Source organism: Rhea pennata, chromosome 1 (genome assembly GCF_028389875.1).
Source record: "Rhea pennata isolate bPtePen1 chromosome 1, bPtePen1.pri, whole genome shotgun sequence".
Taxonomy (NCBI): Eukaryota; Metazoa; Chordata; class Aves; order Rheiformes; family Rheidae; genus Rhea; species Rhea pennata.
The window spans coordinates 40,135,197-40,264,140 of NC_084663.1; the positions used below are offsets into that span (position 1 = coordinate 40,135,197).

A 128,944-nucleotide genomic window follows, 5' to 3' on the forward strand; every position below is an offset into this window, starting at 1 on the left:
AAAAACAATACTTAAATACTACAGATTATCAGTGACTTTTCTAAAGAGTAGTTTGTCATTTAAATGTCTTTCTATAATCTAATTATTTTTCAAATAACTGTCATAACTCCAGTTACTCTCTGTCTGAAAGTATTATTAAAAGACACCATATTTCCCCTGTGTTATAAGTATGTTTTTTACAGAAATTCCTCTGAACAGTTGCAATTCACCTGGACAAAATTCTAAATTTGTTCTTACTTTGGCCAAGTACTGAAGTCTCTACTTCAGATGGAAAGAACAGCCTTGCACACTAGATGCAATCAAACTACCACAAAAGCCTCTATTATTTGGACAGATTGCAGTAAATCTGCTGGCACCTATTGAACCACAGTGATATTAAGAGTTGAAATAACCTAGACAATCTCAACAGACTAGCCCAAACTTATATTCCTCAAAATAATTCAATGATAAAATGAATTTAATGTTGCATTTGATGGTGCCTCTTGGACATATATTCTCAAGAAATACAAACTGAGCACTCTTACTGCATGGAAAAAAGTTCTCTGAAGAAATGCAGAGGGAAGAACTTTGCTGACATACTGCAAGACAACTGTAAAACTGGAGTAAATTCTACACATTAAACCTCTTAAGTATACCACAAATAAACATTTTTATCACCACAGTAATTCTGAACTTAGGATAAAGTTTTCAAAACAGTTTATTTAGTCTAACTTTGCATATTGCTTTTAAATTGTTCTCAATTTGTAATTCAATTGTCCAAATTTGGGACAGCAATGAATATCTGTGCCTCAAATTTAACAGTTATGTCTTGAAAATGCAAATAAAGAGAAATATCCCATTCCGAAGATTTCTGAGTAAAATGAGCATAACTAAACAGTAGTATTTGATTCAAATTCACATGAAGATAATACTGTCCGAGCCTAAAAAGTGGACTAAAATGCTAATGTCTACATATATATGTATCCTTAGGCATAGTCTGGCAACTTATCCTAAAAGACTGATAGAGGACTGATAGAAAGGCAGATTTTTCTCTCTGTTACAAATGAGTTGAGCTGCAAGTTGTTGACACAGCATAAAATTGGAAGCAAAGCAAGAGAACAGCTGAATTCTTCACAAGTAATCCACAAGCAAAACAGCATCCCTTACAAAGTCTTCATCTCTCCATCAATCATTTCAATCATGTTCGGTTCCCAAGTTCAAAGAAAGAGTTCCTAGAATCACTACCTAAGAGACCTGACACTTCTTTCCATAACATTTTCTAAAATTCTGCATTAATCATTATTACACTTTAAATGCGTCTGTTCTACAAATGAACATGTGGTCCCTGCAAAGTAAAACCAATAATGATTATGAGAGTGAAAAGCTAAAAAAAAAATTGCTTTTGACTTAGTGCTTTTGAAATCCATTCCAAGTGGTCAAACTTAATTATTTTTCAATATAAAGCATTGCTTTCTCCTTTTTGTCATTTTCTTCCTCTCAGAATATTCCAATCTTCATCTGTTTTTACCATAGTTCACATAATTATTTTAGAGAAAAATTTAACTTCACCAAATGCTGCTTTCTATACTGTTGCTGCTTCTCCTGACACATTCCAAGTGGTGTTAGACCAAAATGATTTACTTTCAATCTTCTGTTTCACCTATCTCAGGGCTCATATATGCAAAATAAGCCAACTGCAGACCAAAAATGTACATTAACATAATACTAAGTCTGGGGTTTTCATATTAGCTTTTGTTTGCCACAGTTTCCTCTTTCCTGCACATAACTTTCCAGGGTTCTGCTCTGGTGTAACAGCAACTCTAATCATAATCAATGCAAAGATACTTTTGCTTTGCAAACTTAACTATCCACATATACATAAAATATATATAAAATAACTAATATAGCAGGAGTCTAACTTAGGTGCTTTGAACCACAGCTGGAGGAGTCTTTTAATCAGCTTCAGAGAGATGCCTGGGTGATTAAATTTGGGTGGTATGAACACACTCTCCTCATCTCCTACTGTCTTCGTTAATTACTGAAGAAAAGTAGCCAAATCATCAGAGGAAAGGCCTGTGTTATTAACAGAAATAGATCCATTGGCTTCGATGAAGACATAGTGATTTTGTATTCCTGAGAATCTCTCTTTTTTAGCTACTATACCAAAATGAACCTTACTCTGGATTTACAAGAGTTTAACTGTTGAACCAGGCCTATAAATTATACATTTGAACTTTTCAAACATGCTTTTAAAAAAGCAAGTCCAGCAGCAACCGTGTGTTCAGAAATATTTCAGTTCTAATGACAGCAACTTCTTAATATATTCAAACCAGCTAGCATAGACAACTGCATTAGCCATATAAAAGGTTCTAAGGTTCCCTGTGTGATCCACAGACAGAAACAGGCTTTTCCCAGCTTAGAGTCAAGGGCCAACAAGTGTCTTCTGCAGGTACCTCTTTCTTTTCAATAACAGATGAAGCTAAATGATGTATTGTTCCCTGCTTCTGTCCAAAAAAAAAAAAAAAAAAAAAAAAAATACATGACATGGGTCTATGCTAACACTCCTTTTAAGGTGGGGTTTATAAATATAAAACTCTCAAATAAGTTGCCTGCCTTGAAGACAAACACACCTCAAAATAGCCGGGCTTTCCCGAAAGTCAGCTAACCAGCCTTGCCAAGGAGTAGAAGGAAAGCAACCTGATACATGTTATAAACACGTTAATGTTATATAAGGCCCTGTTTCTGACATTCAATCCAGAAATGTATCTTTATATCTTTCAAAAGCATTTAATGTAAATACAGAGGAATTCACAGGCTATTAACACTATCAGGGCAGCATTTGTAGAAGGAAGGGCATAGGAACTTGGAAGTTGGGTGTTTCATAGATTCAGCTGGCTGAGTCTACTGCAGATACCAAGGCTTCTTGCAACTCTGCCTCCTGCAAACTCTTTGTGAGCCACGTTCCCTTCTCTTCTCTTTAAAGACCTCCCTGTGATTCCTCTACTCTGAATCTCCTTCTCCACAGAAGTGTGTCCTCACTCTCTTTTTTCAAATACCAAGATTCCTCCAGCCACTCACTCTCATCTTCCTGTAAATATCTGCATTGCAATCACTCCTCCTTTGCTCCATACTGTTATCAGTGAGGCTCCTTCTGTCTTCAGCTCCTCAGTGGTTGTAGGCATCACCTTCCTTTTTGCCCACATTCCCACCTTCTGGTCCTTCCAGGTGTTCGTGCATCTTCTGTGCTTCCAACTCTGTGACAGTCCCTTTTCTTCACCTACAGCAGGGTAGGTGAATGATCGCCAGCCATGCAGAAGAAACAAGATTTCTTGTATATTATATAAATGTTCTCCAGAGCATTACACCAGAGCATTAGTAGGCTCTGATGGAAGCTTTGTGCATGTGTTGAGGGTCACAGACCTCCATTTTTTTCCTTCCTTCCCTTTGTGCCATTTTGCATCAGTATGGAACTGCATCAACTTAAAGAGTCAATAGAGTAATGGTTTACGTACCCTGAAGAGAGGAAAAAAGCAGATGAGCCACAGAAACATGGACACTTTAACATGTACTCTGATTAAGTATTGAAAAGTTTTGATGATTATTTTTTGCACTGAATGATATCCAAGGAGTTTATTAAAACCTCTTAAAAATAAAATACCATTGGATATTTCCTGTTTGATTGTTCCAAAGTTCTAGCCATGAATAGCAAAAGCATTTCTATCTGAATAGTAGTAACCCCAGGATGTAAGAGATATCTAAAATTCTTTGGTCCTACTCACTAGCAAAACATTCTTTACTTTCCTCTGTCCAAAGAAATCTGTTTTTCTCGTGCTTACACCTCAGAAATCAAATACAATTCTAGGGTAGTATTTACAGGAAAAAAGGATATTATATCACATCTAAAATCTTCCAACAAATCGTTACAATTAGGTGCCTCTTTCATAGATACAGCTTTCCATTTATAGGGCAATTGATCTTAAAATGACTAAAGCAAAATCCTATTATAATCATCACAAAAGAAAAAAAGAAAAAAATGTATTATTGTGACCTCCTTCAAACAACTACGAAACAAAGTAATCACTCATCATACAGTACCATGCAAATACACTTCAAAAAACACAGAAACCCCAGGGTGTTTGCTACACAGACACAGTGAGAGGAGGAAGGACAAAAAGAACAGGACAGAATGCTGCTAAGTGAAGAAATGACTTCATATCTGCACATGGTATGTATCAAATATTGTCTTTTACCCAGATAAGAGCGTCAATCACGACAGCATGTAGAGGACCCAGAAATACATTATACATCTACACACACACACAAATATTCAAAGGTTTTATGTTTTAAAAGTATTAAGGAGAAAAACAAGACAGTAACCTTTGTGAACCAGAGTTAGCTTCCTCATAAATGTGGAAGTCTTGGCTTTCCATTGCACTGAATTTTTGCTGCATTAAGCGAATAATGCTTTGGGATCTTCCACACAGTCCCACTGACAAGCACCCCAGAATGTAGCACTTTCTAGACTCATGAGTATGCTGGAATGCAATTTTTTAAATGTTTGGCTCAGGCACCTGCCATTATATGGAACAACTGGCTATTGATCCCTTTGGTGGGGTGAGAAGGAAGAGTCCAGAAACTGTACAGTTCAAGAAACAGTCAAAGTGATTCATTCGGGGCAACATATCCTTCGAAAATTCACCCTTTTTTCAGTCTTTTCTGGACAAGATTTGAGCCTACCTGGCATTTGGGTTCAAATCTACTATGTGTTTTTCTGTACATGTAGAAACAGGACAAATCACCTCATTCAGACACCTGTTGAAATGATTTACTGACAATTGGACAGCACAGCTAAGAATACAATGTAAACACCTGGCTAGAAGCTGGATACAGATGATTTGGCCTGCCTTGCGGCCATACTCCCCCGTCTCACAGTTCTTTGGAAGCAGTATTGTTGCTTTAGATAGGATTGTTTAGCGCTGCAAGTGAGACAAACTTTGAAGGTACAGTTATATATATCTTAAGGAAAAAAAAAAAGATGAGCCAAAAGGCAAAAGCTTGTCTGTTTTCAAATACTAGTTTTTCTGACAAAAGGTATTATTCCCTCCTACAACTTAAACTCTCAGTGTTCTTCATATACTTTTACACATAGCTTACATAGCTTCCTCATTTATGCCTTTGGCTTCATGTGATATACAGACATGCAGGGATAAGGTAACAGAATAGTAAATGTTAGAGTTAGAAAAGCATCATTTGAAATACTGTTTAAAGCATGTAGTTCCAATGTTAGTGAAATATCCACTTAATACTTTTGCAGTCTGCCTGTAATTCCCTAAATGATGTCACATCCACCTCAATTCAATAGGTTTTCTTAATATAACTTATTTCCACATCTTCAGTCTAACACGTTTTTTATTTCCCAAGCAGAAAATTACTTAATGATCAGCTTTCACCTTCCCTCCAAACAAACATTCTGTAAATCTACATCCTAGGTATTTCCATTTTTATCTTGTTTCCCTCCCCAGTGTGTAGCTATTAAAATAAGCCTGAGTAAATCTGACTTTTCCACTAATGTTTCATCCTTCACTATCAGGTATTTTCAGAGTGAAAATAATGTTAATGTCAGAATATAATAACTATCTTCAAAATTATAATGATGGGTGAACTGGTCATTGTATGAATAGTAACAACAACAACGTTTTTCTATTTTTTATTTTCCTCCTGTCAACAACTTAATTGCTGAAGAACTTTTCAGGTAAACCCAAGTAAATTTCACCTGCCAAATGTCTCATCTTGCTCCCAGCATCACACGATCAGGGAACATTAGGGAAGACTGCAGCTAGGTGGCAGTGTGCCAAATAAATAAATCAATTTAAAAAGACAATTTCTTAAAAAGTGGCTCTTAAATAGCATGAAAACCTAAATAAAAACATTTTAATGTCACATAACCCACAAAGTTACTGTGAATGGTATGCTGTGGCCATGTGGTAAATTGTGACAGGGTAATTAAGACTCCTGCATTTCTTTCTGATTCTAGGAGTGATTCATCCCTAATCACTCAACATTTCTAGTACCAGCATTTATTAACATAAAACAGAAATAGTGATATTTGCTTTGGTCTTAAGAACACTGTAGGCTTAATGAAGTGTTATAAATACATGTATTAGTTTAAGATCCTCACTGAAACATGCTAGATACATGATGTAAAAGGATGTATACATAAACAGACAGATAAATAAGGCATCATATACACATGGTATACTTATGCTGTATATACAAAAATCCTACCTAGTGATAAACCTTAAAAGGCATACACAATCCCCCGGTGCTAGCCAGAATAAAAGGACTAAACAGATGTCCAGCAAAGAAAAAAGCATCCTTCTGTACTTGCAACTGGGCATTTGCAGTACTGCTCTGCAGCACCCCAACCTAAGGACTAGTGGAGCTCCACACTTACCTAAAGCATCCTTCCAGCCTAGTGGCTTGGACATATCCAATGAAGAATTTGTTTCCCCAGTGGGCAGAAAAAGAACTACCACCCTGCACAGGAGCTTCATTTTCTCTCCAGCCTAACCACAAGGTTGCACTGCCTTCTAGGTACTTACTCATCATCTGTAGACAGGAAAGGGAGAAACAAGATACATTCAGCTGTAAACTACTTTGTCTTTCCCTGCTGTGCTTTTTACTTTGGCACAGTATTGGACATGCTTTAATGCAGTAATAGCTGCTTATTTTGGTACTGTAGGATCTGTTACCATTTCTGCTTTAAACTCCATTTTGGCCGGGGCAACTGGCTGCTCATTTCAGGATGCAACATAAATTTCCATTCTCAAGTGTTTTAGCCATACCTTTTTCTAACCAATTAATCCAGTTAAGCTTATAAAAAAGGAATAGTGGTAAATATTTTGGATGCTCAATTTTCTTTTTACAGTTCTGTATCTTAAAATCAGCTTTCACATTAAGTCTAAAATCTGACATGCTGTAATTTCCAATCTGCTTAAAAGATACAGGTTTAACATATGACTAATATGTGTTCTTGTTATAACAGTTGGTATGTTTTTCGAGTGCTTGTACTTAACATATAATTCTTTTTGTTTATTAGTATGCAGTGCTTTATGAACTTGTCTTTTATTCTGATAAATCTTAGACCAGAGATTCATGACATTACACATCACCTTCCAAGGAAGGTGCCTGAACATCACATTTAACATGTTCCTAGATAGAAAGAAACACAAGAGAGCTATGCTGAAACCACAAAGGGTTTTGCTTCCTTTCTTGATGAAAGCCAAAGTCTGTTGGAGTCTGTAGCACGCATGCCACTCCCAGTGACATCGACATTATGTTGAGATGTCAGAGCCTGCAGAAAACCTTACATCCCTGATTGCCTTTTGGAACATCAACAGCACCTCCCAGAGACATTACCAGACTAACAGATGCTTTTCCTTTTCTCTTTACAGGGAACCAGAGAACTATGAGAAACATGAAAAGAAAATAACTGTAAAGCCTAATTTAAATCTGCAAAGGTAGGAATTATCAAATATCCATTCCTATCACATCCTTCTTTTAATCTAGTTGTCTTTTCAAAAAAAATGCATTAAGTAAAATTAAATAAAGGCGCATTTAATATTTCAAAGAAAGTCGCTAGCTGAACAAACACATTCATGCAAAATAAACAAGTTCAGAGGAGGATCTTTAGTTAAACCCTTACAACTAAGTAATCTATGACTGCCTAACTTAAGATATCTTGCACAATGCTGATTAAATCTTCAACAGAAAATGAACAGGGCAAACAGCATACACTATGCCCTCTAGAACAAACAGAAAGTTTGTGTAATGGCTTCAGGTTGTATAAATACATTTCACTACAGTTACAGAAAAATATTTAGAAAAATATAGAAACGTATTTATTAACTAAAATTATTCTAGTGTCTTTTGGCAAAGCATGTTAACGACTCCAATGTCGTATCTAAAAGAAACTATTTTGTGCTAAAACAAAGTAAAATATTCACAATTTATCAAACCATTAGCATGTACCTATTCAGCACTGCATGCAACTTCTTAAAAAGCAAATAATTCAGTGAAAAAGTATTGCTGTTAAACAGTGGTATTAGGAGTAAGCCAGAGGGTTTTGACAGAATGGGCCTCCTGGACACGTAGCACAGTACATAAAAAAAAACCCCTGCATCCTGTAGAATTTTCTCACCAACCATTTTTTCATGACAATCTATGCTTTTAATTTTATGTATTGTATTTATTAGCTCAGAATAAGCTGCTGCTTGTGGAAAGCAACCCCATGGGCCTGGATTTACAAAATATTCTAGCCTGTCTAACCAGCAAGGCAGCTGATTCCCTTCTTTATCAATGAAGCACTTGGGCTCCACTGCGACATCCTTTTTTGGCTGAGACTGCATCAAATGATGGACCTGAAGTGAGAATAGGGATTATAAAGAGAGTAGTATATAAAAGGGTGTATTTTACCAACCTTTCATTAGGCTGTCATTTCAGACTTAATTGTAAATTCAGAGACAACTGTAAATTCAGACAGCAGCAATCTTTAACTCTCTGGTGCACACCCAGTAGCCTGGTCATCAGTTTAAACAGGAATTGGGCTGAGGCTTGGTTATTAAACTGGTAGCTAGAGTCAGGTCTAGGGCTTGTGCTCAGGGCAAAATTTGTTTGCACTGGGAACTGAGGGGAGAAAAAAAAGTTTTTTAAAATTGCCATCCTCACCTTTCCCTCACCAATGGTTTTAGTGTCCTTAGTTACAGAAGAGCCTCACGAAGGCCTCTTCCCACATTCACCACAACCTAAAGAGGAAACTTTTGTCGAGAAGCTGGGTGAGGCACGGCAGCTAAAGAACTGGTGGGAAGGAACCGGCATCACCGTCCGGCTCCTACCTCCGTTTCAGCGCCGAAGCGCACCCAAGCGGCAATCCCACCCGGCCAGGCGCCGCGGAGACACCTCCGACCGCCTCGGACACCCGCCTCCCGCCTCCCTCCCCGCCAACGGCCACCGGGGACCGCGCGCCCCCTCCCCCCACACCGCCCACCTCCCCGCGCCAACCGACGCTCCAAATTCAAACGGGCGGCGCGGAGGGGGGGGAGGGCGGCGAGGGGACGCTGCCTGCTGCCCGTCCCGCCGCCGTCCCGAGGCGTCCCCGGCCCCGAGGGGCCGCCGGCCCGGCAGGCGGGAGGCAGGGAAGGAGGGAGGCAGGGAGGGCGCGGAGGCGGGAAGTCTCCCCGCCCGCCGGGCCCGCGGCCGCCCCCGCCCGCCCGCTCGCTCGCTCGCTCGCTCGGCGGCGCGGGCAGGGCCCGCCGCGCTGCGGCGGGCAAGGCTGGGGCGGCGTCAGCGGGCGCGCGGTGCCGGCTCCAGGGCTTTAAAGCAGCGTGTAAGCTGAGATGCTACCACAGACAGCGGCGCGGCGGCGGCGGCCGCAGCAGCTCCCCGAGCCGAGCCGGGCGCCCGCCTTTCGCCCCCGCCGCGCCGCGGGGCGTGCGAGCGGCCGCCCCGCGGCTCCAGGCACCCCCAGGGCCCCATGGAGACGTCCCGCGCTGCCGGCGCCTTCCTCCTCCTCCTCGTCCTCCTCCTCCTCTGCCCGCGGCGGGGGGCGCGGGGCGGCGCGCAGCGCCCGCGGGGCTGCCCGGCGCCGTGCCGCTGCGAGCCGGAGGGCGTGCTGCTCCGCGTCGACTGCTCCGACCTGGGGCTCACGGCGGTGCCCGCCAACCTCAGCGCCTTCACCGCCTACCTGTAAGTGGGGGCGCCCGGGGAGGGGGCAGCGCGGCGGGACGGGGACGGGCCCGGCCCCCGGCGGTGACAGCGGCCGGGCGGGGCCGGCGCCATGCGGCAGCGCCGCTTAGAAAACACCCGGCTTCAAATAAGTTCCTGATCGCTTTTTAATCAGCGGGCGGGTTGTAAAGCGTTTACGGGTGTCTGGCCGCGCCGGCGCCCGGTGCGGTGCCGGGAGGATGTCTGTGTGATGTGCCGTTTAGAGGGTAATTAAAAGCGGTTGCAACAGCAGAGCCTTGATTAGATCTGCAGGGACGTTATCTTCACCTTTACTTCCCGGGACAGGGCTTTGAACTGCGGCTGCTGATGATTTAATCTTTAACAGATCTCCCCGCGGGTGGAGGAAAGGCGATAAATAAGGCGAGCCCGCAGGAGGAGGCCGTGCGGGGCCGGCGCGCAGGTGGCGGTGCCCCGCGCCGCGGCCCGAGCCTCCCGCCTTTTCTTTTCTTCACCGATTTAACGCGCTTCTTGGTAGTTACATGCCCCATAACTTGTTAATTTAATCCTTGCCCTGCATATCCAGCCTATGTTGTATCAGTTTCTGAACGTGTCTGTCCGTCCATGCGTTTGGACATGCCGTTGGCATGCTTGCTGCTATGGTTACTGTAAAGATGCTTTCAAGGGATTGCGTGTTTGTGGTACCAGAGTGGTAATTCTGAACTCAATTCTCCCTTAATACCGTACTTCAAAGAAGGACATAAGGAAATTTATGTCTAAGAAAGCGGACGAAGCTAAACTAGAAACGGCCTTCCTAAGAGAAGAACGTGGCAATACAGACAAGGTAGAAATGTAGTGCGACCAATAAAATGCAAGTATGCATTAGGAGAGAGCTTAGGTCAGTAAAAATTGCATTGGTTTAGAAAGACAATACGCAACTGAAAAACTTTTTAAAATACTATAAAAAATTATTTTAAAGTAGAGCAGAGTTTTGGCCATGCACAATACAGACACAGACTTCAAGACATACGTGAAATTTGCCACTGGTTTCAGAAGCCGCAGGTGAGGATTTGGGGTGTGAGGAAGACGCTTGTGGTGCTTCAGAGAGTCATAACCAGAAAAATAGGTAATGAAGTTATAAACGTAGACTTAAAATGTATTTAACCTATGTCAAGAAGTCAGTGCCCCAAATACATGATATCTTGGAGGAATGCTAAACTGGAAAACATTTTGGGGGTCAGAAGTTTAACTGTTCTATGAAGAAAGAGAACATAAATGTGTATGATGATGCCAAAATACCGCTGCTGTGGACTTCTGCTGCTTAAAAGCTACGTATCTCCATCTGCCTGCTCTACAGTAGGGTGGTGGTCTGGTCCACGTTTTTGTTTTTAAACCCTCTTCTTCTTTAGCGTGGGAATGTCTTTTTCTTGTGAAGAATTCAGTGCTGTTCAACAGCATACACCCTGAAGTGTAAAAATTCTCCTGCAGGATAGGACTTTTAAAGGTCCAATGCTGTATACGTGCAGTATTCCAGTCAAGTGTGTAAAAGACTGATGCGTACACATAGGCAACTACATTTACCCTTTTCCAAATGTACCAGGCTGTTGTGTTTGGATTGATTAATTATTGCCTACTTATGCAGAGCTGTAGCTCTCCATGCCCTCCTTCCATAAAGAACTGTCAAGTCTCATTTTCTTTAGATGGTTAAGTAAGCTTTAAAACATGCCTGCTTGTTAGAGGTGTTTTCCTCCTTGAGCAAGATAGTGGCCAATCAGATGCTTTCTGATACAGATATTTTTCCATATATATTTTTTTTTCAGCAGAACAAAAATGTCTTTTTCCACAACGACAATTCTTACTTCGGAACAAGCAGGAAGTTAAGACTGTGTGCTCGTGTTAGCTCCCTTTCCATCAAAAAAAAAAAAAATCTCTAGTACAATCTCTTCTTGTATAGTGTACACTTCTGGCCAGTAAGTTTGTGACACTGCCTTTTTTCTAAGTGTCTGTCATTCTTATCATATCTGGACAGTTTTACATAGAGTAAAGAAAGGTAAGTGATTTCTTGGTGTGCACTAGAAATCATATGAGAAAATTAAGTGAAAAGTCAGTTCAAGTTTGTTTTGTTTTGGAACAGATGCAGGTAGTAGACCATGATACGTTATGGTGAACTGAATTCTGTGTGTTTTGTATGATGGTGCTCCTGCAGTAGAGCTAAATGAAATCTACAGATGGACTTGTTACACATTTCTGTATTCCCATTTAAATTCCCAGACAGCAATTCTTCCTTCCCCATCAAAAATCTTTTTTATTTATATTTAAATATATGCCATGATGAACTATTAGACTTTCTAAGAGAAATAGAAAAGAGAATCCAGGAGTTTCCTTCTATTCCTTTTTTTCTTCATTTACTTTTAAACTGAATAACATACTCTGTGTATGTAGTTCCTATTGACATTAATGTGAATTCCTTGTGTTGATGAAGGGCAGCATTAGCTCTCTGTTTCAAATTAAGACCATGTCACTCTCCTATCAGTGCACAGTAAAAGGAAGAAGTTGGAATCTACACGTCTTTTGCACATGGGACCCTTGTTAATTCTCAAACCACACCTGTGAATTAGTAAAGTGTTATTACCATTTACTATGATGTGGAAAATTGAGGCAAGGAATGGCTTGTTCAAAGTTAGAGGTAAGTTTATGACAAAGCTAGTAATTAAAGCCTGGATGCCTATCCTAACTCCATTCTTTAACCACAGGCTCACCCTACTTCTCCTAAATAATTACTCATTAAAAATAGTGTAAAAACAGTCAGCTCCTATTTAAGGATATTTAGTATGACAGATATTTTAAAAAATCTGCTTTTCATATCTTGTGTAATAACAAAATGAAAGATAGCTCTTAAACATTTTGAGAGCCTTTGTTGCATGCCTGGATAGTACAGAAAAGTAAATTTAATTACAAATGCCAGTGCTATCTAACAGCTCAAATGTTGCATTCTTTGTGAACAAAAACCTTCAGTGATTTTGGTGGTGAGGTTAGTGTGGAATTCTAAGTGGAATATTTTCATAATGTTACCACCTTAAATTGTCATATGGGTATAAATATTACAGCATACGGTGTTACCTTTTCCTTTATAATTTATTAATGAGTTATTTTGAATTAAGTGCTATTTGCATTAAAAAGTGTGATTTGGAATGGTTCATAAATGTGCATGGTATTTGTAACATTTGGAAAAACCCTGAGTCATATGACTTTTAATTCTTTCTAAAAATAACTTGTTAAGAAGAAATTATTTTCCAAAAGTGTGATAACAGTGATTATATGATAGTAAAATCTGTGCATATGAAACAACCACATATTACAAGGTTTAAAACATTTTCTTCTTCCAGTAAATCTTGGAATTTTGGCCTTCTGCTTCATTTGTTTCCATAATAATGTATTTGATGATGATTATTCCTGCAAAGCATACTCATAGCTTTTAATGTTCTTAAGCATTAGAAAATTTTTAAGGGCAGTTAAAAAAAATCCGGATTGTGTCACTTTTTCTTTTATGTTTACTTTTTGAAGGTAAAAAGTACATTTTCAGAAGTTAACAGCATTTCTGAAATAAAAGTTGATTGTTTCTGTGTCAGAGGAGTACCCCAAAACATTAAGATCAACTCTTTGGGGAAAATATATGCTATTTCAGTCATTCATTCCAGTCTCACAAGGCAAACTCAGTCATGCCTACTTCTTCATCTAAGATATGTTGAGAGGAATTGCAGGTTTTTTGAAGAGATCAAATAGCAAGGTATCCTCTTGTGAAGCAGCAAGCTTTATAAGCTTGCAATGTCCAGATCCATTGATAGGGTGTAGGTGTTAAGTAGCTAGTAAAGTACTTGCCTTATCTTAGAAAGTACTTCTTTACATAGCTACAAACTTTATAAATCATTTTTCTTCTTTCTACTTGAAATAAATTAAATGATTGCCATTTGGTTTCAGTGAATAATCTGAATATTGTCCCAGTTAAGGATGAAGGTGAATCTAATTTAGAACTTAGTGATAAAAGCCCCCTTTGAAAAGAAAACGGGGTAAATTCCTCTCTGTCTTGGCCATAGGAGGTATATAGAAGTAATTGTGCATAGATAAATTGGAGGTGCAAAAAACTGAAGAAGTCAAAGCCCATTTAAAATACAAATGTTTGAAAGTTTTCAAAGGACTTACCTTAAATTCAAAACATAATGTAGCAATTCAAAATTTGTTCTCACAAAATGATAACTATATTTTTTTTAATTGATTAAAACTGCATTTAAGAAGGGAATGTCACCCTCTCCTCCTGACAATACTATGCTGAAGAATAACTCCTTGCACTGCTGTCTAAACTGTGCTGCTCAGGAGGAAAAAACACCCTACTCATACACACTGCTTCTCTCCTTTATGGCATTTGCTCTGTGGAAACACTGCATAAAATGACAGGGAAAAGGAAGCTGTCTCTAAGCTAGCAGAATATCAGGAGCTGGCAGGGTGAAGGCACCTTCAATCTGGTTTGGTATCTGAAGTGCATAGGACAATTGGCCGGGCAGAGGGAGCCCGACTCCAGCTGAGAACGCGTGCACTGGGCTGACCTTCCCAGTCAGCATGCCAGCAGAGATTAGACTTTTCTCAAGTACTCCCTTGTTAACCCAATCTTTTCTTAAATGTCATTTGTCTTTCAAGTGCTTAAAATTGCTACCAACTTTGCAGTCTGGATTGCTTTCTCCTCTTCTATGTTTGTTAGCCAAAGATAATATTTCATTCGCATGCACTACTTAATTTTTATTGATCTTTTTTTCTTTCTTTTTTGGTTGTTTTCCCTAACTTATTTCCTTGAAGTGTCCAGCAGATCTGATTCTTTTCTCTGTGAAAATCATGGTGAGTAAGGTGTGGTTCCTTTGGCTTCAAGTAGACTGACAGAGGGCAGAACATGTTGTGGTGTTTTTGACATACAAAAACAGCTTTAGGCTTCAGCTAAAGGAAAATACCATAACCTCTTTAAAAAGAATGAGATGTGATCAAAGCATGCCTACTCCTCAGGGATTTAGCAATTCATGTGGCAAATCTGTGTTCCATGCTTGGTCCTCCTTGCTGAGAAGGCCTGAGTAACTTCAGTGGAATTTTACTGATCAGGTGTGAGAAGTTTCATGTCTGGAAAGATAAATGCAGTAAGGGAGGAGTAAGTCCTGAACTGATGTTACTGTCACCTGGTGAAGGAATGCTACCGTCTTCCCTCTTTTGATATGGGGAATTAAAAACACAAAACTAAGACAAGCAATGCACAGCTTATACTATATGACTTATGGTATCCCCACCTTTATTCCCAAGAAGCATGCTTTTTTTTTCTAAAAGTGTACAGGCAACAGCTTGGATTTTTTTTGAATTAGTAGTTTAGGAATGAGCACAGAAGTGGCAGCACCCTCGCAGAAATACCATCTTGGAGTATCTTTTGCCACTTAAATCAAAAAGACTTCATCAGCTGTTGCTCAGAGAAGTGATTACTCAAGCTGATGGAGCACAGGCCAACTAGTGGTATAGTAGGCACAAGCAATACCTGGAACTTCATGCAGGAGTGAAATGGGATAGCCATGCAGATCACGAGAAGTTAGTACAATATGTCTCCAGCTTCTCAAAGCATTTGCTAAGACAGTGCATTCTGTATCAGCTTCCAGTTTTACTCCTTTGCTATATTTTATTATTTTTTAGCTGTGAGCATTTGGGTTTTGGAGTAGCAGCCACAACACTATGTTCAATCCCAGAAAGAAAAAGTTGCAATTTCATGTTTAGACACTGCCACAAAAAATGATTATTCTGAAGGCTAGTGTTATCGTAATAATCAGCCACTCCTAAATTAAGATTTTATTGGTAACAAATGGGCTCTTAGTTTGGGTCCAGTTGTATAATTTGGCTCTAGTCCTGCAAATACTTATTCAGATACTTAACTTTAGTGTCAGGAATGGTTCCACTGAAATCACATGTGCAAATGTTTGTAGGATTAAGGCCTTGTGTAATTTAAAAATGATTACCCCAAATATGAATTCATTTGTGTGGAATGATTTCACCAAGGTGTTCTGCCACACTATCTCGTTACACAGCTTAGTGAAGTATTATGCATATCATAAATCATTTAAAAGCCCGCATTTCAAAATATTTTGAAATCTGATATAAAACATACATTTATTTTGAAAAACATTGTTTTATCACAGTATTAAGTTACTTAATTGCAATTAGGTAATTTTAAAGTCTTGTTATTAAAAATTGACAAAATATTTTGCATAGTAATACTTCAAAAAAGGTAAGTGCCTTCTTTTTGTACAGGAGATATGGTATTGTGTGCATGGAGATATAAATATATATATATTTTTTAATTTGCCCAAAGCCTATCAGCACAGTATAGTACAAACAAAAGAAGGTCCCACTACAAAACTTTTCTTTCCTTTGCAGACACTTGAATAGATGCTTCCATTTTTATTGAGAGTAGCTCTGATTGGTAACATTACCAATCTTAAGCGTGTGTAAAAGTATTTACTAGACTGAGACTTAATTTGTATTGCAGTTGTTTAAAAGTTTAACCTTTTCAGTCTTCATGATGTTTTTAGTCATTGTATCATATTGCTTTTCCAATAAGAAATACGCAATAATTTGACATTACTGTTTATGAAGGTGGAGGGAGGAAAAGATGACATTTGGTATTACTACTTCTCCATTTTCTTCCTTTTCCTTTTTTTGTTAGTTTCTTTACATAATACTTTGTTCTGCTCTGCTTGAGGAAAAACATTACTGCACTGGTGTTGCATAGAAATAGAATTTCCCTAATCCTTGTTTCTGCAGCAGTAGGCATCTTACAATGCTAGTAGTACCGTGTCTTCTGGATCCTGTGATAATATAAATCTGGTCTAAGTGAATGAGAGAACAGATGTGAGATGATGTCAGCATTAAGGGAAGTATAGCTGCCCTGATTTGGCATTCACTGAGTTTGTAAATGAGTCTCTATGTACCTCAAGGGGAGAAGTGGGTCATAGCTGGCAAAGGAAGCAAGTAAGATAAGACAAAGCTTGCTCTCAGCCATCACAGAAAATTACCTGTTCTGAACTACCTTGATGAGTAACTTGCATTTGAGTTTTTTTTTTTTTTTTTATCACTGATCAGTTTGGCTTAGAGGGCTGCCTCAGAAATTAAATCCTTCTGCTGTTGGTCTCACACGTGATGAGGTTTAGTTTGTATATGTGGTAGAGGATAGAACAGGTTGTCCATTGTTCAGAAGTGAAATTGAGGGAAATGAGATTCGTCCGCATGCAGCCACAGAACCCAAAGCTCTTTAAATGCCCTGATTCACAGATGTTGCCATGTTAGACCCATGAAGGAAAGAAAGGAACAAATGTAAACTGCTTCTGGGTAGATAGTTGTAGCCAGGATCTGAGCAGCAAGACCTTTGGGTTCTATTCCAGGCTACTGTAATGAAATAATTTACAACTTTAAGCAAGTCACTCAACTTTTCTGTACTCTTACTCTATACACTTACATGATGATTGAGATGGCTATCTACACCTGAGTTTGACTAATTCAGTAGTGCCTGATAAATGCTGGAGATCAGTAGATTAAAAATACTTAATGAAGTGCTAATTATGACTATGACATGGTGAAATACAGTGAAATCCTAAAGGATTTTCTTCTCTTCTTAAGGATGTCTGTTTTTCAGTTTTGCTCACAGCTATCTTCACAGGCTGAACTCTGATAATGTAAGGATCTTATTGAAACAAGTAGAATCCACACAGGCACCTGAAATAATATTTGACCTGCTGACAAGAAAATACAGGTTCCATATGCTTGGTGCGATATGGAAGTATTGTCTGCACACACGCTGAAGTTGCACAAAGAGAGGATTTGGAAAGGGGCCAAGAGAAGTGCGCGTTCAGCCCTGTGACCTGACAAGGGTCTCAGAGAATAAATTCCAATCCTGTAGTGTCCCCAGTAAAGCTTCAGTATATTGACTTTCACCTGCAACCGGTACACAAAATTACAGGGAGATCAAGAGAGGAGCAAAAAGTGCATTGTGAAGAGAGAAATGTTGTTTAACTTGGGAATCCATCTGTACTGGTCCTACAGAGCAGAGAAATGTGGATCTCATCAGGCAGCTCAACCAGTTTTTAAACCCTCAGGAGAAGTGCCTCTAATGCAAATCACAGTTTACATTCACAGGTATGTAGTTTACCCTTACTATATTGGATACAGTTATCTTGGCATGACTATTATCAGTCACATTTGTGATTGATTGGCTGCAGTAGAGAGAGTGTAACCTCTAAGTATGATTATGGTGAGGTGGAGAACATGGGTTTGTACTACTGCCACTAGATGTTTCTAAAAAATAAGTTCAAGGCACCGTGAAAAAGTAATTTAGAGCAAAATAAGGGGTTCATGTGGTGTTATTTAGGTATAGCACTGAATAAAGGACAATGTGAAGCTCATGATCCTGAGAACAGCGTAAGGAAGAGCTCTGAGTACCTCAGTGTATGGAGGCTACATGTCTTTACCTGTTGTAAAGAGTAGTGTGAACTGTTGAGTGCCAGGACATTACCTGTTTCTGTCCAAGCAGAAGATGTGAAAAGAATGGAAGGGACAAGTATCTTGAAACATACTACCTGCCTGAAGGCCAGAGATGATGCAGAACATTGCTAAACAAGTTCTTAAAGTCATGAAATGACTGTTTTTATTATAAAATGCTTACTGAAATCAGAAAGTAAGAATAGAAAATGCCAGTGTGTAGGAACAGGTATATGTGGAAGAATTTTGAAGAGAAATTATTTTGGGAGTTATTTGGATGGGATTTTTTAGAGGGAATGGAGTAAAAAGACTCAGTGCCAGATTCATATCTGCATGTAACTGTGTATGTATAATTTAATGAGCTTATGCCAAGAGAGACTTTAGGGGTTTGTTTGTGCTCTGCTTACTAACTACTAAGAGAACTAATGTGGTTCTGTGGTATTGGTACTGCTCAAATAAATTTAGTTTGAAAAATTTGAAAATTACAGAAAAGCATTAAGTAATATCTTGAAAATGAAGCATTTACTTCAGTTTTTCATGAATGTGCCCACTCTAACAGCTTCTTATGTGTTACTGCTGTTCCAGGTGTTTGTCCCAAAACAAATAAAAGTCAAAATTGTTTTTAGAAAAAAAGGCTTTAAACATAGAGACAAGTTATCGTTATTGTGTTGTTTATGCCAGGATGTAGACTGTGCCAGGAGACTTTTGTTATATAGTGGAGCTGTTGTCAACTATACAGACTTCCCAGCAGCTTGGGGAAAGTGGGATTTTGTTTTTCAAAATGTGGGGGGGTTCTTGATAGTATTCAGTGAAAACTGCAACAGATTTTTGTAGCAGATGCTTACATAGCACTGTGATACATTCATTACATTTCTTAGAGAGAGCCATCCTGCCAAATAGAGTTATGAAAATCACATTTCTCCACATATTAATGCCTCAGATGTTCTGCCTTCAGTGTCTGTCTCCAGTCAATCTATAAAGAATCCTGTAAACCTGAAGCCACATGTGGTCCGTTTTCTACGTTTATCATCAATCATGGATATAGCATCTTATAGCCGTGTAGCTCTGTGTTCCTGCCTGCCTGACTGTAGGGGACTGCTGTAACAGCATCAGATTTCATAAGGAATTTGCAATATCCAGAATGACTGGATGATATTATTTACAGAGTTGTATCTCTATGTGAGAATTATATAGGGAAACACTGCACACACTCAACATGCTACTAGCTTTTTTTTTCTGATAAGGGTTTATGAAAACTGATTATAAGCTAGTTCCAATTCTAAGACTGAAACTCCTTTTGCTTATATGGATTGAGCTCTTGGTATGTCACAATTTGTTTTATTGCAGAGGTTTCTGTTGGGTCATGGTGAGTCTAATCTAAGGGAAAATGTTCACTCTCTGCAAATGTCACCATCTGGGGAGTACACAAACAAATTTGCTTTTAATATTTGGTGAGTGAATAATTGCCTAAGTACATGATGATAGTAATTGTAAATGATATTCATTAGTGGTTTTGATTATGTCAGCATAGAGAGCTTGTGCATTAAAAGTGTTCACAGCTCTTACAAAGCAGCATTAAAGTGGCTCTTTAAAAAACATGTGCTGATCAAGATTAGACCAAATGACAATAAGCACTCTATGTGTCACAGTATGAATTTGGTAAATGGCTGACTGTCTTAGCCACAGGATAACAGAAAGACAAAAAGATAACAATACTCTTTCCCAGCAATGCATTTTTCTCTGTTCTTTCAGTCACTAATATCACTACAAACGTTAAAGATACACAAAATACATTTCTAGCTGTAGTTTGGTGAAACAAAATCACATGTGGAATAAACCTTCTATCACTTCTCTTGCTGTAATGTGATGATTATCAGCAGGGATTCTAGCAACTATAATATTTGGTAAACATACATTTATTAGCAAGTTCAGATGTTAATCTGAATGTTCCTCTGTGCCAGCAAGTCCATCACAATGAAATGCTTTGGACCAGTACTGTCCAATATGACTCTTTAGAATAAGGCTGTCTGAAAAAAGCAGGTAGTATATTTGTACACTGTTTAATTCTCTGAGCATCTCCTGGCTTATTAACACAAACAAAAGTCTTCAAAGAGTATAACAGGCAAGCTTGTAAATTAGTTCAGTTGGGGCAGTTAGAGCAGGTGTATTGCTGCTGCAGTGACCTTGCATGTGCTTTGGGAACACATGTTTCAAGTCTGTGTAAGCTGATCTGAAAGAAACACTTCTGGGCTACACCAGGTAGGGAGGATGACACAGAAGAAATCTTCTTCTCTATTTACCGTGACACCATTATTGATAAAAATGAAATGTAAGATGGAATTTCTCAGTACAAGAAAGAGGCTTTGAAGTTGCATACTACGGTACATTCTGCACCGTTGTTTCAGAGCATATTATTCTTGAATAAATATTTTAACAAAGTTATGTATTAAGTGTACACTTTCCACTTCTAGTTAAAAAAGACACAAAGTTTTTGAATAGCTTGTCATATGTCAAGGAAGAATAGTAAAGTAATTTAACTGAGCATAGATATTGATCTCAGCCCATAAAGATGTATGTGTGGAGAATTAAACCCCCAAAACATTCAGGCATCTAATTCAGTCTTTTCTTCTAGGTCATCATCTATCAGAATAGACAAATACAGCTCATGTGAAATTAGGATTTTTATTTCCTATTAATAATCTTCTGTTTTGTTTCATTTTTTTAATAATCTTTCTGACCAGGTTGCTGACGTGAGACCATAAACTAATTTAAAAATTATGGTAGAGCATCCCAAGCACAAGGGAGATGCACAAAGTTTCATTAATATAATATTTTAGACACTAAATTTTGATGGATAAAAATTCTGACTAGACAAATTAAAGTACAAGTTAGGCTGTAGAGTAACATCTTGAAACATGGGACAGGGAGTGGACCTGCATTTTTTTCTAAAAGGCAATGAAATAATACTTAGGTATTATATACCATTTTAAAAAATCGTTTTGAGATATCACCATATAAGTATATCGGTGAAGTTGAGTGATATTCTAAAATGAATAAAAGATTGCTTTTATCAATTCTGTACCTCATGGTGCTCTTTCAGGATTTAACAAAGTGCAGTTTGAAAGTTATTAAGAACAATTTCCTAAGGGATATTGGAGTAGACTTTATGCTGCTTCTAAATTCTGGGCCTGGAAGAGGCAGGTAGTGATACATTGCCATTTTAAAATATTTTTCATTGTCAGGTACTTAGGACAGCAACATAGCTCACAAGCAAATTAGGAAAAAACTCTAAGGCTGCTTAAGAAAAGCAGTCCTGGGAACTGTTCTACTATTCAGAATTGTCAGGCAGAGAATATAAGCATCTTCTATCAGCTTCTGAGGATATTGTCTTTATGCTGTAGTCTCTGGTCACGAGAGAGATGGTTACTTAAAGACAAGTGAGCCACGTTTGCATTGATCCTCAGCTGTGAGAAGTCACTGAAGCACTGTTCTCTTGTTCTGTTAAAAATCATTGAGATCTGGCAGAACTGTTAATTTCTTCTTATGCTGTAGTTGAAGTCATTGGCTTTTCTTGGATCTTAATAGACATACCTTATTCTTAAATTTTAACATGTAGGAGATCTGTGTAACTGTAAGCTTTGCTAATTCTAAATAAAGATCTCTGGTAAAATGATTATTATGCTTACTATTATCTATGTTCAAGGGAAGAAAACAAATGCATACTAGTGCAAATGCTAGTATCTGGATGCTAATAATTTCAGCTGATTCAGTGCAGATGCTTCTCACAAACTCATTAACTCTTGTGCTTAGTACAAAGTGTAAAATATATGAAGATATATAAATTAATGTAATTTTTCTCAGTATTTGAATCTTTCATTGTGTCAAGGTAGAAAGGCTTTTGAAGTTCTATTACAGATTACATCTTTTCCTCAGACAGAAAGGTACCTTATATTCATGAGAGTTAGGCATTACCTACTTTTGTATACAGGTGCAGATCTAACCGCTTTGTATTCGAAGGAAAAATAGATCATTATGTGAGTGGTGTGACACCAGGCAATCCAAATGTGGGGATTTTTACCTCCATATTATCTGCCCAATGCCTGGTCCCTCCGTAGTAACCCTGTTGTTGGCCATCTGCATCTTTCAGTGTCCATACAGCTTTTATGACCTCTGTCATTGCCATCTTTAAGCTATTAAAATAGGAAAGATATGCCTCACATCAGAAACTAAAAGCTTTTTCAGGCTTCAGTACTTACTCTTACAGATATAGGAAGAGATTTTTCATAAGATTTTTCTAGCTATCTAATCAGAATTACAGGTTTCTTTGTCTTTTTTAAGACATTAAATGGCAAGATGAAGAACAGATACCAGATTTTTTCCTTTGTAAGTCACAGTTGGCGAAACACACATCTATTTGTGTGTACTCGTATGTGAGCTGTGAAAGAGGTTCTCACAAACATTTGGACCTTAGAATGTTTATTTTTACATCAGTTCTTGTATGCTGTATCATTTAAATGTGCCTCATACTCACCTTGGCAATCTGCAAACCTATGCATCTACAGTGATTAAAAGCAAGACTATGACCACAAGTGTATAGTAGAGAATAGCCATGTGACAGCCTGCCTAAACTTTAATCTTCAAATCACTAACCAGTTTTCTATCATGTTCCTAGGTCCATCGTCTTTTAGAAATACATATTGTCATATAAATCTGCAGTGAAAATTGAGTGGTCTTGTTATCACAGTGAACTGTGTGAGTTCTAGTAAGATAGAGCCAAGTTATTAAAGATTGTATGAATTATAATTAAAAAATGGGGAAAGTTGGAACTGAATCATTAGGCAGACTGTGTTCTGAAGGGCAGCATAGGAGACTGCAAAATGAATCAGTCCAAGATGACTAAATCAATACCTCATTCTAATAGTGGCCACTCCTACATACTTCAGAGAATATTTAACTGTTAGGTTGTAAGTGGAGACAAATCTTTGTAGCCCATGATATTTAATATACTTTGAATATTCTTATTCCTGAGAGCATTTTGACAGGATTCAGAAAAGGTATATACATGTCAAAATACTGTTTTCAGCCTCATGACAACAATTTCCACAGACACAAATACAGTATTTATTAATTATTTTATTTTTTATGATTAAATTTTGATAGCTTTATTTTCACAGGAAAGTTTTTCCTCATTATCATGAAGAGGATGAATATGTATAGTTTAGTGACTTTCTTTTTCATTAGTTGTACATAATTTGGCACAACCACCCTATTCATCTTCTCTCTAAACTAGTCAGTCTTGATCTGGCTTTTATTTTTCCTCTTATGGTAAGGTTTTTTCATTCCTTTAATTAAAGGGTTCTTCAAAAAAATTATTTCATGAGTTAAACCAAAAACACCTGCTGCAAATCAAATTCAATGAAAATTGAACTTGATTTTTTTTTTCAATTCTTTACCTACCACAATGAAGAAAAAATACAGTAACCCAAAATCAGTGGAGTTGCAGGGGTATGATTTAGAGCCAATTCTGGCCTTTGTTACAGTTAGTGTGTCTGAAAGGACAACTGAATGCAGATAGAGGGGACATGTTGGGTTTGATCCATGGATTATGTTGGAATGTAGGGCATGAAATGTTACAACATGGATGATCTAGTGAAAAAAAGATCAGAAGAGAGCAGCGCAGATTTGATTTATATGCTTTATTTTCTGATAGGTCTTAACTACCCACATTCTCTTCTGGTCCTATCAGTACAGAATGTCCTCATAGAAAAGCAGAAGAAACCAAAATGGTCTTTTCTTCAAGCCACAAAAGATATCAGATTTAGGACTTGCGAGGTCTACAAGGAAGAACAATTTAGAAGCAAAGGTGCTCCACCAAAAGTGTACTTCCAAGGTGCCAGCATGCGTGCTGATTGCCTGCACTCCTGGCTCAAGCGCAATTGCTGATTTCAGTTAGCAGGGCAGGACACTGGCAAGGGAACTTGCTTCCTACTGCTGAATTCCTTGAGTCAGAGCAGCTTGTCTTTGCTATCTGAGCTTCTAAATCCACAAAATTGGAAAAAAATGATGCTCAAAACTTTCTAGAACACCGCAGTTGGAAACTCGGAAGAAATGTGGTTCTGTATTAAGAATCGCTCAGCAACAGAGACACTTTAAGATGTTCCTGTTGAGTTTTCCTCTCTTGAGCTAGTCATGTTCACCCTGCTTCTCTGGGCTTCTCCTTCAGCTGTGCTGTGTTTGTTGGGCTGTGCTCCCAAGCAGATCTGTGAAATAATCCGATTTAAAAAGAAACACATTTCTGGTCTTAAAAACATACATATCTCATTTTATTATTGATCTGTTTAGAATGTAGCCGCAGAAATGGCTGAGGCAACACTGAAAGGACAGGGACAACTGATAGGAGTATAGTGAGCAGCTGAAGGGGATGGAAGTTTCAAGCACTCTTCTACCCCTGCAGTTTGCACTGTAGAAATGAGCATACAGAGAACCTTCCATAAAGGTGGGATTTCCTCATCTTTTAGTTGTGTTCATGTGCTCATTAGCAAAAGTCTTTTGCTTTGATTAGTAGGGTGTAGTTAAATAAACACAGCATTGTGAAAATTTCATTGTAGCTGCTTGTAATAGGTACAATATAAATTCTCCAGGCTACTCCAGCTGAGTCTAGAATTCAGCAAAACTTACAAAACAAAGTGTAAAATATTCAGAGAACTGGGGTTTATTTTCAGCAGTTCAAATCTTAGTAGTAAACTAAGAAAATTTTTCACCCAAACCTATTAAAACAATCCCACAGAGCTGTTGTTCTTGATATGGTGAATTGAATAAAATTAAAGTTTGTATACCAAATAATACCTGAATTTTGACTGTGTTAAAAAAAAAAAATGTACAAAACTGGAAAAAAAATCCCCCCTCCTCCCAAATCGATGTACTGCAGGTAAAACATTTTGTCTGCCTAATAGCAAACTTCGCTCAAGATGTATCTTTTGCCTGCAGACCACACAAGAACATGTTTAAGAGAGTGAAAGAAGACTCATCAAATATGGGCTTACAGTTGAAAATGTCACATTACTCTGAAAAGCTATGAAATATGTAATCTGGAGCAGAAAGTCAACAAATCATTAGCTGCAAGATTCTGGTGATTATTATCCTATGAAGAGTGATGCAGCTTGTGTGTATATGCTTGACATCTTTTTACAAGCAGTTTCATTTCTGCAGCAGTGTTGTGATACAGTAACAAAAATAAGCCTTAGAAAAAGTGATTGCAGCAGCAATTTCAAATATATTTGCTGTTTTTATTTTATTCCCTATGCAGAAAAGGAATTATCTCTACCATCACCCAGCTACCATTGCTTGTTTTGAGAATCAAGGCAAATTCTGCCTTTTGTATGTACCCCAACTAATGCTTAAATAAAAGGAAATGTCTGCAGCATCTGTGATTGAGGTTTTCTGTTACAGTTAAAGAAGCAAAACTGAGATAAAAATAGAGCAGTCTCCTTTAGTATGTTATCATCTCATACATCATTTTATTAAAAAATGAGTAAGACAGATATGTTTGTGTTTTAAAAAACTTAAACCTGTCTCTAATTTTATGTTTCACTTTTCTAAAATTCAGGAATGTAAAGAAACTACACACTTGGGGCATTAAAGAAAACATATCTTTATTATGAATCACCTCACTGTGTTTGTGTTTGCTACAGCAGCCAGTGACTGTATTTTACATGAGATGTACTATATGACAATGTTGATCAGAACTTACTTTAGTTATGAAGATCTGTATTTTAGCATTCTCAAGACAGTTCTGTGTTTAATTATCAGATAACAACTCAACCCATTATGTTTCATAATCAGATTCTCTATATAACATGACATAGAACCATTTTCAAAGTGTTACAGGTTAAGTAGAGCTGTATTTTAAAAACTTGCTGCTTCATAGGGATTAAGGCAAGGAAATCGATATATATATTTCTGTAATAAGTGTTTCTTAAAACTGACTTTATTTGTTTTACAGTTTAGAAAACTCTGCAGGGAGTCTTAAGAGCCTATTCAATTCATTATCATTAAATCAACAAGCAGAGCTTCTTTCTGCCTTTCTCTGGCAGGATTAATGGATTTTGGCTTGATTTGTGCATCTAACAGTGAAAGCTCTTGCTGGGTAAGCTAGCAAGCTTGACTAATTCTCAGTGGTGCTACTTCATAAACCTATTTTAAGGTTTTAACTTTGACTGAAGAGTAAAGGTAATGACTTCATGCTGTTACCTTTGAATATATGATACTCTAATACGATTATGGTTAATGAGGATAAATAAAATATTGATTATATTGTGTAGTTTATGTATGTGATTGAGTTTCTAATGGATGTGGTTTATGGGATGTTTACAATGTCCTGTAAACTGCTATTTTGATGGATTTAAAATGAGATTCCACAAAATAGATTGATGTGCTAATATTAAATCTGTTTAAATATTTGAAAGATTAAATGATACAGAAAATTAATAAACAGTATAATAAGAGTGTATAGTTTGTATTTCAAAACACCTTATATTCAAATCAAAAAAAGTGAACAATAATTACTTCATTTAAAGCTGGCTTGCTCAGGAGAGCTGTTTTCACCTGTAAAGCATTCCAGTTAGTACTGAGTTTTTCACCTTTTCAGAGAACCCTAGAGTCAGTTTTCAGGAAAGCTTCAAGAAAGGAGAAAAGAGAGGAAAAAATATTTTCAGCCTGCCTGACAGGACTACATAAAAAGCTCATGATCAAAGGGTCTTAAATACACGTTACTGGTGTGACAAACAACATTTTTGTCCCTTTATTAGATTTATTTTTCTTCTGAAAACTGCAGTGGCCAGTGTATAGTTTGTGAAAGAAAGCTGGCAGGGCTGTATTCTTTGATTCCTAATTAACACCTTCAGTCTCAAAAGAGAACTAACAGAAATACCATAAAATGTTGCAGCTGCATTGTTATTCCGCTTGGTTGGTTTGTTAAAAGTCGGCTGGGCATTGGCAGCTGCAATAAAGGAAAAGCTCAATGGATGTTTTGTATTGTGCCCACTGAAGTGAAAGAAGGCAACCATTTTATTTTCAGATGGGCAGCTGCATAGTGATGTTTAAATGGAGCTAAATGTGAGATTTACTGTTAATTTATAGTAATTGGTTATAAATAAAGTAGCAGTATAGCTTGGCTTTCATCTGTTAAAGCCATAAAACATAAATTGTACAGAAATGAGTTATGAAGGGTAAAAAATTAATAGTAAATACTGTAGCAGTAGAAAATGTTGCTTGAAGAAATTACTCAAAAGGAGCTGTATTCAGTTTTTATAATGCAGTAGCTACCTTGGTAGCAACTAGCTGAGCTACTCTTCAGATTGTGCTTTGAGAAATAAAGGTGCACATTGCTTTGTCTCACTATAGTGAAAACGAAAATTTTAATGCTGAGATCCAAACCAAATGCAATTCTGCCTGAAGAGCAGAGAGTTGTATCTTAGGTAGTAGAATAAAGGAGGCATTTAACTCTGGTCAGATAAATCACACTCACATTCAAAAAATGCAATTAGGGAAATATGTAAATCTAGATGTTTCATCAAATGCTAGCTAAGGGGTTACCAGTTCTTTCCTTGCACAATGACTGAACTAAAGAACTTTAGTGTCTGTGTAAGAACCATTGTCCCAGCCTCAGAGCCTGTTGGAAACAGAGTCTAGACTGGCCGTGGGAAATACCTACATATTTGACACCGGCCTGTTTCTGAGAGAAAAGGGGGTGGAATAGAAAGTATTCAGATTTTACTGTTGCATTCTAATCAGCTATGATCTGCCTAATTTGCTTTGATCAAGAAGATAAACTAATTTTCCTATAGGCTGGATAAAAGTAATTAGCAATCCAATGCTTTCATGTTTTTGAAAAGGGTAAAGAAAAGAAGGGCAAAAATTTGTAATGGTGGGAGCAAAGTACATCTTTTCGGCTCATCTGAAAGCATTGTTAGTTGAAAATAGGATGGTGCCATAGGAGAGAGGCTCTTACTAAGGTGGTTTTATGGACTGGGATGTCATTGTACATCATGATCTATAATTCTATGCAGCTAGAAGTTTCTGAAGAGTAATTTAACATGAGCTCTAGTGTATTTAGGTTCTGTTCTCTTATATGGAAAAGGCAAATCCCATGTAAAATGTACATCTACTGTTCACTGAGGATGCTATGTTTGGTTTCCTAAGACATTTTGGTGTCTTTCTCCACAATTGCATTAGAATAATTCATTGGTTAATTGAAGTCTGGATCTATTACTACCGTAAACCAAAAAGACCAGGGCTTCTAAGTCTACATGGCCAAAACGTTGTTAAATATCCTTATCTCCTGGTTCAATTATGTAACAGTTGTGTGGTTCTATGGGCCTGAACTGAGAATATTAATCTAACATTTGCACTATGGTGTATCTCTTTTTTGGGGAGCTATTCTCTTTGGCTTCAACCAGTCTTCCCTTTAAGACAAGATGCTTTTGAAGAGAGCTCTAAGAGATTTAGGTACGCTATAAAATGATTAATATGTAGATGTGATGAAATGCCAGGGCACGATGCTGCAGTCTTTACTCAGACAAACAGTTCTCATTCAGATAATCTTACTGAAGTTCATGGGTTGCAAGATCCCTCATTTTTAATCCTTGCCTTTAAAATGAAGATTTTCTGTATTATTAACTATCCTCTTACTTGTTGGCTTTCAAAGAAGGTGTTTCTGTAATTTCTGATTTTTAATTACCATTAACCAGTGATCTAGTGTGCTGTCACTAGTAACGTGCTCATTATCATAAGCAAACAGATCTTTACATTGTCCATTACACATGACTTAGAAGAAATTACTGTACTGCTTTATTCAGGTTTTACATATCACTTTCTCAAATTTGGATTACAAGGCTATAGAAGGTATTTCAGGTGAGGGCACTGTGGGTCTAACACACTTGTACATACTTTTGTACTATCCAGTAATGCAGAAAATAATGATGTAATCTTAAGCTATACTAAATGAAGATTAAAAACGACATTTTCCCCTAGGTTTTCCCACCTTTTGTATGAATTTAAAAGTTTAGATTATTAACTGAATAATCTAATCCAGCTACCTTGTTATAACTTGAAAGTTATATTTGAAAAGTCAGATAATCATAAGGACTCTAGTTATCATTTGTGTTATTGTTGTATTACAGCCCGTACCCATAATCAGGATTGTGGATTCACTATGTCAGGAACAGTTAAAATACAAAGGTAGGCTCTGTAAAAGCTTTCCTAGGAAAAAAACCTAGCTATTTACGATGAATGCAAAAACCATTTTATGGGGCATATGTTTTATCTCAAAGACACTTATTAAAAAATAATATCCTTTAAAGACTGCATTTGGAAAATTAATTTCCCCTGCCTGCAAGATGCATTGAATAGAATTTGGAAGGAAAAAAAAAAGAGAGTAAGTTCCAATATGATATCACTCTTAAAAATGAAGTAAATAACATTTTTTTCAGTTGTTTCAGTCTCCTAACATATGTTTGGGTTGTGAACACCTGCAGTATATATATTCTAACCCATGTGATGTCAGCTGCAAAAAAGTGATGTTAGTTTGAATATGAGAACATAGTCATGAAAATAAAAGCTGATGGAAGAGCTATAAGGAAAAGTGGCCATTCACTGAAGTACCACTGAGAGTTGTGGTTGGCCTGGGAGTATTTATGGTTTGTGCTAAACAAGGCAGCAACACCTGAAAGGTAGAGTATTGATCTGAGATTTAGGAGACCTGTACACTCTTCCCAGTTTCACAATTACTTACTGCCACAACTAAATCAATTCATCTCTCATATCTCAGGCTCTTCAACTCCTAAATTATAGTTAACTCTTTCTTTAGAGAGTTCCTTGAAAAGTAGTGAATAACCAAACATTACTATACAAAAATACAGGAAGCAAAAACCAGAAAGCACATAATTGCTTTAGTCCAGAGAAGATATTCCTGCCTGGAAAATTCTCAGAAGCACCCCCACACACATACACATCATTCCTGTGCATGGGTGGACAGAAGTTGCTCCTCTGGTACTCGTAGGAGAAGAGACAGCAATTCTACCACAGACTTTTAAATGACGCTGTATTTTTCTATAGGATGTGAGCTAGAGTGCAGATTCCTACAGCTGTTTATTCACAAAATTGAGGAAGGACAGGTGATTGCTTTTGTCTCCCTTTCAGAACTGCATAGAAACTAGTTTTCTAAATCCTTAGGGTCTTTCAAAAACAAAACCATGATATCAGAGGATATGTGACATATCAGAGGATATGAGGAGGAAATCACTGGTTGTAATTATGAAAGTTGTCCTTCTTTGATAGCATTCTGTTCATTACATGGTAAAGGATTTTTAGAATAATGTTCTCGTTGCACCCTGGAAATCAATGACTCTCATGATGGAACCTTTAAATGAGTGCTTCACAGTTCGGTGATGTCAGTCAAGTTTCTAGTCCCAAAAGATTTGACATACATTTGAAGTCACATCTACGTAGCATTTTTTAGGAAGATGTGTGTGAGTTCTGCTCATGTTCTGAGCCATCTGGAAACCATCAGCTAAGCACAGAGCCTGAACAACTAATCTTATCAAAAGGGATGTTTCTTATCTAGAGACACCTATGAATCTGCACAGGGGAGTAACCTGCTCCATCTTATTAGACCTAGAAGAATCCAACTACAAGATAGAAATTCACATGAAACAAGGCTCCCAAAGCTCTCTTTTTCATGCAACATATCCTGAGTTTCAGAGAAAAGGGTTTTTAAAAGCTTGTAAATAATGTTACAGCTTAGCTTGCATTCGCTTTTGGTAGGGTTTTAATAATTTTTATTAAACCATCCATAATAAGTATTTTGTATTTCTAGGAAGACCTTTATATTTTTATAAAATGAAGCCCAACAACCTAGTCATTAGTCTTAGCATATACTAACAAAACTAAAAATAACTTCTCACTTGCCTGTGTAAAGGAAAGTGAATTCTTTCACTGAAGGAGAAGCTTGAGTAAACAACCCAGCATTACAGTATGCTTCAGATGTCATAAAACTGAAGTTGTACTGAAGCAGAGAGGGAATTCCTTATCTAAATGCTTACACCAGCACCCACGTGACTATTGTGCAAATGTTTTATCTTGTAATTCAATTGCTCCTGAAGTCGGCTGAGCTGGTACTCAGCTCCAGATTCAGGTGCTTATCCAAAATGCAGATGTCTAATGGGAGCAAAGTGTCTTGTTCTCCCAATAGTCAGTGGAGAGATAGTCACTGGAGAGCAATTGATCAAGGAAAGTAATTTATCTAAAGGTAAGATAAATCTTTCTAGATTTAACCAACTATATTAGCTGTATCACATAGGGGTAGTTGGCCTAGGAGCGTTAGGAGTTGAATCGCAGTCTCTGGAGCTCAGGACAATTCCTTAAGCATTGATACTTAATTCACTTGAGATGCCTTAGGGCATTCTACCTGGACTTCAGCTGTCTCTTTAAAAGGCAAAAGGTCTGTCATAGGTCATATATTTGCCAGACCCAGGTGGATGTCTTGGGTACTCTAGCATGTTTCGGATGACACTTAAAATACCTATGTTTAGCCAGTTGAATTGAGCCACTGTTCTTTATTGCAGCAGTAATCTAGCGCTTCATTTAGATGCTCACACATCCCTGTCTTGTGCCATTTAAGATACTCCAGGTTTTCTGATATGTTCCCATGGGATGAATATCTCCCTACTTTGTGGAGTGGCAGTTTGAAGCCAGGCAGGATACCCTAGGGCATCCCAGGTAAAAAATTTGACTTAGTTTACTTTCAGTCAGCCAAGAGACCCATAGGATAGACTCCCAAGGGGGGCAGATTTGGACTGGAAGAACCTTGCTGCCTAGACTTGTAAGATGATTCTTCAGATAGTTTTGCTCTGATTCATGCTAAGCGTGTATGATCTGTTATGCCATATTCAAGCCACGGAGAGTTTTTACATTTAAAAGCGTGAAATCCCTTCAACTGATGGCAAAAACTGGGTGGAATATTTAGATGGACAATAAGGCAGACAAAAGAAGCAGATACAAGGTGTCGGCCTCAGCCATCAATAATCTGTTGACTTAAGTGAAGGTATGAAAGTGTGGTAGATTTGAGCTCATGTAGTTTTACATATCTAAATCCTTAACTAGGCTTTTCAGCAGCACAGCAGGCTTTTTCCTTTCGACTGTACTACAGGGAAGGGCAATCTTTGTGTAGTAAAGAACGATGTCTAATGAACTTCACTGATCTCCAGTTTGGATTTTCTTGCCATTCACTGTGTATTGTCCACTATGGTGAAAAGGTCTATTTGTACAGAAAATGAGATCAATCCAGATAGGGGTTATTTGACAGAGATCTGCAATTCTTTTTTAATATGCAAAAAATAGCCAAACTGTTCCTTCAGTGGCAACTCTCTAAAATATACCTTTGTTTCTCTTCAGTGCCTGATTTCATTCTATTTCTCTTGTCTGTGATGCATAAACATTTTAACTAGATTATTTTGATGATAATAAATACTTAATACCTTTCAAAATAGCTCAGAACCTTGGCTTTGCTACTACTTATGTCATAGGATGGCAGCCTGCAGATGATGTTGTGTTTTAGTTTGTCTGTAATGAAGAATACATGGAGGAGGGAGAGAAGATTGTGGTTCCTTGAATAAAACTACTGTACATCCTTCAGATTTTCTCTGGACAGTATTTGGTGTGGACTCAGTATGTCAGAAATACCAAGTTCAAATACCAAAAAATGAGAAGGGAGAGAACACAAATATTAACAGGATGTAAGATCAGCCCAAATAAAAGTGTTTGTGTGTGTGTGTGTGTGTGTGTGTGTGTATGCGCGCGTGCTTGTGCACATGTATATCTAAGGGGCAAAGGCTGGGAGGATTTAAAGTTTGTCTGTTTAGTTTGTTCAGAGAAAACTAAATTAATACAGTATTGCCCTGGCAAATGAACATAAGGCAGTACTTAACATATTTTAAATTATTAAGCCTTGTAAATGTACAAAGTTTTTATAAAACACCATAAAGTAAAAATGGTGAATGACAATTACTATGAAGTTCTTGTCTTTTAACAGAAAATGAACAAGAAGTCTACTGGCATCAGATTAAGCAAAAATTTGGACTGTTTCATTAGGTGAAGCAATCAGGTTGTACTTTAATCAGTTTCATTGCTATATTAAAAGAAACATACCTCTCACTCTTAAAATAGTAATGTAATTGTAAAGTTGTCAATCTGGGGTTCCTATTTGAACTGATTACACTTGATAAAAATAACAAGCCATGACAAATTGAAGGGCTAGGTTTCAGTAATTCACTAAAGAATGTCTCTACCAAGCCTTTGTGGCAAAATGTCTTGTTTGCAGGACAAATGCAGAGTTGAAATAACAACCCATGAATACCACTGGTGAAATGGCTATGTACACAAGGTGAATGCTAAAGTTTTCCCTTCTGAATGGACCTTTTAATCTAGGCATTATCTAGGCTCTGAAAAAGTCTTCAGTGGCCTTATGTACAGATTAATGGGAAAAGCTGAGACTCAGAGTTGGGCTATTTGCAGAAACAGTTTTAAAGATTTACTGATGGTTGACAAATGCCATTTAAGCTTTCAAAGCCATCAATATGCTATTGAAAGGGATTTAGAGGGAAATCCTCCCACTATAGAGGACTAGGACTTTGAAGGATCTCAGTGGAAGCCCTTGGTCTCCGCACCCCTTCAAATCTTTCACTGGCTTGCTCCAGCGTATAGAGCCCTGAAACGCGTGGCTATGGGAAAGGGGGGGGAGAAGACTCCTTTCAAAGACGTTTGTATATAACTGAATCTGCCAATCTGCTTTTGTTCACCCATGAGAATTGAATAGAACTGTTTCCAGAAAAAGTCTCTTGTGCTCATGGTCAACTTTTCAATAGGCTTTCTGCTAATAGATTTTTAATATGGGAGCTGGAAATGGTGAAATGCACATTTGAAAATTTTATTGAACTTGAAAGGTTGTCCAGAAAATACTCTGTGCCCTATAGCATTTGTTAGCAATGCTGCCATTTCCTTCTTTAACATTGGCTTTTAAAGAAAAGTAGCTTCATACATAATACATGTGACAAGACAAATCACCTGAGCTTTGAGTTTAATTATTTAAAATAATTCTCTGTTTTTTTTTTCCACAGACATTTTAAGAATTGTGTCTATGCCTTTTCTTTTTTCTTTGGTTATTTAAAGTCTTATTTTGAAACCACATGCCTCTATTAAAAAAAGTTAGAAAAGTTAGGTTAGGTTAAGAAAGAGATTTTAGACTTAACATCCCATCATGCTTTTGTTAAAGGGGCTTTAATTTAGGATCAGGATGACAAAAAGCGATCTTTGTGTCCTGTGCTCTGCCAGATCTGTAGGAATTAAGAAGAAAATTCTTAATAGCTTAATAGGACTTAACAAATGAAAAACTAGCAGAACTCTCCAGACAGCTCAGGGAAAGGATCCCTCAGAAATCTGGGATTGGTCATGTCAGCAAGAATATATTGTCTTTTTTATTCAGGAAATGTCTTTGGAGTTTGTATTTTTCAATCAAAACTAATCCCCACTTAAAAAGCACTCATGTGGTGCTTTTAATACCAGCAATGTTAATGCATGTTGAGCTATGCAGCGCCATCCTCTTCAATCTGCTGCAAATATGTGAAAAAGTCAAGATCCAAATTCTGACTCGAATGCCAAGACCATAACTGAGAGGGGACCCCTTTACCCACCTCATCCTCATGCTGCTCCACACATGGGACAGGAAAATGTAGCCAGCCTGTGTGCTGAGGTAGTTTCTTACATACTATGCAGGTAGTGTGAAATGGAGCAGGACTCAACTTCCCACTAACTCCAAACTCACCATGAAGGGCAGACAAGGCTGACTGGATTCTGTAGAGTGTAGAAAATAGGGTAACACCTCTGTGAAAGAAATGTTTCTGCTTAGTGACTGCCTTGACTTTACATCTGTCCAGTGTTTCATTTCTGCCTGCACCATTTGCGAGCTAGCATCAGTTTTGTCACCATTTCGAGGAGCAGAGCATCAGCAGTGTGTGACAGGTACTGTCAGTGAAGTCTTGTGCAAAATGGGACCAGTGGTCCTCAGCAATGGCTGTCATGGAGGCGGTGAGCATCGCTGAATTCATTTTTGTTACTTGTCTATCATCAGACAAATTAGGCCCTGAAGAGATCTCCTGGAGTGTCACAGAGTCTAAACTTTAGTTCCAAATTGTCGATTCATCTTTGTTCAGAACGAAGCACTGCAATGCAGATTATTCTGAGTAATCCTTCCCTTTTCCTGATAGAGCTGACTAGAAAGCGGAACCTAATATGAAACAGAAATTGAACAAAGGCTATGGAAAAGAGAGGGATAAGAAAAGGGAGAAACAGACAGAACTGGCATACCGCTTTGGTAGCAGAACGCCGGGAGTTAAGTATCCAAATAATTGGAGCAAGCATGACAAGCAAATATAAAAGAAAATAAAAGCTCTAACAGTGAGCAGTGTGGAAGTAAAAAAAAACTGAATTAAATTCCTAACATTTTTGAATCTTCTCACTTTAAAAAAAAAGACATAATGATGATTTTGTCATTTAAAAAAATTACACCTTCCTCTCTTTTGTGATCCGAACCAATGGCATTTCTTCTTTTAACTTGTCAGATTTTAGAAATAATAAAATGAAAGGGCTGGAAAAGTATATAGAAATATTCCCAGTGAACCCAACTGTGTCACATGCACTACTCCGAATGGAGTGGTTTGCTGTTGCATGAATTCTACAACTGTGAAATACTATCTGTTAGGTAGATAGAGTAGAGCCTGGCTGAAGATGCTCAGGGGGGTGGGATGACATCCTACTTCCATAGGAGTCACTGAAAATTTTGCTACTAACGTCAGTGGAGCCAGGTGTTTACCCCCAGGCACTATTCCTACTGCTGACATTGACTTGCTGTGTTATAAGTTGTAAGACATGTAAATAAATGGAAGGTTGGTTCTTTCCAGCATTTTTATGCCATTTGGAATAGCTAAGGAAAAGAAGACAAATACTAGAAAGTTCATGTGCAAAAAAAGCAGATCAGACAGGTGCAGTATAGGGAGCACACTTATTTCACATGTGCATGCAGGTGCAATAGATTTGGAAGCAAAAGTTTACATTTGTTAAACATTTGTTTTAGTTACTGATGTTTTGTAATATTCCTGTATATTATCTCCAGGAAAACCTAATACTGATATTTGAAACCTGAAGCTAAGACACAGCAGTAGATTTGATTGAACAGTACTGGTTGATTACCTGTCCTGAAGAGATTTTCTATTGATAGTTGTAGCAGTCACAAGCAGTGGTGAGTCACTGGCCCATAATGAGGTTGCCAGAGTGGATTATGTAAACATTGTGAATAAAAGGAAGGAAACAGGGATCATTTGTTCTGGATCAGTCTACTACCTCCACTCAAAATCAGTATTAGTGTATTTTCTGAACAGCCCTGTTGATCTCGGTGGAAATTGTCTTGTACAGCTCTGATTCCAGTAATTCAAGTTTTTGGAAAGGGAAACAATTTATCTGAAGAGAAGGCATATTTATACTAGAAGGAGTGTATCCACGTTCCCTGAAGACTGTGATGGTATAACCACATGGAAAATGTATGCCAACCCTATCCAACTCAGGCAAGAGCTGGAGATTTGTTGTTGATGTGGCAAACTAGCCCAGGCTGAATTCTGGTCCTAGAGCTGGATTGTTTACAGCTACCTTGAATATTTCAGTATTATGCCTGAGTAATAAACAAAATGAGTGCAGACCAGGTATATATTGTGTTAATATAAGATTAAGGATCTGGGTTTTATGTATATTTCAACTGTTTTATACCCTTCAATGTGAAGGTATCACATGATAAAAGTGATTTTTGAAAACTTTAGCAAAAAAATTTTACCTGAGAGAGATGTGTAGAGCTACAGTATATTTATCTTCATGAGGCTCAAAATATAAATAGCTCCCGATGCTTCCTATTGCAGCAGTTTTGTGTTGAATCTGTCAGTGAAGAATCTGCCAGAAGCTGGCAGATCTGGAGGCCCTATACAATTTCAGCAAACAAGCCCCCTCAGGCATAAAATGAAAATGTGCATATAAAAACAATTCCCCAATTATGTATGTCTGAAGATGACTTAGAATATTTGTATCCTAATTCAAGGATTACTCTGTACTACTAGTAGCCAGTGCAGCCAATGAAACAAAATAGTTTCTTTTCAGTTCTGTTGAGTTTCAAAATAGTTCTGCTTTACCTCCTTTATTCATTACTCCTCTACAGTTTTCCTTGTGGTGGCACAAAGAGCAATGCAGTGAACCAACTCTGGGAACTGATGTGTATTTTTTTTTTAACTTACTGGGTTTGTTTAAACCCAGATCAGTTGCCCACCCTGGTTCAACAGCATCCTAAAAAAGGTTGCTAGACCACAAAGGAATGGGCGGTGTTGTGATGGCAGGAGATCAAGACTAATTCTTTTGGCTGCAGAGTTGGCTGAAACTGAGTATTCTGGCTCAGTTTGGTTGTCCATGCAACAGAGAAGTCTGTAAAGAATTATTTCAGTAAGCAACAACACCAAGATGGTCAAATGAATAAATCTGAGTGTAACTCTAGTGTTTATAATGTAGCATCATTTTCTCTGTTGAAACTCTCACATTACTCTTCAGTGAAACAAAACACAACGGAACTATAATAAAAGCAGAAATGACATGCTAAAACCAATCATACAGCACCAATGCATAGGAAAATGGGAATCTATGAAATAGGAATAGTTAAGAAGCTAACCAAAATTTTACTGCAAACTCCTCTGAGATAAAAAGGTTAGTTAGGATCAAAGAGGTGACCTCTTGCCCCTGCCGAATGGAGGTTTTGCTATTTCCTTTAAGAGGCCAGAGTTTCACCTAGTCTAGGGTATGCCTATACATTACAGTGAACTATAGTAGGAATGCCAAGTTTATGTATAAAACAGCTGCAACATTACATCACACCCAGTAACACTGAGCAGAGATCCTAAATTGTGAAATTGGAATAGTCATAGAGCAGCATCCTGCAATACCTGGGATAATTAGCTATGCTGAGGGCACCTGACACGATAATGTAGCTTCCAGCTTTGGACCTAGTTCATTCATCTGTACCTTGGGGATCTCTCTGCTGTGCAATGGAGCATTTATATTTCCTGCTCTAAATGCAGGTGTATTGCACAGAGCTTCCAGATTTTCTGATTTACATCATCACTGTTAGAATGCCTTTGTAGTAGGTGCTGTCAAAACTTTACTCTTTGGTGCTTCAAATTTGTGCTGTGAAAGATGATTGAGGCAAATCAAGGCAAGCAGTTGGGTATTGAGCCCAATTAGCTATGTGGCCCACAACACTCAGTTGAGGAAATGTCCTTCACAGCTTTAGATCTGTATTTTGAATCCTTTTCTATACTCAGATACGATTTGATTTCTTTTCTGCTATGGTCAAGCTGTCATATCCTGTAAAGCAAACTATTCTGTGCTTTGTAGACCCTCTTTTTTCATATGAATAATCACAAGTTAGGATCAGCTTAATTGAATTCAGGGGGGTCAAATTATAAACCTGGAGTGAAAAGGAAATTGGACCTCCCAATTCTAAACATAGAAGTGCACAGATTCATTTGGAAAAAAACATGTATTTTCCTAAATTTTTGCCATTTTTGTGTTAAAGAGATATTAAAAATAAGCAAAACCTAGAGTTGCAGAACATATTCTGAAACTAGGAGAGATTAAGGTTTTTTTCCCAGACTTGGTCACTTCTGATATATATTTTTTCTGAAGTTAACTGTGCTGACCTTTATCAAAAATAAGATAAACGAATACTTGACAAACAGGTAGTGATAGAAAAAAGAACAAACATTCTAGTCTTCTTCATAAATTGCAATAAAATTTTGTATTTTTCCTGTTGTATATTGTCTTCAGTATACAAGCAAGATAAACAGTGTATGTACTACTTGTGCAATCTATTTGTATTACTGCAGCAGAAACAGTAATCACTGATAAAGTAAAATAATACTAATATGGTCTGTAGGCATGGGAAGAGGAGATATTCCATTCAGTGCTCTTTTAATTGCTTCTGCTGGCTTCTATGTAATAAAATATTGCTCTCCTTGTTTAAGCTTTAAAATATGTGAGTTAAGTACAGTAAATGATTGACATGCTGGAATGTTATTGTAACTTAACCTGGTAATTATTACTTATCGAAGTGAGTATTTAATGCCTAGTGAACAGTCATGAATAAGCTTTGAAAGCAGATGGATAATTCCATGGAGGGAGCATCATGCATTTGATACATAAGAAAAACAGAGAGCCAAAATCTTTGTGCCTAAAATAAAATGTCAAGTCCTTGTCAGATTAATTCAGCACTGTGTGTGTTTGATCTGATCTTTGATCTTTGCTTTCTTTTTGACCCTAATTGTTTGCTCTGCCCTGCTCCCTCTGCTGGAGTCTTGGATAAATTGAATGGCAAAATTGTTTCCTGAAAAGATTAATCATGCATGTAGTGTTTGCTTTACAAATGTTCTGCAGTCTAGATTTAAGTAAGTCTTTGATAGCTGTTTGTATGACAGTATTGCCTACTATGTTCAGGAATAATGTGTGTATTTAAAATGACTGTTACAGAGTTTCTTCAGTAATAAACCAAAGTTTGCTGTCTGTGACATTGGAGAAACCCATTGATAAGTGCTATGAAGTGCAGAATTTCAGCTAAGCATTTTGTTAGTTTGTGCTGAATTCCGCCATGGCCTATCAAGCCAGGTTGCCTGGATCTTATATGCAATATTCACTGATGGGTTGTGTGTTGATACACAACAACAGACAAGAGGGGTAGGCCGAGCCATCCTGACCTTGGTGGATCACCTCTGAGGCTTCCCTAAATTCAAGGCATCAAATCTTCTCCACAGGTATTTATGTACAGTTGCAGAGATTAGATTTTCTGTAGCCAAATAGCACTGCAGGAAATCTAGTGCCACTGATGTGCAGAGGGAAGGAAAGGAAAATGGGAGGGAGGCTGTGGAAGTACCAGGTGCTTCATGGCAAAATTTTAGCTCATAGTGAGGTGCACAGGTACATACACTCTCTCTGTAGGATTTGTTTTCACGTAACTACAAAGCCTCGTTGACTTTTGTAGGGTGTGTTTTAATACGAAGGTGATGGGTCTCTGTGGAAACAATGATCTTCAAAGTCAATAAAGAAAAATTTTCTGTCAGAAATGAGCAACAAGCCCCCCATTTTAGCTTTGTATCATTCCCATATCAAAATAAAAAAGCATAGAATGGGATCAATTGCTTATAATTTACCATTAGAAATACTATTACAAAAGATACTAAATTTTAAAATATTTAACTTAAGCATTTCATATTATGAATGTGCAGAAATATCCAGGCTATTGTCATTTGTTATTTAGTATGAATACCTTCAGAGAGAGAATGCCTCTTACATGTAATGTTGATTATAGCTTGTTCTCCTTACTATTTCTTCCTGCAAATCTACGTTTTTTTTTTTTTTTCCAGAAGTTTTTTTCCAAATAAAAGACTGCTTTAAAGGTTAATCATTAAGTGAAAATTCACATCTTAATGTTTTTTAAGGTCTTAATGTTTTTCTGTGGACTCCTTCAAAGAACCACAAATGCAGTTTGAAATTAGTTGTGTGAACAAACGTTACAATTTAATTATAAGGAAATGCTTACAGTGCTTGTTTATTTATACTCATTCTCTGCCCTGTGCTTCTCTGCATGGATTTATTTTAATATATGGAAATACATTACTAACAATTTGCATATTGATTTGGGAAAATCATATCATCTAGGACCATTAGAATGAAAATGTAGTTTTGTGTAGCTCTTCTGTGAAGCTATTGACAGCTTATAGATCACAATTTAGAGGACTGCATTGTAAATGCCATGGACAGTCAGTATGGTCTAATGAACAGCGAACTGTACAAATTACCTTCAGTGTTTGGTTCCTCCTTGGCCTATAATCTGCTGCTTGACTGTGAGCATATCTCTTCACCATTAGGTGTCTTAGTTTCCCTTCTGTAAAAGAATGGTAATTATTCTTCCATGTATTCTTCTAGTGTATTAAGACCCTTCAATGAAAATGTGCTATAGGAATTTAGTTGTAAGAATTAGGATCTACTACTATAGTACTGGCAAGTAAGAGCTAGCTACTTTAAGTAGCCATAGAAGATGAAGTTATATTTAATATCCACAGTGAAACATTTACATTAATGGACAGCATGCACTTAATAGCTAACATATTCCTCCCTCATACAGTGGAGTTGGTAAATAATTCTTCTAATTGCAAAACCAAGAGTTCTGTGTTAAAAGATGGGCTTAGAAAGGGAATAGCTATACTGATTCTAGCCCCTTTTCATTATAATATTAGCATAGTATTGCTACATAGTGTCAAATTTTGCTATAAATAAATTAAGGAAATGATCTTAGTTAAGGAACTGGTGAGAACTCAGCATATTGAATCTGTTGTCCGTACTTCTATGCAATTGCTTTATCTTTCAAAGACTTATATAAAAATAATCATTTATACATCATACTGAGCTAAGGAAGGCCAAGAAGAAACATAATTAACAATTGTAATGGTGAAGTCTTGATCATTTTCTAAAAATCAATCAGGTCACAACTGTAAAAAATGATAGGCTACGAAATTAATTGCCTCTGATATTAGCCCTGTGATGGGTAGAAAAGTTTGTAACATTCAGTATAGTTGAAGTATAGCTTAAGATTAAATGAATGGGTTAGTGGACGCCAATGGATTTTTGTTCTCCTTTAAAAGTCTGAGTACATCATGGAAAACTGATCTTCCAAGGTGAATAGTCCCTGAAACATCTCTTACAATAACAGCTAATAACAGGTTAGTAGCTTGGCCTCTAGACTCCTCTATTATATGTTAAAAAGTAGTTCGCTTAACTTGTTTTACTGGCTTTTGTGAATGCATTGTGAACTACTCACTTTTAAGAAGGTAACTGGATATTTTTTCAGCATATGTATGCATGGACAACAAAATTGGGGCAACAGGGCGGAAACTGTTGGGTTATTTACCTTGCTGGACTCTGGCAGATGCTCAGGATTTGTCCATGTAGTCACCAACAAGAAGGAGAAAGATATGTCTAGATATGGTGCAGTTTGCAATATTTACTGTTCTTCAAAAAATAATTGCTATAAAAGTGCTTTATGATTTCTTCACATGTAGGATTTCTTTCTCAAGTCATTAGAGGCACAGCCTTGTGATTGACTGGCATAGAGAATAATGAAGATATCGTTAAATGAGCAGCATTGCCAATGCAGTCATTCAAACAAATCTTTTTATCTTTTGAAAAGATAAAAGTTTAATTTGCTGGTATGTTGCTTTTATAGTGAGCAATTGGAAACGGGCTGCAGGAATGCTGATGGGACAATAGATGATACATTCCTCTCTTCAAAGTAACCCATCACCTTTCCAATACATTTTATTTTCATACATGTAGGTCTGATACTATGTCTGTTTACATTAGGAATAATTTACAAACTCGTAATGTATTCTTCTGGTGCAGCTCCTGCAGTGGGGTTTCCTTGTGTTTTGATAGTGGGATATAGGAGTAGGTGTGTTATATCAACTATTAAAAGCTTTTAATCATTTAATAATTGAAAGTTTAATTGGAATTTTTATCAAAAAAACATGTAGTTATTACTGTAGTTTGTAAGACTCTACCAAGTTTGACAAGAAATGTTTGCAGCTGTTTTGTTTCTGCTGAGTATACAAGCACAGGCACACAAAGAAAACTGGGGGATGGACCTGGTATAAATCAGAATAGTTCCACTGAGGGTAGTTAAGGATCTAGTACCTTGATTTTAATATTTGTTTCAACATCACATTACTCCGGATGTGAAACCCATCCTTAAACCTTTCCTCTTTTCTAGTAAGAGCAAATTACTGATTGTGACAGGCTAGCACTGAAAGAGGAAATCAGAAAACCTGTTTGAAGCACTTTTGGGAAGGAAACTATTGCAGGTGCAGGACATGAGGTGTATCCACCACAATTATTACTGCTTTTAATGGTAATAGTATGTAAGCCTACAGTTCACCAGCTAGCTCTTTCTGGCTGTTAGCTGTGCTTGATCTAGCTAATAGCCATAAATCTCATCCTGGGGGCTATGTCTTGGCAATATGCTCCAAAGGCTGGCATGTTTGCTGAAACCTGCTTTTATATGTCTCTGGAGCACCATGAAGAATTTCTGCTCAGCAGCCCAAACATTGTGCTGTGTTGTTCACATGAGATCCAGTGACTGATTGTATGGCATTACCTCTTTTTTTCTCACATCTCTGACACAGGAGTAGCTCTCTTTCATGGGACTTCTCTCAAAAATAAGTGCTCACCAAGATGAGCAAGAGTTGAAAAATCATATTGCTGTAGTACCGGCATGTACAGGGATTAGTCTAAATGAAACACACAAACTAATCTCAACTTCATAGCGTTTATTCTCAGTTCATAGTTCCTTCGGTGAACAAATTTGGATGAAATGCATCCATGGTGATTCTGACCCAAAACAATATTCTGAATCTAAATCTGTAAGTGCAGAATAATTACTTCTTTTGCTAGTTTCAGCAATATAAAGTGTCTAGGGGAAAATAATACTGTGTATTAAGCCAATTGCAAGCTAAGGTTTTTGATTTTTTTATTTCAAAGCTTCTCATTTTTTTCAGGTTTATCAGCCAGCCTAATGAAAAGGTACTACCTTTCACTACAGTAGTCTCAGTTATATTCTTAATCAAATATACCTGCAAGAATAACTCACTGCCAGCATAAACTTCAGTGGCCTGTGCATTAGATACTAGTGTGTTAAAAACTCATCTGGACAGATGTTACTGAGCAAATCTGGAGATAATTTGTGTTTATGAGGAAACTATAAAATAATAAAAAATATACATAGGTAACAGTAATCTTGTTGCACACAAATATCATTGCACTTCATGTTAGAAGAAAAGAGTAATCTGAAAAAATGAACCTATCTAACAGAATGGGTTTATCTAGCTGGTACCTTCAAACAGAACTAGCAACTACTGCAGTGTAGTTTGGGAAAGAAGAGAGGTTATCTTCTAGCATGTGGTGTGGAGCACATACTTAACCATATGAATGGAGTCCCAAGGGGAGGATAGGAGACTAGAGTTCACTACTGGTAAATCTACCTCAGAGGTTTATAGATGTTAAACCTGTATTGTTGATTTCCTTATTGTGCATCAAAGCACATAATGAAAGCTAGCTGCCTTCTCTTCTTCCGATCCTCTTCAGTTGTTAGAGAGAGGCTGCTCTATGGATTGCCTATGAAAGGTGTTACCAGATGTGGCTCAGAAGTTGGGAGACAAAGGATTTTTGATACAAGCAGACAAGAACTGTCTACTATTAATAAAAATGAATATGCCGTAATGTTAGGCTTCAGGTTTTCCTGGTTATCCAGAGTACTGATTAATGCTGTTTTTGTAGAATGCCTATTTATACCTTCAGATATTTGCTTATTCAAAGATGAATTACTCCAGTGCTACACGACAGCTGGCTTTTTAAGTCTGAGATGTCATTTAATATGCTTACAAAAAACATTAAGATATATTTAGAAATTCCTATAATTAAATGATATTGTTAAAATATCATTTGTATCTTAATATTCAGTAGAATATGATTGACTACATGAATAAATTTTTCATTTGCCAAATAATTCCATGTTTTTGTTCTTTTGCCAAAATAAATCCTTTGAGCCTTTATCAAAGTGAAAGGGTAATAACCTTCTAACTGTATGAAAGAATTAGGTGATAAAGTATTACAGTAAAGAATGAATTTAATAAGTACACAGTTCTCAAATTATGCTTTGATTTTGAAGTGAATGCAGACAAAGTTTACACAGAAGTGATTTGATAATTGTTGTAGAGTATTAACACATTTCAGTATCTGCATGAAGTATGTTTTTAAGTTACACATTTTAAAATTTAAGCAGAAGATCAAACATCAAAATTAACAATGCTTACTAAAAATGTATATTCTGTAATGTGAAACAGATTATTAGTAATAGGAACTTGATGGAGTAAAAACAGGACATCTATCCACCAAAGTATAGATAACTTATTTGTCTTGGGAGCTCTTAAGAGTTGGAAGAAATAAAATTATCCAAATACCACCCAAAGTAGCAAGAAAATAGGAGTAGCACTACAAATATGTGTGTTTCAATCATTTTTAATTGACCACAAAATATTTGCATATAATATGCCAGTCTGTGATACTTTTATTTTAAAACCATATGTAATACTTTTCATGTAGCTGTATGAGAGTTGTATCTTTCATGCGAAATTTTATTATGCAGTCTATTTATAGTTTTATTCTGAATGCAAGTCAGTTCTGTGGAGTATGGAGATAAGAGTGGTAACCAGTGGAAAAAACATCTTAAGAGTAAAAAGGTACTATGTGGAATTCGGTCTAAAAAATAGCTTGAATGAGCTCTGACAGAGGTGATATGTCTGGTTGTTTCCTGTGCCAGGAACTACTGTGGAACCCCACCAGGAAGTGTGCTACAGAACAGGATCGCATTACATCCTTGTTTTATGGTTCATTTCACTTATTTAATGCAATTTGAGAAACAGCAAAAAAGAGCACTCTAAAAAGGAGATGTTTATTATTTGAAAATATGTCATTTCTTTGATGCAAGTGATTTGATTTGGAATACCTACTGTAATGCAGGGAACATCAATAGCACCACGCAGTGGGTTGTACAACAAAAGCAAAATTTTTCCATATTCATGAAATGTAAAGAATGATGCAGATAGTTCGTATCTGTACACTCTTGCTTGTCTGCTTCAGTGAACTAACAGCGCATGACAGTACTAGATCAACAAAGAAATTATAGAAGCTTTCCTTTGCTACTACAAATACATTTTAATACAGTATGATGGTTTATGAAAGGATTGTTTAGTATGCCAGCTGATTTATAGAGCATGATAAAACATTCCAAAATCTTTGGAAACAAGGAACATGCAACAGCCTGTATTTGGATTGACAAAGATATTTTCATATGAAAGAAGAATGTTTAAAGTGCTAACCAGATAATGATTCATCAGTTCTGGCAGAGGAACTAATTTTTGTTAATGTAGTACTTAAACATGTGTGGAATGAACAGCTGGATACCACAGTTGTTGCATGCCATATTAAGTCTCTGTCTGTTTTCTCCTACAGTGATCTCAGTATGAACAACATTACTAAGTTGCCCTCAAACTCCGTGCACAATCTCCGCTTCCTGGAAGAGCTGTAAGTATCATTGTATTCTTGATGGGCATAGTCAGCACTAGGCACATTCCTGTGTTTGTCTCTCATACTTACTGTGGGAACCAGATAAAACAGTGCAGGAAAGCTGTCAGCCTGACACTTTCGGCACATGCGGAAACACTTAGTTGAAAAAAATGATTGCTTGTGATTCTGGAAATGAACTTATGAAAGAGTTACCGTGGGGCTACAACTTCTCTAAGCAGAGACAGAGCCAAACAAATTAAAATTTTTAAACAAGGGCTGTTTAAAAGAGCTGGATTGCTTTTTGGAAATAGTTAAGCAGCAGGATATTAAAAGTTTGAATACTGGCTCATGTTTATTAAAATTGCAAGTAAAGCTATAATCAAAACCAAAACCTGCTGCCTGGTTCTGCCTGTGTCAAGGACAATTGAGTCCACATTTCATAGTATCAAGGCTTCTTGTCCTAATCACTTTTAATTACTGTTTCCCTACTCTTAAATTTAGCATCCTTGAAGGCTGAGTATAAAATGCAGAATACTACAAAAAGCTTGGTTATGCTTATAAAGTACATTCACTGAGGGGAAAAAGTATGCTGCAAAAACTAGCTAATCAAACACAACATCAAAAGAGGAATGCTAGTTTGAAGTGATGGTGACTAACCAAAAGTGAAAAGTATTGTATTTTCATGAGACCTGGATTTGGCAGTGACTCTGGTTGTAATGACCCAGGCTTAAAAGAAAATTTAGGTTCCTGAGGAGTGATAGAGACTCTGTAATTGATGCACCATAGAACTTTGGGAAAAGGCTGGCACCTGCATTTGCATGCGTACTTCTAAAAGCTGATTAGAAGAATTGGGTAGGCATGCAGCCTCTTACGAAACATGTGCTTTATAAGGTTTTATAAGTAAAGGCCTCCTTTTTTATTACAAGCTTAGCCACTAACACACCGTAAAACCCACATAAGTTACACAAAGTCATGATGCTGCCCTTCTTGCAAAGTCACAGTCTGTTTTAAGCCATGAAATGGGCAATTTAATCTTGTTTAGGTGGGTATTGCACTTCCAACTTTTGATGTCCTTACAAACACTTATTTGAATTTTGCCACCCGATCTTTCCATCTAAGAAAAACAAAAACAAACAAACCAAACCAAAAAGCCGAAAAAACCCCAACCAACCATCTGAACAAACTTATCTTGGAAATGTAGGCAGTAGTGACACTGACTTTGAACAGTACCCCATTTGCAAGCAGGTTTTCCTTTCCTGCTTTCTTTTCTCTTTTCATCTGTTTTTTTTTTTGGGGGGGGGGGGACACTTATTTTTATTACTAGCAGATTTTGAATTCAAAAGGTATTATTTGTTTAATTTGGTTATCATCATCTGTTTTGCTATTGATACAACTTTCAGCTAATACAGATAGGAACGTAACAAGGAGAGATGTTACACACCAAGTATGACAACATCAAGAGCATGTGAAGTGACTGACACCGAAAAGACTCTGAGGATTTTTGCTTGTTCATATTTGCTTGTCCGATCTCCTGTCAACTGTAGTAACACTCCTAAAACCTTCTAGCCCAATGATTTTTCTCCAGCCATCCAAGAAAAAAAGAAAAGCAGAAGTCTAGGCTTTTTCTGGAATGAAATTCTGCTAATGCATCAAGCTACCTACAGTCTTTCAACTTACAGTCCAAGTTTAGACTAGTGAGACATGTCACTCCTTGGGAGACTGTTCAGCAGTCTACTTCTGTCCAAAAATTCTGAAAATGTTCTTACTTTATTCCTGTACTGAGCCTGCATTTTTCTCCTTTAATATTAAACCATTATCCTTATAACCCTGTGTTTCAAAGTAATTCAAATCCTTCATTGCTGGTACTATCACAAAAATATTTATTTTATTATCATATTTTATTTTACACATAAAGAATCTACTCCTCCACTGTTTACACACAAGCCAGTCATTTCAATCTCATTATTTTTGATGCTTTTTCCTAAAACTCTTCCAGTTTGTATTCATTTTTCAAATAACAGGTAGCATAGAAAAGTGAACCCTCTGGAGATGTGAGATAAGTGGTTACCCATTGTATCAAAAATCTCTTCAGTGTGCAGAGCTGCATAATACAAGTCAGTCTAGTATTATCTAGAAAAATTATAGACGATGGAAAGGGAATTGTTTTTTCAGTTTTGAAGTAGACTGTACAAGGCACAGTAGTTTCTATGCTCTCCTTATGCTCATTTCTGAACAGTGATTGTACATATTAAAATTATTTTGCCCATTCAGGTATTACCACATTTTCTTTCTTTCCAGCTTACCTGGGAACTCTATGTTTTGTTTATGCGGCTTAGTCAAAGGACAGTATTGTAAAATGTAACTTGGCCAATGCAGACATCATGAAAATAAGATTTTGTGAGATCTTTAGACTGAAAGCAATGTTTCCATGAAATTAAAATTCGCCTTAGAAATGTCCATATGCTCTTTGAAACAGAACAACAGTAGGAGCTGAAAATGCATTTATAGCTTTTTTAAAGTTGAATAAGGTGTTAGTAATCACTTGATTAAAGGCCGGGTTCAAAACCTAGTAAAGGTAAAAAATTGATCCATTGAATTTCAGTTTAGATGTTATGGCCTGGATGTGTGGATTGGCAATACTGATGCATCGTTAACCCCAAAAACTGAGACTTTATTATAAAGAAAGTTAAACTAGTTGTTTTGAATCCAAAGAACGCCAGATCTTTTCAGCCAACTCAGACCTTCTAGGCTGAATTCGATTCACTATTCCAGCCACATTTCTAAACCTCTGCAAGCACTATTCTTGCAATCCCGATGATCATGTCTGGGCTTTATCCTTATCCAAAGACGTTGGTCACCGAAATATGACTGCTTGAAACTGCTGTATTTCTGAAGTGTGTCTTCCTCTAGAAGCATTGAAAAACATTATGGTGCTTTGAAAATTGAGCTATTCTAGCTTCTAGCAAGTTTAGTTTTGAGGAAGATTTTTTTTTTCTGAAAGTGATAGGCCTTTCAGGCTTAATTTTCTCTTAAAATGAATATGATGGAACTCCCAGCAAGAAAAACAAACAAACAAAAAAAAAAACTCTTCAGGAGTTTGATTATCAGAATGTTGCTCTGCATGGACTTGTACAATAGCATTAAGTCAAATTCTTCATTATAAATTCAAAATAACTCTGCAGATATTTATCAGTATGACTGGGTCCAGGATTCAACCTCATGTAGAGTTTTTCTAGAGGTGTGTTATTTTACAATATGTTTAGAATGCCCATATTAATAGAGCAATAAATTAGAGTAATGCATTTAAAAGGGTTTTTTTAAGTATAATGAATTACCTAGACCAACACTCTTAAAAGCTAAACAGACAACCACATCTGAATGTAGACATATCATTTTGTGATTAAGAATATTTCAAAGCATTGCCTGAAACTGTTTTATTTTGTAAATTAATATCTCTATAAAGAATAAGGAATAAAGCCAATGATTATGTAAAACTATTTGAATCTGACCTAACTACAAATATCTCCAACGAGATCTATCTACATACATACATGCATAACATATGCCTAAAAATATGCACACATACCCATACACACATGTATCTATAAGGCTTTATTTTAATTTTAAACACAGAGCACTCCACAGATGAGCAAGAAAGGGCTGTATTATTACATTTTTTTTAACCTACAGAATAAGACAACTTCAGTTAACATCCATTTTACAAAATCAGGTGACAAATACACCCTGAACTTAATTGTATCCTACATACAGGTGCAGGAAAGTTTACTGAGACCCATGCTATTTCTTAGAAAACCTTCAAAAGACTTACATATATGTCCAAAGTTTTTCAGATTGCCTGCTGTATTATTACAGCAGTTACTCATGCAGAAGTGCATTTAAAAGTGCATTTTTTTACAATCCTGAAGTGCAGAGTTACAGATACAATACAAAGCAGAGACATATTATGTGAGCCTCACCATCATTTGTATAGAAATCCCTTCACACTTCAAAAGTGGTCAAAAGGCCGCTGCATATGTGAAAATTAAGTCCTAAATTACCAGGTACAATCCATTTCCATCTGTTCTTATTTATTGTTTTCCCTTTACCTCTCTTTCTGTTTGCTCTTTCTTTCTACAAAGAGGTTTTCAAAGGTACTAATGCGTATTAGGGGTTATTTTCCCCACTGACTTTGAGTGGGAGTGATCTCTTGCATCATTTATGCCTTTGAAAACTGAGAGCATTAGCTCCTTGAGTTATGCAAAATTTTTTTGCAGATACAGGCATATTGTGGCTAGCACTGAAAACTGAGTCTACATTTTTTACTATTATACAATTCAGCAGAAAACATGAAAATGCTGCAGCCATTATCCAAAATGTACTGGAGAGAGTGGAGAATCTTAATTTGTGTAAGCATGCATTGGACAGGATGCTTAAGTATCAGAATCTTTCCCAAATATTAATCTGCATAGGCTTGGAAGTGTCCAAGGCAAACAAGAAAAAATAATAAAAAAAGCCCTGCAAGTATCAAGCACAAAAAAAAATTTAAAAAGAAGCAAGTATCAACTAGTGGTCTCAAACTGTGTATGCAGGCCTCCTGATCTTACTTAAGTATCAGTTTTATAGTTTTTGCACAACAGATTTTACTGGACTATTTGTGATGGAAATTGGCTTCTGCCACTTCCCTCAGCTAATGTTTCAAGAACTGTTATTGTTAAATGACTTATGGTACCATATGCAATTCCAGTGTAGCATGCAATCTGAAGCATAAGTTGTGAGTTTGATTTCTTCACATAAGTTGTGAAATTGATTTGTTCACTTCATACATTCATACATGTAGATGTGAACTGGTCATAATATACCACTGTATTTAGTATGTGGTGTTTATCAATGAGACATATCTGTCACCATCCAGGCAAACAGCCAACGACACATCATAAATTCCTTTGCTGTAAGACAGACTTGTTGATAACTCCGGGCTGTGGCTCTGCAACTTTGTTTTTCTACAGACAGAGAGGCACTGAAAATCCTTGCTGAGGGAAGTGCACCAGTCATTTTGAAGTTAACCATACTTCAGTGAAAACAATGAGAAGATATTTATCCATTTAATCAATTGGCAGGAATTATGGTAGTTTTCTCCCCTAGTCTTTGCCTACACTGTCAATTTGATTTACTAGGAAAAAAAAAAAACTCGACTGCAGCAGATTCCTACTGTACAAGATAACCATTTGTAACCTTTTCATTCACAAAACAAGGGCCCTGATGGTTTTGGAACTATAACTGCCTATATTACTGTCATTTTTACACCACTAAACTGAGTAATAATAAAGAATTCTTCCATGTGGATGAGCCAGACTTGCAGTCTCCAAACTGCCCTTTTTGTTGTGTTATGAATAATGACGAGGACCAAAATAAAAAAAGAGAAACAATGGAGTAAATGTCTTACTAAATTAAAGCAGCTTGCATGTCTTGTAGCGTAAACAGACAATTCTTCTTGAAATGTTCATGCAAATTGCAGGGAGCAACCTGGACACTGGAACTGCTGTACACCTGTGGGCAGAGGGGGACAGGATGAGGGGAAAGGAAAGGTAAAAGCTAAGTGAAAACAGTGAGATATGCAAGTAAAAACAAGAAAGATTCTAAGAGAATATCCAAGAAATTCTATCAGTACTGCTGCTTTAATCTTACTGTGTGTATGTTAAAAGTATATTTTCAGCCTGTAGCTTTTAAATGCTTTCTGGATCTTGTAATTTATTATCTAGCAATATTCATTAGGAACTATTTTGCAATATCAAATAAAGGCATAGGAAGAGCTTGTGATGTGTTGCGATCAATACAGATAGTGAAATTATACTTAATTAAACTAAGATGAAACAATACTTTATTAAATATGTTATATATCCGTAGATCCTGAGGCAGGATTTTAATTTAAGTCATGTACATTCAGCATGCACTGCTATAGCAACTATGCAGAATTTCCTTTTCTGTCAATTGAAGTTAAGCCTGTTTGCAGACTGCTTGATTTCAGTGCAGTGACAGATGGACATTTCTAATACCTATACTGTCCTATTTTTCACTTGCTCAGAATTAGAAATAACAAATTAATCCAGTATCACATTCATATCTAATTCATAAGCACAGGAAAATGACTTCTTCTCTCGAAGTTGTTTTTTTGAATTTCCAAACAGGAGTAGCACTAATCTCTCCAGTAATTCTTTGGTATTGCTCTATTTTACTACTCAAGGAAGAATAATAACTCAGAACTTGGATCTGTACTATTTTTGTCCGTTACCTATTGCACAAGAATGACAAACAATTGACAAATTTTTCATTACTGATAGTTCGATCATGGGATATCGTATTGCAGTACACTAGCCAACTTCTGTTATCAGTGATGGTTATTATTTGTCCTCACCCTTTCTGGTGACACTGGTGCTACTAGCATGGAACCAAAACCATTATCAGAAGTGACACTTGGAAGGCCCAGCCTAGGAAATGTAAGCAATATGATCTAACATTCGTTGTTCCATCTGGCTGTAAGGCTTAAACACACATTAAGACATTTTAACAAATCTAAGATTATTCTGGGACTAGTGATTTGTGAGAGCACTCATCAAATGTGGAAATAAAGTTACTTCTTTTTACTGGTTGAGTCTTTGGAATCCACTCCTGGAAATCAGCATGAGATTTTCTGCCTAACACTGGAGTATCTCCTAGCAGTTCACTTTGCTTTCAGTCAGAAAGCAGGTACACAGCTGCATGTTTAGCAAAAGGCCACTGTTAGAGGCCTCTAGAAGGGTCCTGGCTTCTACAGTACTAAAAGCCAAACGTTTTTTTTCTTAGGGCTGGCCTTGGAGAGCTTCAGAAAACGAGAGATCAGTGTTCTTTGGTAGTTGCCAGATCATCTTATCATGCCAGGAGCAGAGTGAGTTTCTCCCTTTTATAAGTGGAGATAGAAATAGTACATTTTAGACCACATCCTTAACTGACAAAAATCTATGATCTGTTTTTATCAAAGCTAGCTCAAGATCAAACACACACTTTCAATCCAACTGCTTGAGGTCAGTTGGAGTTATTCCAGTTTATACCCTTTAAGAATTTGGCACATGCATTTTAAAAGGCAATTGGGCCCTAAAGCAAGAGCAGACGGTACTATATTTGAATTTCTAACTAAACTGTAAGTAGCAATAAATATAATATATAACAAAATTATGATTTGCACACGCCCCTCTTTTTTTTTTAAAAAAAGCATATTTTTAAAATTTTCTTCTTTGATCTCTCCAATAATCAGAATTTTTAATGTTTCGTTTGATTTGCATTTCTTATTTCTATAATGATTACACTTTTAATTAACATGACAGATTGAAATGTAAAAAGATAATTAAAACCAGAATAACATTTAAATTCCTAGTCTGAAAAAGTAATTCCTCAAAAACAGTTTGAAAGATGTATGTTGATATCATCCATTAATTAATTAATTGCACGGTAATTAATCATGCATTAATTCATATGTATGTCTTGGGCCTATGGAGTAGGCCAAGAATAACCACTAATAAATACTAGATCACTTATCTCAAGTTGAGTTTTAGGTAAGTGCTTGATGAGTACCCATGTTGTCAGAATTATTTTAATATAAGAAGCAAGAACATTTTGTGTTACCTATTTCTGTATGAGTGTGTAAACTGAAGAAAATTATGATGATATACACATTATATATTGGCTATATACTCATATAGTTTAAATATATGTGTATGTGTGTGTGTATCTCTAGTAAGTTTGACAGGAAACAAAATTGAAGCAAAAGATTCAAGATCAGTAATTCTTCCTTGTGCAGATGCAATTTTTTGTGCCTAATACAAGTTATTTTAGAAGAAAAAAATTGTGTATTTTTTCCTGTTACATTTCCGCTTTGTTCCTCCACAAATTGCTGTTTCCTTTATTAGAAATGGAGATGATAATAGTTACAGTATTGGTACTAATACTAATGGAATTACTGCTGGGAGAAGAGATAAATTATTGGCAGATACAATGCTGAGATACGATGCAGATATGAATCCTGACTCTACTGGTGTCAACACAGTTTTCTGCACAGAGATCAGTGGGACCAAGATTTAACAACATATCTTTATGAGTTACTCAGAACTATTATGGCGGGTGGAGGGAAGGATCAAGCCTTCAGGAAAGAATTTTTAAGTTACAAAACAGCTAATATCTATATATTAGCTTTACCTGAGGCATTAAAAAAAACAACCCACATTTATACAAATTTTATTGAATATTCCTAATGTTCTAGCACCAAATTCAGCAAGATTAGTACCACATAGTAGCAGACCTGTCCCAATTAGTAGGTCTTTCTTGCTGTGTCAGGCATTTTGCACATTCAGTTTCTGTTCAGAAAGGCACCATTTCTCAGAACTGTGACTCTGCAGGAGAGGTCAAAATGCATAAAAAGGATGGACAAATGAGGACTATTCAAAGGAGACACCAAACAAACCTTTTCTCTTAGCTCTAACAATAAGCCATGAATCTGACTTGTGGCACTGCAATACTGAGATTGCCAGTCAAGCTAGAGTATTGAAACATAAACTGCTTCCATTTGAAAGAATAGAGAGAACATGCTTTTCTGTCAGCTTGCTTATTTATATCTTTTAGAAAGAAATGTGCAGTAGTACAAAAACTTAGCATGTGCTTAAGCCAAGCTTTTCCCTATATCTTCTCAACATCAGTGGCAACTACTGGGTACTGAGGGAAGCATGGTGACCCTTCCCCATAAACTCCTCCAGCCTTCATTGAATTGGATCTTAATTTGCAAGATTAATAAGGCAATATAGGTGAAATCTAGTCCTAAATTAATGTGGCTCCAAAAATAAAAAATCAGGAATACTATATGCTTAAACTTCTCATTAAAGAGAAGTGATAGATCAGAGCCTGAATTTATTTACTATAATATTCCTTCAATAATAAATCTCAGAAATGCAAGAAGTATAAATAATTTCTAAAATTTGAAATTCAAAGCTTGTCCACACGATAGAGGCCCACCATTTAGTTATGTAAGCACAAGAACAAGCTAGTTCATTCCCGCTCTCAGAAATCATTAACTAAATGCTGGAGCGTAGAGACAGATAATATGTCCATCCTTGTCGGTTCAGGGAAGGGGATATTTACCCACCCAGACTGAAATCACTACCCAAAGTCCATTCAAAGTTCAGTAAAAGTGCTGGGCAGTTTCCCTCAAGTAGCTTAACATGAAAAAAAAAAAAAAAAAGAGAAGACTTGGTGAATACTTGTAGTGTCAAAAAAGGGGTTGATTTCTCTTCATGCCAAGACTGAGAAGTACAGTAATAGCATGAGGATTTAAAAAAAAAAAAAAAAAAAAAAAAAGAAGGCATTAGAAATGGTCAGCAACAAGTAAGCTGAATTGAATGGACTTTGCAGCATATCTTAAAGAACTGGCTTGCTAACTTTCATCCAGTAGTATTGAGTGAATTAGCCAATGAGCCCAGTGAATCATTATTGATGATTTTTACCAAATATCACAACATTGTAGAATTCTGGAGGACAAGGAAATTGCTCATGTTGTCCCATTATTCAAAAGTAGCTTCATGCAATGTCTAAGAAGTATATAGGTGATTAGCCTGGCTTTGGTGCCAAGGAAAATCATGAAAGGCTGTCATGGGAAGGAATTTATTAATGGTAACATACTGAAGGTGAGACAACATCATTATGTAGAAAATATTTTTTACTAGTATTCTACTTTTTATGAGATTGTCGGTTTGTTTGTTAAGCAAAGTACGCAGACATACATTTGTTTTGACTTTTGTGCTATATTTGATTTAGCTTTCTGCTGAAATATATAGGGCTATACTAACAATGGTGAACATGATCCTCTGATGTGTAAGCAGAGGAAAATCAAACAGGATAATTAATCACCTGCAAAATCAGTGGAGCTGCAAGAATGAACTGAGATTTGAAAAATTCATAAGGAGTAAATACAGAAGCTCTATCTACCAAAATGAAGATTAACATGTGGTTTCATCTGTTTAAAGTGTTTATATAAGACATATTTTTAATTACTGACAAGCTGTGATCTAAAAGGAAAAGAAACAGAATATAAAATCAGGGTTGGAAACTGAAACAAAACAAAACAAAAAGGAAGAAAATTGTGACTCAGTTTAACAGTGCAGGCAACTATGTTTTAGAACAGTTTAGGAGCATGGCTTATTAACCCTCACTTACCCTGTCCATCAGCTTTGGTTATTCCTCTGAAAGGTGTTGGGACTGGCACTGTGCTGAGGACTCGGGCTCTAAGGGTGGTATGTTGTGGGTGGCCAGATAATCAGAACAGACCTCACAGTCTGAATGACAAGAGTTTACTCTGGCAGATCTTCTCCTGAAGACAGTTTGACAGAAAACCTGGGCACAAACTAAGAAACTAAAAAAAGAAAACAACAAAAAAAAAAGTTACATGGAAAAGTTTTAGCCATCAAAAACCAGTTCAAATACAACCCAGTACAGTGCAGTCCCTTTAAACTACCCTGAATGTCAGTGAGATGTATACCATGTACAGGTATATGTGTGTCCCTGTGTGTGGGTATTGCTTTCTAAATATATTAGGTATGTTTTACATGAACCTTAAACATGCTTTTAGAATTATTGTGACAGTCCATTTCTAAAAAATTCTCAATATTAAGCTGTAGTTTATCAGAGAAAGACATGCTGGTGCTGTGAAGCTGAAACAAAAACACTGAAATAAGACATTAAGGCTGCATGATGTCCCAGTTAAATTGCCACAGTCCTACCTTTGTAATAGGGAGGAGCATGCTTGGGAATAGCCAGGATTCTTCTCTAGGCGGTCTTAAACAAGTCTGATTTTCTTAGTTGAATGCTTTCTATAAAGAATATTCCAGTTCAAACAGGAGGTATGAACATGCAGTGTGTGTGGCAGTTTGAATTGTGACAGTGATGAAAATCGCTGCAGCATAAATCTCTCTTATCTATTCCTAAGTCAGCCAGTATTAAAAAGGAATGCTGGCCTTGGAGAGCACTAACTTGAGTCTTTGGATATAAGAATTTAGTTCCTTGCTCTTTATTAAGCTTCCCATGTGGCACTCAAAACAGGTACTTATATTTGAAAGTGAGAACCTAACTACCTGTACTTGCATTTTTTCCCAGTGAAGTTTTGCATATGCGCCACTTGCTGGTTCAGCTCATGTTCAGTCATGTCAGTAAAAATAACAGACGAAAAGGGTGCTCTCGAGTCTTTAGTCTCTTTAAGAAATCATACCAGAGACTGAGATCTGTTTTGGGCAGGTCCCAAGCTGCTGCTACTCAGTGATCTACCGATGACATTTACTTTGGGTGACCCGCTCTGGCATGCCTATCCTAAGCCATACCTACTTGTTCAAGCCACAACCCAAAAGTCATTGCCATTTTCATTCAAAATTAAAGCTGAAGCTGGAGAAGCTCTTCACATGTCTAATGTAAAATAAACTCAGTCTCTGAGTGCCTCACCTTTGGGAAAGATTGTGCCGGGTTTGATTTTCATCGGCCTGCAGGAATTCAAATGCACATGTCCAGTTCTCAGATGAGCATCTGCACACCAGACTCCAAAGTACTCCAGAGTCGGAGACAAGCTCAGCAGCTCTGTGTTAAGCTGAGCCACTCTACAGAACAGAATTATATTTATTGAAGAGAGAGAAGAGCTGCCTTCTAAGACTAACAGGTGACATCATTCAGCAGGTGTGTGTGTGTGTACAGGGAAGGCCCTCGTCCACAAATTGAAAGTGCCTCAACAATCTTTGGAGCTAGGATCCAGAATAAATTTTCTCTGGCCCAAAATGTTTTTGCTTTTTTTCTGTATGAAAGAGAACATCTCAAGAAAAGATGTGCCCGTGGCCCCTCTCCAAAAATAGCTTGAGGGAACTAAATGCCAAAGGAAGACAAAGTTTAAGGTCCAGTCAGTTCTGGGTCTTTCATATTGCAGTTCCAAGCACCTGCTCTTCTCCATGAACAGTATAACAGCTCTGGTGCCTACTTCAATACTGTGGATTTCTGTCTAGCAGCTTGGCACCTAAGGCACTTGTGGATCTGTTCCATAGTCTTTCCTTAGGGATCAGATGCCAAATCAAGCGTCAGCTCTGTCATCACATCAGCTGGTCTGCGGTAACTGTAATTTTGATGTGCAGTATCTTAGCTGGTGAGAAATATCAAGTAATTCCACTTGGCTTAACATGGTCTGCAAATATAACAGAGTCAAGTCATACCATATTTGTTGCCAGATAAGAGCAGACACTAGGGCTCTGCTAACACAGTAACTTGACTGGGAATCTGACCCCTACCAGTTAGTTTTCCTGCTGTGAAACAGATACCACAGCATATTCCCACTGGACTGGAATGTAAGGAGGCTAAATGCAAGATGCTCTGGGATTGCACTGATGGGGGACATCCAAATGCCATTATTTCACATTAAATGTATAAAATAATATATATATATATATTATAATTTTTATATATATATAAAAAATATCTTTCCTAGGCACAAATCCTAGAGAATGCTTTTGGGGGGGGCAAAATAACATACTTTACAAAGGTATTCGTTGTACTTACATCTGTAAATACTTTCAGGTTTTCTGAGAAGGAAAGAAGATGCAATAGAAGTGAGGAGAAAGAACCCTACAAATTCTAACAACTACACTTTTTGCATACATTGTTGTAAAACTATGAAACCACCAGTACAGCACTTTTATGTGCACTTATTGTAAAATGAACTGTGGTCATTACTATATGAACATATTTTGATATGTGCAAAAGAGTTAAATGCACAACTGAGTTAAATGTGCACAGAAATCGTTTATGCACAATTCCAAGACTGTATGCCTGTAAGTCTGGTGATGCTAATAGTAGCCACTATATCTGTATTTTAGTTATGGGGATTGCTGTAATACTTAAAAGAAACAATATGAAGAATTAGACGTGCATTCTAAACCATAAGCTTGATTTATAGCAAAATTGCATTTTGTCTCTGCAGTCCAGCTGCCAGTAAATCAACTGTACAGTTAAGAGCTTCTCTTTTTTGCTTTTAAAAGTGTATTAATGACAAAACAAGGCTCTTAAACTACTGCCTCTGGCATCAGTCATTCAAACATAGCTGTGTTGCGCTTTTTAACAACCAAATTAATTCCACATGAAGAGAAAAAGTATTCACTCTTTTTTCCTTTTTCAAACTCTGCAGACGTCTTGCAGGAAATGGCTTGACATACATTCCTAAGGGAGCATTTGCCGGCCTTTTCAGTCTTAAAGTGCTGTAAGTAAACTGTGTGTTGTTTGATATATTTCTGATTTCCTAAATGCTCCAGGGAACTAATTAACTAGTGAAGTTTTGATCCACTAAATTACATATTTTGATTGGTTCATTTAAAACAATTCCGTTGAAGTGAAGATGAATATGAACATCATTAAATCTTTGCTATTTCATATGGAAAGTATCTTAAAGACAAAGATTTGAAAATATTAATGTCATTCTAAGAACAACTTACTTGTCAAGTAGGTGTCTCTGTACAATATCACAGGTAATAATTCAGTTAATAGTTTCTTTAATTGACGCATAAGTTCTGAGTTCAAGTCTAAAAATCTTAGTGAACTTTTCATGATCACATAAAATTGTCCTTTTCTATTTATTGAGAGCTGGGGAAAAAACTAATTATTATGGAATACTATGTAATTTAAAATCCAGTTCTTAATATCTAGATCTTCTTTGCAGATATAATAACTACAAGATAAATTATCAAACATAAGACTAAAACATGTTATTTAGAGTAATAAGACTCCACATACTGGTACTAAAATTATTAGCAGGCCAAATCTTACTGTGTTTATACTTGCAGGGATCTTTGCCTATGGAAAGATCACAGAAATTACTTTACTACCAAAAACACCAACCTTTTAGTCATTGTCAAGCTAATCCAGATCCTAGTGTAAGAGTGTACAGAGCACTACTGCATGGATACCCAAGTGGGAAAGGAGTGTGAGGAGCTTCCCACTCCATCTATTCTTAAGTTGGCACAGCTGTAACTCTTGTTGGCCTACAGAGATTTTGGTCTGCCAGAAATGATTCTGCTAACAGTGTCCCATCATGTATGCCTCATATAGAAGGCAGCATGTACTTCTTTAGTTTTACCCAGATATAATCCTTTAATATTTGTAGGAGTTTGCCTAAACAAGGATATTAGGCAGTGTGAATGGAAGCCACCTCTTTCTCCTCACATAGCAATGCCTCATATTCTAAGGGAAGAAAACGTGTTATCAGAGTGAAAAAATATTTTCAGTCTTTGAAGGCTGAATCATGACGGTTTCAGAAAGGAGATTTCTTGGGTTATTGCCAGCAACCTTTCTTTTCAGAAAATTAATTTCATTGGGAAAAATTCAGCACTCTTTGCAGAGCTAAAATTTTATTCAAACCAAATCAGAAGCTCCTCACACAGTTAAAAGTATGTACCATTTTCCTGAGTTAAGGATTTCAGGATCTGATCCTTCAGAGCTTTATCAGAATGAGAAGCTGAACGTCTTCAAAAGGGAAAGGAAATCAATACGTAAGGATGATAATTTCAGAACCAGTGAAGGCAATTATGAGCTCAAGCCCTGTTGAAAGTGAACAGGATTTATTCTGTTAGCTTCCTGAGCTGCTGTGAAAATTCTACTCAAAGCTAGTGTGTAGCTGTTAATGAAGCTAATATGCTACAGCTACTTGTTTTCTTTGAAGAGGATTAGCTTTCTGAAAGAAGTAGGAGATTGGAGTATTTGTGTAGATTGTTGCTTTGTAGTCTTAAAATATAACGAAAAAGAGGAGACAAGCTTAGAAGAAAATTTTCAATAGAAAATAATTATCTTTACTATGTTGAGTCTGGTTTTTAATGTTGCCCTGAATGTAGGATGCTGCAGAATAACCAACTACGCCAGGTACCTGCTGAAGCACTTCAGAACTTGCACAGCCTCCAGTCTCTGTGAGTATACTTGATATGTCAACTTGTAACCTTGTGTTAACAATAATGTATAAGATCACCTATTAATTATCTCCATAATGTGCTGAACCAATATTTTATTTAAATTCTCTTTGAGCAGCTTTTCTTCAGAATTGTACTTTCAGTTAAACATTAGAAATGACTAATTTCATTCCAGTAATTATATGATATTGGCAGCTGCTTTATAGCGTTAAAAGATGGTTCATGATCTGAGAAAATGCTCCTTGCCCTGCAATATTTTCTATCTATTTAGAAGAATATCCTTCCATGAGCACTGGTCTTTCCCATGAACAAAATCCCAGATGACTCCTCTTTTTTTTTTTTTTTTTTTTTTTTTAATCTGGTATATTATTTTCTTTTTAAGCAATACTGAAAACACTATTAACTCATGAAACAGAGTGTACTAAAGGATGCTTAATTACAGTCTGTGCTTCAGGCAGGCCTCCATATTTATATTTCTTGACTGTGCTATATTGACTCAGTCCACAAGCTTCAGTTTTAACAGAACTGCTGCCAAAATTCCTAGACCAGGAGTGAGTATTGGCTGATTAGTGGTATTAATGAAATTTTGATGAGCTTCTGCCTTATGACATAAGAATGGTTGTACCAGGTCATGCTAAAAGCTGATCTAGCCCATTATGCAGTCTTGAACAGCAGATGCCTAAGGAAAAATAAAAGGTCAGGTAAAGAAAATTAATCTATTTCCTTGGTTTCCTGTCTCAGCTGCCAGACATTTGCATTCAAGGGCTTACTGAGCCCATAGTGGTTTCTTAGTTCTTAAAGGATTTTACTGCATGAGTTTGAACAATTACTTTCAGAGTCCATCCATAATTTTTTGTGGCAGTGTATCTGCTGATCAGCTAATTCTGTGCAATGTGATAAAGCACCTCCTTTTATTTACTTAGAATTTTCCACCACATTCAATGATACCTAAACGTATCAGGAGACTCTGTGAATAGCTGTTCCTTGTTGATGTACTCCAGATTTTATAGACCTCTGTTATATCTCCATTAGTCATGTTTTTCAGTCATGGACTGCTGAACTGTTTCATATGTGGGAGCTATTCCTTTCTTCTGGTCATTCTTGTCACTCTTCCCTGAACTTTTTTTCCTCACTTCTCTTATATTGTATTTGAGATGATTCAAAGGGGAAATCAGACTTGCACGGAATATTGACAGTGTTTGCATGCGATAGATGTGGCACAATGATGCTTTTTTGTTCTCTTTCCTTTCCTATTAACTCCACAATCTTAGTTTTGTTTTTAACCATTGTTGAACACTGAGCTGTTGTTTTCATATGTATTTATTACAACGTAAAGACCTCTTTCTGGCATGTTAATAGCTACTTAAGAGTTCCTCTTATATGTTGGGATTGCCTTTTTCCCAACTACATTGCTTTACATTTATCTACACTGAAATCCATCTGCCATGTTATCACTTGGTTACTTCAGTATCATGACTTCCTTCCACAGCTCTTGCAACACTTTGCGTCCACTAGATTGCTCTTCTTGTCTGAATGCAGGATGCAATAATTAGGTTCTATTTGTGAATTAGCTACAGATGTTCATCATTGCCTGATACAAAAATAATAAGGGCAAATTTTTCTAAAATATATGCTAATCTTGAATGTGAAGCATAAGATGTCTAAATGACAGAAGACAGGCATGCAAATTCTTTGGAAGGAGGAAAATGCCAGCTGGCTACTCTCTGTGCTTTAGCTGGCCACCTCAAACTTCCACAAAAAATATTTTTAAATGTAATTATTTTCCTAAAAAGTTCCTAATGTAGAAGTCACTAGAAAAGTTCAAATATCTGTCATAAAAATTTTTCCTGCGGTATGTAGGAACATAGCAGCAGCCTCACGGATAAAAGTTTGATGAAGACAAGGATACAGTGAGCATGGATACCACACTATCTAGTCTGGTCGAAGTTGAGATAAATCTGTCGGTGCATACTGCATTGAATATGCTCTCTTTTTTATGTTTATAAAGGAGATCCACCAGGTAGTTAACCTCTTTTACATACTTTCAGTTCAGCCAAAATCTTAAGAACAGAATTAATGAAATGAATGGGTTTTCAACAAAATTGTCATTTGTAAGTTACCACTACACACACATTATAAGTATTACCTCCCAAGTTTTTATATCCTTCTTGAAAAATATTTACATCCTTTATACACAAAGGGTTCATTAAGGTTCCTAAAAAAGTAAAACAGCCTTAAGAATTAATTATCTTATAATTGTTATTTGGTCAGTGCCTTTTTTCTTTATTGACCAGACACAGACTGAAATATCTGAGCCATATACTTTTGAGGTTACAGTTCTTTCCTTTGATCTTTTTAAAAGTCATGAGAAAATGCAGGTCTAGTAACTATATTAGATTTTCTTTCTACTGAACAAACAAAAAAATCTTACTGAGATCACATCATTCTATACACATTCTGGACCAAAACACGATAAGCCAAGCAAACAAGCGTTCCTTTGTTGCTCTGAAAGAAACCGTTGAATTTTCTATAGAGTTTCTAAACAAAATGACAGTCTCACTCATTCTTTGTTGCAAATATCTTTCCCTGAGGTGAGGAAGAAGTTGAAGAAGTAAACCATAGTTTATGTAGTCTGTGTAAAGGACTAATATCCTGTGACAGAATCAAAACAGAGGGAGAATAGTAATGGCCAGTAGAAACCTTTAAACAGCTGTGTAGCAGATCCAAGATAGACTGATATGGGTTTGTACAGAAAAGCTACTATCAGCTGAAAGACGATCAGTGGCAAAAGAGACCTCTTTGAGGAAAAGAAAACTATTTTTCTTTTGTTTGCTTAAACTAGGTTGTGCCTGTAAGATAAAAGTGTGCAGAGATTCAATTTCTTGTTTCACAGAGTCTAGCAATCTTCTGTTCACAAGGTGACTCTTGCATTGGTTTCTGATTTACAACAGGAATTATTTCATGAAACCTTTGAAATAACAAGAGTCTTTTCAAGAGTGTAATTAAGAGGTTAAAAGCCTTCACAAAAACATTTTCTATAAGACAGCAAGTTCTTGTATTTATTATGTTTAACAATATAGCCTGGCATGATTTGTGGAAGCCTTATTAACCCTTTTCCTCAAGCTAGGACAGTTGCAAAAAAAGAAAAGAAAACTGGTGACAGAACTCAAAACTCTTCCTTTTGTACTATTCATTTAAGAAAGACAATCATGTAGAGGGACAAGTTATACTAATTGTATTATTGCCTTAATTAATATGAAGAGAATTGTGTTAAAATATTTTTATGTAAATATAATTGTATGTGTATATGTACACACATACAGATTTTCCATGATCACTCATAATATAAATTCATCACATTTTTTTGCACAAAGAAGTACTTCTGGATGATGTTCTTTCCTTATATTTCCAGGCTCAGTATTGACAGTCTAAGTATTGATATTGACAGACAAGACTAGTTGATGTAGTTGATGTTAGATGGCCTGTGGCACATAAAGCAAGAACTAATATATTGCAAAGATCAGAAAATGTTCCTTCCTCTTTCTCATTCATCCAAGGTGTAATACTATTCACATGCTGAACAGAGTCATATATACTCATTAATTTCATAAGGCTTACACTTTCTAAAAGACTTGAACTACCTTTAAAAATAGATCACTCTTCTTCAGGCAGCAAACATTATTTAATAAATACTATAAAATGAGAAATGGGCACAAAAAATAAAATAACCAAAAAAGCCAAGAATTTGTTCATTTCATCTTGAGCAGCAAAAATTTGTGAGAAAAACCTGAATATTGTTACCTTCAAGCAAGCAAAGTGTATTTTTATGTAACTGAAACAAAAATAAGACTAAACAATATTAAAATCTTTTCCAATTGTATAAAAATCTTTGTAGTTCAGTAGTCAACAATAGTGACATTCTGCTTGGACAATGGTTGTGTAGGACTGGGATTCCCTTTATGACAGGAGGATTTAAGGAAGTAACTGCAACAAGTTGATTTTTGAGATGTGGTTATCTCCAAAGTCTTTAATATATTATATGGTCTGTAATTTTCCTGTGAAATCTCATATAATACAAATTATCAGGATTACTGGCTGTAACAGTGGAAATGATATTTATTTCTGTTAAGCCAAAGAGAGGAGAACATGTTCTCAACTACTATGACTGAAAGTGACCGACATACAATCACTGATGTGTTGCAACTTAGATCTTGGCAGCAGGGTTTGAAGTGTCACTTGAATGCTGTCTTCCCTATCACATTCACCTTGAGCAAATGTATTTCTTTAGAACTGAATATGAGTCTGTGGGTTTTAAATTTTCCAAGCTTCATTATCTCCAGTCTTGTCCACTGCTTTTTACATCAAGAAGGCTTTTAATGATTTTGAGTAGAACCGCATAGTCCAGTAACTTTTTAGATGTATATATTAACTTATTTTTCAAATATGGTTATTAATTAACAGCTTACTTTCTGGCCAACTGTTTTCACTAAATGTGTGTATTTGTTTAAATAATACCTTTTTTTTTTCCTATAGTGTAATTCTCTTGTCAGGTCTATGCCAATTCTAGTACATAAATTATGTCATTATAATTTAAGTATTTTATTTTTGAACAAGAAGGATTTGTCAAAACAAGCAATGACATGTCATTTATTTTTAAAAAACTTTGTTCCCTGAAAGAGTTAACACAAATAATTTTTTGTTACTAGGATAAGTTTGCAGATCTCTATCTGTAAATGTTACTAAACAAAGGAGGAAAGTGTGATTAACATTGACGATGGAGCAGCAAACCTTCTGCTCTTCTTTTATTACACTGTTGTAATACAACACTTTGCAGTGAATACTGCAGATGAAACTTCACTTCTTATTTATGTTCGTGTTCAAACATCATAGTTAATGAGCAGCTTTTCCTGTTGCTTTGTCAGACACAGAAATAACTAAGAACACATCAGATAGTATGTCACTGTCTATACCCAACCGGTCATCTTTAAAAAGAAGCATTATTTACAGAAATACACATCACCCGTTTTCTTGTAGAATTTGAGAGAACTTTAATAATAGAAAATAGGGCAGAATACAAGATAGCCCCTCTTCCAAAGAACTGGAAAGAGTTGATAAACCATCCCCTTGAAACCTGTAAAGTTTTATTTAGTGTAGCAGATAGATTGGACTTCACAGATAAGAAGATATGAAAATAGTGCCAATGAAATTTGTTTCAAATTGCCTAACAGAATTTTTAAAACACTAAAATTTTATTTTTAAGATAATTTTGATACTATGTGGAACAGATTTTTACATAAAAGGTTATGTGGAAATAGTCTAGGACATTCTTAGTCATTGCCTGGATGGAACAGGTCAGAAAATGGAATTTTCATCTCCTTCTCCCCATCTCTCCAAATATTTGACATTTCTAGAGAAGTTTCTGTTCTGAATCAGAATAAAGAACTGAAGGTTTCCATGAAACAAACTTCCAAAATGATTCCAATCTAGTCTTCAAATAGAAAAAAAAAATCAGAAATGTTAACTTTAAGCTATAATTTTTTCTAATTCAATGCTTATTCTAATAATCCTGATTTTTAGTTAAAAATCAACACTTTCCTGTAAAGACAAAATTACTTTGAAATTACATTGTCCTAAGAGAATTCTTTTTCATGAAAAGAAGAGCTTTAGCTAAAAGAAAAGAGCTTTAGCTGTGGTTTTCCACTGCACACCCCATGATAATGGAGCCTGCAAAAGGCATTATCTTTCCTAGGATAGCCAGTACCTCAGCAGTTACCCACAAACTCCCTGAGGAGGAATTTCCGACAGCTTAAATCAAGGTTATTTGTACCCATCATGCATCAATACACACATGCAAAGATGTCTCAAAACTCAGTATCTCAGTCTCCTTACTGTATTGCATGCCTTGTTCTTTTGAGCTGTTAGAACCCCATGACACACTGGACACCAGAAGAGGGGCTTAAACATGAAGCTCTAGTACAATGTTGGACCACCCCTCTCAGTTTCAAATGCTTTTCCAGCTTCATAGGCAGCTGTGAGGAAGACAAGATGCAAGGATCCTTCTACCATTTCATTTGGGTGCAATCCCTCATTCAACCAGCCTCAGGGTCAGACTATACTCAAAGTGAAGTGCATATAGACTGATCTGTCAGCAATTCCAGGCCACTGAGTGATGTTCTGTTTTATCCAGGAGAAGCTAAGCGGCATCTAACTCTTTTCTGAGCAGTTTCATAAGAGTTAAAATAGCCTGCTATATTTTCATTACTGAAGAGTCTCCGAGAGATAGACAAATTTCTCAACAAAAATCTTCCTGACTGGCTCAGCCCCATCTGGATATCACAGAATCATGGAATGGGTAAGGTTGGAAGGGACCTCTGGAGATCATCTCATCCAACCTTCCTGCTCAAGCAGGGTCACCTAGAGCATGTTAGACAGGGTTGCATCCAGACAGGCTTTGAATATCTCCAGAGAAGGAGACTCCACAACCTCTCTGGGCAACCTGTTCTAGTGCTCCTGGTATGATACATGTACTGCATATGTATACCACATGTGTGAGGAGGAGCAGCTGCCCTAGGAATGGTAAACAAGGAGGGGGTGACCCAGTATTTTAGAGGAGATCCTCCAAGGCACTGTAAAATGACACACTGTTGCTACAGCTAGTCCAGCAAAGCAAACAGAGCTTAGGATTGCTCCCGGGTCCTGGCCGTGACCGTCTACAGTGCTGCACTGTCAGCAGGGTCCCTGGCACACTTTTGGCCCATGCCAACTAATGTTTACCTGAACTGTTCCCCAGGGTCATTTGGCAGTTTGTACACCCCTAGGACCCTCCCAAGTTAGCACACAGCCACCTTGTCAGGAAAGCTGGGAGAGGTCACTAGTACTACATGGGCCACTCTGAGTCACTTGGCCACTGGACCTGAGAGTGTTCTAGGCACACATAATGCACTAGGTTAGGCATAGATTGTGTAGCATATTCAGCCAGAGTCCCGGGATAACTCAGCAACTCCTGCTGGTCCCACTTTTTCCCATCTTTGGGGATTTAGAATACCCAATGTCAGAGCTGATCTTGGTATGCAAATAACATTGCAACAGGCTGTTTGTGCTTTATACAATGACATTGTCATTTGGGTAATATCCCAGGCCGCTGTCTCAATTGCAGGTTTATCAAAATACCTGAACAGCACATTCGGATGTGAAGAGAAACACTAAGGAGAGAAATTCTGAGCTGCAGAGACCTCCCAAACATGTAAAGCTAAATAGTGGAACAAGAAAAAATGCTCCAAACCTTTTTTCTTCTGGTCTCATTGCTGCTGCGCAGGGTTCTTTGTATCAGTCCTATGCAGGCCCATACAGAGGCTGAGCTGAAAGTGAGATGTGGGAACTGCTGTGCTGGTGTGTTTATTAGGGTTTTACAATAGTCCTAGCATTTTCCCCTGTGGAGTGAAGGGGATATCCTGCTTAAAAGACCATGCTTGAAAACCAAACTCACAATAGCCAGCTATATTTTCATTACATCCACTTTTCAGAGTCAGTTTTGATGTCACTTTTGCAATTTCTTAAAATGGATTTTAGCCCAATTCATATAAACAAATTGCTGAGAACTGGTCTGTGGAGAGACCACCACAAGCTAAAAAAGACAATGGGGCTGAGCAAGATGACCTCATCTTCTCTCTTATACCATCCCCAGATGGGTCCCATCTCCAACCACTTTTTGTCATTGCCCTAGACCTTGCAGCAAGCAACTTGTTTGCTGCTCCTCACATAACAGAACCAGATCAGGAGAGGAGGAAGGTAGGAAGGTCTCTTCTCTACTGTGCTTGAAATCAGTCCTCATGTGCTCTTGCTTGTTTGCCTCTGCTGCCTATTACAGATATCCCCTTTTCCTTTGGTTTTACTTGTCCTATTTTAAACGTATATGTGAGAAGAAACAGTTTATCCTTGACCTTTTTTATGTGTCATCTTGGCTCATTTCCACTCCATTCCCTTTGTAGTATCTCTTCAGGGTCCCTTCTTACAAGAAGAGGCAACTCATGCAATAGATGTCTAGTTCAGAGATGTCAAAAAATTATCTGTTCTGACTGCCTCTTGCACACAACAGGCTACAGCCGCCTCCCAGAGGCCGCAGCAGACGTGAAAAGCAAAATAAAAGTTTATTAGCTGCAACAAGCTATCACAGGAAAAAAGCAGGAGAGACAAAGGCCATCACACTCTTCAGTCCCTGCAATGTTTGAAGTGATTCGGTAGGTTGAAACACCGATGTTGTTAGCAAATGAACTGTACTGAGTGTTTCAGGGGAATGCTCCAACAATCTCTGTCAGTCTGACTTGGGAGAAATTTGCCTCCTGATCCCACATCTAGCATTTGATTTCACAGAGTGGGTAAGGTTGGAAGGAACCTCTGGAGATCATCTAGTCCAACCCCCCTGCTCAGCAGGGTCACCTAAAGCATGTTAGACAGGGCTGCATCCAGGTGGGCCTTGAATATCTCCAGAGAAGGAGATTCCACAACCTCTCTGGGCAACCTGTTCCAGTGAAAACAAGGGCTCGTCCGGGATTTGAACCCGGGACCTCTCGCACCCGAAGCGAGAATCATACCCCTAGACCAACGAGCCAACGTGGTAGCTTTGAATGTGTGAGGAAGATGCACCTACAAGATATTAAGGAATTTTGTGATCAGTAGGTACATCTAGGTTGTAGCTGAGCTTACTCTTGATAGGAAAACTCAGGAAAAGGAAAAAACACAGAGAGGAAGGCATTTTTGTTGGTGCTGCAGAAAAGCAGTGGCTTAAAACTATCACTTCATGCTGAATTGATCAAAACAAATATGAATCAAATCTTTTTCAAACGTCGTCTTTCACCTGTTTCAGAGTACCAATAAATTAGTCATCTTCATAATACTCTATGAACAATATCTTCACATAATTTATAATGCATATGGTCATAACATTCACAATATATCAGGGGAAGAAAGAGTGGGATACAGTCCACATGGCTCAGGCATTTACTTTGAAAGGTTTGGACATTTTAAGTGAGCTCATGATGAATTTCATACAGGCTGTCTTACTTGTATGCTGCCTATCAGAAGAGATCAAGAGTTTCTGTTCTAAATTGGCTCTCTTTGGAATATAATAGCAGCTTTCAAACTCCCCACATGTTATCTATATATTTTAAATTATAAATAGGGTCATGTTTGTGAGTTAATGGGTTTAGTTCTTAAAGTGCCAAAACTTGATCAACGTGTAAAACAATTGGCTGAAAATGATGATTTTGATCAATGTTTTTTACATTAGTGTACATTACCTACAATATGATAGGAAACATAACCACTACTGAAATTTTTAATCTGCAAGCAGGAAAATGGTACTTGGGAATTTTAAAAAGATTAGATAACAAAAGAACACTTGAGGCAGTACTTCTTAAGAGCACTTGTAGGGTATGTAATCCAGTTACAGGGCTTACAGCACAAACCATTGTAGTTTCTTGTTTTCTTATTAAGTCTGTTTAAACAATAATCTAACTACCCAGAATCTCATTTATATTACTGCAATCCTATTTCTCCTTCTATGTTGTATATTTTATTTATATAACCAGGGATGGAAACTTAAACTACAAACAAAATCAATTCCTTAATTTGATACTAAATATGGGTAAGGTAAAAATCCTGATTGCACTGAAGATGATAGAATTATTGCCATTTTAGCCTTTTAGATCACACATAGGCAACTGACTGTTAGCTTCACTATGCAACCAAAGATTATATGAGTAACTAATTTGGAGTCAATGGAGAAGTCAAAGCTGCAAGCTCAGGCTTCATATGGAACAAGATGTTAACTGTAATAGTCACACATTTAGGCTGAATAAAGCCTCCATTCTTTAATCAGTGTAACTGTCAAACTAATGCAACTGTAACTTCTTAGTTTACATACCAGCATCACACAGGAAAGAAATTTACTTCTACCCAAACACAAAGAAACCTCATCTACTCATTCAAATTATACCTTATTTGAAAACACAGGCATGGCGTGGTTGTTGTCTGGGGAATACGGGAGGTATTGAGTATTTCATGAGTATTTCTAAACATTTCCAGCCTCACCCATTTGTTGACAGACCCTTGAGTTATTCTGGAAGCTCTGTCTCTGCTGCCTGCCATGTCAGTTATTATATTGAAAATTTAATTGTACAAGGGCTTTGACACTGAACTTCATAAATTTGTTCCAACTGACCTTGTCTCAGTTATTTGCCAGTCTGGCATGGAGCCTTAGCATTCATTATTTGTTCTCATGCAGTAGGTAGAAACAACATGAAGCAGGAGATAGAATGGACGTGACATTTTACATGACTGCAAATGAAAAAGCAGCTTTAAATAAAGAGATTATTATGCCTGCCACAAAGTGCACTACGTTTCTCTCAAACAGACTGAATTTAGTTTGTACAGAATTATTTTGTACCCTGATTGTATCTGCTTACTCAGTAGTGTTTTCAAACTTCTACTTAAATTTTGTATTCGTTTCACCATTCACATAATTATTCCTCTCTGCAGACATCTTCAACAGAAGTTCTAGAGAATGGCTTTTATGTTAGAAGGTACAAGTCACTGCAACACGTTAGAAGCAGGAAAAAGCATATCAGAGTTCAGATCACCATCTTGATGTTTCATGAAGTTTCAGAACTTTTCCCTGAAAATATCACAATGGGGAAAAAAGGGCAAAAGTAAAAGTCAGTGAAAATATGACATATTTTTAGTGCCTTTTTAAAACCTCATATTTGCAAAAGGATCAGTAGATCTATTCTTTAGTTACACAAGAGCAAGACATCACCTGCAGAATCTCGAGAAGAGCAGTACAGTGAGCTCCCTCTGTTGGCTCTACAGCAACCGAAGGGTATTTAATAACTTACTTTTCAAAATAAATATGTTAGCAGTACTGATCTTTATTAAAAAACATTTTTCTCTGCTACCAGAAAACATTAATTTCAGTGCTCATTGGAATCGTCGGAATAACCTGTATTTAACAAGAAGATGGTAAAAGAGCCTCAGGAATGAGTTTTATTTTTGGCTTTTAAAATGGGTACATAGCATATGGAAAGCCAAGTCACCTTTCAACTCTATGACTCAGTGATTTACAGATTATGTCATAGAATCTCTTACTCTGTTTCTTATACCTTTTTTTTATTCCATGCTTTCAAATGATTGACAGAAGAAAAAAAATCAAACCTTGTCCACAGAGGAACTGTGTTCAAAAATGATCAGCCTGGGCTTTCAGTGAATAGATAGCTCCAGTGAAGGAGGAATTGTGAACACGATACGACATCTCAGGGATTAGATTGCGAACAAGACTGAAATGTAGAATCTCCAGGAAATGAAAAATGGACGGGGCAACCAATGTCCTTCCTTTGAGGCTGTGTTCTTAACACTAACTTCTTATATCTATTGTGTGAATTCACTGTTCTTTTCTCACAATCAATTTTTTTCTCTTTCTTCTAGACGTCTGGATGCCAACCACATCAACTATGTGCCTCCCAACTGCTTCAGTGGTTTGGTCTCCCTTAGACACCTGTGGCTAGATGATAATTCTTTGACAGAAATTCCTGTCCAAGCTTTTAGAAGTTTACCAGCGCTGCAAGCAATGACACTAGCACTGAATAAAATTCATCACATACCAGACTATGCTTTTGGAAACCTCTCTAGTTTGGTGGTTTTGTAAGTTTTATTGGTTGCATTTTTTGCCACAATCTGTGACTTCTTTGCAAGGCTTTGGCCTCTTTATGCTAAATTCCTTCAAGATGCAATACTTAATTTAGACTTTGCTTGAGACAACCTTAAATATTCCCCTAGTCCCTCCCCTGTTGGCAAATGATAGGTGAATATCCAGGTTAGTTAAATGTCTGTTTTATCTTACAATGTTAGTATTACATTGATACTTCGGGCTATAAATCTAAAATCTCCCCTTTATTTTAGCACTGAGTTTAATGATACTCCTTTACCAAGAGATCAATCCCAGCAAAAGAGATTTGTAACAAAAGAGATTTGTTACAGAAGATGTTCTTTTCAAATACAAACTCATTTTTCTGCAGCAGTAGAAAACATTTTTTAAAAATAATCTTGGAAAGAGATTTTTTACATCTTTTTACAGTTAAACTAATATTTTTCAAATTGCTTGTTTTGATCTAGCTTAAATGTTTCCATCTCCAATGAAGAACTAAATATGGTGATCTTTCAATTCTCTTACAAAGTCAGCAAAACAAACAGGAATAGAAGAATTTTATGTCCTTTAAGACTCTAAGGGAGTATGTAGTGAAAGAGGGAAGATTAGAAAAAGCGAATGAACTGACAAGCTTTCTGGGTGACTTGGAAATAATTCTGACCAGTATAAATGTATGTATGTCCCCTCATAGAAAGTACATGTAATTTTGTATTTTGATATGTTCACATGCCAATACTGCTAAAGAAAACAGATGCAAAGCTCACACCTAAATCTGGAGGGAGTACTATAGAACATGGATTCAATTTTTTTGTCTTCTGGGAATGTACCAAGAGGTAAAACCTCCTAGACTGTCTGAAGAAACTGACTGACTGAGGAGGGGAACTGAAGGAGAGAAGTTATTTCAGGATACCTTAGAAAATGGTAGCATTACTAAAGAGAGAATAACATAGTCAAGATTTACAAGCTGTCTGAAACTATAGCGTGTAGGAGACAGCGTATTTTAGCATACTCTGACATAGGAATCTGATCCCGGGGAAATAGAATTACCTAGCACACTTTGGGGTTCTCTACTGAAAATTATACTCATCATCTGTGTCTAGTGCTTAATATAAACATTGTATAGGGCATAAAAATTAGGGGTAACAGCTTTGTAGTGCCACACAATTTTGCCTTCTGTTTATATGAAGTAAACTGAACTTCCGCATTATCAGTCTCCTACAGTTTAATGTCTTCAGAGAAGACTTCATTTGGTTGTCATTTGGTTGAGCTTCTAGACTTAGTAATGCTGAAGATGGAGAAAGTCTTGAAAGTCATTCTCTAGATACCTACCAGAAATACAGTGATATGAGGGCAGTTAAGAAATGCAGGAGAAGATCCCTTCTTTTGATGCCCTAACCATCTCTACTCAGTTATGCCCCATTTTTTTAGATCAACTCTGCTTATTTCTGGTCTTCTGATCTTATATTTATTAATGGAATTATTAATATTTAAATCATTCCTCATTATCTGCAACATCTGATATTTTTGGCTCACCAAAATCTTTGTGTGGTTCTGCTTTCTCCCATTTAGTATGGCAGATTTGCAACTCAGTGCAAAAAAAATCATGTCCTGTAGGAGTAGGATTGAAGCTATAGTCATAATTGGAATTTCGAGACCAACTGTTTAGACTAACTAGAGCATAAAAGGTCAATGTAATAGTTAAAAAAAAAAAAGAAAGAAAAAAAAAGAAAAAAAGTAGTAGTAGTTGATTAGGTTTCTTCCTAGGAAAGAAAAAAAATGATAAACCATTCGCATTTTTCACATTTTTCCTCTGAATCTCTGACTTTTATGGACTGCCTCCAAGCAGGTAGACTCAGTTTCTGCAGGTTCTTTAAAGCATTCGGAGAGTTTGTGTTCTTTAAAATAATTTTCAGAGCAGAATGAAGTGTTGAAAGATTTGTGCCTAGCAGCTCCCTATTCACAGCCCCTCTTTTCTTTTAAAGTGCTACTCCCATAGTTTCCCTCCACTATGGGGGTGCAGTGTCAAGAGTAAAATGAAAGAAAAGTCTGCTGGGAAAAAAGCATCCTTTCTAAAAAAGCACCCTGATGTTGCTGCAAGTGCTATCCACTCACATTAATGAGCTGCCCACAAAAAGTTCTTTTTCCATGTCAATCTAAAAAACTGAGAAATAGGCAGCATTCTGAGCCAGAGTATGAAAGACCCAAACTTTCAAGCAGGAAGGTTTGATAAAAATATAACTTATCTTGCAAGATAATAAAAATACTTTCAATTGTTGAACATTTGAAAAAGTAGCTGTGGATTTTTATTTTTTTAAAGAAATACAAGACACAGCACGTGCGAGATCGATTAGTTTATTCATCTCATTGAAGATACAGCTTTTTGTCCTAGACTTTGCATTGTCTGCTTTCATTCTGCAAGCCTAATACCCTAATACTTGTTTCCTATCTGTTTTATTATCCATCTCCTCACCTGCTTCAATTCTGTGCTGTCCCCTCTAACATCCTCTGAATATACATCTTCCAAACACACCTCACACCACCACACAGTTTTTAAGGCAACATGTTAATTAATCACAATGAGAATATGTCTAGAGTTTCAGAGTACTTAATATGCAAACCCCAGCCTACCAGGATTTACACTTTAAACAATCTAGGTGGTTTGAAAGCAAATCACTTCTATGAAACCAGATCAAAGCCTGCATGGGCAGGGAGATACCAGGAGGAAAGGCAAGGGGGAGATGCCTCCTATACATGCTCTTGCAAAAGCATGACTTGCATGTAATCAGTGCATGCCTGAAAATCAGTTTCTTTTGATTTAACCATCAAAATGTTTTGCTTAAGTCCACTATGTGCAACGTGCTTTCCTGACTGTGTGCTTGATGTTCCCCTGCAGACATCTCCATAACAATAGAATCTATTCCCTGGGAAAGAAATGCTTTGATGGGCTCCACAGCCTAGAGACTTTGTGAGTTGACCTCTTATTTGTTTCCTGCCTTTTTTTTCCAGTGTTTTCATTAATATTCTGAAAGAATAAAAATAACCTGAAAGCTAAATCTGTTTTTTGGGTTGCCTGATTGCTGCAGGATCTAAGTGATCATTCACAATGAACGTATATAACAAATCCTATTCTTGACTATTGAATCAGTTTGCCTTTTTAATAAGCATTGTCAATTAAAAAGTGGTTTAAAGGAGATTTGAAAACTGTACAAGGCTTTGAAAAAGAAGTGGGTACTCATGAACAGTTATGCTTGCCTAGGTTAGTATTGTTTGTCTTATTTAATCAGCAAAGGTAATAACTAGATTGGAAAAATGTCAAAACGAAAAGATTTAACATTAATAAGCTGTCTTACTGAAGGGTTGGTTATAGAAATCAGATAGTTTGATGTTTTTTAATCCCTGTAAAAAGTGAAAGTGCGAGGGAGCCAAGTGTATGTGTTTTAGAAGGGTGGAAAGGAATACTTCAGTTGCATCCAGTTTTTTTTCTTTGAAGAGCTCCATTAAAGAATGGCACTGGCAAAGATTGAAATTGTCTGAAGTTTTCACCATAGTTATGTTCAAGTCGCTTCAAATTTTTTTCTGCCTCTTCTAACGAAAGTTAATTCTACAGAGGAATGCCAAACAAGAAAGCGGTGCTGATATATTGTGCAGTGTATTTTGCCACAATTAGATGAGGAAAGATATTGTCCACTACAATAGACCCCAGAACCTCAAAATGCTACAGAGACAACAAAAGCTTGCATATCTTTTTCCCCTGACACATGCTATATCACCACCACTTGAATGTTCTCTAGGAATCTGACCTAGGTCCTCTGTCCTGACTGGGCAAATATCTAAGATTCACCCATTGTGAGGAGTGAGTTTATAAAGTATCAACAAGGGTAATGCTAATCCAAACCTAATGATTTGCTTTCTCATTCAGAGAAACACTTAGTACCCACTTTCATGCTTCACAAAAATCAGAAGGCAAGAAGTTTGGGCCTTTTTTTTTTTAATTAGTTTTGATTGCATTCATCTCTTAGCATTGCATTGCAATGTTACAATTTTGACTTTTAGCCTGCTGTGAATTGAAAGGAAGTCCCTCAGTGTAACACCGGTACACCGGAAAGGGGAACGGAAAAGGGAGAAGGATAATGTAATAGTTTGTTTTGGTTTTTAAAATGAGATTCACATGACATTTGTGTCAAAAATGGGGAAAAAATGAACAATGGAATAAGAAATTACAAACTCAGCCACCTGGTAGGAAAGATGAAAACACAGACGACAGCCTTGCACCTGGGAATATGTGTAGGTGCAGCCACTTCACTGTAATAGGACAACACAGCATTTGCAGCAAGCACACTGACTGGCATCTCACACTCCATAGACGAATTTCTAGATAGTTTCAAGATAATCTAAATAAATCACAGTGTAAATGATGGAAAACAGCTTTAGGGCCATTGGTTTGCATCAACACGTAGGTCTGGAAATCGCATATCACTGGACAGCAAAACCAAACTGTACATGCCCGTAATCTCTCTTTATCAATGAGTAGGAGAAAGATTTACAAGCAGGAAGGAAAGCCTTGTTGAGTTCAGACAGCAGTTTCCTGCCTGCATTACTTCAGCCTGATACTATTTCAATTTTAATCTATTGTAAACTGTGATTTGTGTTTTGCCCATTCAAAAAGTCACTTACTGAAGTTTTTCAGACAACATGGCTCAAAAAGCAACACCCAAGGAGCATCCCACTAAACGGGCATATCTCAGTTTTAGTTTCATTTTTTTAAGGCTAAATGATGCACATGTCATGCTAAGGGCAGCAGTATGTTTATAATCTCTTCAACTTAACAGAATGAGGTCTAATTAGCATTGCAGCTTGAGCATTCTTAAAACAGAGATCACTGGGCTAGTTTAAATACTATTTTTACGATTTATATGGTTAGAAACTTTCTCCATGTGAATATTGTCAAAACTCACAGTTAACAATACTGTTAATGATAACGTTGAACTTATTGGATGTTTTGCCACTTGATTGGGCCGGGGGAAGTTATCCCCCAATTATTTTTACCCTCCCAATTCCAATATCTCTTGTTTTTCTCACTTAGTATTACTTGGTCACACAGATGATGAAAAGAAACATCAGAGAAAAAAATGAAAGACTAATACAGCTAGACAGTGAATCAGAGGGAAATGAAACCTTTATAATGAGACATATCAGCCATGTAAAATTCAGTTTACCATACAAAGTTGTTCAATATTCTATTTACAAGGCAGATTTTCTTCCATTAATGCTTTCAAATAATGAAAAGGATAGGCAATTTACCAAGCAGATCCTTTACTACTATCTGAATCCATTTATATTTTCTTCATTGAAAAATAGGTAATGTGTAATTAAAAATTGGGCATTGAGGAAAAAGTAGGAATGATAATGTACCCTAAATGGAGTTTATTAGAAAACATCCATCTGTTTTTGAGGATTTCCTGACTTTTGGCTCATGTATTTATTTAATACATGGAAGATGATACTTTGTTACAAATGCCAACAATTTATGTTATCCCTTAAAGACTATATAACCTAACAAAACAATCTATTTTTACACAGAGATTTAAATTACAACAGTCTGGACGAGTTCCCCATTGCTATCAGGACACTAACAAACCTAAAAGAATTGTAAGTACTGAGCTTGTATTAGGAAGTAGGATGTTTTGTCTAGTCTGTAACTGATTTTTTTGTTTTTATGCTAGTGATTTTATCAGTTATCCTTAAAAACTGATGTCTTGGAAATAGCTAATAAACATGCCAACATGCATAAAGATAATTTTCAACATTTAAGTAGAGCATTTAAGTTCTGACAGCTTTTACTTTTGTACTGAAATGCATTGTGTGGTGGATTTTTTTCAGAAATTTCATCCTTGGAATATAATATAGTATATAATGAACACAATAATTCGTTCTGAATAGGAAACACACCAGTTTTATTTATTTCAAAATACCACAGTCTTCTAGGTGGTAGCTCTGCTATTAGCCCATCAGGTTTAAATTTCTTTTGCTTTCCCCCCATGCACACACTTTAGCCTTAAATTAAATTAAAGCAGTTTCTTTTAAATGTAAATAGTCCTTTGCAATGCTATAAACCAAACACTTCTCAATACACAAACATAGTTTGCATAAAATAAAATCAACAGTAAAAACTAACCAGCCAATTTTATTGTAAAAAGCAGCTGTTCTTTTAAAAGAACCAATGCAAATGAATGAGCTAGAAACAATTTATATGCTCCAAATTCTTTCCATTTGATTTATTTACCATGTTACTGGTAACATCAATATGGATTTTTAAAAACTGGGTAATCCTATAGTAATTGGACACAATTGTGCCACTGTTGCATCAAAAACTGATCTTAAAGCCAGTCTAAGTAATTACCTGGGATTTTCTTCAAAGCAAGGAATCTCCAGGCAATGCTGACACCAGCTCAGCAGTTCTAGTGCTGGCAAAGAGTGAGGCTTTGGAGAAGGGGAAGGGACTATGAGTTTCTCAGTCCAGCTATTCTCAACTGCCACAATGTCCCCTGTGGGCTACAAATCCAGAGGCCTCAAAGGATTGCCTTTTAGCTGACCCCAGGAGCCAGTAGCCAAACGTGGATAACTCCAGGTTTGCAGTAAGTGCACCTTGTCCACTCCAGCAAATTACCAGACGTGGTTGAGATTACTGGTCCCCTTAGGACCTCACCTCTAATCAGGACCTCACCTCAAACACTGTTGCTTCAGATAATTTCTTTGGTAATTGCTAGGTGCAAGAAATCTTCAGGGTATGAAAATGGAATCTGAAGTCCCAAATCAGGCAAAGAATTTGACTGTATTTTTTGACGCTTTGTCTGAGCCATGGATGTTGATCGTTAAAGCACGAGGTCTCTCCTGTGGGTTCTGCATGCCCTTCAGTTCTGACCACAGAGGTTTAACTCTTTGCAGGGCTATCTTAGTAAGGGTGTTCGCAGACAGGGCTTGTGTCTCTGTCAGAATTTGTGCCTGCACTTGAAAGCACAGCGTATGGGCAGCAAAGGGCTTGCAGACATCAAGGCAGCCAGTCAGAGCTGGGGATCTGCTGGCAAGCGGCCAAGGGGGCGGTGCTGTATGTTTTGGATGCTACAGGAGCTCCGCTGTTGCACATGCTTTGCTTCAAGATCTCAGCTGTAAGAGTAGTTATCCCTCTAAAGTAAGTGGATATATACTTGTTACCCAAAGTTAGTGCATAATAGTATTTGCCCGACTGGATTTCAAAGATACCTACAGAAACGGTTTTCCCAGTGTGACCTTACTTTAGGCTTTCTACCCAAGGGTGCGGACAGCTTTTTCATTCACTGTGAGAACAGACAAGATCAAAACCAGCTTCTGTTCAGACACCACGTACCCACTGGGGTGCCGTGCTACAGGAACTGGGCACAGGAAATGGACTTTGTCCGTGAGCCACGTCGCTTCTGACCAGCTCAGAATTGCTTCATGCTCATTTGTGTAGAGATGTACTAGAATATGCTCTTGGCTGAGGCTAGTGCTCCTTCCTCCCTCAGACTGTAGTCAGAGTGATGATAAAGGGCCAGATACTGCTCTGGGAAGCAGTAATGCCAGTTCCTTAGCTTTTCTACCATGCAAGGAATTCTGTTCAATACAGCGACATAAACAGTCTGTTTATTGGATCTGGATGAAATGGTTCCTCAAATTGCTTAGAATCTGCATGTCCGTGGATTGCACTCTTTATTACATGCAAAAGAACTAGGAATTTAGAGCCTTGCTCTGTAGCTCATCACCAGTAGCAGGCCAACTAAATGAGTGAAAACAATACTGTGGGACCTGTTCAAGCAGTGACCAAAGATGCTTGCATCAGTGAGCAATTTGAGGCTTTCTAAATACATAAATTTAATCTGGGAAGCTCTCTTCATACCAGACTGAACTAATGGGAGTTTCCCACACAAATCATCGTTGTTCTTTTTGAATCCTTAGTTGTTTTTCACAACGAAGAATTACTCATATGATAAAATCTAGTGATTAATGGCAAGGTAAAGATTTGGTCCTCTAGTCAGCAGGCATTGAATAGTTTGTTCATGTCTGTATCTAAAGTATTTCAACAAAAAGGTGGTTTGGGGAGGCTCAACATATTACAGTAACGTGTCTAAAATCATTTTCATGATGAATTTGCACAATTCATTATTATCCCACAGAAATAAATACTTACAGTTTAACAAGTACAGGGAAAATACATGAATATATGTATATATTTTATATACAGTACATCCTTTATGTATATGTATGTGCACATACATGTACCTACATGTATATGTGATCTGCACCTATTATGCACTTTCCTACTATTCAATCTCAATTTTAGAATATTATTTTGCAATTTGCTTCATCCAAATGACATTGTGCACATAGAAAAATGCAGAATTCCAGCCATTTCTTTGCTTTTTTCTCTTGTTTTTTTCAGCTGTCTTCTTCTAGAAAACAAGGATATACCTTTTAAACACAGTTGCTTTTCTTATTACAAACAAAAAAAATCCCAGATCATGCATTCACTTTTTTTTTCTTACTGTGTAAACTATTTTTTCTTTTTCTAGGGGATTTCACAGCAATAACATCAAGTCAATACCTGAGCGTGCATTTGTGGGCAATCCATCACTTATTACAATGTAAGTGATAATAGTTTACCAATAACTCTTGCTAGAAAAGATGAAATTAAATACCATAATTGTGGCAATCAAATAGGTCTCCTTCTGGCTATACTGTGTAGCACAGCATTATACAAGCAGACAAGAGCTTATATCTTTCCATCTTCATGGAGAGATGGGCAGTTTGCATACCTGCTTGAAGAGATGGTAGTGCTCCCCAGCATGTGAGCTTTTGTTTAAACTATTGCTTGTGAGTCTGCTAGGATCGCTGGCAGTGTAGAAGTTAGCAAAAAATTACTTTTGATGGCTTCTAGTCTCAGTTCCCAGTGTCTTACATATGAATGCATTTAACTGGCAAATGGCAAAATAAGAAATTGCAAAATAAATGTAAGAAAAGCAGTGACTCATCTTGAGGGATGTTATTCTATGAGCAAAAGCAGCAGGGCTTCAAAAGTGCAGTGGGCCTCAAATGCTATGGATAGACAGCCTCTTCCAAATATAAGAAGTTCCGACTTTTTCACCTGCTGAATTTGAATTTGTACTGTATCATAAGCAGCGCTTCATCTTTGTATTTCTGTCTTTGCAAACCTGGAAGAAGGAGGAAATATTTTGTTGTCTAGCTTCTAGCTTTAAAACCAAGGAAACAATGGCTGCTTGAGCATTCAGAATAAGGTTGATGGAAATGGGTTAGCAAGTGAGAAAAAGCCCAGAGGTACACCAAGTCCAAGTTTATTCATTTCCATATAGTATAATTGTGTGATTTATTTTAAATCTTTTTAAATATTTTGCATAAAATGGCTTTTTCTCCTATTTTTGCAGACATTTTTATGACAACCCTATTCAGCTTGTTGGAAAATCTGCTTTTCAGCACTTACCAGAACTCAGAACTCTGTATGTGTTTACTTTTTTATTTTAAATGTCTTTATGGTGAACTATTACAATTGTCTCACACTTCCTTGACAATAATGATACTGAAATGATGTTTTTACATTTTAGGACTTTAAATGGTGCTTCACAGATAACAGAGTTTCCTGATCTGACTGGGACTACAAGTCTGGAGAGTTTGTAAGTGCTAGAGAAATAGTCTGTAGTATGCAAAATAATTTTTTTTTTTTTTGCTTTGTTTTGGTTTCTAGGATAGTAACTTATTTTGAGGAATGTCCTAAAAAGTATTCACTTTGCAATGTTTAAAAAGTAATTTTTTTTTTATTTTTGTAAATACTTTCAACAGGACACTCACAGGAGCACAGATCACCTCTCTCCCCAAATCAGCTTGTGACCAGTTACCTAATCTCCAAGTGCTGTACGTTTCAGTAAGATCGATAACATTACATTAACACAAAAGATTAGTGGACAAATGAAATAATTATGATTTTGAAATTACTCACTTTTGTTATTTCTGTATCACCTTGCTGCTTAGGAACTCAGATAAGGGAGCAGGCGCCTATTTTGCTCAATATTACCAGCTTCAAAAACCTCACAGTCCACTTATCAGTGAGGATTTCCCGTGCACTGTTGGAAAAGATTCCTTTTCACATATAGTTACTTTGCATGTTTTCAGGAAAGGGTAAAATGATTCTTGATTTTGTTTAAAAAAACCATCAGAACTATTTACATGGCCTTGTTTGTGTTCATTCTGACATTCCTACACTAATCTCTTTTTTCCTCATTGAGGCAGATGATTCAGTCAAGTCAATGGAAAATATAATTGAGTAAGGAGTGCAGTTTTGAGTCTTTATTATGCTTCTCTTTTACTTTCTTTTCCAACCAGACATAAGTAGTTGACTGAAATGTTAATAGACTATTCCTTGGCATGCAGGCCGTAGTTTTTGTACTAACTATGCAATATTATTTTAGCTTGGAAATATCCTTGGAGTATATCACTAATGAAAGCAATCATTGTGTCCACTTCTTTGAGAATGAGCCAACAGCACTTTCCTTATGTCTTACATCACTAGGAATGTATTTGGTATTAGTTCTCTTGGCCAATACTGGAATAGCACTAATTATAACACATTATTTGAATACCAGCGTGGATGTCATGAACCATTTCTAGAAAAATTAAGGTTTAGTTGATAGATTCATTATAATCATTTCCAGAATGATAAAAGACAGAAATAGAGTTTATTGCCAGAAGAAAGTTTGCATACAGACCTAAGTTCAGATATGTCTTGTGTTATTCGAAAAGGATAAATAAACTCTAAACAGAAGGCAAATAAACGCTATAATAATATAAACACAGTTCATAGTACAATTCATAGTAGAGTGAGACCCTTCATTGGAAATTCACAATTTATATTTTCAAGTGTCGCTCTATATTTCTAGAGTAATATAGAGGTAATTTAGAAAGTTGGGAAATTAATTTGACAGCAGTGTCATGTACTCAGAGTTGCTCTTTCCCCAGTCTCATCAGATTGGAACAAACCTGCCAAGTCCATATTTAAGTTCACACTTAGTTTTGTCTATCGCATGAAATATAATGGGGTACTGAACCCCACAAGTCATTTGGAGGTAGAGATCTTGAAGACTTCCTGGCTCAGACACAGCAAAACATCCTGCTTTGAAACATAAATACTACAAGCCCAAACACTGCTTTGAAAGCCAATTTGGGCATCCTCCCTAGCCTCCAATGCTTCCAAATGTGGATTAATGTACGCAGGGGCTTCCTGGATGTCTGTGCACCTGCAGCAAAGGTGTAGTTGAGAACATGGTCCAAGCAGTCCTCACAAGACTGCTCTGAGCACGGTTAAGTGTGCATCTCAGCATGTGACCCAAAACCACTTGCCTTTTGTTGCAAAGACCCTCGTGTATTAACAAAGCGGAAAAAATCCTTAAAAATGAACAAGTAAAATATTTTCTAGTGCTCTATCAAAACTGAGGAGAGGTGGATCTTTTTTTGATGTGTGGAGAGGGATTATCAGTATGCATACAATCCAAGTTGGTAACATCTTTTTAAGAAGACGCAAGTCACATATCTGTGTGACGGAATAGTCATAATCCACCAGATATACCAAACATCTTTAACCTCAGGTAAAAAGTCTCCAGCACACTAGAACTGTTCTCTAACATGCATGACTTGAACCACAGATTACCTGTGAACAACACAAAAACAGAGTCAGTAATCTTTGCTATTATAACAAAAATGTATGCATATCGATGGCACCCTGTGTGCGCAGTAAAAAGAGTGGGGTATGTTCAGTTCACACACTGCCATTGCTTTCACCATTTCCACAAATCACAGTAGAGTATATGAAATGCCCCTGTTGGGACAGTAACAATGAAAATTAAATTAAATTTTTTCCAAGGAAGCAACTGTATAGAGCTGAACCATTTTTAAAGAATTTGAAACAGGCAGAAAAACATATTACTCTTTGAATGGCTAATATTAGGTAACAATGGAAAAGGACATCTTTCCTGTGTATAGCTATAATGCTCTCTTCATAGGTAAAATTCCCATTCGGTTTGGTGTGAGTTTTCTCTGAGCAAGATGTACAGGATGAGACTATTATTTGGGGGAGGTAGGGCGTGGAATTAGTTCTTTTTATTTTTTCTTTCCAATTTCTGCAAATTGACAGGCCTTGTTTTTGATTAGTTAGATTATACTATAAATCAGTCCAGATGTTTTACTTATTCTGTAATTTGTTGAGTTTTGGCTCAAGTCTTTTTAGTTTTTTTCCCCCTCTGTGTAGTGATTGATTTCAAAGTTAGTTCCAATATATTTTTAACTACAGCTCTCAGCTAGAAGATATAACGGTTCTAAGGGTCAGAGGCAGTACTTTTAATTAAAAGTATAGACTGGAAAGCTGATTACTATTCAGTGTGACTATAGCCAGAAAATACAGGATCTTCTCTGACAAAATATATGTATTTTGTAGTTTATTTTAAATGATGTAAATATTTGTCAGATATTAAATCTGATGAATGTGATGCTATTTCATATAAGCATACTGCAAATTTCGTTAGTGTAAAACACTCAGATGTCTACATTTCAGGCAGGAAATCTTCAGACAATGCAAGGAATTTTCAAGCATAGGATATGGATTTAATATAGCCTAACTTTTCCTCTCCTCTCCTCCTCCTCTCCTGCTCCTCAGTTAGAAGTCAAAATCTGACAGATGGAAGATACTGAGACTGCAAATTTCTATTCCCTTGTGAGTGTGAATAAAAACAAGTTATTTTCAAATCCAGCACAAAAGTAGACAATGGAAGGAAGACTTTTCCTTTTAATGTTACATTACTGTTAATCTTTACTTTTTTTCTTGTCTTATCGCAGGGATCTGTCGTATAATCTGCTGGAAGATTTACCCTGTTTTACTGCATGTAAAAAGCTCCAAAAAATGTAAGCTTCAAACTCTCCTAAAATGCCTTAGATGAGGCATCTGTATACACATTTACTTGAGCATCACTAATTTTGTTACTGCTAGCCAATTTGACGTATCCCAAATACTCTTACAATGTAAGAAAGGTGATCCATGAACTCAGTCTAAAATACACTAAAGCATCCTCCAAATGTTTTTGAAACCGATGAGGTTCTTATTGCTTTTTCAGTGACTTGCATCACAACGAAATCGAGGAAATTAGAGCAGACACTTTTCGGCAGCTGGCTGCTCTGCGCTCTCTGTGAGTACTGCCGTAACAGCGATTCACCTGGGTTCTCAGAAGCACGGGGCATACGCTGTCCACCCCCCAAAATGTTCCTGTTTCTATTTTTCCTCACTTGGATCATTCACCCATTAGGTCATAATTGTGAAAGCAGAATAAACATTGTGAAGTTGAGCATCTGCAGCAATGTGGATGTAAACATATAGCTATAATAGCTGCAGCTTCTAAGCATTTCTGGTGGAGGTGGAGCAAGAGACTGAGCCAGAGCCAGTATGTATTGGCAGGTCCACACTGATCGGCTCTAGGGAGCATGAAATCTTTTTATAGAGGATGGTAGGTTAAGAAATACTAATCTTGCATGGGTTTATGACTTTTACTCAGACAAGTATTCTAGTAGGGTAGTTTTGTGGAAAAATTACTCATGGGTGTAAGTCTACAGAACCTAACTCATAGTTTTTTTTTAAAAAAAAAAGAAGTGTTTTCATTCTTTCTGATTTTTTGAGGGAGGTGAAGATTCTGGTTAGGAAGTTAAGCCTGTTGATAATGGATTTGCTTTTCCTAGTTACATCATGAGAATTTCTTAAAAGTAGTGCATATACCCATTCTTCCTTCTGCTGCATTGGGAGACTGTGAGACAGACTGAAAACAACTGAGTTAGATTATAGAAGTCATTAAGAAATTTTAGAGAAAGTTGTCAGTTTAGTAACTAACACTATTAATGGACTAATATAATTTAAAAACTGGGAAAAGACATCTCATTGTGAGATAGGTAGAAGCTTATTGAAAATATTTGCATGTAACTAACACCTTTTTTATATTTAGGCATCCTAATCAAGTGTATGAAAACTTCCATATTCACTCAGTGGGTATGTAATTTTTCGCTCACTTTTCTTGTAGGGATTTAGCTTGGAACAAAATTAGAATCATTCATCCCAATGCATTCTCTTCTTTACCATCTCTGATCAAACTGTAAGTATTTATTTATCTTTTATGTTTAAATTTTCACATTTTTCTTGCAGGTGCATATAAAAATTTTATAATTTAGTGTCTCAGCTTTTCTCTGTTGTAATTTTCTGGTCTATGGAATTCCTATCTATATGTCTGCTTTCTCATACTTCACCAGCTCCCATAGGTATTATGGCAAAGCTGATTATACCATTGTGTAAGCACAGTGATTTGGGGCCCATGAAGTACATTAGAGTATCTGCTTTTCTTCTGTTAGTAGTTTAGTCTTTTACAGCAGTGTTTCCAAGGCAGATTTGTTACTATTTGTGTATCAGAACTAAAAAATCAGATTCAAAATTGAATACCATTTTCAAGTAAGCATCTTTATTTCATTGTTTCTCATTTGATGGAACAGATTTTCTTCTTTAGTAACTTCATCCAGAGTAGTTAGCGGTCAAAACATCATAGGCCTAATTTTGCAGGTCTTATTCAAAAGCTCTTCTCAGTCTTTATTAACTTCCTCATCTCCCCCCTGTCTTTGGAATACCTCTTTAAGGTGACTCCCTGAGGCAGTGGATGTATGAGGAGGTGAAGATTCTGGTTAGGAGGTTAAGCCTGTTGACAATGGATTTGCTTTTCCTAATTATAACTAGCCCCTCGGATTTCAGTAGATAGTCCAAAAGAGCCCACCCTTTGGCATAAAAATATTTCAGTAGCAATCCCCTTCTTGCTCTTTCCTGAGTGTTGACCAGCTTAAACAGTGTAGCTTACTGTGAAGAGGGCTGAAAAGGCTTGTAGGAAAAGTGGAAGAGGGAGAGAGAGAGAGAAAAGAATACCTCTGAACTTCTTCCTCTTTCTTACTTCACATATTTCTCCTTTATCGCAATCACTTTTCCTTCATCTGTTTTCTTTTCTCCAAGCCATATATCTGTGTTCATCTGCATTGTCTTCCCTCAGCTGCTCCGACAAACCTCATTTCAGAAGTGTCACCTTCATTCTCTCCAGCCCAGACCTGTCCTGCTCTGAAACATTCTTGTTCCCCATCCATGGCCCTGCTGCTTGTGGAGAATTCAGAGCAGCCATTTCCTCCTGCATCCCACTGAACTGTTTAAGCTGCAGGATCTTACTGTTAGCTTTCTACTAGATACATAGATGTGTTCTCCTGAATGATATTGCAGATGTGCTCTGCTGACTGGGGTCTCTGCTTAGTGCCGTGATCTTTAACAGTTAGAAATGCATAACTTGTTTTTCCAACATGATACTTCAAGCGCTGAAGAAAAAATGAAAACCTGTAAACTGATTTTTATTTGCTGTTATGCAGGGACGTGTCATTCAACCTTTTGTCCTCTTTTCCTGTGATGGGGCTACGTGGTTTAACTCATCTAAAATTAACAGGAAATCATGCCCTACAAAGTTTGATATCATCTGAAAATTTTCCAGAACTCAAGTGAGTATATCATTAAAACTAATAAGCCACATTTGGGTTCATATGCCATGGAAGGTGTGTCAGTGTGTAAGGCATGGTGCTTTGTATTATCAGTCTTTGATCTGTACTGTTAAAACTAAAGCAAATATGATAAAAATATGATAGACTTATTTTATTATGCTCACTTTTAACTGAAGAAACTATGAAGGGTTTTGAAATATTAACCCCAGTACTTGCTTAAAATGAGCCACATCTGCTTCCTGGTGATATGGTTCAAAAGCTGTTAAAACAATATTGCTAGCAGCTTCATAATATGCCCTTCTTCTGCTGGTTGTTCTTACAGAACTTCCATTAAATTTAATGAGAACTCAGTGAATATAAGGGAAGAATATACTCCTGAAAATTTAAAATATTTGGTCGTATTTGTCCAAAGTTTTTGGTCATATACATGCAGATTTTAGCTTTAATCTTTTGATTAAGATTCAGATAATACTTGTCCATCATTATTAAAACATTTTCGTGCTGATAGTTTCCTGCTGGATGGTCTGTGATACAGGAAGGAAACATTTTCTAGCAGCTCTGCCAGTCTTTAGATGACCATAGGGAAATCACTTTAAAGGGAGATTTGACTCAGACTTTACGGTATTTGGGATTGACCCCTAGTTCTCTTGATTTTTATATTTTAACTGGAAGATATCCAAGTGCAAAATATATTTTTATTCTCCATTTTATTGTAGGAGGTTTGATATCATAAAGTTTGAAACAAACAGCATGTGCATAGGTACATCCTCACTAGATTCAGCTTTTGCACTGCAAAAGTTTCATAAGTCATAGTAGGCCAACAACTCAAGGAGACATACCACCACTGAAAAGGACTAGAGCACTTTGGATTTATAGACAAGGGAGTCATGAGTAGAAATAGGAAGCTGATTTAACTGCATTGGAGGGATTCACACAAGAACACTTCTGTGGTGGTGTAGTAATATAATCAGAGAGAAGAGCTGCAAAAGGGGGTTCCAGGATTAGGAACAAATGCCTTAAAAGAATTAATAAAACCAATACCTGTAGCTTGTCACAGAGGAGGATGGGCGATGACTTGATCGTGGTGTATGAAACTACTTCATAATGAAAAACTCAAAGTACTAGAGGCCTTATGCAAGTTCAGATGGGTCTCAAAGGTCAAGAATCAAGTACCATAAGAAATCTTGTATGGCTGAGGCTGAGTTTTTAATCACAGTTTTACTTCACAGACTTTGCTTGCATGTTAAGGCAGGTGACAATTCTAAATATATGAAGGTTCTTGAAAGAATGTAAATACAAGAAAATTAGTGAGTCTCGGCTAGCAAGCATATAGTAATATATATGTATATGACATGGCCTACAGGCATAAGAAGTATTGCTTCTAGAATAATTCGCTATTCAACTAAATTATGTAAAACTGGGATTTGTTAATTCTTGTATTAGAACTATATTTTATATGCTTTTTCCCCCAATAAAATTATGTACGTTGCCAAAATGCAACTACAGTGAATCTAATCCATGTAAGTGCTTAACAAGGAATTGTCAGGCAGTAGCTGAATTCATTAAAAAAAGTAAAAGAGGCATGATTACATATCTTGAGCTGATTGATATCTGTAAGAGTAAAGACATCTAGTCAGGAGAGAATGGAGTAATATCTTGACCTGGAGTCCATAGGACTTTTATCATGGATTAAAATGGTCATGACTTCACACAGGATCAGGACTTCACACATTGCATTGCAGGCATGCATGGGTGAATTGCATGCAATGCAATGAATAAAGCACCAACCTTGAACAGACATCTAAAACAAAATTAAGTTTCACCCTTTATAATTGTTGGAATTACACATTGGTTATAACATTAAAGACAAATTCATGTATAAAAGCTTCCTGCTGGTCTAAGTCAGTCATTGCTGTTCAATGCACAAACACATCAAACAGCTGAGCATCTTCGGCCCCACCTTCAGTAGGAGCATAAGAATGCACACAGCTTAGCCCAGCCTGCTATAGCAAGCTACAAGGAAATAAAGTCATGTTGCCAACCACTCCTTCTTTCTTTATCTGATGCTTTGATTCAGTACTGTAAAGAATTCAGTTACTAGCTCCATCCATCATAACTGTGTGTTCACATTCACTGACAACCCCACACCTTTGTGAGCTGAAAAATTAAGCAGCAGATACGCTGCTTAATCGAAAACCAAAGAAAGCATTCCTTGCTTTAGGGAAAAAAAAAATACAGATACCATCCGTAAAATAAGCAGTATATAGAAACAGATTCAGCCAGTGTTTTTTAAAGAATTTAATTTGACAAAGTCCAAATCACCTATATCAAATAGGCACCAGCCATAAAAAGAACTGCTTCCGGCACTTTATACCTGGAAATGAGAGTTCTGCTCTTTAACTAGGATAGTCTAAAAGTTTGGGGGTTTTTGGAAACAGTGGAACAGCATAACACAAGAGGTCCAGATTTCTCCTCTAGGACTGGCCCTCAAACTGGTATAAGCCCAGTAGCATCTGGAAGTCTGTCATTATTAGAGTGTATGGAGCTGTCTGATTAACCAGAGAATTACATTAACATTAGTCACTTGAGACTGAAATATCCACTAGCTTGTCCTTCCCACAGCAGTATGAACTTCTTCCAAAAAGGTCTGGAACCATTAACTACAACCAGCACCTTGCAGAATTTTCAGTATATTTTAAAATAAGGTTATTTTTGTCAGAAAAGCGACATTCCTAGTTTTAACCAGTTCATGACGATTGCTTTTCAGCCTAGAAGGTGACTAACTATAGGGTAGTCTAGTAACCTGTGGGTTTAATGATAGTTTATATAAGAACAGGTTCTGGGAGTTTTTTACATAGATATTTAATCGGATAATCTCATTATTTTAAAAGATCATAGGCATAGAAATGAGTTAGAAATCAAATATTTAGATCTTATGGCATAAAGCTGCTTTATCTTGATTACCTTGAACTTTACTGGAGTACTTAAAAAAAATCCTTTTGTAAATTTTTGCATTACATGCAGCAGTACAGATTATTGTTGCTAATTCCCATCAGAAATATCAACATGTGGAAACCAAATACACTAATTACACTAATTATGCAAAAAAAAAATGGTTAGTTTGTTCCCCTTTGTAGCAAGCCTTTGGCTAGTGACACTGTGCCTTGTTCACAGACTCTTCCTTTTGTAGATATCCCAGGACATTAGAGGTTGCTTAGAGTGTTCATTATGTTAATTTATATGATTAACCTGTTAAGAATAATCTGATAGTAGGATATAGTTCTATTTTATTCCTTTTAAGTTAAGTCAGAACAACTTGTAATCACCTCTGTTATGTCTGATTTTTTTTGGTTGATGAGGCTTTTGAAATGAAGGTGATTTGCTAGATTTTACTGTCTATTATTGAAGAACAGTGCAGATATTAAGTATCTCTACTTCCAAAGCATAAAGTACATCTAAGAAATAGTCTGTAGAACTTGGATATATGTAGTTCGCACATACTGCTCCAGAATTTGCACTTTCCCAAAGTAATGGAATTCAAAACATACAGGAAATCAGGGACTGTCTAACTACAGAAACACTAAAAATCATTGAAACTCACTGACGGGTACCTGGTTATATGTTAGGAATACCAGTGATCTCAAAAGAATTAGTGCTGAGCATCCAGTGCCTGCAATCACCGTGGACATTCCTATGACAATTAATAAAGTAAAATTTTTTCCTCTGTGACAGTGTTTTCACACATGATGTTTCTGGTGCATTCACTGTTCAGATCAGAACATTGCTTTTTTGGTCTGTGCGTGGAAGACAATCTCCCTTCTGCTGTTTCACTGTGAAAAAAGTTTGAGATGGATAGAAATGGATGAAGTTTGAATTTAAAAGTAGATCTCATTTTCCAAAAATTGGAGAAATTCCTTTTGGGAAATGATGTTTCTTTTTTTGCCTGTTATGCAGGTAGAGACAGTTGTGATCTTTGGATCTGCTTTTTAAAAAGAAAACATTAAGGAAACAACACGTTGAGCTACACAGGAAAATCATTAAAAGTCATGAAATACAAATACAACTCTCAGAGCAACACTCACTTGACTGCAAGGCACATATCTTTGCTTCGTTAAATATCTGATTTAAAATATTGCTAAATATGTCCGTTATGTAAATATATATAGAAAAATGTTACTGTGCCTTTAATAAAATTAGCCTAGAAGTCATTTGCCTTTCTAACATGGAATTTTGTCTGTGAACCTTCCATTTTGCATTAGCATGACTGATTTTTACCCCTAAGTATATTTACTTGCAATCACAGTTGTTTAACCAAGTTCCTCTTTGCTAACATTGGAGGAGCAATACAATCCAGTAACTCAGGCACTCTAAACCAGGATCGTGGCTTGCTTCCTTGTCAGGGTTATGGAAATGCCTTATGCTTATCAGTGCTGTGCCTTTGGCGTTTGTGAGAGCCACTACAAAATCTCCAGCCAATGGAGCAAAGATGAGAACAGCAGCATCGACGATTTCCACCGGAAGGATACTGGCCTGTTACAAATTCAAGGTAATCATCATCTTTTGCTTTTAAATCTACCTAAAGCCTAAGATTTTTTTCAGAGAAAGGAGTAGAAATTTTGACAGAGTATCGCAGGAGCAGCTTGTGGTTTGAGGTGAGTGCAGTACTCAAAGTCAGAGAGACAGCCTCTCCCTCTTTCTTGCCCAATAATCTGTTATTCCGGTGTTACCATACTAAGCAAACTCATAGTGTCAGGTAAGCCTTTTAAAAGTCTCCGTCACTTTTCTTTCCATTTGTGACTGCAAGGCAGGCAAGAGAGGGTCAGATACCAGCAGAGAGAGACGCTCAAGGTTCATAAGGGGTTAAATAGGATGGGTTTAATAAAGGCTTTCCACTGCAAGCTGCATGGGGAGCCCCAGGAACCGCTAAGAGGGGTTGATGATGGGAGGCTGCTGGAGGCATGGGTCAGACGCCTGGGCAGGACTCAACTCCTTGTTCATAAGGGCCCCTTAAATCTACTAGCACTATTTCCTTATCTCAGCTGTGCTAACCTTGAGTAGCTACTGCCTGGGAAGCAGCTAGACGTTGTTGACAAAATGGAATATGCATGCCTGGCCCTGATGGGAATTTGGTGAGTGTGGAGTTTCACACACTGGGCCTGCTATCATGTACTCTGCACTGAGTCCTTGCCAGGTCTACTGCAGGTGTTCTCGCTATACCGTATAAGTGCTAATTGTAATGATGTGGGAAGTAAAATCATCCCTTTATTTGGGAGGAAGGGAAGCATTGCTGGTGTGCTGCAATACACACCATACAATAGCAGACCAGCAAAACGCAGGTCACCATTTCTTGCCAGGCTTGGAGGTAGTAGCTCATCCTTGGTTTATATGTATGTGCTGTGCATCTGCTTCAGGATGAGTCACAGCAGCAGTATGGCTAACTTAGCATTGCTGCCAGTGTTTTTTCCTGACACTTCCTGACTACCAAAGACTGTATCTGCTCTCTAGGATATAATATTACTGTATATGACTGTATATTTACTCCCCTTCAGCACAAGGGCTGTTACATGACCTGTTACTATAAGTGAACACGTACATGTTAAACTGGTGCTGCTTTGTGTGCTCCACTGCTGCAAACCGGTAACTTTCAGATATCAGGGTTGGTCCCAGCAAGAATGGAGCCAAGGACATGTCGTGAAGTTATGACATAAAAAAACAAATACAAAAGAACCAGGGTTAATTCTTAGTAGGTAATGGAGAACCTACTTTTCCGAAGGTGATTATTTCAGAGATGTGATGGTGCCAACTTTTTAAGTATTCCTGAGTGCAGTGATTCAAAACTAAGTAAGCATATGTCTGCTTCTGCTTACAGTTTGGCAGGCAAAGAGACAACAGCAAGCCTTAAATACAATGGACATATTTTGCAACTTATACTAAAAGATATTTTCCTAAAAACTGCAGTACCAAATTTGGGTATTTTCTCCCCAACAGATGAACGTGACTTTGAAGATTTTCTTCTAGACTTTGAAGAGGATTTGAAAGCTCATCATTCAGTGCAATGTTCACCTTCTCCAGGTATGATCTACTAGGCAGATAGGAAAACAAATATACCTTTACCAAATACTTGAGATGCAAATCAAACTCTAGATCTGGTACTAGGAAGCAACATGATGTTTTGAAATAATTTGGTGAGACCAAATACATTTTAAAATAATATAAATTTTACATTGAAGTTCAGAAAACTAGTTAGATCCTGAATTCATCTATGAATATATTGGAAGTTTTAGCCAGTCCTCAGGCAGATTTTCACTCCAGGCCTTTTATCAAAAGTTATTAAAATCTATTTCTAGCAAGAAAAAGTTACAGAACAGAGTCTTAGCTCTGTCATTCCTTGTAAAACCAAACTAATTCTTTTGAACTTCATTGAGTGATTCTACACTTGAGATCCTTGAGAAACACAGTTTAGTTCAAAGGCAGATACTAAACACTACTGTGTTTGGCCTTACACAGGCCATCACAAAGGATTCTTACCACTGCAGTTATCTTTATAGAGTCGTGCATCCTTGGCTTAGCAGTGTGGAAAGGAAGGAAGGGAAGGAAAAAGAAATGCTTCGGTTAAGCTGCAAAGGTGCAGGACATTGATTCCACTGAAAGCTTCCCTTAAAGCAGGGAGAGAAGCATGTCCCTGGAATGTTTCTCCTTGCTTTAGCAGTGGTGATCATGGACTTTGCTAGCCTGATTCAGCAAACATTTTCCCTAGCCATTTCTTCCCTGTGAAACATGAACAAAAAAACCCAAGTGACAACTAATGCTTCAGCATTCATTCCAAGCCAAGATTCTTGTTTCTAACACTAAATAATAAAACAGAAGTTACATAAACAACAATAGAAAAGACAGGAGGTCGAAGAATTTGGATAAATATGCCCATCTCATATTCTCCTATGGCCTAAATATAACTACTGAGTTCACAGAAACATCGTCGTCTTCAAAGTAAGTTATCACCAAACACAAGAGAAAATTTTCCATGCTGATCTTTCAGATGATATCTTAGAAGAACTTGCAAACTAATGCATAGACTTCTTCCCACTTGATGATGATGCCTGTAGCCATATGGAGTATATCTTATCTGCAAGAGTTGTGTCTTTATGAGAAGTACAGATCACTGTGGAGGACTTTCTTTGAGAGAGCAGAGTTATCTAGTACAGAGAAAAATAATCAATCATGACTTGACTTTACAGGAAGAAGGACCAGTTCTAGTCTTACTTCAATCACAAATCACCAGAAGCACCTCTAAAAAGGCAACACTTCCAAATTCAAAGAAAGACTCAACTTTCCACACCTGTGACCCCTTCAGGTCACAACCAGTGGTTTTTTTCAGACTGACTAGATGATGAAACCAACCAACTATATAGATCTTCTCCTCTCATGACCTCCCTCATAGACACTGTCACCATCGCAAGACTGTCACAAAAATGACAATCCAATTTTATTTGCAGCCTGTCTGCAAACTACCTTCCCAATTTATCCTCACATCTTCAACAGTGCCAACTCCTTGGAAGTGAAGGTGGTCAACAGGGAAAATTTTCTGATCTCTGAAAGCCCAAAGGGCTCGCCTTGGATTCCAGAAACATAGAATCACAGAATCGGTAAAGTTGGAAAGGACCTCTGGAGATCAACTAATCCAACCCCCTTGCTCAAGCAGGGTCACCTAGAGCATGTTAGACAGGGTTGTATCCAAGCGGGCTTTGAATATCTCCAGAGAAGAGATACTCAAAGCATCCAACTGCCAGCTGAAATTACATTCATCTCCATAATCCTTTTCCTAAACTTGGTGAGATAGTTGGCATTTCAACTTTCATGATGTGTATTTCAGCAGGAAATACTGTGTATTTCCAAACTTATCCCATGGGAGTACCTATTATTTATAGTCAAAATCACATCCAGAATATAGTTATAAACAACTGTCTTTTGTCTGCTCAGAGACTATTCCAAATATCTGGAGTATTCTTGAAGAGAAATCTAACTGTACAAGGGGCTGGTAAAGGAGAATTCTCTCATCAAGTCTCAGGTACCATCCCCTGCATCTAGAATAGGAACCTCCCAAAATGTATACTTTGCCTCAGCTTGCAGCCTCAGATTCATTGGCTTCCTCAAAAGCCACAGCTTTCTAACAGCAAAACAATTTCAAGAATGAATTCAGCATTCCCTAGCTATCTTTCTGCTACTGATAAGACTTGTGTTGCCTTGTTTGAAATGCTAGCTAAGTGCACATTCAGGACAACCATCCATTTTACAATTTTGATTTAAAATAACTTTGGCTACCAATGGAAAAAAAAATCATACGCTCCAACACCAATAAGCCATCTCTTCTCCCTTTTAGCTGCTACAGCCTCAAAAGAATAGAAGAGTTCCCAGGGATTTCCTTTCACTTCTTTCCCACCAAGCAGACATCCTTGTCATGTTTTTCATTGCTACAATGATGATTCCAGACATGGGACTGTAGTCTCAGCAGAATGCAGATGGACTTTAACATTGCAGAGTTGCAAAGATTCACATAAAATATATTCTAAACAAGACAGTACTAATGATGATGAAGAGTGGCATATTTTGCATTAGCAGAGAAAGCTGAGCCTAACCTTCCTATTACCATTGAAGGAAACAGTCATTCTGAGGAGATAGTTACTGTGGAACTACTGTATCAAACAGTCTACCAAACAATATATGTCACTCTCTGTGCACTTATCTCACCTACAGTATAGTTTAATAGTCAAGCAGAAAGATGTATCTCATAAATGAAAGATAGAACTATTCCATCTATAAAGATACTTTCTCAGACTAGGTAGTTCCAAACAGGACTGTTGGCATCCAAACTAAAAACATGTCAAATCTTCCATTCAAAAAAAGATCTGAAATTATTCCATCTCAGCAGCTGGATTGATACCCACACAGAGATGATTTTTTTACCTAATCCATCTGTTGTAAACTTCAGTAGAAAAGGTCTATTGAGAAAATCAGCAAAATTGCATCTACTCTGTTCTATTCTATGCTACTCCTGATGTCATAGAAAATGTTACATTTTGAGAAAGGCTAGTGCACGGCTGGAACAAGTTACTTAGAGGCTGTGAAATGTGTTCTGTGCGTTTTCAAGACACAGCTACACAGAGCTTTGGCTGACCTGATCTAGTATGAATGATAGTTCTGCTGCAAGGTGGGAAATTGCAGTACATGACTGCCAGACATCCCTTACAACCACATCCCTATGGTCTATGAAATGGTGATAACCTAGAGTCTGAGTCACCTTCTAGAATTAAAGGATAGGGCAGTCCACCCTTAATTGTTATCAGGGAACATCTATTTGCATTCTTAACCATCTGTCACTTTCTGAATAACCAAATGGTATCAAATCGTGGAGTAATAGAAAAGCCTAGGTTGGAAGGGAATTCTGGAAATCATCTGGTCCATTTTGTGCTTAAAAACTTAGGTTAGGTCATCCAGGGCCCTGTCAAGCCAAGTCTTGAATATTTCCAGCAAGTGAAATTCCACCAGTTGTCTGGCAACCTATTCCAGTAGTTACTCATTCTCACAGTGAATAATTCTTTTCCTATATCGAGACAGAATTTCCCCTGAAGCAGCATGGACCTCTTGTTCTGTCACTATGCATCCATCAGAAGAGAGTACCTCCATCTCCTTTATAACTACCTTTTGGGTAATGAAGAATGGGATCAGATGCCCCCACATGCCTCTTCTGTAGGCTGAACAAACCTGAATCACAGAATGGATGACATTAGAAGGGACCTCTAAAGATTGTCTATGTCCAATTGCCCTGCTCAAAGTAGAGTCAACCAAAGCAAGTTGCTCAAGGCAACGTCCAGACAGTTTTTGAATATCTCCAAGGAAGGAGACTCTATAACTTCTCTGGGCAATCAGTGTTTGACCATCTTATATTTAAAGTGTATTTCCTGTATTCCAGTTTGTGCCCATTGCCTCTTGTCCTTTTACTGGCACCCCTGAGAAGAGTTTGGCACTGTCTTCTTTACTACTTCATATTAGGCGTGTATTCATACTGATAAGATACCTCCACAGCTTTCTCTTCTCCAGGATAAACAATCCCAGCTCTCTCGGGCTCTTCTCGTATGAAAAAAGTTCCAATCCCTTAATCATTTTTGTGCCCCTTTGCCATTAAGTCCATGTCTTTCTTGGACTGGGCAGGGCAGGACTGGACACAGCACCAGATGTATAGAAGGAAGAATCACTTCCCTCAACATGCTGCCACCACTTTTCCTAATCTTCCAATGCTCTTCCACTCAATTCCTTCAGCCTTTCAGCTCATACTATAAGTTCTCCAACCCTGATCATCTTGATGGCCCTTCATGGGACCCTCTCCAATTTTCCAATATGTTTGTGTCTTTGGAGGATATTGTATCTTTAACATTCTTCAAGAACCCTGATTTCCTAATCTAAGCTGAAACCTCTCAGATCTCATTCGATCTCAACTCAAACTAGTAGCACTATGATCCATGATGCATTTATCTGTAAAATACAAGGGAACGTATGTAAGGATAACATTCCAAATTCTTGTCAGAAAGAATTACAACAGGATTACAAGATCCATCCCAAATTCTTTCAGTTAATTCATTAAAGATTAATCTTCTAATATCTCAGTATTGCATGCAGCTAAGCACTTTTTCCTCACACCTTCGATGTCAAAAAAATAGGCCTGGCCTTTTACTTGCAAAGGTCAAAGCTATTTGAATCACCTCCTAGAATCTTGATGGATGAAACAGAAGAAGAGCAAAGCAGTCCTCAGACAAGACTCTGCAAATGAATCTTGGACTGTGTAATGGCATGTTGTAAAGTAGCCAAAGTGCATCTGCCCATATCCACGTCATACTTAGATGGAAATCATCAAACCTGTCCGAACTTAGTGAGAAATGTCTTTCAGCTTTTTTTCACATATTTACAAACATCACAGCATTTTTTGAACCTACAGACTGGAGATTTCATTCAGTGAATAAGCTTTCCAATCACTGTTCTCCTCAGACTAATGTTTTGCCTCCAGCTATTAAGTTAACAATAGTAAAATATGTATCTAGGAAATACTGCAAAAGAGAGATCTTCAAGATTTTCCAATAACCTTCCTATTTCCCCACAGTGGTGCTTTGTACATCTGTAAGATTATAGCTGAAATAAAAGGGAGGTACAGCCATCCTGTCCTCCCGTGAGGAATTCCTGGCCGTATTCACACTGTGCTTGCACTACCAGACAAAAAAAAAAAAACAGTATTTAGGCTAAGGGACAGAGGCTCATGCACACTAGTAATGGAACATGCATATGAGCAGTGCATTATCGAGATCTTTGATCACTCTAAAGTTAGTCACTTTTGACTTTGGAGCTTGGCTCAAGAAGAAAAACTTCTTGAACTTTTGAACTGTAATTCACTAGCTGTGGTGAAAACCAACAAGAGGCATGAAAGTTATGGACTTGAGCAGCATAAAATTAATTTTTAATCTCACATGGGTTTCCCTTTTCTTTCTCTCTCTCTCTCTCTCTCTTTTTTTTTTTTTTTTTTTTTCTTTTCATTTCAGGTCCCTTCAAACCATGTGACCATCTGTTTGGTAGCTGGCTGATCAGAATTGGAGTGTGGACCATAGTGGGTTTGGCCTTTATTTGCAATGCACTGGTGACTGCTACAATTTTCAGATCTCTGCTGTATATTTCATCCATAAGACTTCTAATTGGTTTGCTCTCCATTGTAAATGCTTTGATGGGACTGGCCAGTGGAGTATTAGCCAGTGTGGATGCATCGACTTTTGGTAGCTTTGCCCAGTATGGAGCATGGTGGGAAAGTGGAATTGGTTGCCAAATAACTGGCTTTCTGTCCATTTTTGCTTCAGAAGTTTCCATTTTCCTCCTTACCCTTGCCACACTTGAACGTGCATTCTCTGTAAAACATGCTACAAAGTTTGAAACAAAATCCTCTACTGCTAGTATAAAAATAGCCATTTTTTTTTGCTTTATTTTGGCACTCATCATTGCAGTGATACCACTCCTCAATGGAAGTGAGTATGGGGTTTCTCCACTTTGTTTACCATTACCATTTGGAGAACCCACTGCTATGGGCTATATGGTAGCGCTGGTATTGCTGAACTCCCTTTGTTTTCTGGTAATGACTGTTGCTTATACAAAACTCTATTGTAGTTTAGAAAAGGGAGAACTAGACAACGTTTGGGATTGCTCTATGGTTAAACACATAGCCTTGTTACTTTTTACTAACTGCATTCTTTACTGCCCTGTGGCCTTCTTATCATTCTCCTCCTTACTAAACCTCACTTTTATCAGCCCAGAAGTGATTAAATCAATACTGCTAGTGATTGTTCCACTGCCTGCATGCCTAAACCCACTCCTTTATATACTTTTCAATCCACACTTTAAGGAGGACCTTGGAAGTCTACGAAAGCAAACTTTGTTATGGAGGAGATCGAAACACGCTAGTCTGATCTCTGTGAATTCAGAAGACATAGAAAAACAATCTTGTGACTCAACACAAGCCCTAGTAACCTTCACAAGTGCTAGTATATCATATGACATGCCTACCAGAGATTCACTAATGCCATCGTCTTATCAAATGACAGAAAGCTGTAATCTTTCATCAGTAGCATTTGTTCCATGTCACTAGTTTCAGTGGCAATGCAGAAAGTATCTATGTTTACAAAAATCTTAATCCCAAAAGCAAATATGGGTGTGTGTATATAGGCTAGAGAATGGCTCTGAACTATTGTTACATGAATCACAAAATCAGACCATCACAAAACTTACAGCAGGCTGAAAATCCAATACATGAGCCTTCTTAGCCTGTTTAGGAAATGCAGGAATGAAAAGAGAAACAGAGTTGCCACAGTTCATGCAGTTGTATCAACTGTTCTCTTTTAAAGTGGCACTACTCAGAAAAGGCATCTGTTGGTCAAGTGCAAAAATAGCATGTTATATTTTCAAAGCATTACCTGGTGGAGTTTGTGTTTTGGGGTTTGTTTGTGTTTTTTTTCCCTGTTTATTGTCATTTGATCTTGAATATTTTTTCAGTTCCATGATTATTTTTGTAAGTGTCCGTGTATGGCCCTGATTCAGCAAGGTGTTTAAGTGGAAGAGAAATCCTATTGAAGTCCTAAAGGTTTCTTGAAAATAGACAATGAAGCTCCATGTTTCACTGATAATGCTCTTAATTTAAAATTTGAGTTGCTTTGGGGTTTGCTTTATAGAAGTCATCTGACTTAACAAAGCGTTTTTAACTGTCAGCTAAAACAATACAAAATCAACATGGCAGGAAAGAAGTTAATCAAATTTTGCTAAAAGTGACTAAAATGTAATTGTAAAAGGCAAGCCACTGTCACATGGACATTTTTCTAGTAAGGTGCTGCACAGTTTGGTTGTGACTTAGAATTACTTCCAGAATTACTGCTGATAAAATTGGCAGATGACTCAGAATTCAAGAGCAGAAAACTCTTGAAAGATGAGTGTGCTGAGTGCAAATAAATGACACCAAAGGTACTCACTTAGAAACATTAAAACTCATTTGTCTAGGAACAAAAAGGAATCTTACTATTGGTGTGATCTCTATCCTGTGAAGCAGTGATTCTGAAAAGCCTCTAGTTCATGGTTGCTAGTCAATTGAAGAGTTACCCAAAAGGATACAATGCTTTCTAATTATAGACCATGAAATACCAAGTAGGAGTTAAGAGGTTGCATGATCTGTGTCCTTACCACTGATACAAGCACTACTGGAATATTTCATACAGTGCTTACTTGTACATGCTGTGAAGAACACTGAAAAATTGAAACAGATTTAAATATCATAATTTTAAAAGCAAGTTATCAAAGAAGTGATTTGATCACAGTTTATTAGTAGCTACTAATAAGGTACTGAGTTCAAGTGCAGAGGTCTATTCAGTCAAGAGGAGAAGAATCTAAAAGATCTGCTGGAAGTTGTCATGAGGGATATACAGCATAGAAATACAAGTGTAAATTGTTGATAATGATGGCAGTTAGTGAGTGGGATTACTAAGACTTAGGGTGAACAGTCTGTTCCCCAAAATAGATAAATTCCAATTGAATATATTCTCAAAAAGAGGTATTGGGAGAGCTGTTGGAAATCAGGGAAGTTTCATGGCTTTGGATTAGGAGAAGATTAGTTTAATACAGAGTTCCTCTCTGGCTTTAAATCTGTTAATACGTTGCCAAATCAAGGCATATACATTTAAATATGTCAGAAGCATCCCAATTACAGCCTACTGTCAAAATATTTTGGACAACAGAGCCACCTTTACTTCCCTGGATTAGTTTTTGACCTTGACCAAGCCACTTGGGAAAATTTAAGTATTCTTTTCTCAAAGATGGCACATTTTCAGACCATTCAAGACACAAAAGTGCACAAATTCAGAGATTTTTTTGTTGTTAAAAATAATTCTCTGAGCAATTACATTTAATAGCCCAGTTTCTCAGTTAATGGCCAGTCAATCTCCAGGTGCCCAAACAACTTTTGAACATTACCAAGGTTAGACTAACTCAGTATTTGATGGTGATCTCTGTTTTTCATCTGTTAATTTATATGTAACTTCCTGGCACTCAAAGGGTGGATTTTCACAATGAAGAATCTATTGCCAACAATGGATATGCCTTGATTTTCTTCTCCACTCACACTGGCATATTTTTAGTTTTGCATTTACAGATGGCATCAGTTGACTTTGGCTGACATGTTCATCCTACAGGAAAAAAATGAACAAATGTAGAAGTTATGTATGATAAAGTCAGCTGTGTAGTTATCTCAGTCCTTTATCTCCTGTGGCTTTTGAAGCAGTGCAGCATACAGCTGCAGAATGATGCCTGAAACCACTTTGGATTAAACAGAGGATCAGTCAACCATTGCACAATTCCTATTACCATGTTTACTTAGCTTTATTTTAACTGGGATCCATCTGTGCTACACTGCTTAATGTCAGTGAAATTCCTTTCAGCTCGCTATATTTAAGTTTGTAAAGTGATTTGAGAAGCAGAATAATGTTATATTTCTAAAGACTAGTTTAAGAAAGCTTCTTTTATCAGAACTGTTTTAGCTTGCAGGAAGTCCTAAAGGCTTTGTGTCTTATTTTTATAAGCATGTTTGAAATATTTTGATCAGATATTTTAAACTTGAAATTGTTAAAATTCATTTAATAGATTTTTAAAGTAAAATGTGTAAATATAGAACTGTATTTATTATTAAAATGAAATGCAGCCACAGTAAAGGACATGAGATTAAGCCCTGTACAGTTTCATATTGATATTTGCTATATTTTCTGCTCATATATATTACTAAATTCATTATCTGTAAATAATATATGTAAATGTGTAGTGATTGTAAATAGATGACATACTTCTTTTCTATCAGTGTTCCAAACATATGCAATTTGTAATAAAATGTGACTACACAGTAGAAATTTAGTCAGGGCCAAACACCTCTCAAATATGCACGCATGCTCAATTCGTCATTCCTAAATTATTCTAATAAGTAACACTAACTTTCCTAGATGTCAAAAATTCTTGGCAAAGTTTAAATTAGGGGTTGTGCTCTCTCATTAGCTGTTCTGGGGAGCACAAACATGAAGAACAGTGTTTAATTTCAATACCAACTAAGTCTTTTTATGAAGACTTTATGAAGATTCTGCTTCCTGTACACATGGTATTGATAGTTCAGTAACAACCTCTGAGGGTTGCACAGTTGGCATGTGAAACCCTCTCACCTCAGACTGTGTGACAAGGACATGCATCCAGTCACACAATAAATGCTCATCAGTTACCTGGTAGGCTGTAGACTGCACTGAACCGCATGAGAGATGAAGGTCTGCTGCACTAGGCTGTTGCTGCGGCTATATGAGAGACAGCAAATTCTCATAGATGCTTCTTCCTTTTCCAGTGCCCTACGTGGTAGACAGAGCTAGTCAGAGGATTAGCAACCAGCTGGCAAAGTTCATCTGGCATGCAGCAGAGACACTGCGTATCAAACACACAGGATACAGATGCTGTGGGTGAGGGAAAGGTGGTGCCTGAAGGATGGGACTTGGCAAGAGGCAAGCAGCTCAGACAGTTCTTCAATGCCTGTATTTATTCAGCTAAGCTGTAACTTCTAGTGCAATCAAGTCATCATCTATGCACTAAAGAAAAGCTAGACAGTGCACACATTCTTTTTCAGAGAGACTGTAGGACAGAACAGTTTTATGTGCTTTGTTTTTCAGAGATTATGATTTCTGTGAAGTACCTGAAAAAAAGTAAAATACCCATAAATACAAACTCTGAGAAAGCAAATAATCATTTAGGCAGGAATTCAATCCACATAGAAAGTAACAAACTACAAAGATCAAAAATAAATTAAAACAATACGATACGTAAATTGATTTTAGCAGGGGTGTGCAAGTCCTAAGCAAAAATGAGAAGGGAGAGCAAAGCTAGAGTTGATTTTGATGGTTCAATCAGATAGGCAAGTGGAAAAGAAGTAGTTTTGGGGTCAAGACTCAGAACAGTTGTATTAGGTGGACAGAATCAGCAGTGAATGGGGATGAGAAAGGCATTATTTGTAGGAAAAAGAACTGGAGTCATAACAAAGACAGCGTAAGGCAGTGCATGAGTCAAGAAGAGCGAGGCCTTCAAGAGGCAGGAGACAAATAGGAGCAGAGTTTTATGGGATCTGAAGCATAGTAGGGGAGTTTTGTGAAGAATAGTTCAGATTTGATACAAAAGAACAGAGATAGTGTGATGGCTAACAAGATTAAAATGGTAAGAAAATAGAAAATGAAGAGGCTTTCACCTACACCCACCTCATCTTGACAGTGTGAGAGCTGGAAGGTGACAACGGAGGAAAAGAAAATTGCATTGAGGAAAGACATACAGAAAGGAAAGAGAGTAAGTAGAAAGGAAGAACAGCCTGGTTAGCGAAAGCCTGAATGCAGAGGGGAAAAACATGCATTGCAACTAAATGTCTCAGTACATCGGAGAAAGATCTTTATTAACTTACTAACCATATAGTGGTAGGGCTTAAGGTCAGAATTTCAATGTTCTGGGCAGTATAAAAAGTATAAATGATTTCTGCCTTAAAGTGCTCACACTGCACTAATCATCCATAACAGCTGAAGGAGAATTTGTGGCAGTCTTATGTGATGGATTGTTTAAGTGTAGCATCACCTAGAGAGCCACCTATTCGCTACTCTGGCACACTGGATAAAATACAGAGTTTTATTCGGCAGCTCAGAAGTGTCTTCTGGAAAGCTGCAGGTAGGAGACTTGCTAAGGCAAGAAAACTACTCAGCAAAGATAAAAAGAGAAAGCCATAAAGAAGATGAGATCACCTGTAAGAAGAATGGAAGAGGACAGTGGCTGAGCCTTAGCAGATTTTAGTGGATAAGGAACACTAAGAAGGATGCTGCAGGAGAACCACTACCAGCTGGGCCTGCAGCTTCACTCCTTGTTCTCACAATGGGTGGGATACATCCCTGGGTAACCTGGAGACATTACTTGATCTTGAACTGAGACCAGCCACTTTCACAGTCCTTGCTGCTGCTCCCTTTTTGCATTCTGACTTAGTGGCCTACGTGTGTAAGTCAGTAAGAATGCTGCTGCTGCATAAACTATCAAACTATTTCCTATTCATAGTCTCTGTAATAGGAATTTCTGATTTACAATATTGGGCACCAGCTATTTCCTCAAATTGTTATGTGAAATTCTGAAATAATCTCATAATCAGACATTTCTCTGTCATCAGTTTAGGCTGCTGTATGAAAGTTAAGGCACTGATGAAAACCTCATTACTCAACCACTTACAGGTTGCAACAAAAATTATTAAAAGGTTTGCAGCAAAATTAACCATCTTTCTTCAGAAAAGCACTGAAAGTCAAGACAAAAGAGTAAGAACATAAGTATGGGAAGGCTAACAAAAAAGAACAAAAATAGAATCACAGCAGCAACAACAGCAACAGCGTTTGAAAATCCCTTCCAGATCCATCAGGCTTAATAATTGTACAGATCCTCAGCTGCTGCAGGAGAACATAGCTCTCACTCCTGCAGAGCTACCCAGAGCTACCCTTCTTCCAGCAACAAATGATGGCCCAACAACTCCACCAACAGCAATCACCATCTCATGTTCATTTTCAAAAACATGTACCTACCAACTATAATTATTATAAGGACAAATCTATCATTCTCCAATGATGTTATTGTATTGTATAAGTAGTATTATTATCTGAACTAGGCTTAGGAAATCGATTCAGCTCTTTCCTGTTTCTGCTAAAATAAAAGCCCAGCTATATGAGATTTAAAATTTTAAAGGAGAATGCAAATTTGCCAGTGCTAATAAATAAAGTACACGAACTTCCATGTATTTATACCTAACACTTACAACTCTGCTAAAGAGAAAAGGCAGTATGAGCACTAAGAACATCTTGTTCGTATAACGAGAATCACAGACTTCTGCTTCAGTGACTCTGGAGACATAGGAAATACGAGTACATTCCCTCCATAAAACAATTTGTTGTGGCATTGTCAAAATTATCTAAGGATCCAATCTCAGTCATAGGAAAGAAACAAACATTAAGAATATTCCTCTTGAGAGCTGGCCTGCAGCCAGGATTTCTTAAAAAAAAAAAAAAAAAAAAAAAAATCAGTCACAGACAAAGAGTCCACTCAAAATCCCTATTTAATCTTTTCACAGGTGGCAACACTTTCCACTTGTCAAGCAAAAAATATGCCTTCATTAACAATGGAAAAATCTGTTCATCTGTGAAACTAAAGATTTCCACTAAGTATTAGGCATTCATGTACCGAGAATCTTCTCCAACTGGTTTTGAAAGTCTCAGGACTCTAAAATAATTAATACTTGAAGGAAGTTTCAAACATCTCCTTTTTCATCTGGAGTCATTCTTGATATGTAATCATTGTTTTGACAGGTGTCTGCAGTTATTAACTTGGTTCCGTGCACAATAAGAGCTTCTCAAGACTATCTATAGATTTTCTTGCAGTTATCAGCATTTCCAGTTTATGAACTGGCCTTTGCTTGAGGAAGGAGCTCTCCTGGCCTTCTAAGAAAACAAACAAAAAAAAGTAACTAGGGAGAATATTCTACTAGAAACAGAGGTTTCACCTCCTGTAGCAAGTACCACAGCCTTCTGTGAAATCCTCCTAGGCCTGTGGTTAACTACGAAAATGAACTCCAGAAAGTCTTGAGCAGTCAGGGAATGTATGAAGTCAGTCTGAAGCCTGCAGCAATAACAGGTGTCTTTCTTAGTACTTCCCTCCTTGAGCATAGTAAAAGTCAGAAAACAGAAAAAGGGAGCCAGGATCATTGTTCCAGAGAAGTCTGTAAAAGAAATTGATGAGAACATGTCTAAGCCATGGCAAACAAGCCAAAGGGAGAACCAGCGTCAGCTATCCGTGACCTGCCAGTTCGCTGGAACTCAAGACCTTTTCCTGTAGCCAGTCTTCTGTAGACATCGTTGGTTCATCTTAGTTCATGCAGCGCAAAATAGTTCCCTGAGTTAAGTAAATGCTCTACTGTGAACAAAAAGCATGAGGAGTTTTGCTGTATGTGATGTGTACTTGTCTCAGCATACAGTCAGTCCTGCATATTGTTATATTTGTCCTTATTCTTTGTTGTAGGTTTGGGCAATTGGCAATATTATGGAGTTCATGACATTTCAGCGTATTCCTAAATACTAAGTTGTAACTGCATAGAGATTTTATACACCAATTTCTCTGAGCTAACTATTGCTTAAGGAAACTGGCCATTGCTTTCCACCAAGGCAGCCACAGCTCAACGTATTTTCTCCCTTGTTTAATCATGACATGGTCTGACACTTGTTACATTCACTATGACAAGGCAGCAAGGTGCAACGTCCATTTGTAGAACTGAACGAGACAGAAAGCCATTTCTCCAAAATTAGTTTTATGTACTTACCTCAAATTTCACCTACAGCTGGTAGGGAAAGTGCAGGAAGGTTGCAGAGAACAATAAAGTATTAATTTTTCCACTGAATTTGTCTTTAGATTGAAAAAAAAACAGCATAAACCCATCTCCAGATTGCTCAATACAGACATCTGAGATGCTCCAGCTGCCAGAATGGTCATAACTTATGTTCACACCTCAAGATCTAAAATCCATCATGCCAGGTCATACCCGAAAATACAAAACAATACAACAAATCAAATTTTGCAAGACCTATCCTGCAAGAAAGTATCTCAGTTCACAACTTTCAGGAACAGTCTTTAATCACACAGTCTTCATGTTAACTTAAGGTTTAAAATGGCAAAAACGGGGCTATGTTCATGAGAGTCTATTTAATGTAGTTCAACTAAAGCATGCATGTCTTAAGGTCAGAGCCTAATTTTCCCCACTTTAGGCAGGGGTTAGGCACTTCTTTTAAAGTACAGTCTAGCTCCAGAGATAACTAAGTTAATCAAATCTTCCAGTTTAGAAAGCAGGATCCCCAGGTACCTATGCAGAAACACCTGTGTATATTTTAAAAAGCCCTGATATGGGGAAATAGCCTGACTGTATAAACCCAGTGAGGAGGGGACATCGCTGGGAAATAAGGATACTTTCCAAGCACTACCCCATTCATTTACAACACACACATGTGAAATGCTATCTCTTTGAGCACATCAAGAGACAATTCCTCTGCTCATAGTTGTAGACTTCGTTCCAGCCACAACCTCACCCAAAAGTTGTTGCCTTCTTCTACAGCTCATACAGCAGCTACTTCTCCACATGACCCCAGTGCTTCATCCTTTGCCATCTCCAACTGCTTCCCTTTCCCACTCCCTCACCCCCTTACCCACTGCAAAATAATACCCAGCATGTGCCTCTGGCCTATTTAGTTTAGTTTTCAGGCTGGCTTTGCTCATTTAGGGGCAGGCACTCTTGTTTACATTTATCCAGGTGAAGGTGACTCTATTATCTATCAGCCTGAAGAATTTTTCTCCTAATCCACAGAATAACAGTATGAATTATTGCAACCATTGATGGTGTAGACTGTAAATGACTCAGCCATGGTGTCCTGTGCCCAAGGAAACACTACTGTCATCAAGTCAGAACCTGCTGATGCAGGGGCAGTTAGAGCAATCACCATCACTCATTGCCACGCATATAAAGCAACTGTAGCCACAGGCCAGTCAATTCAATTATTTTTTCACCCGCGTTTGTAGGTAGGTTTGAGTTGCTATCTGCAAAACCAGCCTAAAAGCATTTCAGGTAGCTGTGCACTACAAGGAGATGAAGAACTTGCACTCTGCCTGTGCCCAGTGTGACAACTGCTTAACTAGGTCTCTCCTTGCCAATTTTCTGTAACAACACTTCCAAGTGGGGGTGGAAGATTTTCTTCTTAGTTTCCCTAACACTTTTTTTTTCATTTGTAAGTGAGAAAAAAGAGACAGATAGGAAGCAAAGGTGGTTTGGGAAGACAGTGGATGACAGGAAGTTTCCTGGGCAGAAAAGCCTGGTTCAACCCCCCATGCAGCACCAGGCAGGAACATGTCTCCCAGCAAAGGATGCGGAAGATCTCACTGAGGCACTCAAGGAAAAAAAAATGAAGAAGGTAAAAGAACCCAAAAAGACAAAAATAAGTCATTTAGAGAAAATGTTCACAGTACTTGCTTGGGCTCAGCCAGGTAGCTATGAAGAACACGAGGCACAAGCCCATTTCTACCTGCAAGTGCACACACAGGGCTGTGGGAGTGATGGCTGGACTCCTTCATGAGTCCTGCCCCAGGGAGAGGCCTCTTGCCCAGGGGCTCGGGCACAGCTGGATGGTACATGTGCACCAGGCACCTGGGAGGACATCTGGCTGCTGTGAGTAACTTCTCTCCATGAGGTTGAAGGCCCAAATGTTTTGCATAAATCTCAATTTGCAAAAAAGGAAACATTAAATGAAAAACGAATCCCTTGAGAAAAACAAACTATTTGTGGACAAAGTCCCCTCTGATGGAGAGCTACGCAGCTGCATGTGTAACTATTCTGGGAAGAGCTAATGGAGGCAGCTAAAAACCTTTTTGGCTTCCTCTTTCCCTTCTTAATAGTTGAATTCAGGGATGGATTTAGAAGAAGGTGAACAGTATCATAAAGAATTCACATATCTTTGATTAAGAGCAATAAAACAAGCAGCATGGAGTTAGTTCTGATACCGGACTGGAATAGGAGGTGAAGAAGAACTACTGCTAATGTACTTTGTTGTCATACTTTAAAAGATAGGACATATAACCAACCTTTAAGGATTCAGATTTCTATTGATTACTAAACACGGTCAGGCATGGGCCAAATGTTTTAGTAGATTATTTGGTCATTCAGAGAGCACAGATCTAGGCAAAATTTGAAAACAAATAACATATCAGCATCCATGAATAAGAAACAATTAATGCCCTAACAACATTTTTCCAAAAATCTAACTTAATTGCAAAATTATGGAAGAAGCTATGTCAGTGTGAAATTGTCCATACTGTAGAACAACAGATATTTTCTGGAACTTAGAGAAAAGATATTACTAAAGATACTCATTTGTTTTCTTACTCTTTAAATGGAATTACAAAGTTGAAAGAAATGTAACTTTTATATATCTGAAGTCAAACAAATAGTTGCTTCAGAACTTTGTTACCAGAAATGGAAAGTTCTTTGCTAAGATCATATTTACCCAGTGAAGATCATATTTACCTAGTGCTTATCTATTACCTAGCATACATGGGAACTTTGTCTCCAAATAGGTAGCTGATACAGGCCTTTAACAATAAGTAATATTGAAAGTAATATTCCCACAATATGACTGAATTGGTTAGGAGCCATTACACACATAGGAGCTAGTTTTCAGCCAATTCTCTTGGGAAGACTGTGGGGTGGCTGATTTATTTATGTAAAATATCTATTAATTATTTAAAGGCAGGGCTAAAGAACATTTTGTTGAGCTTTGCAAGTAATGCTGTATAGGACAACACTGAGAATACCAGAAATGTAAGAGCAATATGAAGGTTCGTGGCATTGGAAAAAGAAAAAAAAAACTCGAATCTTAAATACATTTAGAATGAAAAATCCTGGTAGCAGATTATCAAGTTAGAATAAAGAACTAGAAATGTTCACTCAAAAGGCAGTGCAGTGCATATCTTACTCACAAGAGATATGCAGTGATGATACATTCAAAAGTAAGAAGACGAAGGAAAATTTGGTTGATGTACACAGAAGCATCTCAGCCTGGAGCTGGCTGGTTCTCTGACGAGCTTTGCCTGCTGCTGCATGTCCTTTAAGGAATAGCCTCTGTAATATTATATTCATTTCAAGACTTTCCCTCAGCTGAAAGATATTTTTAAATGAGTTGAGTTCACTGAACAAAGGTGTGGAAGAGATCAGAGAATAAATAAAAACTAAACCTGTGAAATGACAACTAAAGGGCACAAGGTCTCAGGGGTGCAAAGAGCTGGGAAAGTTTGTTGGGCAGGAAGAGGGGCTGAAGTTGACCCACAGAGAAGCCAAACTGAAGGCCAGACTGAAACAGGGTTTAGGTCCCGAGACATGTTCAGCTTTGGACAAGCTTTCTGAGGGAAGAAGCCAGAGCAGCAGGTTTGAACGTCCCTAGGGGACGCGGCGCAGCTCCATACCAGCTGCCTGTGCAACCTGGAGGCCAGTCCTGCTCCAGCAAGGAGGTGGGACGGGCAATGGAGCCTGTAATTTTACATCTAGGTACACAGACCTGGAAAAGAAAAATAACATGTTTAAACTGGCAAGAGGAACTTTCTTTTGTGGCGTGTTTTTTCCTATGTTTGTATTTTATGGGCAAACAATTCCATTTTCACAAAAACATTTGTGTTACAAAAGCTTAAATATTTTAATGCATTTAGCATCCAGCAGCCTCAGCCTGTGTCAGGAGAGGTTTGGTCCAATGGCATCTTTGGCAACTCTGCAGTCCTTGAGTACAGGCGGTGACATAGGGAGATGGTAATGGGGAGGGGTAGTCACCATCCAGATTTGGTTCTCTCTGCAGTCTATGAAGAATAAAAGGCTCTTCTAGAAAGAGAGTACTTAACTTAGGCTTCTACACTGAATCATCCCTGGAGGACCGTATTTTCTTCATTTATGGAATTGGAGCACCAAAATTTGATGCTGGAAGTGGCATGAATACCCTCATAAATCATTTGCTAGTGCTTCTCGCTGACTAGATGACAACTTTGAGCCGAGGACATGCACTTTGCGTGACAGAACAGCTGCTCACTAGTAACTCAGATACTGTAGTCTAAAGCTGAATTAACCACATACAAAGCCCTGAAGACTGGGCTTTTTCTTCTTTTCCTCTGCAGTACTCTAAGTCACCAGCTCTGGTGAGCTCAGTGAGCAGAATAAACCCAGCACCATTTCAGGTCTCCTCAGGTGAAACCTCTGAGGACCATAGATTAGTGGGAAAAGCAGACAGAAAACAAATACAGTGTAGGTGCCTATTTTGAAGACTTCTGTCTACCAGCAAAAATTCTTTCTTTCTTCAAGCAATAATCCATATGTACTTTTATGTCCAAGCAGTTATCTCCTTACAACCGATGTTCTCTCAGGGAGTCCTTGATAAAAGAGTGATACAAAAGCAGTCTCCTGGATACAGCCATCCCCTGAGGCTGCAGAGGTAAGGTGAGGCTTAGTAAGGGGATGGATGGTGAGCCAGCATCCAGAGATCTCCAAGGATGGAGATATTTTATCAGTGATGCTGGCAAGGTGCTCTAGATACATAGAGCTGGTGGAGCTGATAAGAAGGCTCCACCATAACATACTCTGACACAGCTGTTATTTACACCATTACTGTGTGAAGATAAAATGAGAGATTCTTCCCAACAGAAAAAGTGAAGTATCTTGAAGGCTTGAAGTTTAGGCATTAAAAGTAGAAGCATTAATTTCTCTGTTGTGAGAAAGGTGAAGTTTGGACATAAATGAGGAATAGAAGTTAGAAGTATCCAAAATGACGCCCTGTTTTTGAAGAATAATGTAAAAAGAAGATCAGTCATAAGGTCTTTAATGTTCTCATTCTTTTAGCACAGGTAATTGCAATTGAGAAAACTATCTTAATAGGGAAATGAGATGACCAGCCAGAGATCAAGTCAAACAAATCCACGAGGATGCATTGCACAAGGTTTAAATCTGACAGGAACATGGGAACCCCTCTAGAGGTAAACATCCCAATCTTGAAAAAAGTGGAAAACATAGGATAAGAGAAAACAAAGAATTGATCTGGAGGTGAGGTCATGGAGCAAAATGGCTGTAAACTGATCCTAAATGGCTGGATAAAAATATTACTGGGGAGATAACTCTAGTATTTGAAACTGATTACTCTGAAGGGGAAATAGGATATCAGAATCAGAGGCTAAGCTTCATAACAGGGTAGCAACAACTAATACATGCTTTCTATTATTTGTGAGGAGGTATTCTATTACTCTCTTTTTTGTGGTAAGTTATTCTATTACTCTCTAGTAAGAGTAAAGAATAATAAGAGTAAGAATAAAGAATAAAAGAGAAGAACAGGAGTACTCTATCAAAAAAGAGCCATCCAATGCCTATATTAGGTAACTGAGCATTTCAGAATCAGGAGGAGTCAGATGACTCAATTCTCAATAGCAGATCTAGAAATATCAACAGAGATCTTGAAGTCTTTACCAGGAAGCAAAGGTCTGACACCAAAATCCAAACTTCCTCAGCTATGTGCAAATACCAGGCCCTTCTCTTGCTTACTTTAACCAGAACAGAATTACAGAATAGTTGAGGTCAGAAGGACCCTCTGGAGATCATCTAGTCCAACCACCCTGCTCAAGGGTCAGCTACAGCAGGTTGCTCAAGACCATGTCCAGTGAGATTCTGAATATCCTCAAGGATGGAGACTTCACAGCCTCTCTGAGCAATCTGTTCCAGTGTTCACCCTCACAGTTGAGAGGTGGTTCTTATGTTCAGATGGAAACATCAATAAAGACACTGAGGTAAAAGTAAACATCAGGCTGTTCAGGCATGGTATCTGGAGAACATCTGGAAGGAAATCTCAGCAGTAAGATTTTTTGGGGGTGTAATGCATGCTAGTTAAACTGCTTGTTGTCACCTTAAGACTGCATGTCTTAGATGTGAGCCTGGTCAGCCTTGTATTTTGAACAGTCTGGAAGTCTAACATTTACATAAGGCTTCTGCTCTCCTGGAGACCCAGTCCTGCTCAGCCTGGCCACTTGAGTGGGCTCCTTCATCCAGAGGGACACATCCCATACTGGAGGATATGTGGAGCTACAAATGCCAAACTGATACATGAAGAGGGAGTTCCTCATAATCTGAGGAACAATCACTGAACGGATGTAAGGCGAGAAAGTACACGGTCTGGAAGTATATCAAGAAATGCTTGCAGCAGAGTTTGGCATGTGTTCAATGTCATCAGGACAAAAAGCCAAAGTGATTTGAAAGAGCAAAATACAGTTTCACCATAATAGCTGTAATAGCTGTCAAGGAGGTAAAGTTAGAACAGACTGGAAACTGCCATATCACCATGGACCAGAAAAGTCTTGCAAGTACCTTAGGGAACTGGAGAACAGGTCAGAGAAATATTCTTTTGGAGCAGACTTCTACAGAGGACATCTCCTGATCTCCACCACCAACTGTAGTGTCGGAGGCTTTTGTCCAGGTAGTGAGTGGTGCAGAAACATTTGCCCCAGGCAATGTCTTCTCTTGGACTGGATGCAGCCTTCGTGGCTTCTTGAACAAGTAGTTTTGCAATTGAAATTCCTAGTCCCTTCTTGCTTTAGGTTTAAATGAACAGTAAGTTCTTTTAGGATGACCTGACTCCCACTTAAAAGAAATTTGCCCGTTTTCAAGGCAGCAAAGACATAGAGCTGTAAAGGTTGGACAGTGGAATTCAATTCAACTCTTGGAAGAAACACAAGAAAAGATAACCTTTGAGGAAGTTGAAACAAAAATAATTTTGCAACATACCATCATAACAACAAAGTGCTTCATTCCAAAAAGCTGTGAACAGAAACTGAAATGGCACTGGATAAACTGCATAGGCACCCCTACACAGGCAAAAGGCAACACCATTAACTGGTATTGCAAAAGGGAGACGAAAGCTCTGCAGCCTTAACTATGGAGAAGCATGTACGTGCACAGCATGAGCATCGTTGTAGAGTGTCAGGCAAAGAATGAAGATAAGAATATTCATGCATGAACAAAGTATTTTCATGAAAAATATCAGCTTCATTCAAGGGTCAGTAGAAAGTAAACAAAACAATAAAACATTGGGTTGGTTTGAGACTGGTAGCTTGAAAAGCTATTCAAAATTCAAACACTTTTTCTTCTATTCATTCAATATAAATGGGAATCAATATATTAGCTTATGTGGAACTGAAATAGGAGGAAAGTCAGTTACCAGTATTAATCACTTAGTTCTTTCCCTAAATGCTGCTTTTCTATCTCAAAGAATTAGCAGACATGACCTTAAAAAAAGTTCTCTCTCCTCTCCACCCTGCTTTTGGCAGGACGTTATTCTTTATATAACACGGCAGGGGTACATAGGGCTTTCCAGGTCTTTAAGCACTTGTTCTCTGCTCCCAGGGTTTCATAGCAGTAGGAACTCCATTTCGTCAGCCAGGAGTGAACTCTTCTCTGTACCAGTCTCTATTTATTTTTATTACTGTAGTGTACTAGGAGAGCACTTAAGCATGAACAAGCATCCCACTGTTCTAAGCGCCATCTAGAAGCAGAAGGAAAAAGGCTGCTGGAAAGCTTTTGGGGTAAAATCTGAATAAAAGTAAGCATAAAGAGGGGGAAAAATGGGAAAGAAAACCCACAGCCTTTTGCCGTGTGGAATGTAGAGGCTTTGCAGGGACCCTCTGTACGTCAGGGAATTTCAGCAAGTTTTTATTTCCATGTCAAAGATTCCTTTTTACACAACAGAACTTCTGGTGTTTGAGGGCAGTAAACAACATTACACCCTTAAAAGCATTTGGTTTATGGTAGAGCGAAGCATTTCTCATCAAATCTAGGACCTCATAAATGATACGCTAGGTCAGATTTTTTTTTTAAGGTAAATAAGTGACAGACAATAGAGCCGTTGTCCACAAAGCACCATTCTTACACCAAGAGCCTTTCATAATGAGAGCAGCATCATAAAAGTGCTTTGATCTATGGAGGATCAAATATCTTTGTTTTCTATTAACATAACTTTCTTTCCCAATGGAACACAGCGAATTCCCGATAATGGCACTCTATTAGGATAATTAGAAAAAGATTGCTCAGCTCTATTTTCCCCCCTTAGAGCTCCCTGGCAAACTTCTCCTTTAGTGTCATTCAGATTTTCTATCCCAAATACTTTTGTCATAAGGAAAAAATTTAAAAGTTTCACATTTATGACTCAGAAGTTTAGGCCTGCCAGTGTGATATTAACCAGCCATTAAAGGATTCTGAAGAAGGACCCAGACTAAAAATTAAGCTATCACCTTTTAAAAACTTAATATTTTTTTTAACATGAACAAGATTTTAGATAACTGCGCCATGGATCTTTTAATGAGGCAGAAGGAATGTGCCCAGAGTTTATTTGCAAGGGAGGCACGAGGAAGTGTTACAGGAAGAGTTTGCCCCACGGGGCTTCAGGGTGTAACATGACCAGAAGCAGAATTTGTACGACAGATGACAGAAGAGGACACTTGTAAGAGAGTATTCCCAGACATCCTATTAGAAACCTAGATTTCTTACCTTGCCTCACTAATGCAGTGCTCAGGCTTTTGGCTCTTTCATCACAGATGCAGATCTGAGGTCACAGCCAGGCAGCGCTGGCTGAAGGAAGTTCGTCCCGTTTAGCCATGCACCTAGTGCCCCCATGCGCCCAAGTGAGCCGCAGAGGAATGAAAGTTATGAAACATTCATCGTTTCCCTTTCCAGGCTCTACTTCAGCGAATCAGCCCTATACCGGAAAGCTCATAAGGACAGTTTGAAGAGTCTCTCTCTAAGTTGAGTTTGGGGGTTTTGATGGCGGGGATGCTCCTGGGCTCTCCTCACTTCGACGGTGCAGGAGACTCATTGCTTCTGCTCTTGTTTCCTCCCCACAACATCATACCACAAAGAGGTGAGAAGTGCCATTGGTGCAAGGCTAGCAATGGGATCCCTCAGATTTTGCTCGTTTTCCACCCAAAAACCCAGCATCCTTGATCAGCAAGATAGTTGCCAAACATGGCAAAAGAGACTGAACTGCAGAAAGGAAATAATCAAGGAAGAGATCAACTGATAAAACTGATCAAAGGGGTCTAGAGTTAGGAGAGAAAAGACTCCCATCAGCCACGCTGAGCAAAACTAGGGCAGGAAAACCAAGGGCATATGAAAACAGAGTGCAACCAAGCAGATGTGGGGAAACGGATTAACACAGGGGCATGAAGACAAATCATTCACAGAGGACTCTGCGGTCTGTAGTGGTCAAGAAATTGAGAAGAAGAAGTGCACTGGGACTTAATTTTGTTCAGATCTATACGTTTACTGTTCTGTAAGAAGAAATGCGTGCCTGTTTGGTTCAGCTATCTGAAAAGGCTAACTTTAAAGCCAGAGCACGTGGAAGGCTGGAGAGCAGGGCAAGGGTGTGCTTAAACCGCTGAAGAGGTGCGGTTCCTGAATCCAAAATCTTAAGGCAGGTGGGACATTATAAAGCACGTCAGAGAAGCCAAGAAAGCAGTCAGTACTGCAGCCCACTTCCACACACGCCAATAGAAGCCTCCCAGCCCATATGCAGGGGCCAAAACACTGCAGCCTAGCAAGTGTCCAGGGTAGCGAATTATATCAAGGATATATGACAATAGACTTAATGCTCTTCTAAAGTGAAAAAGTCCTAGAAAATATTTCCATCTGCACACACTTGCCTGCTTAGTCAAACTGAGATCCTAATTACCATCATGACAAAAATTTCTATAGGTCATAGGGAAAAATAATCACTTTATTAAGTAAGTATCCCTTCTTTCACCCTGCACAACTTTTTTGTGCTTGTTGTTTAATCAGTACAGTCCTGGCAAGGTTGACTCATTCTGGCTCAGAGGAGCTGAAAGAAAAGAGATGAGAGCTGCCCTGAAAAGGCTCAGCTGGACAAGCATTCAGGCTGGCTTATTGACTTGGTCTTGGTCATGCTGACTCTAGGAAAAGGAGCCAGGACACAGTCTTTGGCAGAGTCTGGGCACTCCAGACTTTCAAGATCCCAGCTCCATCCAGCAAAAAGCTGGGAGGCTCCAGTCATGTACTTGGCTTTCCTAGCTCTTGGGGCTTTACACCATAGTGCATTTGTGCTGGTAGACACATTGGCTAAATCCATATTGTGAATAAAATAGTCCAGGGCATAATCCAAGTCCATACATTTACACTCCCTCTAATTTCACTTTCCCCAAAACAGAGTGGCCTTGCCCATAAAACATATTGGAAACAGTGTCTGGCCCCTGTGATTAACCAAACAGTACCTGGGACAGACAACGCATGGGCCAAAATCCTGCCAGGGAGCCTGCTAACAGCATGTTAAATTGTTACCCTGTGCTTGCACCCATATCCTGCCTAATTTTATTAATACAAACATAACCAGAATTTCTAGCACAGATCAGTGTGTTCACATAAACAGGGTCCAGAGCTGAGAATTAGCATCCTATCAGTGTGTCTGCAGACCTGGAAGCACTGTGTTCTGGGCAAGCGAGTGGATTTCTGGCTTTATTTAGAGAATTTCCAGCCTGCTCCACTGTCTAATTCTCCTGCAAAATAACAAACACAAAAAGAGTTTTGCATAAGGTTTCCTAGCCCTTCAACAGAAGCCTTGTGAATGGACTCCAGCCTTCCTGACTCCAAGTTTCTTAGTACCATTCTCTACACAGCCTGTTTCACAAGTTAAGGAGTGATTTAGGACTTCCATCATGTCAGAAATCAGAGGGTACCATGAAGATATACAATGTACAGGTGTACAATACAGGGCTCAGGCCCTGGCGTCATACCTCCAAGTTCTCCACCCATCTACACATTGAATGAGAGTAGGTCAAGCTGAAACTAATATTTTTATTGTTTCATTTTAATAAAAGCCTTTCATAACTTACAGCCTCTGGACAACTTAATAGAATTGGACAGGAAAAAAAAGAGAGGAAGATATACAAATATAATAATCAAGTCTAACCTTTGATCTAGCTTGATCTGATAAAGCCCTGGCACAGAGCCTTCAAAAACTACTCAACTTTGCACTTGGGAAGGATTCCACTGGATAAGTGATATAAACATGGGCTTTGTGGTTCATTTGAACTTGACAGTCATTGACCCACTCATATGCAGGTTTCAGGCAAAAATATTGACTTTTAGCCTTCTGGATGAATTCCACTGGTCATTTTCCTATGTCCTGTCACACAATTATAAATCCACTTATATTACTCATGGTGCTCTCTACACTGTTGTCCAGACATTTCATCAGATTATACTGGGGTTTTACAACAAGAAAACACATTGAAACAGGACTTCACTCTCCAAGCCAGAACTACTCAACTCTGACAACTGGTGCACAAGCACCACGTGCCAATCTCCTTGGACATTGCTCAGCTGGAACAAACAGACCCGCCATAAAAATAGGGAATAGAAGTTCTTCACAAGTCTAAACAAACTTGGTGCCCATAATTCAGTGTTTGGCTTTATCCAAGTCTCCTGCATTTAGCTTCTGACATTTTAGCAGAAGATATTCTAGCTGAAAAATGTTTTAGGGACAGAGAGGCCTGCATCTTTTTCTAGCAGGGGCTTATATCCAAAAAAAAAGAAGGGGAAAAAAAATTCTAGCCCTTTTCTCAGAGAGAATTACTGTCACCAAGACATGCTTAATTTTATAATGTTGTCCAACTTCTGCTTAAAGAAAAGACATGACTACACAATATTCTCCCAATTAGTGCCTTGCTCAGGTAACAGGGCTTTCACCATATATTTGTGGTGTATAGAACACAGTAACAGAACATGAAAATCTTTGGTTTCAGATCAAAAGGGAATCAATACATCAAAGACTAGCAAAAGCATCCCAACAATAAAGAGCAGTTTAGCTTCTGTAAATAGCCTAGAGGTCAGGGAATGCTGAGTGCTGTTATGAACAACTGTTCCTAGTGCAGTCTGGGTCTGAGAGCTCTAGCCTATATACTCTGAATTTTGTCATAGCTTTCTGAGTCCATGCAGGGAACTCCTCCCAAAGATGACGTAGACTGATAACACCAATACCTATTTTGAGACATAGATACTAACCTGTCTAAGCTCCTTCTATGATAATGTGGCCCCTACAGAATGATTCAAGTAAACAGTCTAACTCAGATTCTTCTAAGAGTGACTCAGAGCACCCAAATTCCTAGATTGTATTATGTGCTGTTCTCCAATACAACATATATTGGATTCTACTGGCTACTTCAGCTTATGAGGCAAAGAGGAGTCTGCTGCATGCACAGTAGAGGAACGTGCATCCAACACAGAGTCATCCACACCCATCATCACACCTTCAGCATACCCAGGATCATGCCCTTAGGCATAGCCTTTACCACCTTAAGATAGATTTTTTGAATGTAAATTTTTAACCACTGAGTTTTTCCTGATCCATCTTCAATCATTTTACAGGAATCATAGTATTGCATCTGCAATAGCACAGTTCAGTGCTGTTGACCTTGTAAAGGCTTAATCTTGTTGGACTATTCAGAGTACAGTAAGGAATGCATCACCACTCTTTCCTGCTGTCCCAGCAGGAGGAGGTTAGACAAAGCTTGGCTTCTTAGGGTGACTTTGCAGAGATCTGAACTGCACAGGTCCTGATGGTGACCTTCTGGTAGTGGAATTCCTACCATAACCTACCCACCCCTAGCAGGAAAAGGTACACTAATCTCTCTTTTATTTTCTGCTGGACTAGGCCCTGCTACCTGCAGCGTAAGGTCTACTCCTATTTATTCTTTGTCAACGTGGTAGTGAGCCATGATACAGTGACTTCTGCCAGACCCCCAGGTGCAGCACTGCAAACTTTATGATTAGATTTTATGCTGCCATTAACAGAGAGCAAACAGTCTCATAGATAATTCATTGCCAACAATTTTTACAAGGTTAAGTTTCAGTTACAGGCCATACTCTTTTGCTGCGCAGGTAGGACAACAACAAATTGTGTTACAAGATTAAAAAAAAATAAGAAAGAAAGAAAGAAAAGAAAAAGAGCAGTTAATGTCTATATTCTTTTCCAGGACAAATTTCAATCTTGGGTTCTTTGCAAACATAAGTTATCTTGTAGATAAGGATAAGCTAAATACTCCCCCTCTATTCTTTGAAACAACAGAAATGCCCTAGCACAAAACACTGAGACACTGGAAAACAGCCCTTTTCTGGTATTATCTCACACCTGACCACTTCATAAATCAATTGGCAAGACGATCCCTGAACCTCAGGTCAAATGAGAAGACAGGTAAGGACAGCTGCTGGTTTTAGTCTAGATTCTCAGAGAAGATGCAGTTGTATCTCTTCCTGTGCAGTCAAACTATGTCAGTACCTACCTAAAATTTCTTCTTTATGAACCAATGAAAAAACAACAGCTGCCAATGTCCAGAAAAGAGTAAAAGAGCAGAAAAAGCCCAAGCATTCACAGAAATTAGAGAAAGTAGCTTCAGCAAGGAAGAGATTTTTATCTTGTGGTGAAGGAGGAAAAGCATCAGTGATCTATCTGCTTTCAAAAGACTAACTCTCCTGCTCACTAGCAGCCAGAGTCTCATATTCATCTCCAAAAGAAGGGCTCCTCCATTTTAATCATTGTATAAGTGAATATCTCAGAACGGAGAATTCCCCTGGAGATCTAACGCTTCCTCAGATTTCAAAGAGTACAATCCTGATAGCAACTGCAGTGTCGCTGAAGAGGTTGCGTGTCTTCAGGCCACATCAGAATCAATTGCTTCCTCTCCTCAAGTGTGCAACAAGCGGACTTTCCGAGATCAAGGAGATTTTATTCCCATGCATTGCTAGGGGAAACATTCTCAGAGGCTTTAACTCCTGGGGTAATTTCACTTCTATAACAGTCATCATGGCTTGCAATTCTGAATCACCCAGCTGAAGAGCCTAAAGTATGTTCCACGTCCAGCCACTTGTGCCCATTTCAGAACAGCTTGCTTTGGCACTTGCTAATACATCTGGAGTTTAAGGGGAGGTGTTGTGTTTAATTTGATATAGATGGTAAGCAGTAAGTCTTTCAAAAACAAAACAAGGATGCTTGATAAATTATCAGTCTTCTCAGGTAAATACAGATTACACCATCTGCAACAGGTGGTATGGATAGTTTTTCTAGCACTAAGCTCTGAAAAACAGATGGAAGTTTCAGACTATTCTGATAGTTACTTAGAGATTCAGCCATTATATTTATCACGTCATCCAGGAAAAAGGTTATCATCAAAAGATGAATAAATAGTAGAATGATGAAGAAATGACAGCCAGATAACCTGTTTCTCATCTATTTGTTCCTCACCAACACCTTTGTTGTTCAGAGCCTCAGGATTAGAAAACAACGATTAATCCTTCAAAGGATTGTAACTGTAGCCCCCAGGTGATAGTTGCAGAGGATCTTCAAGACTGGGGAAAACTTTATTTCCCCTTCCCCCCCAGTCAAAAGCCTGGAAAATAAAAAGAAGCTAAGACCTCTTGAATAAATTGAGATGTACTCTGGCTTTCATATCAACATAATCTTGCTCTTTAGTTACAGTAAAAATGGTTCCAGGCATTCAGCTAATATTACCAAGCTGTTTGAAACAGACACAGTCTAGATACAGGACAGAATCCTAGAGCAATGACACTATGAGATTTTGAGTCTTTGGGAAACTTGGAAGAGGTGGAAACCTCCCTCTCCTCTGTTGACTTAGCTCCTCTGAAGAGGATACAAACTTAAAATGTTTGGTGGGATGTTGTTAGTTTAACAAGTTATCGCACTTTTTGATATGTAGTCATTGAGCCCTGAGGGCAGAAATAGGACAAGGAACATGGTTGCAGATTTTGAGGAGGCCAGTTCTACACCTGAACCACACACCTCTGAGGAAGGGTCTCAGTTATACAGCTGCTATACAAGATAAACAAGCTTCCTCAGTCTTCTGATTTTTTTTTGTCAATCACCTAAAAAAATAAAATCTAACCCTATTCTTCAATAAAGGATATCTCTGTGAAGAACAGAATGAGGCAAAAACATTCCATCAGTAACTGCAGTCCCTGCGGAACTGACTGTATAAAAGGAGGGTGCGGAGTAGGACAACACCTTAATAAAAGCACTAAAACTCTACAAGGTCTCTAAATAGTTCTTAAGCTATTATGTACACTAAGATAAGAAATATTTACAAACAAGGTTAGCATAGCACAGAAGATAAAGTGCTCACAGTTCTGTCTTGGGCAGTGAAAGAGCCAATGTAGCTGGCCTGGCTCCACGCTTTTCGCCCTTGGCAAAAGGAACACACAGGCAATGATGGGCCAGGTGCAGCTTACTAACAGTGATGGTAAAAGCACACAGATTTCAGACACACCAGCAATGCTGTGTGGACCACCCCCCCATAGAAGATCTGCTTCTTCCCCTACACATTCCTGTTCCAGCTTCCACGCAAACACCCAACTGAAATGACAGTGAAAGCGCAACAGTGACTGCAAAGGGGGTTGGCAGGTAGAAGTTCACCACAAAACCTTTAATATCAAAGATCAGCATACAATTACAGTTATAGACCAGGTTCTGGTGCATTGCTATAATTAGCTTCAGTATAAATTAGTGCTTAAGTAAAAATGATTATTCCTTAAAGGGGGAGGGGGGCTTTCTAGTATCTGAAATCTGATATAACTCAACCAGGAAAAACTGCCTATAAATTCATTAGTTAAGGCAAGATTTTGTTTTCCCTCCTTCCACTCCTCACTCAAGGCTTGTAATCTGGATAGAAAAGACAAAAGCAGCATGTCACTACCTTCATAGTGCATTCTATGAAGTGTGAAAGCAAGGTAAGATACAGTGGCTCAAGAAACATGAATTGTGTTCTGTGCTTTGGTAGGTAAGGGCAGTGCTAAGTCAATACTGTGAGCAGAAATGATAAATAACCAACTAGATACAACTATATAATCAATGACAGCAGTTTGAGTCTGGATTCCACTGCAAAACAATTTGCTAGACATTAAGACCCACAGCTTTAGCCCCTAAAACCGAGAACTCTGAGCTAACAAGCCTGAGTATGGCTCACATTTCATATGCCTGACATCTGATGTGCAGTAGTGCTTAAGTACCTTGTTCCTTCATGTTCAGAGGGGAAAAAGGAGGAAAAAAAAAAAAAAAAAACACACGCATGTGTGTGTCCGTCTGTGTTTGTGTGTTTCATTGCTAGACTTCTAGCAGATCTCCCAAGTATCTGAAATCTGAATTCTAAAATAGTAAAGTGATCCTAGCATGTTCTGGACATGAAGTTTATTATCTCAGTTAGACAAAGAAGTGGTCCGAAGTTTGTGGAGCAGAAATCATCACTATTAAGTCTTTGCTTCCCTTGCACTATGAACATTTGAGCTGGCGTAAGACTTGCAGCAGGTTGTCCCAAGCGCGTTAGAAATTTGCTAAAAGACGATCAAAGCAGTTCATCTTGCAGTCTTTGAAGGAATTGGACTGAATGGACTGTGGTGGAAGAGAAAGGAGGAGATAGCGTACATATATAGGCTAGGCAACAAGACTGTCAAGTTTACAGCTATCAACATCCTTCTTGCAGATCCGTTCCTGAATCAGCTGCTAACATGCAGCTGGCCAAGGTATTTGCATTTGTTTGCTAATAGGCCACTACAGTCTTCATGGCTGGAAATGCTGCTCTGACAGAGCCTACAGTTAACTAGGAATTTGCATCAGATCAGAGCCTATCCCCTCACCCCACCCGTGGGTACTAATGCCAAATATTTCAGAGGTGATAAGCCCATGCTACAGTCACCCAGTACTATGAAGTTCAATACTAGTGTAGCCAGTATAAGCATTACTGAGGGTAACTGACTATCTGCTGGTGAGTCTGCTTTTATTTGAAGCCAGCTTACATCTCAACCGATCAGAGTATCGGGATTTTGCCAAAAATTTACTTTTCTACATTTGAGAGAAAGGTAAGGGTTTGCAAGCAACCTCAAGTTCAAGGCAACACCAGTGCTTCAGAGGAACTAAAAGACATAGAACTAGGAGATAGGGGTAATTCAACATCTAAAATGCTCCCCCTGCAAGATAATCTGAAGAGCAAATTGAAATTATCAAGAACTTTAGAACATGCACAGTTTAAGAGGTGGGGGAAGGCTGGTATAAACAAAGCCTAGAGTTAGGAGTTGCCCTTTCACAACAAATACACCTATCATAAAATTGAAAGAACAGGAAGAAAAAGAATCATTTACTCACTGTCCTCTTTCTCCTCCCCCCCCCTCCCCCAAGTGTAGAAAATTGAGATCTGGAGAATCCCTTAAAAATAAAATGGACATACCACCACCCCAGACACTAAGAACAGTGTGTGGTTTCTCTCATTTCTACACCTTGGAGTAATAGCAGACACACAGGATTCCAGGCACAAGCAGCATGACACAGTTACATTAATGTAAATCAAAGCTTAAGACCTCAATTTCATTTCATTTAAAGATGGTCAAACCAGCTCCCAGTCAGCTACCTCTCATTTTAAGAGCACCAGAGCACTAGCTGTCCATTCTGATGAGGAGAGGCAGTAGAATAGCGAGACACTTCGAGCTAATAGCAGCAGGCAGAACATTCTTTCAGACTACAGTGCTATTCTAAGGCACATTGCGAGGTTCAGCAGTGGAACAAGAGCTGCATGACTGATGATGTGACCGACTGCACGCTCTTACTGTTCATACTTACCTCTCTGCTATTATCTGGTAGAATATCTTTGTCAGTCCCATCAACACACAAGTTCCTATTATTTTTCTCAGCACTAAAGCCAAGCTTTCCCTGCTCATTTGCAAGTATTTATGTAGTTAGAACATTTGGGATTCCTCCCTACTCTTCACTGTTTTGCCTCTTCTTGATCTGCTTCCTGCATACCTGGATTGCTTCCCTTTGTTTGCCAGCCTCTTCCTTGATATTGCTTCCTTGGAGATACTCTCAAATTCTTGTCCCTGCTATTAAGAACATTCCTGTAACACTGGAAATGCCTAGATAGCTTTCGAGGTTTGTATTCATAAAAGCAAAGTATACCCTACAAGCCTTCAGATCTTTGAACTAAAGCCAGACGTCTAGAACATTAATCTAAGCCTGCTTCTAAGAGTTGCTTGATTCCCAATATTCCTATATAAAATGCAACTAACCAAGACGGGTCAAGAGAAATGAACAGGTTATCTTTGAATCCAATGAAAAGAGGAGCTGTCTTATAAACAATTACTACTTGGTATTCTAAAGCATTTAAAAAAATATGTAGAAAAAAAACATCCTCATATTTCCCCCCTCAAAAAAGGCAGACTATCTCAGAATTTAGATAGGAAGGTTTATCTAAAGGATTCAAGGATTCTTGAAAAACTTCTCTCCAATTGCTTGTCCCTCTGCACTTACCTTCTAATGCATCTTCACGTTGTAGTTATGGAGAACACTGAACACTGCACCTGGTAAAGCTGGGTTAAAAATGAACTTTCATGTACCAGACTTTATTAGGAAAAGTGAACTGCATCCCACTCCCATAAATTGGTCATTTTCTTGCTCAGCACTAAAATTACTCCAGTATTGAAAAATTCTTTCCATGTAGGTCGCCATTGAAAAGAGAAAAACGTTTCTCCATTTATTTTTCCCCTAAATTAAGGCAACTGAAGGTCTAGTTTATATTGTTGTGTCTTTGCAATGGCCAGGAAGTGAAAAATACTACAGCAGTAAATTTGGTGTAGTACTATTAAAGAGTGAAAATTTGTTTTCAGAACAGTTTAAACCAAAATCTAAATAATCCAATCACTATTCATGAAGTTGCCCTTTTAAGTACAGAAGTAGCAGCAACATATATTTGTGTTAAGGATTATTGTGCTTCCCTGCTGAAGGTACTTTTCCTCTTACATCACCATTATTTTGCTTGAATAGCTCAAATTATCTTCTCCCCCCCCACTATTTAGCACAATTACCCATGACTTGAAAAGTCTTTCTTGTAGAAATGAAGTCTTCAGGAGAGATCACCAATTTAAAGACAAGTACAACCAAGGGTATTGAATTGATCTGCATATTTCATTCTTCCCAATGAAGAATTAATGAAGTTTTACAAAAGGACAGATGAAATGCCTAGTTCATTTCTTAAACTGAATGCCTTCTTTGCAATAAATGGAATACAAAAGCATGGAAAGGTTTCAGTGCTAACTGCAGACCTACTGGAAATATTACATTCTTCCTGGCAGTTCCATATTACACAGTGCATTTTGTTTCTTGCTCGGCAAAAAGTCATATGAAATTGTGCTGCTTTAAAGAATATAAAACTTCCTCATACATCTTCATTCCAGCTCCTGGATGAACAATTCCCATCATAATTAGTCATTTCCATGTACGGTCACAAGACAAGTCAAACTGAGTCAAGAGGTTATGTATAAAACAGGAGTATTTTTAATTAAAACAATATGCACTAAGGGCCTAAATGGAGAAAGAACATTGGGGGGGGGAATCCCTCTTTATGTCCGAGTATGCAAGAAGTTATTAAGGCAGAGAACCTATGATTACTACTTGATGAAAATTTAGGGCTTAAGCTCCAAAGAAAGAGAAACTAGGCATTTTGTTAGAGTCACTGTACAGCAAGACGAGCAGTAACAGAAATACTACAAGCCTAAGATGTAGAACGTGTACATGGCGTTTTTAATGCTACAGCCCTTTGACAGTATTAAGCTTTGCTATTTTTCATAACAGGAGAAGGAGTAAAATGGCATCACACTAAAATACTTAAGGTGTCTATGTGTTGCTGCAGACAAGCGTGAAATGTTTATCAGTTTTAAAGATAAATTTTGAAAAAAAATTTGGGGCAACACATACAAGTCAACATTATCATACTTGATGGTGTTTTATATGTCACCAATGACTTT

General features: G+C 37.7%; 1 protein-coding gene and 1 non-coding gene across 2 annotated transcripts; one reads left to right on the top strand and one right to left on the bottom strand.

Moving 5' to 3' along the window:
* Positions 1-9,511: 9,511 nt before the first annotated feature.
* Positions 9,512-101,551, top strand: LGR5 (leucine rich repeat containing G protein-coupled receptor 5). Its single transcript, XM_062567781.1, has 18 exons — positions 9,512-9,723; positions 46,501-46,572; positions 59,783-59,854; positions 61,479-61,550; positions 73,029-73,244; positions 76,142-76,213; positions 78,829-78,897; positions 81,834-81,905; positions 82,704-82,775; positions 82,881-82,949; positions 83,116-83,187; positions 86,158-86,223; positions 86,433-86,504; positions 87,384-87,455; positions 88,753-88,878; positions 93,279-93,424; positions 94,867-94,950; positions 100,461-101,551. Exons 1-18 carry the CDS (start codon positions 9,512-9,514, stop codon positions 101,549-101,551), a joined length of 2,727 nt encoding a protein of 908 aa, XP_062423765.1.
* On the bottom strand, positions 70,087-70,158 carry TRNAP-CGG (transfer RNA proline (anticodon CGG)). Its single transcript has one exon. It is a non-coding gene; the product is annotated as a tRNA-Pro (tRNA).
* Positions 101,552-128,944: the final 27,393 nt, after the last annotated feature.

Coding starts and splice junctions, on each gene's coding strand:
- LGR5 (XM_062567781.1), top strand. CDS start 9,512: ATGGAGACGTCCCGCGCTGCCGGCGCCTTCCTCCTCCTCCTCGTCCTC. Junction 73,245..76,141: donor CTCTCTAGTTTGGTGGTTTT/GTAAGTTTTATT, acceptor GTTCCCCTGCAG/ACATCTCCATAACAATAGAA. Junction 88,879..93,278: donor GAAAATTTTCCAGAACTCAA/GTGAGTATATCA, acceptor CTTCCTTGTCAG/GGTTATGGAAATGCCTTATG.